This window comes from Astyanax mexicanus, chromosome 3, assembly GCF_023375975.1.
Source record: "Astyanax mexicanus isolate ESR-SI-001 chromosome 3, AstMex3_surface, whole genome shotgun sequence".
In the NCBI taxonomy this organism is placed as follows: domain Eukaryota; kingdom Metazoa; phylum Chordata; class Actinopteri; order Characiformes; family Acestrorhamphidae; genus Astyanax; species Astyanax mexicanus.
Genome location: NC_064410.1, coordinates 2,043,016 through 2,164,911, shown reverse-complemented (window position 1 = coordinate 2,164,911; position 121,896 = coordinate 2,043,016). Strand labels below are relative to the sequence as shown.

At 38.1% G+C, this 121,896-nt stretch overlaps 2 protein-coding genes across 3 annotated transcripts; one reads left to right on the top strand and one right to left on the bottom strand.

Moving 5' to 3' along the window:
- Positions 1-1,177: 1,177 nt before the first annotated feature.
- Positions 1,178-41,028, bottom strand: trpn1 (transient receptor potential cation channel, subfamily N, member 1). The gene is made up of 29 exons (XM_049475734.1): positions 40,524-41,028; positions 39,321-39,422; positions 31,121-31,216; positions 27,660-27,773; positions 24,070-24,174; positions 22,663-22,761; positions 22,067-22,168; positions 21,846-21,947; positions 21,627-21,725; positions 20,745-20,945; positions 19,913-20,014; positions 18,954-19,052; positions 18,699-18,827; positions 18,388-18,516; positions 17,037-17,153; positions 16,741-16,839; positions 15,348-15,548; positions 14,469-14,567; positions 13,532-13,738; positions 12,210-12,311; positions 11,991-12,089; positions 11,115-11,273; positions 10,381-10,488; positions 9,373-9,570; positions 8,297-8,506; positions 6,494-6,951; positions 4,398-5,326; positions 3,380-3,526; positions 1,178-3,257 (listed from the first exon to the last, which is right to left on the bottom strand). The coding sequence occupies exons 1-29, from the start codon at positions 40,659-40,661 to the stop codon at positions 3,121-3,123; spliced, it is 4,887 nt and encodes a 1,628-aa protein (XP_049331691.1). The 5' UTR covers positions 40,662-41,028; the 3' UTR covers positions 1,178-3,120.
- A 787-nt stretch (positions 41,029-41,815) lies between these two features.
- Positions 41,816-55,367, top strand: cndp2 (carnosine dipeptidase 2). Of its 2 annotated transcripts, none has more exons than XM_022668547.2 (12): positions 41,816-41,913; positions 43,057-43,180; positions 43,637-43,780; positions 44,471-44,633; positions 45,564-45,652; positions 47,200-47,400; positions 48,125-48,209; positions 48,748-48,911; positions 50,207-50,371; positions 51,721-51,862; positions 52,984-53,131; positions 53,468-55,367. In XM_022668547.2, exons 2-12 carry the CDS (start codon positions 43,121-43,123, stop codon positions 53,532-53,534), a joined length of 1,428 nt encoding a protein of 475 aa, XP_022524268.1. In that variant the 5' UTR covers positions 41,816-41,913; positions 43,057-43,120; the 3' UTR covers positions 53,535-55,367. The 2 variants fall into 2 exon arrangements, with proteins under 2 accessions (XP_022524268.1, XP_022524269.1); XM_022668548.2 differs by having other exon boundaries at positions 41,824-41,913; positions 43,054-43,180.
- Positions 55,368-121,896: the final 66,529 nt, after the last annotated feature.

Below are 121,896 nucleotides of genomic sequence, written 5' to 3'. Positions count from 1 at the left end.
GAGGGTAGAGTCAGCAAAAACCAAGAAGTTTAGTGCCCCTTTAATTTTTTTTTATAATTTGTTCTACAAAAGATCCTACAGATACTCGGCAGGAATTCGATACATGAACGTCTTAAGCCACCAATATCAGAATAATGAAAAGTTGTCCTCAAAAGTTGGAAAAACAGTTTTAAATATATGTAGAAAATTAAATTTGGTTCTCAGACACCTGCATAAATATGCAGCTTTTTATATATCTTTTTTTTTTTTGTAATTAAAGCGTGAAAGTGCTGTTATTGATTCAGACTGTGTAAAAGCGTGAAGTACGAACTCATAAAAGTGAAAAATACACTCTCATCACCAGTGTTTACCACACCGCTCACCTCCTGTCCAAAGTTATACTCCACAGAGGGTCCGGAGCGCTGACTTATGAAATGTTTTAAGCGTCCGCGCCATTAATCTCCAGAGTGAGCCGAGGACACTTTGTTTTTATTCAGCTTTTCTTTAGAGATAGACAGAAAGCTCTTCCTGCTGAGGGGTCCTGCTGAGGATGGAGGAGAGTTCAGGACGTCGTATATCTCACCACAGGACTTCAGACACAGACACACACTCACATATACTCACACACACCTATGTACACACACCTGTTTAATCTCACCTGTTTAAACTCTTTCTTAACCTCCATTGTCTGCAGCAGATAGTAAAAGGAAATATTCAGAAAAAAAAAAACGAGTCGATCAGGAAAAGCACCGTGTCTATGTCAACCCGTGAATCATTAGTATTCATGGCCCCGCCCACCTCAGCTTGGGACCACCCACAGGCAGAGCTGAAGCCGAGCAGCGATGCCGTCTCGTCAGATAGGAGATAACTAACAGTGCTAGGAACAGCATGCAGTTCATTCCTGTGTTATTTGTGCGAATAACACATCAGTGTTTATATAATTTACCCAGTAATTCTGAGCTAAGGAACAAATGGTTAGAATTTGTCTATGGAGGAAAAACACCAGCTAAGTACAATTGAGATCCTGTCGTCACTCCTCCACCGGACTAAAGCAGTGTTATACCGGATCACCAGAGCATATGGTGTGTATTTATACTAGAGACACAACTAGACATTTTATAATGAATTAAAAAAAAAAAAAAAAACGATGGAATGAGACCTTTTAATGTATGGAAATGCCACAGTGGACAGTTAGAGATGGAGTTGAAATATCAGGTTTATTAATTATAATATTATGTGGCTGGGATTGGACCAGGGTTGAGAAAACTGGTCCAGACAGGCAGACAGGTGAAACAGGTCATAAGAGATGAACAAATATGGAAATGCAGTTATTTCTCATCAAAGAAGGAGTGCTGACATCATTACAACAAGTTTCCAGAAAGAAGAAAAAATCATTTTAAGGATAAATGCTATTTTTACGGTCGGGAATGGCTATGGTTGTAAGCTGGTCACATAAAAAAAAGGTTACATAACTACAGATTCAGTGACTCTAAAGACTAAATTTACAAAATGTAGTCTTTTTAGTGACACAATGAAACGTAATAAAATCCAATAGAGTCAGGGGGCGGATTCACAAAAGCTTTCCCGAGGAAAACCTAAAGAAAAACAACAGTTGAGAATTTTTTTCTAAAAACTGAAACTTAAAACTTTTCATGAGGACTTTAACATTGACAAAGTTTTCTTAATAATTAATTAAGATTTAATTAATTTTAGGTTAACACTAAAAATTTTACACGGCACTCACACAGTCACAGACTGATTGCCGACCAGTTGTAGATGCCTGCCAAATATTTTATAGCATGCTAGATATCTGACTCAGTCAGCGACTGGGAGTCAGGAGCAGAGGCTACATACAGCCAATGGAGAAAGAGAAAGAGAACCACAGGTCCACAATGCATCTCCTTCATTACCAGAGCTGTTTATGGAGAGTCTGACCACTTCCTGTCCCCCTGTTATATCAGTAAATCACTGTTAAACTCTAGAGGGAGCCAGCAAGTGAGTCCTATATAAATGGGGCTGAATGAAGCTAAAAATCTTTAAAAATAATAATAAACTGCTTGTTTTTAATTTTAGAATAAAGTAGAATAATGTATTTTACCAAAAATACAGTTTATCTACAGTAAACAGGTTTTACATTGTAAAGCACTGTAGCAATTACTGCTACTGTGAGCTGATTAGTTGGCGAGCTGATCCTGAAGATACAGGTAGAGCATTAAGTTTAAAAGGCTGAAAACTGGAGTTTAAAATGATTAAAAATGATGTCTGCAGTGCTGAAACATTTGATATATAGCTCTGTGTTAAGGATACGAGCACATATTTCAATATTAAAATGATCAGATATTTTAAATCTCGGATTTTGCTCATTTGCTTCATATGAACCCATTCATGCTGGACTCACTTTAAGTGCGTATTCGCCTCTATAGAGATTCTATTGCATGGCATCACTAGTACTTGTGTGCGTTTAGTTCTGGTGTGTTCTTGTGATTGTGGACGCTGATCAGTCATGCAGTGTGAAAGTCCCAACAAAAAGGACTCAAAAAGTTGTGTAGTGTGAACCTGGCCTAAAAAAAAAGTTTGAGTACCACTGATTTAAAGAAATTTCTATCTAAAGACACTTTTGTGAATCCGGCCCCAGTAGAGAAGCTCTATGACATTCCAAAAAGACATGATAACGGTTCAGACTTCACACCAAACCTCAGTTCACTGGATTTCACACAGTAAGTGAGGACACATTCAGTTCACTTCATTTAAACGGTCTCTTTTAAATGTGATGAAAGCAATGGTTTTACACAAGTGACATCAATAGTGCATTGTTAATGTCAAGACATTCATGATCAGAACAAGGAGAGAAGTAATACTACTGTAATAATACTGTTATAATCATGTAATACTGTATTACTGTAAGTCACACAGTTTCATTAAAGGCAGTGCTACTGTTCTGAGTCCATATAAAACACTGATGTTATATGGTTGGATATAAGGTTAGAGTTCAGTGGTCCTCCATGCTTGGAGGAGATGGTCAGGATTAGATGTTTAGATGCTTACTCTACAAATAGAGGCTTGACATGAGCGGAAATTTTGACAGTCGAGTGGCAAGAAGAACAAGACTCTGTTATTTCTCTATGGCCATGATTGAATTTCTTAATTACTGTCTGTCTCTAACGGGGGTCTGTCCTTTTGACCACGCAGGGCGAGAAAACGCTGGACCACCACAGCCCAGTCAGTCACGTTCTCTACCCGTATCTGTCCTCCCAGTCTGGGTATCATGACGGGGCTTCCTGCAAAGGGTGTGGAAAATTACAAAATCATTTAAATTTTAATGGGTTTGACAGAAAACATTACATTTGCACAGAATGATAAAAAAAGTACTAACTGATGGTATAAGGGCTTTTATACTCACCTTCAGGAAGGATCTGGGTTCTTTTGTTTCCTCTGAGCCAGCCTATTGAATTCTGTGACATTGCATCCATAGACCAGTTATCTGGCAAAGCCTCAGCCTCCTCTTCCTCCCCCATCAGATCACGGCCCTCCACTGAGCAGAGTTTACCTGTGGAGTTCGTAGAATAGAGCATCACACACATATAATTTATACACAAAATGTAATGGTAATTGTACTCAGTCAGCATATATATATGTATATGTGCTACATTAAAGTCTATATATATATGACTTTAATGTAGTTAACCATTATATGAAAAACTACTAATAAATGTACACTCAATAGAATAGTGAGCAGACTGGGGGAATGACTACACACTGATGTTGAGTCACCGAGGGGAAAGACACAACCAGTTTGCAAACAATGACTATGTAGGCTCTATAAACATAGAAAATACATAGAATACTGAAACAACATTTTAATCATCAGACAGTAAAGTCACCAGTTTACCAGTAAGTATATACCGTGTTCCAAATATCATATATATTTATATATATATATATATTATATGCAAGTAATACCTTCTCAGATTTTCCTAAATATCCTCAATGCAAATGCCACGTTAAGTGTAAATAAAATTTTATTGAACAAACTCAAAATGTACTGTTCCACATTATTAAGCAGGCCACAGGTTTCAAGCAATATGGGAAAGAAAATGCTGCTAATCTCTGCTGCTGAAACTCACTATCACTGCACTATTTCACACTTTTCAGCAGCAGAGAGATCCTTGTTCTTGTTCCATACTGCTTGAAACCTGTGTCCTGCTTGATAATGTTTAACAGTGCATTTTGAGTTTTTTTGTTCAAAAAAATATACTGTTATCATTGGGAGGTTTGCTCAATAAAAAGAATTTATACATAACAGGATTTTTTTGCATTGACCATTTAGGAAAATCTCATTTGAGAAAAATATCACTTGCACAATAATTTGGAACACGATGTATATATAAATATATAAATATATAAAGGTTAATCCTCACCACCATGTTTGCAGAGGATTTTGATGAAGAAGACGAGGCTGGTGAGCAGGTTGAAAGGGGAGGGCGTTCCGGACTTTCGGCTCATGTCTCTGATGAGGACGGCTCGGCCGAACTTCCACTCCGTGTCCGACTGGGCCTGGATGCGCTGGTAGGTGTCGCTCATCATGGCGATGAGGAGGTTGACCAGCACAATCACTGACACCACCAGGTAGATACCGAAGGTCAAACGAGCCAAAATGTTCGCGGCTGCAGGAGAACGATCCATAGCTGGAATGTCCTCCTGCTCAGTCAGTCCGAACAGAGCGAAGAACAGGAGCACGGAGACGTACAGCGGGTTGAGCTCTGAATCAGACCTGGACCCTTCAGAGTTACTGACGTTCGAGTTGCTGCTGTTCAGCTCGTTTTCTGGGTACACAGGCTGGCAGATGGCAGTGAGGCTGAGAGAGAAGGCAGTGTGGAAGAGCAGCAGGATGACGGCGAAGCGGCACAGGTCCTTAATCAGGTCCCTGATGATGATGGCCCACGGCCCGAACAGGTGGTGGAACGTCAGAAACTCCAGAAGCTGAATAAAACCAAGAGTCATGGCCACGGTCAGCAGGACGTTGCGGGCGAACAGGCAGTTTAAAGGAGCCAGGGGCCAGCTCTGGAGAGCTGCCGCCAGCAGGTGGCACAGTAGAGCTGAAGCAGAGAAGCCCAGGAGGAGGAGCCTGACCCACGCCAGCCCCGCCCGCTCACCTGGGTGGCTCAGCTCTGAAACCAGCATCCCACACAGCCAGGTGAGCAGCAGCCACTCGCACCAGCCGGGGAGCAGGCGGCCCTCCGAGAGAGGATTGATGGGCGGGTAGACGATGGTGAGGATGAAGAGGGCCAGGAGGAAGAGGTGGGAAACCAGATGACTCATGAACTTGATGATGGGAACAGTGTTGAACCTGTATAGGGAGTGTATAGGTCAGTTATACTGTAAATCTTGTAAAGCAGGAAGAAAAATACCTGTACCTGGACTAGGATTGTGTCATATTGTATCGTTCGCAATAATATCACGATATTGAGTGAATGATATTATACAATATGTTTTTAGCCAAAAAGAAAAAATCAAACTGTTCTCATTTCCCATAATCTATCTACTAAAGACAGACTCTATATATGTCCAGTATCATTTATTGGAATTTAATCCTGGATATATGGAGATATTTAAAGTGCATTATCTGATAGAATTCTTGTATTTTTTTATTTCTCAGTTAGGGATGAGCCATATCATATTGTATGCATTAATAAAATGTAATTTTCATTTTATTGCAGTAGTGTATTCTTTAAATATTTGTTTTAATTCAGTGTTTTGTCATTTCGCCATGAGTATGGTTATCACAAAAATACCATGAAATATTGAAAAATTATTTTAGGGCCATATCGCCCGACCCTAACCTGGACAGGTGGAATCCTTTTTGTCCTGATTTTGTCCTGAAAATAATCCGCAAATGCTTGACACTGGACAGAGGAGATCAGGATGGATAGAGAAGTAGTGCAAAAAATAGTTTTAGGCCTGTGACTGCCAGAGTTGATAAAGATTTGAGTAAAAAGTGGAACAAGCAGCATTTACCTTATGCAAACCTTATGACAGAACTTTACCTTCTGGATATTATTATTATTATATAGTATTAAAAGTATATACTCACCTCAACATGCCTTTTTCAATCGTATGCTAAAATCACTATTAAAAACTGAACAGCGGGCAAGACTTTCGTTGTTTTTACTTTTACCAGACAAGGATATACTTTAGAGTAGTCAGAGGTAAAATGAGTTTTGATGGGAGCCATGATGCTCCTTCTCTTACTTATTGAACACATCCCATCCAGGAGGGAATAAAACACTGCCCGCCCACACTAAAAACTGATTGGATGACTCACAGACTCTTTGTAGAGAACAGGCCAATCAGAAACATCTCTGTTTTGCATGCCCTCATGAATATGCACATCAGGAAGCCATTATTGATATGTGGTAGACTCCTGCAACTTCCGGGAGACTTGGGACGTCTGTTATAACTGGAAACCTGTTTAATAAAAAAGGGATAAATTAATTATAAGATCAGTTTTTTGTACCTGTGTTTAAGTGGCAGTGAGAGGAAGAGCCAGAGAGGAGGGCACAGCAGCAGACTGAAGAACAGCAGCAAGATCCTCCACGAATCCCAGTGCAGACTCCCGTACCACACCTCCGTCAGGTACTTCTGCACTGCAGGATGAGCTACAACACTCTTCTGCCTCCCCTCTATTAAACAGTCCAGCACACTGGCCCCCCGGTGGTCCACCGCCCTCAGGATCACGCCGGCCCCGTGGCCCTCGGCCGAGGAGGCCAGAGTCAGGAGGTCCGAGGCCATGGCTTCACAGTGGTGGGCAGCGGCCTGCAGGTGGGCGGAGCGCTCCTTCTCCCTGAGAGCAGCCAGACTGAGAGCCCGGGACAGACGTACGGCCGTGCACAGGGGGGACGAGGAGTGCAGGACCAGCTCCTCCAGAGTCGCGTTATCATTCAGCCTCCCGCACACCATCAGATCAAACACAAACTACAGGAAAATAAACATAAACACGCATTATAATGAGATCAACACACACTCAGCTTAAATACACATACAGAAAAAGGCAACAAAGTATCTACTGGAGTATTATTTTTACTTCACTACTGTAGTTAAGTACTAAAGTAATGCTGTATCTGTATCTACTGGAGTATTATTATTACTTCACTACTGTAGTTAAGTACTAAAGTAATGCTGTATCTGTATCTACTGGAGTATTATTTTTACTTCACTACTGTAGTTAAGTACTAAAGTAATGCTGTATCTGTATCTACTGGAGTATTATTTTTACTTCACTACTGTAGTTAAGTACTAAAGTAATGCTGTATCTGTATCTACTGGAGTATTATTTTTACTTCACTACTGTAGTTAAGTACTAAAGTAATGCCGTATCTGTATCTACTGGAGTATTATTATTACTTCACTACTGTAGTTAAGTACTAAAGTAATGCTGTATCTGTATCTACTGGAGTATTATTATTACTTCACTACTGTAGTTAAGTACTAAAGTAATGCTGTATCTGTATCTACTGGAGTATTATTATTACTTCTATTCAGGTTGGGTATATGTTTGAGTATGTTGAATTAAAGGCCCTCCGGAATCAGGACTTCTGATCTGAATGTATTCTTCACTGAGATGTGAGAGCACTATCTGTCATACACTGTGAAGTGCTGCCCTCTAGTGTAGAGTGTGAACAATAACAGATACTGCTGTAAGTGAAGAAGGGATTATACAGACCCTGATTAATTTACAATAATTTCTATAATTTTGATGAAAACAATAACCAGCGTTGAGATCTGCTGAATAAGATGGGAAACATGGCGACACCACTGTTCCTTACTTATAATACCTTATAATACGATGTGGTTTATAGTGCGAAAAATATGATACCAGGTATGATGCTGATCTGGGGCTCTTACCTGCCTACCCCCATTCTAGTATGTAGTAAATCAGCTAAATCAGGAATTTTTAAATAGGAAAATAAAAAAAACTCCATGTGCTAATGTCAATTCATGCCAAAAGTAATGGGATAGCAGTGTGCAAAACGATCATGAAGTTTTACATCATGGGTTGACTTGGCGTTATCTTGCACACATTAGAACAGGGAATCGCATACGCTTACTAAGAGGTTTAAATGCGTACTGATTACGCAAAATGTAATTTTATTATTACAATATATAATAATGTATTGATATCACAATGTGAGTGTTAATACATAACCTCATTTATTCATATTGTTCTATTGTTCTGGTAATCAATCTATATTTCAATTGCAATCCATCAATGGCAAAGTGCAATAAGGGCATTACAGATACTGAAGTGTGCTGCACCCACCTTCCTGTCCTCCAGAAGACGCAGGGTGTTGTTGTCTCGTCGGCGGAGCAGGAAGCTGACAGAGGCCTGGTGGTTCTCCTCGGCCGTGTACTGCAGCGGCGTTCGGCCTGCGCTGCACTCAGAGCGCGTAGACGCTCCACTCTCCACCAGGAAGCGCACCACCTCCAGACAGCCAGCTTTCCCAGCATAGTGCAGAGCGGTGCAGCCACTCTGGAGCCCACAGCAAAAAGACAGGGAGTGTCAGAACCTTTCTTATGTAGTACAAAAAAGCAGTTTTTAAATGATAACTTCAATTATTAAGGGAAAAAAATATCCAAACCAATCAAGCCCTGTGTGAAAATGTCCCCTAAATCTAACAACTTGTGTCATGTTTGACGGCAACAACTGCATTCAAGCTTTACCGATAACTGGCAACAGAGTCTTTCACATCTCTGTGGAGAAAATTTGACCCACTTTTAATTCAGCCATATCGGAGGGCTTTTGGATTATGCACCAGCATTTAAATCCGACTTTGACTAGGCCACTCCAAAACATGTGGCCTTGTTTGTGTGCTTTGGGTCATTGTCCTGCTGCAGAACCCAAGTACACCTGAGCTTGAGGTCACAAACAGATGACTGAACATTCTCTTTCAGGATGGTTCCTGGTTTCATCTTACAGCAAGTTATCCAAACCCTGAAGCAGCAAAGCAGTCCCAGATCATCACACAACCACCACCATGTTTTACGTTCAGTAAAATATTCTTTTTCTGAAATGATGTGTTTATTCAGTCAGTCTAAGGAATATTTTTTGAGGAGATCATCAAGATGTTTGTTGGTAAAAGTGAGATGGGTTATTTTTGATCACTATTTTTAATCATTAACACTGACCTTAACTGAGGCAAGTGGGACCTGCAGTTCTTTTGTGACCTCCTGGATGAGCTGACCATGCCCTTTTGGAGGATCACCAGTGTACTATGTTATCTTCATTTGTAAATAATATCTCTGACTGTGGTTCTCTGGAACCAAAGCATTTCTCACAAAGCTTTAGAAATTACTTTTTATTAATTTGAGGTTATGTAATCCTAAATACTTTCCCACCTTGTCAGTTTGATTAATGTCGGCCCCCTGACCCAGCAAGACCCTCACTGTGGCCACGTGTCCGTTAGCAGAGGCCAGGTGTAGGCAGGTGCGACCACGCCGGTCTCTCAGGTGGAGAAGTGAGGCGGACTTGCTGAGAAGCAAACCGACCACAGCTGTGTGACCATTACAAGCAGCTAGATGCAGTGGGGTCGAACCCTGTAACACACACACACACACACACAAACCATTTAATACAGATGCACACAAAATAAGCTATGCTTTTGTTTCTAAACCAAAACAACGTGGTGGTAATTGCATGTCTAAAACTGCATGCGAGCCTTTTTTTACATAGTAAGTCACATACTTACTATTTATACATCAAATCTTTTTAAATACTACTTTAGAGTTAGTATATTGATGTGGGGCACCACATAAAAAAAAATATATACTGTTATTTCCTGGCTATTAGGCACACCTGAATGTAAGCCGCACCCACTAATTTTACAAAGAAAAAAGAATACAGGGCGTATATGCACCTTGACTATAAGCTGCAGTTGTCCATGTTATATAACATGATATATTTACTTAGAAAGATGTTGCACAGAATTTTTTTATTAAAAGTTTATTACCGGTAAATAGGCTATGTACACTATTGTGCAGAGTCCGACTCCCCTTCACATATATATTAGCGGCACCGCTAAATAAGTTGCAGTGTTATTTAATGTGAAAAAAGTAGCGGCTTATAGCCTGGAACTTACAGTATATTAAATAAATCTAAATTCAACTGGATTCATTAATTATATCCTTTTATAATCAATTTATATCTAACTGAAATGTATTCTACAAATGACATTTTGACAATATGTCATAAAAAATCCAGGTAGATGTAGCCCCAATTCTCACATTTTATAAATGTTAATATATCTGCATCAACACTAACAAACTAATCAAGCAGAAGTTTGTGATCCTTAGTTAAATTATACAGGAAATCAAAAGGATAATCATAGATGTAGCAGAGGAACTCGCCTCAGAGTCCGTCTCGGCATCCGCCTGCACTCCTGGTGAATTCAGCAGCAAACGCACTACGCTCTCGTGCCCAGACTGAGCTGCCAGGTGCAAGGGAGTGTAGCCTGACTGTACACACACACACACACACACACACACACACACAAAAAGAATTTACATAACATTTTAAGAGTCAGACACTATACTGTTACTAAAGTGTGATTATACTATGATTAAAGTTAATTAAATTATTATTATGTGGCACACTTTAATTACAGTATGAACTAATGCCTATACAATCTGCAAATATACGTACATATGAGTGCATGTATAGTGTATGTTAATGGGTATACAGCTCTAGTAAAAAAAAAAAAGAGACCACTTAAAAAAATGATGAGTTTCTTTGATTTTACCAAATTAAAAACCTCTGGAATATAATCAAGAGGAAGATGGATGATCACAAGCCATCAAACCACCAAACTGAACTGCTCGAATTTTTACACCAGGAGTAAAGCAGCATAAAGTTATCCAAAAGCAGTGTGTAAGACTGGTGGAGGAGAACATGATGCCAAGATGCATGAAAACTGTGATTAAAATCAGGGTTATTCCACCAAATATTGATTTTTGAACTCTTAAAACTTATAAATATGAACAAATAAAAAACAAATAAAAAAGCAATTCTTATGAATTCTATCATATAGTTGGTGTATCAGGGTGTGTGTGTGTTTTGTGTAGCTGTGTGCAGACTGGTGTACCTCAGTGTGTAGCTGGTGTTTCAGGGTGCCGTCTCTGCTGATGCCGGCGCTGCCGGCGGGCAGTTCACTGCGGATAGCCGCTGAAACTCTCGTCAAAATCTCCCTCACAAAATCTACTTGTCCAAAAGAAGCAGCTACATGCAGAGCTGTTAATCCTGTCTGTGAACACACACACACACACGCACGCAAACACACGCAAACACACAGTAAAATAATTTAATTTAATTTTCCTTTAAAACCTACTGTGTCCAATGGGTGTGTGATTTAGGAAAATAAGACATCCCTTCCAGACACCACAGCACTATCGGGGTCGTCGCTGGGTCTTCCAGCATGACAATGACCCAAAACATATAGCCAAGGCAACTGACCTTAATCCCATAGAAAACTTATAGAGAACTACAAAAAACGTTTGACTGCTGTTCTTACCAACAACTATTAAGTCTTCTTTGCCAGAGGGATCAAATACTTATTTCTCTCTTCAAAATGCAAATACATTTATACAATTTATACAATGTGATTTTCTGGATTTTATTTTGTTATTCTATCTCTCACTGTATCTCTGCACCTTATTCTCACCATGCACTTTCAGACTGTACTGGATTGATCGATACTGCACTGTCCTGTCTGTTAAATTGTTTCATGTCTGATGTATTTATTGCATTTATTGCATTTATTATAGTGCTTTAGTCATATGTTCCATTTTTTTTTGCTCATTTGCACTTTGTTGTCTTCATTGTACTCTTCGTTCCATATTTTACTGTGTTATTTCTGGAGTATATATATATATATATATATATATATAATTTCATTGCATGAAATGTAAAATTTAAAATTGCAATAAAAGCCTCCTGATTTGATTTGGACGGGGTTAAACACCTTGGAGCTGATGATCTTCAGAGGGACGCTTGCTTTCAGGACCTCCAGAATGTGAGTGTGTCCACTCCGAGCAGCCAAGTGGACAGCGGTCATTCCCTCCTGCAGTCACACACCAGCACAGGAACATATATTGAGGTCTAATATGAATAAATATTGAGTGTGTGTAGTGATACTGTTAATGCTGTGTTTATATTTTACTGAGAAATGTATTTTTCTCACTGAATCCTCCTCCGCGGCCGAAGCTCCCGCCTCCAGCAGAACCTTAACGACCTCTGTGTGACCCCCTGCAGCAGCCAAGTGCAGAGGACACGATCCGTTAGCCTGTGGGGGCGGACATTTATTAGTTATTCTTTATGATAGGCGTGTCTTTATATAACGACTGGCTGTATAAAAAAAAATACAGTTATCAGGATATAGACTCATGCATTTAGTTTCATTCCTAATATAAAAAAAAATAATAATAAAAAAATAAGTAAGAAAATAAATAAATAAATAAATCTATACAGAAATACAGCACGTACATGAATAAATAACCAAACATTGCTTAGATTATAAAGAATAACTGTATTAATTAATTCATTTTTCTGGCCAATATTGTAATTTAACCCTTTAAGCCCCAAAAAAGCTTTCATATAGGCTCATAGATCTACTGTATTCATCATCCTCAAACAACATAACATATTTAGTACATACTGTAGTTTTATACCAGCTGTTAAATCATTTATCTATTTAATATATTTAATATATTTATATGCAGAGCCATTATCACTGTCTATAAAACACATTATTACTATTATTAGTCATTTATAGCAGATACTGAAACACATACAGTCATGACTGTAAGTGTTGCCACCTTTAAATTTGTGTCAAAAATGAATAATTATTGCAAATACAATTATTAGCACCTTTTCAAAATTGTGAGATTTTGTGTCGCAATTTAGGGCCCAGCTGGGTTTGTAACACAGATCATGGGCCTTCCAGCATGACAATGACCCTCAAACATACTTCAAAAAGCAGCCAGAAACTAGGAATTATTGCAGTTATGCTTTTTTTGTTTGTATTTTATATATATGTTTATCAAAATTGTGAGATTTTGAAAATTGTGAGAGGCAATATAGAGCTCAGTGTCAGAAAGCTGGGTTTGCGTTATAGTTCCTGGGCCTTCCAGCAGGACAATGACCCTCAAACATACTTCAAAAAGCAGCCAGAAATTATTTGTATTTTATATATATATTTTTTTTTTCTGTGTATTGGAACAACACAAAAAAGCTGACAAAAAATGGGCCAGAAACAATTATTGCCAACTTTTTAAAAAAATGTGAGATTTTGAAAGGCAATGTAGAGCTCAGTGTCAGAAAGCTGGGTTTGCGTCATAGTTCCTGGGCCTTCCAGCAAGACAATGACCCTCAAACATACTTCAAAAAGCAGCCAGAGATTATTATTATTATTGCAATAACTTCATTTAAAGTAGTTATTTTGTATTCATAGTCATTACAATATCTTAAACAGCTACTGTTTTCTATAAGCCGTGATCTGCTGACCTTGCTATGCAGTGTGGTTAATCCTCCCTGGCTGAACTTCAGCAGTTCTCGAATCACGGCTACGCTTCCTTTAGCAGCGGCGATGTGGGTACATGTAGCTCCCTCCACGCTGGCCAGGGTGGCTAACTCAGGCCTGTGCTTCAGAAACAGCTTCACCACCTCAGAGTGATCATTCTCCGCCGCCAGGTGAAGAGGGGTCTGTCCATGCTGAAAGAGAAGAGGTTTATTAGAAGTTTAAATGTGCAAATTAAAGTGCAAGTTAAAGGTCTCCTTCCATCCTTTTTTAATGTCATTTTAAGATGTCTAGTTGTGGTCTTTAGCATGAATGAACAGCATGTGAGCTGTTTTTTGTAAAAAAAATAAATAAATAAATAAAAATTGCTCCGGTGATCCGGTATAACGCTGCTTTAGTCATGTGGAGGAGTGGGTGGGGTGGGGAGAGACGATAGGAATATCATGAATATTCATATGTGCAAAAACATATCATATATGTTTATATATAATATAATATAAATGAAATAAATTGCTCCGGTGATCCAGTATAACACTGCTTTAGTCCAGTGGAAGAGTGGAAGGGAGAAATTATAGAATTTTAGCTCTTTCCCATAAATATTTATACATTGTAAAGCAGGGAGACGAAAAACGGTTAGAAACATTTTAAAATAAAGACATTTTTACACTAATAACATTCTTTGCAATGTTATATGCTACTTTACAACATATGTAATAATGCCCTGCTAAGTGCAGTTCAGCCACTGACTTAGCCTTAGAGTCTCTGTAAAACCCCAAATCCACTGGAGATCCTATTTGAACCTATCGCTGTTTCCACACAGAGGTGAGTAGTCCAGGTCCAGAAAGTAAAAATCATAAATCATCATAAACAGAACTTAAATGTGCTGCATGAAAACACGCATTAAAGTATGTAATAAATACTCACAATATCCGTGGCAGTGATGTCGGCTCTCAGGTTTAACAAATTGCTGCACACGTCTAGCTGCCCACTAATCGCAGCTAAGTGCAGTGGAGTCTGCTTACTCTGAAACACAGAATTAATCAATAGAAAACATTTAAAATGACTTCTAAATAGCAGGAAATACATTCCTAATCGTTTTAATGTGAATACCTTAAGTGGGATATGACTACACGGTATTGACTAAAGTGTAATTACTGTATACTGTCCACTCTTGTAAATATGCGATGGATATGCTTTGGAATTGGTGGTGTATCATGATTTAAAATCCACTTAAACTAATATAAAGTTTATAGTGGGGCACAGAGTAGTCCAGCGTGGTAAGTGCTGCCACTATGGGAAATCGGGAAATTGCTTTTGCAGGTTTGAATCCCCGTCATGCAGCTGGTTATGCATCAGCTGCCGGAGCCCTGAGAGAGCACAGATGGTCTTGCTCTCTCTGGGTGGGTACATTATATCAGTAGATGGCGCTCTTTCATCCTCTCATCACTCCTATTGGGTGATGTGGATCAGCACAATGCTGCATCTGTGAGCTGATTTATCAGAACTGAATCACTGCACTTTTTCCTCCAAGCATTAGCGCTGTAATGCTACATCAGCAGCAGCAGTTCAAAAAGGAATATATAAGAATGGACTCTGATGATTGACTGTTGTCAAGGTTTTAATCAGTCAGTGGAGCTCCTGTGTTTTCCACCCCCGAATTACGTAGAAACATGCCAGAAACGTACCTAAACACACCTCACTTCCAGATCACCACCACACCCATCAGTGTAGATATATTCTACTAAACTCTAACGCTATTTTAACAGCGCAGGGGCAAGGTGTATAACAGTTAAATGGTCTGACCAGAGAGAGAGCATCAACGCAGGCCTGATGAGTCTCCACCAGCAGTCTGACCAGTCGAGCCGAGCCGCTCTGGGCACTGAGGTGCAGTGGGGTGAGGCCCAGCTTGGTCTTAGCGTTCACAAAGGCCTTATGGGAAAGCAGGATGTCAGCGATGTCATCGTGGCCCTGCTCTGCAGCCAGATGAAGGGCAGCTATGCCTTCCTGTGTGGCACATAACATAGTGTATAATATTATACAGCTCTGGAAAAAAAGATACCACTTAAAAATTTAAAGTTTCTTTAATTTTACCAAATAAAAAAAAAACTCTGGAATATAATCAAAAGGGAAGATGGGAGCATAAAGGGAAGTGTGAAGTGAAAGTTATCCAAAAGCAGTGTGCAAGACTGGTGGAGGAGAACATGATGCAAAGGTGCATTAAAAAAATAGTGATAAAAAAACAACCAGGGTTTTTCCACCAAATATTGATTATTTCTGAACTCTTAAAACTTTATGAATATGAACTTGTTTTCTTGTTTTCTTTGCATTATTTGAGGTCTGAAAGCTTTTTTTTTATTTCAGTCATTTCTCATTTTCTGTAAATAAATGCTCTAAACGAGAATATTTGTATTTGTAATTTGGGAGAAATGTTGTCTGTAGTTTATAGAATAAAACAACAATGTTCATTTTACTCAAACATAAACCTATAAATAGCAAAATCAGAAAAACTGATTCAGAAACTGAAGTGCTCTCTTAATTATTTTTTCAGAGCTGTACGTCACAATCTAACTCATTCAATCTTACAGTGCACAGAATTCAGATAATTAATAAAAAATTACACTTAGACTGACCTGTAGTAAAAATCTGGTAAAAATCTGAAGATCCTGACATTTAAGGCAAGGCATTTTAAAATAGAATTTTAAAAGAGCAGGTAGTTTATTAAAAACAATGTTTATGCACACAGTACCTTCAGCTAGTTAAGACAAGCAGTGCATTAAAAAAGCATAAATATTATGAAGATTTTTTTCAGAAACAGCTGGAATTCATGCACTTCCACAGAATTAATTTTGAAATCTGTTCCACTTATCTATCCTACCTATTTGTTTGCATTGGTCAGTCGTCAATCGTGAATTAACTAAGCCAAGCCATGTGTGCACTTTCAAAGCTCTCAGTGCCTCGTTTTAAATGTCAGAACCCTCAGAATTTCACTAATGGTGGTTATCTCTACCATTATAAGCCTGTTAGGATCATCTGATAAAAGTGCTCTATTTGGAAAAGCTGGAGGCAAACAAAAGTGGGCTATTCGACAAAAGTTTGTACTTGTTATCATGTTTCACTACAACTCAAGTCCATTTCACACCTGTGTGTAACTGTGCTGTGACTGCGGTGAAGCTGAGAGATATTTTATCTGTCTCACCTCATCAAACACGTCCACTCTCGCACTGTTCTCCAGCAGCACCCTCACCACCGCTGTGTGACCTCGCTCTGCTGCCAACAGCAGCGGAGACCTGCCGTTCTGTTTCACACACACACACGTATACACCATGATGAGAAAAATAGTTGGGTCAGACAGGCATTCATTTAAAGTGGTGAGACTGCGTGTGGGTCAGACGTAAAGGAGTAAGAAACGCAGCTCCTGCTGATTAAAGGCAGAACCCTGACTGACCGCAGTGAAACTACAGCAGGGGTGAGCCGGGGTTGGTGTTGCAGTACCTTGCTGTGTTTGTTGATGGCGCTCTGCAGGCGGCTGCTGGGAACATTATCCAGCATCTCCTGCAGGACTGCAGCGTTTCCCACTCTGGCGCAGTAATGCAGCGGAGTTTCACCCATCTACAAGTAATAACACAACAGCAGGAGCCCAAAACACACTCAAAAATGTGTTAACTTGTCAAAAAGTTATTAAAGTAATTTTGTTATACTTTCATATAGATTGGGTTCATGAATTACAAATACATTCAATTTTATAATAATATTTATTTCCACTGTGGATACTTCACATTGCATCTATGAACTCTTTGACGTTAAGGTGGACTAATGGTGGCTGAACTGTGTGCTTCATGAGTTTCATCGAGCTAAGGACGGTTGCTGAACTCACTCGCCTTATTGCATGCTGCCTCTCTCTCTCTCTCTCTCTCTCTCTCTCTCGTTATCTTCCTCTCTCTCTCTGTTTCTTTCTAGCTATCTCGCTCTCATGCTATCTTCCTACCTCTCTCTGTTTCTGACACTATTTACCTCCCTCTTTTTCTCTTTCTGTCTCACTATCTACCTCTCTTTGTCTCTCTCTCTATCTCTTTCTCTGTCTCTCTCTGTCTTTCTCTCTTTCTACCTGTCTCTTCATGAGTTTCCTCGAATGGTGTGCTAAACTCACTCTCCTTTAGCGTGCTCTCTCTCTCTCTCTCTCTCTCTCTCACTATCTCTCTCTCATGATATCTCCCTATCTTTCTCTCTTTTGCTATCTCTCTCCCTCTCATTTACCTCTCCTTTGTTATAACTCTCTTTCTGTCCCTGACTCTCTCTCCCTTCATGAGTTTTGCCACGCTAAGTAGGGTTTGCTGAACTCACTCATCTCCTGCTATCTCTCACTTTCTCTCACTTTCTCTCTCTCTCTTTCTTCATGAGTTTGTTTGCACTCAGTATTGCGTGCTCTTTCTCTCTCTCTGTCTCTCTCTCTCGCTCTCTCTTTCAGGCTATCTACCTTTCTCTCTTTTTTTCTATCTCTCTCTCGCTTTCTCTGGAATTCTCTTTTCTTGAGATTCGTTGCCACACAGTGTTACTGTGACACTATCTACCTCTCTCTCTTTCTCTCTCTCTCTCTCTCTCTCTCTCTCTCTCTCTCTCTCTTTTGAGCATATGGGTGTGGTATGAGCATCCAGTATGTCCAGTACTTGGACAGTTGGGCCACTCCTGACCTTCAGTATGTGCTTTTCAGATGAGATATGTTACAGGATTGTTAACATTATTTCATTGCGTGCTTGAATGAACTATGTGTGAAATATAATAATGATCATGTAGCTAAATAAATAAAGAACAGCCATTAGCAGCAGGATATGCCCAAGTGACTGACCTGTCTTGTAGCTGCTGTGATATCAGCGTTATACTCCATTAGCGTCCTGATAATTACGACGTCTTCTTCATCTCTGTGCACCGTCTCATTCTTCAGCTCAGCTGCTAAATGCAGGGCGGTCTCCCCACTCTGCAGAGATATCACACAGTAATATTATAATACGAGAGAAATACAGGACAGTGCAGAGTTATAATATCAGAAATTAGAAAACAGCAGATGATATGTGATGATAGAGGCATTAGAGGTATTAAGACCCATTAGCAAAAATCATTGCACATTAATTTGTTTCCAAAGTAATCGGCCAATCAGACCTGGTTCTCCTGACGGACGCAGAGCTCCGCCTCTTCTCGGCTCCTCTCGCTGCTCAGACTGTTTAAGATTGCTTCCACCATGTGAGCATGGCAGTGATGCACTGCAACATGGAGTGGAGTTTCTCCTACCTGAATACATACAGAGAAATGAATAAATAAATAATACATAGTATTAGTAGTATTTTATTAAACAGTCTCTTAGTTCAGTTAAATTTAATATCAAACATTTTATTTTTGAGCAATTTAACCTGTTACCTTAGATCTCCAGGTGAGATCGGCTCCCTCTTCTGTCAGAGCTCTCATCATCTGCAGGGCTCCATATCGCGCTGCCACATGCATCGCAGTCTCTCCATTCTGGAATCAGAGATAAAAAAAACAATTGGTACTTTTGGCAGTGTGTGGGCAGTGTGCCAAGTCCTGCTGGAAAATGAAATCCGCATCTCCATAAAAGCTGTTATCAGCAGAGGGAAGCATGAAGATGAAGTGCTGTAAGATTTTGACTTTAGACTTGATAATAAAACACAGTGGATCAACACCAGCAGATAGCAGACATGTCTCTCCAAACAAACCATCACTGATTGGTGGAAACTTCACTCTAGACCTCGAGCAGTTTGGACTGTGTGTCTCTCCACTCTTCCTCCAGACTCTGCTCCCTTGATTTACTTTAAATGAAATGTAAAATTTACTGATGATCAGTGATGGTTTGTTTGGAGAGACATGTCTGTCATCTGCTGGTGTTGATCCACTGTGTTTTATTATCAAGTCCAAAGTCAGTGCAGTTTTGTTTTTCCACAAAATCTAACAGCAATGTATGCTTTTATGGAGATGTGGATTTCATTTTCCAGCAGGACTTGGCACACTGCCCACACTGGCAAAAGAATCAACTGGTCTTATACATACTCTAATTTTTCGAGATACTGATTTTTGGGTTTTCATTGGCTGTAAGCCATAATCATAATCAAAATAAACGCTTAAAATAGATCACTCTGTGTTTAATACATCTATATTGAACAGAATTACTGAAATAAAAAATTACTTTTCAACGATATTAACATTTTTTGAGATGCACTAGTATACATTGTTTTGGCCAATCAAATCATATTTTAGAAACTGGTTAAATTCCCCTTTAGTTAGCTAATGAGTTAAATCCATTGAAAAAAGCTGGAAAGACAGTAAAATGTGTAAAAATATACAGTATGAAGTATTTAAGTGACCTCCTGCTCTGCGTTGACTTCTGCTCCACTTTTAAGCAGCATCTCAGCCACCTTCTCCCCCTCCTTCACTCTGGCTGCTACATGCAGAGGGGTCTCCAAATCCTACAGATAAAACAGATTATCACCTGAAATATGAGTGAACTGTACAGCAACCTTTTTTAATGTGAGAATGAGGCACAGCTTAACACAGTTTGTGCTGATTGTGACAAATATTTTAGTTAATTAATGATAATCAATAAGGGGTTGAACTCTATTTTAACCCTCCTATTATCTTTGGGGTCAATTTAACCCCATTTATTGTTCAAAGACTCTAAAAAAATGATTGACATTATTTTTTATTCGTTATTCGTATTTATTGTCTTTTCTTAATTTGATGAAGACAATAAGTAATGCCTGTTTTATTAAAACTGTTTTCTATGCATTAAACATAAGACATATCAATATTTTACACACATTTGTTGACATTCAGTTTTATAATCTTTTAATAAATGTCCCTTTACAATACTTATAATACTTATACAATACTAATATAACATCCTATTCATGCCAGAACGGCTGATTATTTATCAAATAAACATAAAGTAACTGGTAGAAAAAAAAACTTTGTTAATTTGTACATTTAAATGTAATTATAATCATTTTCTGGAGGTTTAAATTGCTGGGATCATATTGACCCAGAGAATAAGGGGTGTTAGTAATTTTGAGGATAGCAGGATTAATGCCTATGGGGTTGGAACAGGATGACATTAAAAAGACAGCCAAATTTCTACTGTTTAATGAAGGTTTATTATTAAAAGGCTTTTGGAAATCTTGGCACAGATTGTGTTTCTACCTTTCCCCCTCTGAGCTGCACCTGAGCTCCGAACCCCAGCAGCATCTGCACCACCTGAGGCTTGCAGTTCTGCACGGCGATGTGCAGCGCCGTCTGCCCGTCCTTGGTGGTGGCGTCGACATGCGCCCCCTTCAGGAGCAGAGCCTTCACTACGGCCGTGTGGCCTCTCTTCGCCGCTGCATGCAGACACACTGCACCTGACTGACAAAAATAAAATATTAATATTAATAAATTAAATCAAAAACCTCAATAGAATTGGAGGTTCTGTTAACAACAGACAAAATTAATCCATCAATCGATCAATCATGGCAAGCTGACGTCTATCCACATCTATATCTAATGCTATTAACCAGTGAGGAGCGTGGTTTATCTTATTTCCATTGCCACTTTTGAGGCTCCACAGTTGACTTACATGGAGATCCACCAACCACAAATATTTATTTTAGGTGCTTCTTCCTTTAGTGCCATGTTGACCCTCCTCAGCTCACAGCAGTATGTAAAGTATGTAAAAATTAGTTTTAGCTTAATTTCAACTGTTTATTTGTTATTATTACTATTATTAATAATAATTGTATTATTATTAAGTGTGTAAAAATTAGTTTTAGCTTAATTTGAACTGTTTCTTTGTTGTTTTAACCTTATCCTCTTCTGATCTTAATTTTTTATCAGTTAAACCAAGTTTTAATTATTTTTTTTGTTTTATTTAGATGTTTATCTTTTACTTACTGTTATTTTAAAGTGATTACATGTAGTTATTATTTTCTTTGTCATGTCAATCCCCTACTTGTAAATACCCTCAATGTACTTCCAAGTTAAAATAAAGGTTGATTGATTGATTGATTGATTGATTAAATGTGATCATAGCTAATGAAGCAACAGTACCTTGTTAGGCATGTGTAGAGGAACTCCTTTCTTTAAAAAAGTAAGAGCAGTCTCTGGATGACCACACTGGGAAGCAATGTGCAGTAATGTGCTCCCGTCCTAAACAGATCAGAAAGACAATAAACACTCACAATAAATATATTAGAATATATATATATATATAACATAATAACATACTGTGTAGGTATTCCTTTATACAGTGTGCTATAAAGTGCTGACCTTGGTTCTGGCCAACACATTGGACTTGAATTTCTCAGTAAGGATCTCAACCACATTAGTGTGGCCTCGTTCAGCTGTGATATGAAGTGGAGATCTATCCAACTGGAGGAAATGAATTGTGAAGCACATAATCGTTATCACTGAAAACATAAAGTACATTAATATGCCCCATCTGCAACAGTTGGGGAATTCTGGGAAAAAAAATTCATATCCAGTCTCACCTTGTCTGAGATGTTGGGATTAGCTTTGCTCTGGTAGAAAAACTTTAGCATTGCCTCATCTCCCTCCCAGGCCGCAATGTGAAGAGGGGTCTGTCCTTCAACCTAAACGAAAATAAAACAAATGCATTATGAGCCTGAATCTGATTTAAACCTATTTTAATCCCATACAGTGCAGCATGGAAGAAACACAGACCTATTATCTATAACTGGCAGAGTTTTTATAACCAAACAGATCCTATTTTCTCCTCTTTAACTCAAAATCTTTCAATAAACAGTGATAATGGAACTGTGATATAACTGTGCTATAACATGTAATATTGGAACTGCAGGGTGCCAATATTACATGTTTTAGCACTCCCTCTCACGTATTATTTCTTGAATAAAGCTTTTACACACTGCTGCAGCTCAAGTTTATAAGAACGGCAGATTCCCTGCAATGAAAAGGTGTTCATGGTCCCTTGTGGAAAGTATCTAAGGAATTTTGAAACTTAATAAGAATGAGGGATAAGGTGACAAAATGTGAAAAAGTTCAAGAGGTATGAATTCGGTACTTTTGCAAGCCACTGTATGTGTGAGTGTGAGTGCTGCTCCCCCACGTTTTGGAAATCCATGCTTGCGCCGAGTTCCACCAGCACTTTGGCCATTTCAACATCCTTCTTCCGGCAACAGATATGAAGAGCTGTGTCTCCATGTCCCTGTAAGCAGAGAATAATTAGACTCCAATAATCCGCATCTATTGTAGGCAGGGTGTCTTATATAGCAAAAGGGAAAGAATGGGTAGATCAGTTAGATGCTTATTTAGCACATAATGCTTATTTGTTTATTTATTAGGGCATCAAACATTAACTGATGTAATTGACAATGTCGAATGGTCCGAATTAGTTGATAAATTCATTAACTTGGAGCGTTTCTCTCTTTGTTTGGTTTGTTTTTTACACAGGCATAATAAAATTTCCACCAATCAGTGAGGGTTTGGAGAGACATGTCTGCTATCTGCTGGTGTTGATCCACTGTGTTTTATTATCAAGATATAAAGAAAATATTACAGCACTTCATCTTTATGCTTCCCTCTGCTGAAAACAACTTTTATGGCGATGTGGATTTCATTTTCCAGCAGGACTTGGCACACTGCCCACACACTGCTAAAAGTACCAACTGGTTTTATTATACAATATTACATTTTCTGAGACACTTATTTTTGGGTTTTTATTGGCTGTAAGTCATAATCATTATTAATAAAAAATAAAGGCTAAAAATAGATCACACTGTATTTAATACATATATATGATATATGAGTTTCACATTTTGAGACTATATTGAGATAATCATTGTCCTTCACTCCATCTGTCAGTGGTTTTAATGTTATGGCTGATCTGTGTACTCTGTGTAATAATATAAGTGTTACAAGTGTTTCCCACGCTGGGGTGGCAACTTCATCACTTAACCAATATGAAGCCATAAAATGAAAAGCATGGGCGATGTTACTCTTTAAAACACCACACACCAATCCCACAGTTCAGCGGTCTGGTGAACGGAGTAGCTTCCCGTCTGAGAGCAGTAACCAAGCTTCAGTCCATTACTCATATTATACCGAGCTTTAGTCCATTACTCCACTGACGTAAAACCATAATTAAAACCTGTTTACTAACGATGTCAGCCGGAGCGCTGCAGTGTGAACGAATGTGCTGCAGAACACAGTTTTAAACACAGGATTTCCACACCAGAGCTGATATCTACAAACTAGGACCCTTGATTGGATTCATAAGTTTGACATCAGCATAAGCCCCATAAACCGTATAGCTTGGAAAATCAATAAAAGACGATATTAAAAACATCTATTGTATCTCCACTGGAGCTTTCCACTGCTCAAAGTGTGTAACACCCTATGAACAATGACTCACACCCTTTAATTTTAATCCACAGACATATCTAAGTGGAAAAGACAGAATAATCGGTGCATATCGTTGGGTGTGAGGCAGTCTGTAACACCCAGCAGGTCTTACTGTTCTCTGAGTCTGGAGTTGGGGCTCTGTTTGGCCAGAAAGAAGCTCCTTAATGATTCCAACATTTCCCGCTTCAACCGCCAGCAACAGAGGAATGCAGCCATCCTGAGCACAGAAATAAAATAAGAAAAGAGAGGTGGACAGAACGACACGCTGTTTATTTGATATTATAGAAAAAAAAGAGTTAAAGCACTATACTTAACCAATGTTGGAATAAAAAATGCATGGTAAATTAGATAGAGAAAACTTATTTTCACTTTATTGTAAGGATTTCTGAATTAGAACTTAATTTGCTGAGTATAAAAATCTCAGGAAGTGTTTGGTATTGCACACAAGCTCACAATGGGGGGGATGAGCATTTAAATGGCCTGGGGAAATATGTGACAGGCAGTACTCAGTAATGAGAGCAAGAGAGAGAGAGAGGGAGAGGGAGAGAGGGAGAGATCGAAAGAGATAGACACAGAGATATACAAACAGAAATAGATAAAGAGAGAACAACAGAGAGAGAGATACAAACAAACAAAGAGATGGAGAGAGAGATGGAGAAAAAGAGAAAGAGAGACTGAAAGAGAGAAACAAACAGAGAGAGTAAGAAAACAGTGTAATGGTACTTTGGCTTCCCCTAGTGGTGAGTTTTAATGTTGTGGCTTGTGTCTGATCTGCAGTCTTCATCACACCACTTTTTATAATATTTTTAAAGATTCTATTCCAGAATAAATGGTGGAGATCAGATAGCAGCCGGTGTGTGCCAGTCCTTCCTTCCGTTATAAAACATCCATTAATCTGATTCTGTGGCCAATTTATACATCCGTCAAACAGAGCAAGCAGCCTGCAGACTAGGTTTGCAACGGTATGAGATTTTCACGGTATGATAACCGTCTCAGAAAATACCGCGGTATCACGGTTATCACGGTATCACCCTTAAAGAAATTACAACAAAGTTTTTTTGTTCAATTAACTATTTATTGTAGAAACCTGGAACAATTATAATTTTAATGTCTCCTTAAAAAAAAAATAAGGTGTACACCATCAGGTGAAGGAAACCAGGTTTTTGCACTACTCTTAAGGGCATTAAGAGTGTATATAATATATATAAATATGTAAATATATATAATATATATATATACACACATACACACACACGTTATACACATTACATGTACTCTAATAAGTAAAGATCCTGTATTTAAAATATTCAGTACAATTATTTAAGTTTAAATTATTTATTATCTGATAAACTGAGCCTGGGTCAGTGTCTGATCAACAACTGTTATAAACGTCCGTTTTACTGCCAAGTTGGTATATAACCAGATACTGCAGAAAGAGGGGATTTATTTCTGACATGATCCTCACAATAGAGATTTCTATTTTAAGGCTTTCACACCGAGTTTGGTTTTAACATATGAAAAACAGGCACGTCAGAATTAGAAAATGAACGCATGTAAATGAATGGCGTCTTTCACATCCAGTCCGGCCAGGACCTTTACACGGACACGTGAATCCATCGTAGCACGCACTTCACGCTTGTACCTGCGTGCCCAAATTTCGGATAACTCGGCGCTTTTGCGGGCGCTTACCGCATGGGTTGTGCACGACTACAAAGAGGTTTTATTTAGGTTCAGATTAAAATGATAAACTAAACACATACTTTGCGCTGCACAGCGGGGTGGTGTTCTCGGAGATGGGAGAATAGGTTTGACGTATGTTCACCTTTAGCTGTGACTTTATGGACACATTGATCACAAATCGGATAACCATCCTCGGGTGCGTTCGGCGGGTATCCGAAATAGTCCCACACTGCTGATTTTAGTTTAGCCTTTTTTTAGGCGGACGGAGATTTGTTTAGTCTGATGCACTTTCTGCTGTTCTCACCGCTGTGTGCTGAGAAGCTGAGGCGGAGCAGAGTTGCGCATGCGCGGGTGAGTTTGTCCGCTGGCATGCGTTTTACCGGTAATAAGCAAACACACACGGTATGATAACCGTGCATTTTAATACCATGGTATACCGTGAAACCGGTTACCGCTGCAACCCTACTGCAGACAGACATGATGATCCACTGACCACAATAACTTCCTTTAGAATTCCTTTATCGCACCCAATACTGTCATCCTGAAAGCATCACAGAAGAGCTTTTATCTCATCCTTTTTATCTTACATGGTCACTGGCTCCAGGACGGCGGGATGGTGGGACAGCATGACTACATCCTCACACACTTGTCCTTAAACTAACTTGCTTTCTAATGTGTTTCTAATACTGTTACATTAAAAGAGGACTTAATTTTTATGTAGCTTTATCTACTGTTAAGGAATCTATATAATTCAGAACTTACCACTTGCTAAAATGTCACTTTTTAAATAAAATATTTGATGTAACCTTTAATTTTCAAAACATACAGCTCTGGAAAATAGCATAAAGTTACCCAAAAGCAGTGTGTAAGACTGGTGGAGGAGAACATGATGCCAAGATGCATTAAAAACTGTGATTAAAAACCACCCAGGGTTAATCCAACGAATATTGATTGTTTCTGAACTCTTAAAACTTTATGAATATGAAGTTGCTTTATTTGCATTATTTGAGATCTGCATCTTTTTTTGTTATTTCAGCCATTTCACTTTTTCTGCAAATAAATGCTCTAAATGAGAATATTTTTATTTGGAATTTGGGAGAAATGTTGTCTGTAGTTAATAGAATAAAACAACAATGTTCATTTTACTCATTTAAACACATACCTATAAATAGCAAAATCAGAGACATTCTTATTTTTTTCTAGATCTGTATGTTGACCATAAATGAGAAATAAATTGGTTGATCACATCTATTTTTTCACACTTTTTGAAAACTCTTTCTATACATATTGATCCACATGCTTACAAAGAGAATAATTCCAATAACATTAGGGTCTTAAATCGATCCTCGAAAAATCAGGCCTGTTTTTTTTTCCTCCACTGAGAATAACCAAATATTCTCTGGATAAGCAAACCTCCTAGTGAAATACAGAAGTGTTTAAAGAGACACATTTCCCTCCCACAATTAAAACTTAATTTGTGAACATAAAAAACCACATGCTGTTGATTTTATCCAGCAGAGAGTCTTAGTGGGAATAAGGGAGGGTAGTGGTTCAGAACGTTCAGTGCTGTATAGTGTTGTAAATAGAGTGTAGTGTATGGTGCTGTATAGTGTTGTAAATAGAGTGTAGTGTATGGTGATGTATAGTGTTGTAAATAGAGTGTAGTGTATAGTGCTGTATAGTGTTGTAAATAGAGTGTAGTGTATAGTGCTGTATAGTGTTGTAAATAGAGTGTAGTGTATAGTGCTGTATAGTGTTGTAAATAGAGTGTAGTGTATAGTGCTGTATAGTGTTGTAAATAGAGTGTAGTGTATAGTGCTGTATAGTGTTGTAAATAGAGTGTAGTGTATGGTGATGTATAGTGTTGTAAATAGAGTGTAGTGTATAGTGCTGTATAGTGTTGTAAATAGAGTGTAGTGTATAGTGCTGTATAGTGTTGTAAATAGAGTGTAGTGTATAGTGCTGTATAGTGTTGTAAATAGAGTGTAGTGTATGGTGATGTATAGTGACTGAGGGCTTTACCTTGTCTGCTGTGAGTCGAGCCTCTTTGTTGGAGAGTTTGAGCAGAGTTTGCACAACAGCGGGTGAGCCGGCAGGACGGGAAGCGGCGTAATGCAGGGGCAGCTGAGCCTTGGGCTGGACAAAAAACATTAAAAACTGATATTAGTCATATTTTGAGCCTATTTTGTCTGCACATTAATTTATGTAAACTAAAACAAACAGATTTATCCTAAGACTAAGTGCATGTTATTTCATTAGTATGCAGGATTCTTGCACTATTTTAAAGGTCAATTTGAATGCTTTTTAAGAACTTTTTAAGACCTCAATAAATATAATTTAAGACCCAAAAATGTAGTCATAATTTCTTTAGCTAGCAATTAAAGTTAGTATGTTAGCTAGCTTGGCGATAATGTTAGCTAGCCACTAAAGTTAGTGTGTTAGCTAGCCAATAAAGTTAGTATGTTAGCTAGCTTGTCATTAATGTTAGCTAGCCACTAAAGTTAGTAAGTTAGCTAGCTTGCCATTAATGTTAGCTAGCCACTAAAGTTAGTAAGTTAGCTAGCTTGCCATTAATGTTAGCTAGCCACTAAAGTTAGTAAGTTAGCTAGCTTGCCATTAATGTTAGCTAGCCACTAAAGTTAGTAAGTTAGCTAGCTTGCCATTAATGTTAGCTAGCCACTAAAGTTAGTATGTTAGCTAGCTTGCTATTAATGTTAGCTAGCCACTAAAGTTAGTATGTTAGCTAGCTTGCTATTAATGTTAGCCAGCCACTAAAGTAGTATGTTAGCTAGCTTGCTATTAATGTTAGCTAGCCACTAAAGTTAGTAAGTTAGCTAACTTGCCATTAATGTTAGCTAGCCACTAAAGTTAGTATGTTAGCTAGCTTGCTATTAATGTTAGCAAGCCACTAAAGTAGTATGTTAGCTAGCTTGCTATTAATGTTAGCTAGCCACTAAAATTAGTATGTTAGCTAGCTTGCCCATAAAAACAAACTAGTTTGAGGACCGCAGTTGTAAATTGCAGTATAAAATTATTTGCTATTTATTATAGTCTTAGTCAAGACTTATTTTGACCTTCCAGTTTGTTAGCTAGCTTTCCACTAATGTAAGCTAGCTCTCCATTAACCTTAGTTCTGTCCCCGGTAACAATAGCTAGCTTGTAACTACTGTTAGCTAGCTCTCTGCGAACCTTAGTTCTTTCCCAGGTATTGTTAGCTAGTTCGCAGCTAATGTTAGTATGTTAGCTAGCTCGCTGCTTATGTTAGCCAGCTCTCCATTAACCTTAGTTCTCTCCCAGGAAACATTAGCTAGCTCACCTCTAATGTTAGCATGTTAGCTAGCTCGCCGCTAATGTCAATTCTCTCCTCAATAACATTAGCTAACTCACTGCTAAAGTTAGTGTGTGTTTTTCCACTGGCATTAAATGCACCGTTTGAATATTTAATACCTGCAGCAAATTTACATTTAATTTAAGACATTTTAAGACTTTTTAAGGATCCGTGGGAACCCTGGTATGTGTTATCTACAGCAGTGTTTCTCAACCAGGGTGCCGCGGCACCCTGGGGTGTCGTCTGGCTTCATCGGGGGTGCCGTCAAAATATTGCGCCTCACGTGCATATTTCCTTCCCAGAGTCAGCTCGTGTCGGGGTGTGTCCCAATTCACAGGCAGCATACTCTGAAGGATGCGACCCACAGAGGCGGTGTATTACTGCGCAGCTGTGACGCAATCTGTCTTCGAATACAGCCTCTGAAGGATGCAGCCCCTAAATTGGGACACACTGTAAAGTTTTTGTCCCCCCACGCGATGCACGCGCTATTTTATTTCATATTCCGCCAGCAACACCCCTCGTTCTCACCTGAAGTACTGCGCCAGCACCCCCCCCCCCCCCCCCCCGTCCGTAAACTGGGGTGCCTTGACATCTCGCATATATTTAAAGGGTGCCGTGATAGAAAAAAGGTTGAGAAACGCTGATCTACAGCACCCTTGTTTCTTGTAAAGAATAGGATTTGCTTCTCACACAGTCTAGTCTGATCTAGTGGACATTTGGCGCCACTTTTCCCGCCACTCGATTTGCATGCAGACCCTGTTTACTGACCCATAGTAACCGACTCATTACCCCCCACGCTCCTCCCTCTCTTTTCTCTCAATCTCTCTCTCTCTTTTATTATTTCTGTGTCTTTCTCTGAGCTTTAACTCTTCCTGGACTCCAAGGCTGTCTCATAACATAAGTTCTACATGATCGTTTTCAGAGGGATAAAATTTCCCTTTCCCGCTGTAACATGATGGATATGGACACTAGGAATGATTGTAAGCAGGAGCCCTTCATGTTCATGCAGAATGAAAACCAATCCCAGAGGTTGGTGCTTGGAGGTTGTATTTTTTTATCTGCCAAAACCTACTGTAGATATCTAATAACAGGTTCAGTTACAGTCACAGAGTGTTTTACTGTAAAAGAAAAGCCAAAAACAAAAAGCCACTGGAATTCACTGGAAGCCTAACTAAGAGTGAAGAGAGGCTTCTGGTAGTGAAATGACACAAAGAAAGGTGGACACAAAGGAAAAATGCAGAAAATTAATGTATTTTCCACACTGTAACATTTAATATATTTAAAGGTTTCTCATATGACTGCATTTTAAAAATAGTCCAATATGACAACCCCATGGAGGACAGAAGCAGTGGGTCAGACACACCCATGCAGAAAAAAGCTAGCCTATATGTTCTTGTTGTTTTAGTCTTTTTTCACACCCATTGTTTTGACAAACAAAGAAAAATGCTGGCACACTAAAATGTGTCACAACAAACCACATGAGAACGTTCTCTCTGCTTATTGGTCAGATCTTGCAGTCTGGGGCAGGAGCAAGAAAGGGAATACAGGAAGAAGACCCTGTGTGCAAATTGGACTAGTGCTTATGAATATTTGTGCAGATAAACATGGAGCAAAACAGAAGATATTGTTGTTTCTGTTTATTGTTATATTTTGATGTAAAAGTTGTTTTTTTTTTGGCATATCAGTGTGTGTGTGTGTGGGTGTGTGTGTGGGTAACATGTAGGGGTGTAGGTACATGCCTTGCCTAGATAGCAATGAACATCTGACTGTTGACTGTTGTCAGGGTTTTAATCAGTCAGTGGTCCACCTGTGTTTTCTAATGACAAAATAGCAATACACCAGAAATGCCCACACCAGAGTGCACAATGGCTTTTTGTGCTGTAGAACTGCCTTGTTGTTTTTTTATGGAATAAATAATCCAGTGTGCCAAAAGTGAGCACAAAAATGTTCACATTTGGATCATGCATATTCATGTTTAATGCATTATTAATGCATTATTTTAAATTTTACTTTACAATGTCTTAACAAATGTTGAGAATATTACAAAAACAAGCGAATGGAGAGGGGAGGACAGACAGAAAGAAGAGAAAGCGAGAGGAACAGTGTGTGCTTAGGAAAGAAAATAAAAATGACAAATGTTAGAGGCAGAGCTTACCCCTCCAGGGGCGTTGGGATCTACTTTTCTTGCCAGGAGTTTAACGAGGTCGTCTTTGGAGTGGGCAGCAGCGATGTGTAGAGCAGTCCTGCCATCCTGTGCAGCACAGAGAACACAGAACTCTTTTTAATAAAAATTAATTTTTTTATCATTTTTATCCTATTTTTCTCATAGATTTCCACGGCCAATTACCCAACCCACTCATTTAGGACAGTCCCTATCACTAGTGACGCTCCAACACACCAGGAGGGTTAAGAAGACGAGCACACATCTACTCCGACACATGTGAAGTCAGACTCCGCCTCTTTTTGAACTGCTGCTGATGTGTAGCATTGCCGAGTAGCATCACAGCACAGCGCTAAGGCTCGGAGGAAAGCGCAACAACTCAGTTCCGATACAACAGCTCACAGATGCAGCCTTGTGCTGACAACGATACTCTGGACGATATGACTGAATTAAACACTGAATAAAAAAAAACATACATAGTACACTACTGCGACAAAATGAAAACTACATTTTATTACTGCATACGATATGATATGATACGGCACACCCCTAATAACTGAGGTATTAAAAAATACAAGAATTTTATCAGATTTGTAACAGTCATGATACTAATAATACTAATAATGCATTTCAAATATCTCCTACTAAATCCTAAATTAAAGTAAAATAAATGATACTGGACAGACCTGAGATAATCTGTCTCTAGTAGATACTGTATATAATGGGAAATGAGAACAGTGTGAATTTTTCTTTTGCAAAAAAACAGCAAAAAAGTAGTACCCTGATGTGATAATTAGGGGTGGGTGATATAGCATGATATTTCAGGGTATATTATCGTTCATCATATTCAAAAATGTTGGCAATATTTGTGTATAATATGATATGGCAATAGACACTTATGCAGTGTCTTATTTACAGCTCAATGCGCTTGGAGGAGAACACTAACCTCTAATTCTGGTGCCCATAAAATGGAGAATAGAGGAAGACCCATGTGAACAATAGTGCACAGTGAACGATAGTGAACAGTCATATTAGACAGTATATGGAATTCGCAGGCATGGCCAGACGTGGCATCCCGATTCTCACATGCATATGTCTGGACTGGGAACAGGGCGGATGGCCATGCTTTCACAGTAAAAGAATCGACTCTGTTTTTCTCATTTCATCAACCTCTGCATGCCAGGGTTCCTTGGTAGTCACAGGCATGGCCAGACATGGCATTCTTAGTCTTGAGACCAGGAAAAAGTAAGATTTATCCTCCTTAGATAGAGATTAATTAATCTGGATTAATCTGTTGTAGTGTGTGTTTTCTGTGCTCTGAGAAGAATGAAACACTATAAAATATCCTCTCATTAACAATGTATTAAACAGTATATATATATATATATATAATCAAGAGGAAGATGGGTGATCTCAAACCAAGCTGAATTGCTTGATTTTTTTGCACCAAGAGTGGCATACAGTTATCCAAAAGCAGTGTGTAAGACTGGTGGAGGAGAACATGATGCAAAGATGCATGAAAACTGTGACTAAAACCAGAGATATACCACCAAATATTGATTTCTGAACTTTTAAAACTTTATAAATATGAACTTGTTTTTTTGCATTATTTGAGGTCTGAAAGCTCTGCATTTTTTTTTGTTATTTCAGCCATTTCTCATTTTCTGCAAATAAATGCTCTAAATGACAATATTTTATTTGGAATTTGGCAGAAATGTTGTCTGTAGTTTATAGAATAAAACAGCAATGTTCATTTTACTCAAACCTATAAATATAAAAATCAGAGAAACTGATTCAGACACTGTATTTTGAATAAAAAAAAATACTTTTTGTATTCTTTACCTAATTCAAAATACCTTTTCACAGGGGAAGGCAAGGAAAGGCAGAGCCTCGATGTAGATTTTGTAGATTTTCTTTATAATGTCTGGTTTTTATTAAAGTCTGCCTCCCTCTGATCATTTCCTCTGCAGAACTCCATTATTATACAGTATAAATGGTATATTCACTTCCTTATATAACTTCACAGTGAGGTGAACCACAGAAAATAAAACACCCAAATATCTTTTAGCAATGTGAGCTCGCAGAACTCCTGTCAGAAAGTCTAGATAAATAGGTGCTATGGATCAACTGCTGGACTGTATTGCAATTTGAGACATTTATGAAGGGTTAGCAGAGCCGGAGCCTCGGCATGAGAGCATTCCAGCAGGGCTACACTGCCAGAACCAGTGATGGTGAACGTGGTTTGGGCTGGAGGGTTGGAGCTGATGCCAACCGCAGGCCACCTACAACATCACACACAGCTAAATGTACCATTTGTTAAGTTTTGGGAGTTTCCCTCATCCATCCATCGTCTGTAGGACTGTCCCAGTAAAAACACAGCTTGGGCCTTTCATTTTAACCTGTCCTATTAAACTATTAAGCTTTTACACCCTTTATAGTCTTTTTGAGTCTTTTTGATTCTTTTTTTAATGCGTTGCATGAATCTAAATAGGATTTTCCATTAATTTTGAAGTGATAATGTCAAATCTTTCAACTTCAACTCTGTCAGATAACAAACGGCATGCATTATGTGTGTAGAAAAAGACTACACCAAATTTGCTATTGTTTAAAAATTCCATCTCTCTAGTGCGTGGTCCAGAGGTCGAAGCCCTGTGAGAGCACAATTAGCCTTGCTCTGTCTGGGTGGGTAGATGGTGTGAGCTGATGTATCGGAACTGAGTTGCTGCGCTTTCCCCCGAGGGCACTATTGTCATTTAGAGCATTTATTTGCAGAAAATGAGCAATAGCTGAAATAACAAAAATCTATATTTATTAATCAGAAATCAGTATTTGGTGGAATAACCCTGGTTGGTTTTTAATCACAGTTTTTTTTCATGCATCTTGCCATCATGTTCTCCTCCACCAGTCTTACACACTGCTTTTGGATAACTTTATGCTGCTTTACTCCTGGTGTAAAAATTCAAGCAGTTCAGTTGGGTGGTTTGATGGTTTGTGATCATCCATCTTCCTCTTGATTATATTCCAGAGGTTTTCAATTTGGTAAAATCAAAGAAACTCATCATTCTTAAGTGGTCTCTTTTTTCAGTGCTGAAAATACAGCTGACTAGCGGGTTGAATGGGTGGGACCATCAGCCTATAAAATTAGACAATAAAAAAAAACATGGCATTTTTTATTGTATATTTTGTTAAAAAATTACAAAATAAAAACATTAATTCATGACTCAAAATTATATTAAAGTGAGCCGAGTAAGGTTGGTATATTTTATTGTTCTTTATGTCTTTGTTTTGCTACTTTTTTATACTTTTTTACTTTTTTATTTTTGAAAAATCTGTTTTGGAGCCCATTCAAACTCCAAGACAAGTGAGCAGCATTTCCAACATTTTTTGCGGTAAAACAGGGATCACTGCTCTTCTCACATTGCATGCAAAAAGTAAGTGTGAAGTCTAGTCAAGGACTAAATATGGCTAAAATCACACAGCATATGCCTGGCTTTAGTGCTGTTTGAGATGATATAGCAGCTCAGTTGCTCCAAACAGAACTGTTTTAGACACCCAAGCAGAATGGGCTGAAACCTTAGTTTCCACCAACAATGATTTGAGCTATTACACGAGTAATGTACTGTAAAATCTCCTGCCAGTGTGGAACACTGGATCCAGTAATTGCAGAGAGGTGGGATCCAGTAAAAACACTCTGTGTTGTGCAGGGGTTCACTATCCAATTACACACAAGTCAGGTCTAGTCATGGTCAGAGGTTCTATACTGCATGATGTTCAGCATAACTGTTGCCAAGTATAGCACTGCTTTCAGTATGAACTGCAAGGATTTTCTCCCTATGATAACTGGTTTTAATGTGGTTTTAATGTGCGACATTTACTGACTTATGGTAGCAATGTGTTAGGTAGCAATGTGTCCCATGACTTTTGGCATGACCCACAGAAGGTAAAAAGAGATGACCAGGCCTTCTTCTTATTGTTCTCTATTCAAATGGTCAATTTTAGCCAGAAGCTGCTGTTCACAATCATTACCACACCCTGCTCTGTCCACTGTGGGTGGTAATTCCAGGTGACAATGTGATACCACCTTGCAACTTCCAATTTGTACCAGGTGTGGGTGTTTTCATGCTGTCCCCTACTGTAACAACTCATGCACAATTTCCATACTCCTGCCTACTGCAGACGTTTGACATTTCATTGTAATTTTATCTAAATGCAGACTGTTAGTGTTAATAACAATGTACCAGCAGGTGTTATTAGCTAAAATTTGGAAAAAGGCTAAAAAATGGGAGGAGGAGTTTGGGGGAGGAGGAGAGCACTGGGTGATGTATGGGTTTAGGGGTGGGGCAGCAAAGAGAACTTACTGAGCCGAGGAGTGTGCCTCTGATAGCGGCACAGGGGGCGGTACTACTGATTGACTGATTTGTACCAAAGCACACGGACACATCTTCCATGCTTATAGCACATTTGAACCTGCAGAGGTGGAATTTTAAGCAAGACTTCAATCGAACACATTTCAGCTATTGATTAAAGCATGGTTTAGGGTTTAGTGCCTCTTTAACCCTTCCTTTTCTCTCACTTTTTAAACCTGGCTGGTTTTACACACCCTTACACCAAAAATACCAGAGATTCAACTAGTCTAGTCTATGTTTGTCCAGCCCTCAACCGTTACCAAATGAAGAAAAGTGTTCTTCTACTGTTGAAGCCCGACTGCCTCATGATTCTACCTTTTTGTTCATTTGGAGATGTGGTTAATCTTAATTACTGTAGTCTGGATATTATTTATTGAACATACTTATGATGTTTGCATTTACATTTATGATATTTAGCTGATGCTCTTATCCAGACCCAAGGACTCTTATTGGAGTAGCACAGCACTCAATCACCCAGACCTGGAATTGAACCCTAGCCTCCCACATAGTAGCACCACACCAACCACTATGTGTTTCTGTGTTATACTTTGCACCGCTAATACTGCTAAAATCACGTAGATAAGTACATGCATGCGTGTTCCTAATAAAGTATTCAGTTGGCTGGAGTAAATTTCAATGCTTTATTGTTTATTGTAAATAAAGTAAAATGCCAAATCGCAACTAGGATGATGGAGCACCATGGAATACCTATGGGATGAGCTGGACTGGTGTTTGTCATTGTGCTTTTAATGGGAGTACATTTCCAAAAGTGCTTGCTGGAAACACTATGATTCATAGTTATCGTTGTCTGAGTAGCAAAAATTCCTTTAATTGTTCCCCGATGTCCCTTCTGGAGTCGCAGTTTCCACAAAGGACCTCTGATAACCACCATTAGCTGTCCATTAGTCAGTCTCCAATGTCTGAAAATGCTTCTTAATGGCTATTGAATAAAATGCATCCAACTGCCCCCTCTTCTACCAAATGTCCTCATATTAAACGTTCTAATTATGAAACAGAGGTTAATGATGGCCATGCATCAGTATGGTTGCTGGATTGTAGTCTAAATTTGTGAGGAACACAAACTTAAATCAATTCCAACATAGCGTCTGTTTCGTCTGTTTGAAACCACTCCGCCAGACCCTCCAGTTCGTTCTCATAAAGCTCTCAGAGCTCTTTGCATTCATCCAGAAAAGCCGTTCCACTTTGAAAACTTTCATAGACATCCCGCAGATTTCGTAACCCCTGTACTTTCCTAATCACAAGGAAAAGACTTTTATATCCTCTAAAAGAGTGATGCATGCTTGCAAACCCCATTTTATTACAGTCAATGCTCCACATATGCTTCCTCTTCATAGACAACCGAAGGCTCCAAAGACTGGAGTGAACATTAAAAATGTGGTCTAATATCAATTATACCACAGTTAAGTCCAATCCTGCAGTGTGATTGGCTGAGAAGCGTTTTATGAGTGACATTATCAGCTCTACATGTATTTAGCCACCACATACAGGAAACTTAGCAACGAAGCAGCGCTTACAAACCAAATACAAACCAAATGCAATGTCATTAAACACTGGGCGCTAGATCCCATCGGCATAGTGCAGAAACGCCTAGTGATTAAAAAATACATACTATTAGACACATTATTAGCCACCAATATCAGGTTAAGAGTTGTTATTATTAAAATAAAAGCTTAAAAAAATTATATATTTTCCAGTTAAAATAGGTTATTTTAAGCTGAATGTAAGGTGCACTGTCATAATTCCGCAGGTCTTGCCACTAGGGGTGGGGTGGGGGGGGGGTGTGTGGGGGGGTGTAGGCCTTGTGCCTAAGACCACATCAGAGCAGTGCCAATATTACACGTTATAGCATGAACCACGAGTGTGTTATTGCTTAAATAGAATACAAATAGCAAGGGTTAATGTGGCCGATTGCAAGTTTTCTCCTCTTTTCTCATCTTCTCTGAAGAGCCGCAACATGGGAGCCTCAAAACACAACTCTCAAATGACCTGAAAACAGATTTGCTATACTTTGGGTGTTTTTTTGATGGTTTTCAGGCTTTAAATTCAGGTTAAGCTTGTTGGTGTTTAACACAAAGGAGGATGATGCATCCCTGTGAGGTTGCCCTGTAAAGGTCAGCAGTAAAACCTGCCACTCTCGTAAAGTCTCCCACCACTCTTAGCAAATGACCTTTTCCCAGACTGCCACCAGCCCCCCCTTTCTGCTCAACCACCCATTAACACCCTGCCCACTGCCTGCTCCTCAAAAAAGCTGTTTACGCCACTCCTTTAACACCCAGAGAATGATAACGAGTGCTAACTTACTCTTAAACCTACGATTCTAGTCTATGTTTGCCTGGTTAAATGATTCTCTTTCGAGTACTTTATACAAAAAGTTGATGTATAGGTCAAAAATGCACTAGAATGTCTTTATTGTATCAGAAGGTGCCAGAGGTGGGCCATGCGACATAACAACATCCCAAAGCATTCCTTGATATTAGCCTGCCTATTAATCCTGTTGAGATGCTCTGTGGTGAAACAGGTTGCTCAGGTTGAGAACCCTCTTAAAACATCACACAGCTGAAAGAAATCTGCATGGAGGAGTTGTCTTAGTTTTGTCACATGATGATATGTATATAACCTGGTTATAACCTGGTGCAGGGTGTGTCATATTTATCTCATCTATTAGCAATGCGCAAACTGTACAATCCAATTCACACCACACTTTCCTACACAGAACACAGTATTTAAAATCTTAAATATATTTATTTTTCCGAATGTCATGCTATATAACCTATAAAAAAGTACATTACAAACAGAAACTCAACCTAGCACCAGCAACGCTTACTATCAGAGGCTATCAGAGGCAATCTGCTTTCACTTCTGTCCCGCCCCTAAACCCATACATCACCCAGTGCCCCCCCAAACTGCTCCTCCCATTTTTTTTTAGCATTTTTTTTTATTTAAGGGGTTTAAGTTACCCTTTAAGGAGGGACCTTTTGAGATAGGGGTTCTCAACTGGTCTCATCCCGAGATCCATATTTTCTTATAGTCATTAAGTCACGACCCACTTTTATAAAATACAAACCAAACAACTTTTTTTTCTTTTTTGAAAAATAGCTTTAAAAACCCATTTAAACATAAATATGCAGTTAAAGTGAATTTAAGAGCATTTTTAAAGAAAATCTGAAAGAACATGACAACTACATGTATAAAAGTTACTACAGTAAAATAAAAATAAAAAACACAAAAAAGGCCACAAAATAAGATATTTCACTTTTCTGCACTTTTTCAACTCTCTTTCTCTGTCTCTTTTTTCCTCACAATATAAAAGGCGAATATAAAATCAGAATTTTACATTTTTTTTTAATTTATGTATTTTTTACAAGCTGTCCGCGACCTGCACACCCACTTTTGGGTCCCGATCCACCAGTTAAGAATCTCTGCTTGAGAGAATATCTCCAGTATGCGTTACTAAAGAGAGATGGAATCTCTGCACCACAAAAAATATATATATATAATCAGTGATAAATGATCACCTAGAAAGTACATTGGAATAGAGTATAATGACAATATGTGCATTGGCAACACTGCTGTGTGTACAGGGGCACTGGATTAAATACTGGGCATTTACTCCTTCACAAATCTGCTCCAACATCAATTTCCCTCCACTAGCTGTTTACCTACTTTCACTTTATCACTTAATTATATATATATATATATATATATATATATATATATATATATATATATATATATTTAATTATTTATAGATATAAAGCCAGTTTTACCTTTGCTTTTTCAGCTGGACTGACCCCGAGCTCCAGCAGTCTCTCCACTATGGAAAGACGGTTCTCTCGGACCGCGATCATCATAAGACTCAAGCCTGACTCCTGTAAAAAAATACAAAAATACCAAAACTTCAGCACTTTGAGTAGAACTTTACTTCATGGAACTTCTGTAAGTAAGTTCAAAACTACACTTATTCAAAGATATACTTTGGATATATTTTTGGAGACATTATTCTGTTGCTGTCATGCAAAAATGATGCAAAAAAATGTGGGTTTGAAACTATTCCTAACATTTTTATCATTGTAAAGAGTAACAATGCAGCACATGAACTATGTATCAGAGTGAAAGTATTAAACATATCCAAAATATATAGCGAATACAGGAGAAAAATTAATACTCTAGTAGATACACATACAGCATTACTTTAGTACTTAGTAATTAGTTACAGTAGAAAAGTAAGAATAATACTCCAGTAGATACAGATACAGTATTTTAGTAGTTAAGTAATTATAGCAGTGAAGTAAAAATAATATTACTTAAGTAGTCACAGTAGTGAAGCAATTAATAATACTCCAGTAGATACAGATAGAGCATTACTTGAGTAGTACTAGTACTTACTAGTACTTGAGTAGTTACAGTAGTGTAGTAAAATATTAATACTCCAGTAGATACAGATAAAGTATTTTAGTAGTTAAGTAGTTATAGCAGTGAAGCAGAACTAATTGTACTTGAGCAGTTACAGTAGTGTAGTAAAAATATTAATACTCCAGTAGATACAGATAAAGTATTTTAGTGGTTAAGTAGTTACAGTAGTGAAGTAAAAATAATACTCTAGTAGATACAGATACAGCACTACTTTTGTACTTAAATAGTTACAGTAGTAAATAAAAAAATAATACTCCAGTAGATACAGATAAAGTATTTTAGTAGTTAAGTAGTTACAGTAGTGAAGTAAAAATAATAGTACTTTAGTAGTAACAGTAGTGCATTACTTTAGTACTTGATTAGTTACAGTAGTATATTAAAAAATATTAATACTCCAGTAGATACAGATACAGCATTATTTTAGTACTTGAGTAGTTACAGTAGTGTAGTAATAATAATACTCCAGTAGATACAGATACAGCATTACTTTAGTACTTAAGTAGTTACAGTAGTGTAGTAATAATAATACTCCAGTAGAGTATAGTAAATGAACTCACCTCATCAGTCTGGCAGATCTCTGGATCCCCCTTCTCTAAGGATTTGAGGTTTTGCTCTAAAGCGACCCATTCTCCTCTCAGGCAGAGCTGCAGGAGCCTCTGTGAGGACCCCGGACTGATACCAGAACTTTCTGACATGTTCTCTCAGATCATAATCCACAGAAGCAGCTCTGTCTGATTTAATCACTCTGATATTAAATCTTTTAAATCTGATCCTGATCTGTAATTTCTCATCCAGAGATCAGAGTCTCAGTCCGGCTGTACCTGAGCAGGTGTGTGCAGTGGAGCTTCTGCTCTCAGCAGGAGGTGAGACACATTCCACTGAGCTGCATCTGCTGACCGTCTGTCTGTCCGTCGCTCTGTCTGTCTGTCTGTCCGTCTGAAAGCGCAGCTGCCTCTCTGACTCCGCCCTAAAGCGGATCCGGGTACCGTGGAAACCGCTCATCTGACTCAGCCCCAAACACTGAGCCTCAAAACTGACCAAAAACCAACACACCGCTCACACTCACCCACATATATAATACATAAAAAAGTGTAAAAAACAAAAAACAAACAAACAAAAAAAAAAACCAAGAAGATGTTAAATTTTCTTCATAAAAAAGATCATTTTTTTATTTCACTCTTATACACTTAAACATATATACATATATTTTTTAGTAATAATAATAATAAAAAAATATTGTAACTATTTATATTTGGACTATTTAAAATTTTGACTATTTTTAATTTTGACGAATATAGATTTTGACTCCTTTTTTATTTAGACTAATTTAGATTTTGACCCATTTTGTTAATTTGGACTAATTTAAACTTCTATTTATTTTATTTTGACTAATTTAGATTTAAACAATTTTTTATTTGGCGTTAATTATTATTATTTTTTATTAATTTAGTTATTGACTATTGTATTTATTTAGACTAATTTAGATTTTGAATATATGTTTTTATTTTTAATAATTTAGAATTTATTTGGACTTATTTAGATGATGAGTATTTATTTTATTTTGACTAATACAATTTTTTACATTTGTTCTATATGTGCAATATCTGTCTATCTGTCTGTCTATCTGTCTTTCTGTCGGTCTGTCTGTGCCTGTCTCTGTCTCCATCTAGTGGCTGAAGTCTCTCAATGCTTCTGATATGCGGTTCAGTTCAGCCTGTCGTCACATGATAACCAGCTTGCAGCGCGGAGATCCGCCTTAGCGGGCAACGAGAGCGCTGATTGGTCCTTGGAGCTGTCAGTCTGAATGTAAGGGCGAGTGTAGAGATCTGATTGGCTGAAACTCGGTGCTGCTCTGCATGAAGCGGAAACACGACTCTGTTATAAAGTAGCGTAAAATTTCATCAGCGCGGAACAGAGAGAGTTACAGGAGACTCCAACTTCATTCAGGTGTGTAACAGGATTTATATTCAGGGGTAGAGTTACTGAATTACTGAATTACTGAATTACTGAATTACTGCGGTAACCTAATTATTTCATATAGCAGCTGAAGGAATATTGTATTTTAGGGATTTATTTAAGGTCAGATCAGGAATTAACTGGCTAGTCAGCAGTAAAGCAGGGCTGTTATATGAGAAAGTGGTCTGTATATTATATTATTCTAACATTAGCTTATATAATATAAGTAACAGTTCATATAACTAGCTTAGTTAACTATCTATTACTCTTTAGTTTAGCTCAGATCATAGGTTTAGTACTTTTTAAATTAGCTAGCTAGCTAGTTATTTAGCTACTGTTTATAGCCAGTGTTTCTTCACAAACACATAAAACCTACAGCTCTGGAAAAAAATAAGAGAATACTTTATTTTCTGAATCAGTTTCTCTAATTTTGCTATTTATAGGTTTATGTTTGAGTAAAATGAACGTTGTTGTTTTATTCTATAATAAACTACCGACAACATTTCTCCCAAATTCCTAATAAAAATATTCAGTCATTTAGAGCATTTATTTATAGCAGAAAATGAGCTTTTTTGACCTCAAATATTGCAAAAAAAAAAAAAAAAACATGTTCATATTCACAAAGTTTTAAGAGTTTTTTTTATGCATCTTGGCATCATGTTCTCCTCCACCAGTCTTACACACTGCTTTTGGATAACTTTATGCTCTTTACACTCCTGGTGCAAAATATCAAGCAGTTCAGTTTGGTGGTTTGATGGTTTGTGATCATCCATCTTCCTCTTGATTATATTCCAGAGGATTTTAATTTGGTAAAATCAAAGAAACTCATCATTTTTAGGCTTTATGTAGATTAGCTGAGGGACTAGAATGCTGATTGGTTAACTTCTTGTAATCTTGTCAAGTATTGTGATGAATGGCATGAATCAGTGAATTAGTTCTAATACAGTTAAGTGCAAAGTTTAACATCATTTACCTCAGCAGTGCTCTTATCAGTCCAGATAAAGGAGACTGTAGCTGTCAGCAGTTGCACTGTTAGCTAGATAACTATATATAGGTGGAGTCTCTCTCTCTCTTTCTCTGTGTCTCTCTCTCTCTCTCTCTCTCTGAGCTTTTGCATTTGTTCTTCTTCAGCAGGAAGAGCTCTGTCATCTGTCTGAGATCTTTCTTCACTGCTTCAGAGCTCAAACATCAGGCAACCATGTCTTACCTTCCATCTCTCTTCAAATATGTGGACGAACACCAGGACGAATATGTTAAGGTAGGTGCAGATACTCTTCTTTTTTTTTAATATATATATAAAATATATAAATATATTTTAAATATAAATATTATAAATATTTTAAATATTTTAAATATATATATTTATATATACCTTGATATTTATCAATCAATCAATCTGTTTAATAAGATATAAAACAAATAAGGTAAAAATAATAATTTAAGAGTAGGAATCATAAAATCATAGGTAAAAAAAAGGTAATAGAACTAATAAAAATTCAACTACAGATGAATAAATAAAAAAATAAACGCACAAAAGAGTAAAATATAAATAAGCAATACCTAAAAATAGTAAAAGAAAAGAAAGAAACTAAAAAAAATGTGAATTATTGTTATATATTTTTAACCTTATGTCACCTTAGGGGCTCTGTACATTTCTGCTTTAAGGTTTTATAAGATGTTTATACAATAACTGCAATTGTTTCCCCGTCTGCAGCGCCTGGCCGACTGGGTGGCCGTGCAGAGCGTGTCCGCCTTGCCTGAGAAACGAGGAGAGATCAAGAAAATGATGGAGATGGCAGCCAAAGACATAGAGCGGCTCGGAGGCACTGTGGAGCTGGTGGACATTGGCAAACAGAAGGTGGGTGATGAAGGAGGGTTGATGTTCTTGGAAAGAAGTAGAATGGTCTAGAGCAGGAGTTCACAAACTTTTGCAACACATTTTCAACCTAATTCACAAAAAAAAAGTACAGAACAGCCATCAACCTCATCATTTTTGCACCAACTGCTATAAGCACTGCTGTATTTTTGTCATTTCAATTTATGCATGCTTTTCTTGGTTGTCTTGGTCAGAGATCCAGTGGCTGATTCACTTGTAGATGTCCATTTTTAGGGTCTTTTTTTGTCAAAGATCCTGTTTTTAATCATTTATCCATGAAGTTTATGTTTTGCAAATAAATTAAAATGAACTAAATGTCTGTCACATCCTAAATTACATTGGCTGAGCTGTCTATATTTTGAAAAGAAAAAAAAAAAGATTATGCATTTTGTTCACATGCTATTTTGGCCGTCTTCAAACAAAAAAAAATCTTAAATATCCTTATTTTAGTTGTAATCTAGAATTGTTCATACTCCTAAAAATATCAAGATTTTAGTTTTTTTTTTTTTTAAATGTATTATTATTATTTTTTTTTTTTACTAAATCGTCCAAAATCGAGGTCATTCACTATTGCTTGCATAGAATGAACTGAATCTTAACTGAATCTTTAATTTCCCTGTTAAGATGTAAAATAAGTTTAACCCTTACTTTAATTTTCCTTTACTTTTTTAGCTGCCGGGCGGAGAGGAGATTCCTCTTCCTCCTATAATCCTGGGCAGGCTGGGCTCAGACCCAGGCAAGAAGACGGTCTGCATCTACGGTCATCTGGACGTCCAGCCGGCTAATATTGAGGACGGCTGGGACACTGAGCCATTTACACTGGTGGAGAAAGACGGTACGCTGTACACTGGAGTTTAACTATATTTTAACACGTTTCCTAAAGGTGTATATGCCACATTTACAGAATACCATGCATTTCAGGGCTTTAAAGTAGCCGTTATAAGGCTTGTACTTGGTACCTATTGCCGTTCAAAGATTGTGGCTCAGAGATTCATCAGTTTAATGACTAACTATATAACTTCTGGACGTGCTGTAATCTAAGTTGAGAGTGGCCCTGACTAAGCAGATTAATCCGTGGGCTGCAGAAAGTCCTGATTCAGTAGCCGTGTGACCGTGTGGTTTGCTGATTGCTGCAGATGGCTGCATATAAGAGTGTTGCAGCTGCTTCCCCTTTAAACAAAATGAAACGAAACCAGTCAGAACTTGTTATAGTGAGGAATATCCTGTCTCGTGATTCGCTGTCTCTGTTTTGCTGTGTGAGATTGCACAATAGAATTCAGTTCGGTTTATATCAGTTTAATTTGCTGAATTTAGATTAGATTTAGATTAAGTGGTGGGTGGATAGTTGGATGAATGGGTGGATGGGTAGGCAAATGGGTAGATGAATAGATAGATGTTAGATGGGTAGATGGATGGATGAATAGATAGATGGTTGATTTGATTGGTAGGTGGATGGATAGGATAGATAGATAATGGCTTAAAGAACAAAGGAGTTTTTAAATCTGTTGGTTCTGCTCTTCAGAAGGAGCAGTCGTTCAGTAAACAGACTAATTAGATACATACAGTAAATAATTACAGGTTTGGTGTGTCTGGGAGATGAATGAATGCTGGAATTGCAGCATTTTTTGTCAATGAGTGATTTAACCAGTATATATTTTTAGCACCAGCGGCACACTAATAATAGTGTCTGTTCTTTTCTGGTGGTTCTGTACCGCTGACTTGCTGTGAATCGCTGATAATGACCATAATGCTGCTTGTTTTGCAGGAAAACTTTATGGGCGTGGATCTACAGATGACAAGGGTCCTGTGCTCGCCTGGTTCAACGTTATCGAGGCCTTTCAGAAGATCGGACAGGTACCTGCACATTTACCATAACTCTAAATTCACCAGTTAAGCCATCCTGTCTGGAATATACGTACTGATGGTGCAGCAAGTTCATAAAAACACAAAGTGTCGGAGTAAGCGTTTCATTTATTTCAAGTTGACTAGACCCGTTTCAGTTGGCCAGATTTCAGCACTTTATGAAGTCCTTTGCCAGAGATCATGAAACATCTCAGTCCTTTAAAATGTCTTATAGCCTGTAATAAACCCTGGCTGAAGTGCAGTATGTCATTTATGTATTCAGCTCAGATGTTACAGATCACTCACTTATACAGGCTGCGGGATCCAAAGGTTGTTCAAGCTGGTTCACTTTTTTTTACATAGCTGGAAATGTAGGTTAGACTTTGTACAGTAATCAGTAGAAGACCTGCGGCAATGCAGCACCATGCTGTAATAATACGCAGACTGGCCATAACATTAAAACCACCTGATCATTAATGCTGTCAGTTATTTATGATGCTGCACATGATGAAAGACTTCCTCAACCTCGTCCTCATTGTCTGCAGCAGCTAGTAAAAGAAAATATTCAGAAAAACAAAACGAGTCGATCAGGAAAAGCACCATGTCTACCTGTGTCAACCCGTGAATCATTAGTATTCATGGCCCCGCCCACCTCGGCTCTGGACCGCCCACGTGGGCAGATCTGAAGCCGGGCAGCGACGCCGTCTCGTCTGATAGGAGATAACTAACAGCGCTAGGAGTTAACAGCAAGCAGTTAATTCCTGTGTTATTTGTGCGAATAACACATCAGTGTTTATATACTTTACCCAGTAATTCAGAAAAGAGCTAAGAAACAAATGGTTAGAATTAAGTCTATGGAGGAACACCACCAGCCAAGTACAATTGAGATACGTAGGTGTATGTTTGCGTGTATGTATATTCATGAGCAAGAGCCGAAATCCTCCTCCGCCCACTCCTCCACCGGACTAAAAGCACATTATACTGGATCACCGGAGCACTTTATTTTTCACAAAAACCAAACAGCTCACATGGCTTTATACATACTAGAGACAACTAGACATTTTGAAATAAATGAAAAAAAAACGATGGAATGAAATCTTTAACCAAAAGGTTGTAAATGTTAAAAAATGTGTTTACATGGAGAATTAACCTGAGCTTTACATACCTTTTAGTATTATCATAGTTAAAAAATATTTAATAACACAACATACACCACAGTGTATGTAAAATAACACGTCTTGTTTAACTACTCTAGCTGATTTTAGAAACACTAAGTGTGAGAAAAAATGTTTAAATAGAAATTGTAGAAATGTTAGCTTGCCTAAAACTACAGCTTGTTTTGTAACTGCTGATCAAGCTGACAAATTAAGGTGGAATTTAAGGTGGAAGTGAAAATGCTTATGCTAACTTGTTAGCTAAACATGAGCAAGATATACATTTACTAAGAATGAGGTGTCTTGTTTAACTACTCTAGCAGGCTCTAGGAACGCTAAGTGATAAAAAATATATAAAAATAGAATCTCCTTCATTATTTATTGATTATTTATTCTGTTCTGCAGGAACTGCCCATCAATATCAAGTTCTGCTTCGAGGGCATGGAGGAGTCTGGCTCGGAGGGTCTGGACGAGCTGGTGTTCTCCAGAAAAGACAGCTTCTTTAAAGACGTGGATTACGTCTGCATCTCTGACAACTACTGGCTGGGAAAAAACAAGCCCTGCATTACATACGGCCTGCGCGGAATCTGCTATTTCTTTATTGAAGTAAGATAAAAACAAACTAATCCATTAAATCTGTTCAAGGTCGGTTAAAGAACATGAGTAGATGCGTCTGTGCTCGTTGTTCTGTAAGAAATAAGAGCTGTCAGTTATGGGTGGGTCAAGTTTCTGTTGGCACGAACCTGTGCGTTTACATTAGTTCCTCCTGGTTAGTCAGTACATTGGAACAAACAACTTTATGCAACATATTTTTAACAAATGTTGGAAAATTATCATTATTTTTTTAAGACTGATTTGCCTCATTGTACATGGGGGGCTGATTGTGAAGAGGTATTTCTGTCTGATGTTTGATTTTATAGACATTTTTCAGATGGTTTATTAGTTTAGTATGTGTATGTTTAAATATGTGTGATACATATAGCAAGTTTTGATACTTTTGTTTTAATAATAATAAAAAATAATAATAATAAAAAAAAACTTAACAGACAACTTGGATTGGACTATAATTATTATTATTATTATTATTATTATTATTAATAATTTTTTATTTTTTTTTATAACTGCGTTGCCAAAGTATGAGATCGGGACAATCAAATGACTTGGACTCATGGCCAAAAAATTCCTAATAAATAAATATATATATATATATATAATGGATATATATATATATTTTTTTTTTCATACTATAGTGCCATTTCAACTGCACAGGAATATGCATTCATGCTTTATTTCAGTTATTTTACTGCATCTCTTTTACTCATGCCATTAGATCGAGTGCTGTGATAAGGATCTGCATTCTGGAGTGTTTGGAGGCTCAGTTCACGAAGCCATGACCGACCTGATTGCTCTTATGGGTGAGTCTGAGCGGCAAAATGCCTCCAGTTGTTCAGTAGGGCCACAGGACTGTGATTTGCAACCACTTCCAAGCATTATTTGAGTCAGAAATGTCTTGAAAAAAGGCTGTAACTCCTGTTGCATTTAAGGTGGAATGGAAAACTCACTAAAAATGTGAGTGAGATACATTTTACAAAAAATGAGACCTGTCTTGTTTAACTACTCTAGCAGGCTCTAGGAACACTGAGGGAGAGAAAAAATAGAAATTGTCGCTAATGTTAGCTTGACTAAAACTACTGTTTGCTGAATTGTTTGCTAAATATAAGTGATTTGAATGTCACACCTCTTTTATAGTAGCTTATTTCTGCTGGTTATTGAGCCTATTTGATTTATTTTTCTTTTTTGTTCAGTCCCAACCCAATAATGAAATGATGAAAGATAAATGATAAAAAGATGGATCGTGTGATGTTTCAAATATTAAATGTAAAAATGTATAATATTTTAACTCCCCACACTGCTTATTTCTGCTGTTTTAATGTGAACGTTTTGTGGTTTAAGGCTCCTTGGTGGATAAGAAGGGGAAGATCTTGGTGCCGGAGATATATGGAGATGTGGCTCCTCTGACAGACGAGGAGAAGAAGCTCTATGAGAAGATTGACTTTGATTTAGTGGAATATGCGAAAGACGTGGGCGTCTGTGGGCGTCTGCTTCACGCCAGCAAGGTAGGCCTTCCTCTCTCACGCTCTCTGATTACTGTTCATATAGAGATAACCTGCTGTAACCTGAGGATTTATCACAGTGCAGAACTCTGAACCGTCATAAAGAGAAATACACTCGGCCTCATTACTGCCTGTGTCATAACTACGCTATGCTAATTATTAGGGATAGACAATTTGGTGTTTTTCATATTGCAAATGAAGAATAGAACACGAAAAATAATTAATGCAAGTGCGTGTGTCCTTTGCCCCCAGTTTATGCCCATTATCTTCATGTGACTTGCATCTGGATTGTATCTGCATTTACACTTAGTCAAATGCATTTCTGGTTAGAATGCACTTTGTAGAGACTGATGCATTTACTGAGTCAGTTTGATTGATCTGTTTTGTGTCTGTTTTAACTGCGCCTTTTACATTTACACTTGCATTTTTTGTGTAGTTTGTCCGTATGCAGATATATTCCCGATACTCAAGTTGAATGAACTAATCGGGTGTAAATGAGGTCACTGTTATTTCTAATGTACTAGTAATGTCCGATCCGATCAATTATGTATAAAAAAATGTTATGTTATAAATAAACACTACACATTTGTGGAAAAAGGCGAGTAAATTAATAGAAATATAATAATATATATTATATATATTATTACTGTATATATATATATATATATATATATATATATATATATATACTGTATATTTCTATGAATGGCCCGTGGTGTCTGTGTGTGTCTGTGTCTGTTTGTGATTTATGTGTATGTTTGCACGTAGAATAAATATTATAATAGAAACCTATTATAATATTATTATTACAATTTAGTAATTATTTGAGCATTTTTCTATTGAAACTATCATTTTTAACTACATTTTGTAAAATGCATTTGTACAGGTTTATGTATTTATTTATTTGTTTTACTTGACGCATTGTGATGAGGTATTTTTGTCTGATGTTTAATTTTGTAGACCTTTTTTAGTTTATTTATTTTTTAAAAGATGCTTATTAAAATGGAAATCATTTATATGGTTATTTAGCACTTGTTTATTTTGTGATTAAAAATGTGTATTTTTTTCCCCAAACTTTGATGTATTTTTTATTTTTTTTTAACTGCATCACCAAAGTATCGGATTGGCAGATACTCGAACTCGGGAGAAAAAAACAACTATTTTCTTGTTATCAGCTGAAAATCTCAGTGCTGTTTAGTGTAAGATTAGGCTTAATTCCAGTGTTTTAAGGAAACTGCTCCTATATGTTTTAGGTTTAATTTTAAAACTTTATCTTTTTTTTTTTTGTATCTGTGTAGGAGCAAATCCTGATGCACCGCTGGAGATACCCGTCTCTGTCTCTGCACGGCATCGAGGGAGCTTTCTCTGGTGGTGGTGCCAAAACCGTCATCCCACGCAAAGTTAACGGCAAGTTCTCCATCCGCCTGGTGCCAGACATGGACCCCAAAGTGGTGGAGAAACAGGTGGGTGGTGTTTTTCTGTAACTAGCTGAATGCACTGTGTACAGGTACACATTTATACAGGTATCTTTATTTAGCTCCTAGTGGTGTCAGGACATTGTGAGTCAGGAACACCTTTGTTTATGGGATTTCTGGAAGGTGAAGAGTGTTTAATGAAAAGCTGTCAAGATTGCAATGTGCAATGTGTCATTCCAGCAATGTGAAGTTAATCAACAGATCAAACCATACCGAAGAACTGGCATTACCTGTTTCACTGTGTGACTTAGATTTAATTTTAGCTTTAGAATAAGAAGAGTAGTGCACATAACATCTGATTTCTCTACTGTAATGTTCATACAACAGTTTTAGGCACCTTAGTACCTGATTAAAATTGTTTTTCCTACCAATAAAAGAGAGTGAGTTAACTATAATTTCTCATTTTAATGAAATTAGATGAGATCTTGTGAGCTAGTCTGAAGAAAGCTTGGTTTCACATTTCTACAGGTGCAGGGATTTGTTCAGTTCCTTCACCAGCTCACGTTTATTGATTTAACATCATTGCACACTTATTTACCAAACCAGATATTAATTGATAATTACTATAAATAATACTAACTACATTGAGGAGAACTTTTGAAGATGTTTAAAAAAATATTTATTGTAATTTTTAGAGAATAAATAAAGACTTTCAGTTACATTAATATTTTTTCAAGAGACCAAACTTTTGCGTAGTACTGTATGTATTGTGTATACCAGGGCTCCACCTAATATATAGTAAAAAATATATAATATATATATATTTTTTTACATTAAAAACCAAATACAGCACAGCCATCAACTTTTCGGTCCCTAGTTGCTATGAGGGGAGAGAGCGCCATCTGCCCACCCAGAGAGAGCAAGGCAAGTTGTGCTCTCTCAGGGCTCCGGCAGCTGATGGCAAGCTGCATAACCTGGATCAGTGATCTCCCGATCGCAGTAGAGAACAATTTAGAGACTACGACCCCCTGCGTTAACATTTGTTCTTTATTTGTATCATCTACTACACTGTGGATAAAAAAAAATGTAAACTTTAAACAGTTTTTGTCCTTCACAAACACCTGATCTAAAAATCGTCCAGTTGGTTTGGGCCGTGTTGGAGCTTTAAGACTTTAAAACATATTTTAATTTGTTTAGTACATTTTTGTTTGGTTTACTTCATAATTGCATGTGATCCTTCATAGCTTTTATGTTTTCAGTATTATTCTACACAGTAGAAAACAATATAAATTGAGTGAACTTTTGACAAAAACTGTAGATTTCTGGCCAACACATGCTGGATAATTTTTAAGTACTTAAAAGCTCTTACACAGAGTGTATGACACGTTTGTTCTCAGGTTGTTTCCTACCTGGAGAAGAAGTTTGCTGAGCTGGAGAGTCCCAATAAGCTCAATGTGTTCATGGGCCACGGAGCCAAAGCCTGGGTCTCTGATTTCAACCACCCTCACTACATGGCTGGAAGGAAGGCCATGAAGACTGGTAAGAGATTTGTGTGTAATGCTTTTAGAAATGCAAAATGTTGGTGGTGCTACTGTATATTCCATCTGGGTTCTAGTAATGAAAGTATTAATATTTCTTCTACCGTATTTTACAGATTATAAGGTGCACCAGATTATAAAATGCACTTTCTATGCACGTCTATTTGTGGTCTGTTTTCATACACAAGGCACTTTTGGATTATAAGGTTTATTTTAAGCGACACTAGTAAGGAACAAGGGTGTTGCCATGTTGCCCTTCTAAGTAAGCATAGTAAACAAAACTGTAATTTTAATTGGTGTGTTAATTGGTGTGGAGTGCTGGATGTTAATCTACAGATTTCTCTCCTAACAAAAACTCTTTATTTGGGTTTCGTTTACAGAGTGTTGTTGGTAGACTACAGTCCAATATACTCGCCTCTGAATGGTGAAAAATAGCTAGCGCTTAGCATGGATAGCGGCTAATGCTAATGCTGCTGCACCCAGTCTTAATGCTGGAGAAACTTCACTGAAACTCCTGTATAACTTTGTACTTCAGTAGAGTGGCTTTACTGCTCCTTAATACCTGACTGAAAGAATTCATACATAAGTCAATTTTTGGGGAAAATTAAAGGATTTTAAGTGTGCTCTATAGTCCGAAAAATACATAAATACATATAGTCCGGCTGCTAACCCCGACTAGCACTGCTGGAGCAGCATTAGCATTACCCGCTAGCGGTTAGCTGCTAATACTAATGCTCAAGCTTCAGTGTTTCAGTGTTAGCTTAGTTTTTAGAAGAGAAATCTGTGTAGATTAACATCCAGCACTCTTTTGACTTTAAAATATATATATTTTTATACATATATATAAAAGTGCAGCTTTGTTTGCTTGACTTGGCTTAGAAGGAAAACATGGCGACACCCCTGTTCCTTACTAGTGTTGCATAATGCGCCTTATAATCAATCCGGTGCTCCTATGTATGAACATAGACCTTTATCAATAGTGTGCTTTATAATCTGGTTTGATTTTATAGTGTGATAAATACAGTACACGATATTATGTTTTGCTACATACACTCTAAATACATTTTACACCGTATTTGTCTGTATATTTGACTCGTGTCTTTGTTCTTTTCCTCTCTGTAGTGTTTGGAGTGGAGCCTGATCTGACCCGTGAGGGAGGAAGTATTCCAGTGACTCTGACCTTCCAGGAAGCGACCGGACGCAACGTTATGCTGCTTCCTGTCGGATCATCGGACGACGGAGCTCATTCCCAGAATGAGAAATTCAACAGGTAATATTTATAATATATTTAGCTTAAAAATCAATCAATATTTGGTGGAATAACCCCAGTTTTTAATCACAGTTTTTTGGCATCATGTTCTCCTCCTCCACCAGTCTTACACACTGCTTTTGGATAACTTTATGCTGCTTTACTCCTGGTGCACAAAACTCAAGCATGAGCCAGCTTTGTTCGATAGCTCATCATTTTTAAGTGGTCTCTTAATTATTCATTTTTCCAGAGCTGGTATATTTATATCTATATATTTATATGTTTTTTTTTTACACTGTTTTAACCCGAGAAAACTGTAGAATTAAATTAATTTCTTCTTTTTGTCTTATTTCACAGGTCTAACTACATCCAGGGCACCAAAATGTTGGGCGCTTACTTCCATGAAGTATCTCAGCTCAGTTAACTGAACCCGGGTTGGATCTGTGTTGCCAGGTTGTCTTAAAAACGGTGTGAAAATGCTCTTTTACAGTACGGTGCAAAAGTCTGTGCAAAAAGTCACAGTTTATTGTTAATAAATTATCCATAAATCTCAGCATTAACAGAGTGTGAGGTTAACTGACACAAATACACCAAATAATCTATTCAACATTTATATATACAATATATATATATTAACCATAAGAAATGTAATTGTGTAAAAAGGGAAATTGCTTATTGGCTACTGGCTTTTCTGCGTTTTAATTCAGCTTTATTATAAGTGACCTGTTTTACCTACATGATAATGACTGATTTATATGAAGTAGGTATTTGGATTTAATGAGGATTAAACACTTGGAACCTATTCTGTCTCATATATAATCTTACAGTGAATTACTTATATATTTAACCCTTCAGACCCTGCGTCCATTACCGAAGACATCATATAATTTCTAGTTTTGTTGCACATAACACTAAAAAATATGTGCTGTATAGAGATGGTTTGTAAAATAAAATGTTTAATATTAAATATAATACATGTTAAACACAGGCTTCCTGTGCAATTTACATTTAAAAATTAAACATTTAAATATTTTAGTTAATATATTGTCGCTGACCAATGAAAAACAAAATAAATCTCCAAAACAGTAACTTTTCAGGTCAATGTAAAAATAATAGTTTAATTCAGGTAATTTTATAGAATTTCTATTGGTGCATTCATTTTTATATAATTTTACTTCTAATTGTTCCTGATACATCAGCTCACAGACGCAGCCTTGTGCTGATCCACATCACCCTAGGAGTGATGAAAGAGGGGAAAGAGTGTCATCTACTGATATACTGTACCCACCCAAAGAGAGCAAGACCAACTGTGCTCTCTCAGGGCTCTGGCAGCTGATGGCAAGCTGCATGACCGGGATTTGAACCAGCGATCTCACAATCAACCACTTGCTTTACTAGAAATTGTAACACAATGTAAGAAGGGACAGTTACTGTGTTGTAATGTAATAAATATGTAATAAATTAAAAAAATGTTTTTTTATTGGACAGTGTGCATTAAAGACAAATAAACGCAGTTTTCATTAGAGGAATTTAATTCGGAGTATTCTGAAAGGGTTAAACTAATGTAAATTGGGTCAAATACATACTAATTATCCTAAAAAATTACTTTTATCTTAATAAATGTTTTTTTTTCTTCATATATGCAGACTTTTGCACTGTACTGTATAATTTTTTTTTCCAGGAAATATATGATTATGGTATGCTAAATATATCCGAAGGTTGCAGACAGTGATTGGCTGTTGAGGCAGTATGTCAGGAACCAATCACATCCCCTCTATTGGATTTTATGTGTTTTGCTGTGTGAATTTCAACAATCAGTCTTAGTTTACACCAAAAAAAATCACCCAAGGTTTACTTATGCAAAGTCATTCATGCATTTATACTGCAGATACCTCTTCTCATGTATGAGCGTTTGTGTATTGTTTGCTCTGTATGTCCAAATATGCTGTTTTTGAGCTTCGACTGCCGTTATTTTGCCTTGAAAACTGAATCCAGACTAAATTACTTGAACTGTAGCACACCTGACACACGATATACTGCCTCAGTGTACAGAAATGTAAAGGGCTGCCTCTGCTCTTCATTCTTCACTCTCTCTCTTTTTCTGTTTAATCCAGTAATACTCAGAATAATCAACCAATATACTCGACTGGGATACTGTCTGCTTTACACTGAACTGGAAATGTAACTGTTAAGAGCTTTTTTTATGCTTTACCTCATCCATCAAATCATCTGAACAATAAAAACGCCACTCATTTAACTGTATGCATCATTCAGTTACTGCACTGCTTCTAAAACTGTGGTTTCAGCATCATTGGTGGTAAAGCATCTAAGCTACAGGTGCATCTCAATATAATACAGTCAATGAAAACCCAAAAATCAGTGTATCAGAATTCAATTACTATTACTAAATATTATATAATAAGACCAATTGGTACTTTGGGCAGTGTGTGTGGGCAGTGTGCCAAGTCCTGCTGGAAAATGAAATCCACATCGCCATAAAAGTTGTCAGCAGAGGGAAAACGAAACTGCACTGACTTTAGACTTGATAAGAAAACACAGTGGATCAACACCAGCAGATGACATAAAAAAAACTCAAGCAAATATGTTATTATTATTATTATAAGAAAAGAAGTAAAAAAAAAAAGAGGACAAAACAGGGTCTTATTTAGAAAAATAAAGAAAAAATATGAAGCAAAAATGTACAAAATGTAATAATTTCACCACAATAAGACAAAATAAATAAGTTGTCATGTGGACAAAAAAAAAAAAAAATAAAAGTAAAAATAATAATAATGAATATCAATAACTGAAATTGAATTAAATCTCAAGAAAACGAGAAATTATTGTAACAAATTTGTTATGTCAACACTGCAATAAAATTCTCATTTCAACAATAATATTTTAAAATATTGTTGTAAAATATAGTTATTTCTACAAAATAAAATAGTATACTTTGGAAAAATTTGTGATTAACTATAATTATTTCCACATAATTAATACATATTGGATATTTGGTAAAACAAAAAATAGTAAACGTAATAAATAAATTATTAATCCAACAGAACACATTGCAATCATTTAAAAATAATATGACAAGTGGAGGAAAAAGAAAAAAGACAATTTATTTTAGATAAAGATGATAAAATTGCAAGAAAAATAGAATAGAGTGCAACTCTCAGTTTTTATTTCAGTCATTTCTCATTTTCTGCAAAAATAAATGCTCTAAATGTTGTTTGTAGTTTATAGAATAAAACAACAATGTTCATTTTACTAAAATTTAAACCTATAAAAAGCCTTTACAGCATTTTTTTTATCAACACAGTATGTAATTGAAAGCATATTTCTTAAAAATACATGAACACGTATGGAAATACAGAGAAAGGATATTTAATGTGTTATTTCAACAAAATAAAGGCCAGAGCACTGGTCTGGGATCAGCGCTCTCAGCGTGACACTCCTGATAAACAGGGCCTGCGGTTATTAGGCTCAAAATAATACAATTCAGCGTCAAAGGCCAGGAATAGATGTAGGTTAGCTGCAGGCTATATTAAATTCAACAATATTATTCAACATCGCTTCGGATCTCCGATTCCGCGTGACGTATCGCGGCGTCGCGGCTAGAGAAGGAAAACAAACGTGTGTGTGGCCGGAGAACACTTCCAGAGCTTTTGATTTAATGCACTTCACAGCCCGAACGGTTCAGCTCGGGCTTTTTGATGGCGTGACGTGAGAGAGAGGGGAGAAACGGGCCGGTAAATAAATAAATATATCTCCTGCCCCGGCGGATCTGCGTCTGCCGGTGAGCTCGGCCGTGCCCACAGGTGGACTGACAGCGCACCGGTGGGTCTGTCCTCCGCACGCGGGAGGTCACATCTATCCCACACTCCCCCTCTCGTAGCCCGAGGAAGGGCATGAGCGCGGGCCCCGGCGAGGTGGACGGATCCGAATGGACAAACTTGTCTGGTGGCGCTAACTTTGGCTGACGGCCGCTCTGCAAATGGGAGCGGACAGCCTGTCTCTGCCCTTAAGATTCGTTACGTCTCTCCGTTTCTCTCTCCGCTCAGATCCCAACTGTAAAGGTCCGTCGGACTGGTTGCCCTCCCTCCGTCCCTTCATCCCTCCGTCCCCTTCATCCCTCCATCCCCCCCCCACTCTCCTCTCTTCCTCTTCCCCTCCGTAAATGCGCCATGTTGAAGTGCACATCGTTTTTGCGAGACACCATGGCCCATGGCGGAGTCTGTCAGCGGGAAAAGGCGCTCGGCGGAGGCTTCTGAACGCAGGGCCGTGTTTTTACCAGGCTTTCGCTCCGAGCTCCGAAGCCACGGTAGATTAGGCCTGATTGGTGAAAGGGATGTCACAGCTCAGAGCCAGAGAATGCACGTTTTCAGACTTTATGAACTGGATGAAGAGGGAGGTGTTTTATTATTATTATCATAATACAGGAGCGTGATGATGTAAAAATGTAAAAAAACACCATGCTCCGTGGGTTTTCTAGAGAAATGGAGAAATAGAGAAAAGGAAAGGCAGGTATATATATGGTAGGCCCACAAAATTATAAAATAAAATTTGCGATTCAGATGTGAACCTCCCACGTCTTGGTAATAATACCAAGACACATTTGTGGGGTGTAGTTCTTCATTTCTTGACATTTTCTGGACATTTCTTCATTTTTTTAGACCTGTGACGCCTGGAATAGTGTTGAATTTTGAAAGGAAAGGAAAATCATGGAAGTTCTCAATGTGTCCCATGTGTATGTTCAGCTATTGGTTGATGTGCAGAATATAAATATATATAGTAAGAATTAGTCTCTGAGTTTGGCATACCTGTAAAGACCGTCAAACCATCGCTGATTGTAGAAACTTCACACTAGAAACTTCACACTCGAGCAGTTTGGACTGTGTGTCTCTCCACTCTTCCTCCAGACTCTTGATTCATTCCCTCGATTTACAAATGAAATGTAAAATGTACTGATGATCAGTGATGGTTTGTTTGGAGAGACATGTGCAACATCTGCTGGTGTTGATCCACTGTGTTTTCTTATCAAGTCTAAAGTCAGTGCAGTTTTGTTTTCCCACAAAATCTTACAGCACTTCAGATCTCACAGCTTCCCTCTGCTACTGACAACGTTTATGGAGATGAGGATTTCATTTTCCAGCAGGACTTCTGCGGGACAAATCTGCACAAATCTGATCAAATGAGTATTACAGTACGGTTTGAGCTCCTAGAGAGATAAAACATCTCATTCGAAAGTTCAAAAAGAAGCTAGAATTTTATGGAGATGCAGGTTTCATTTTCCAGCAGGATTTTCCAGCACACCGACCACACTGCCAAAAGTACCAATTGGCTTTTTGGGGTTTTTATTGGCTGTAAGCCATAATCATCAACAATAACAAAAATAAAAACGCTTAAAATAGATTACTCTGTGTGTAATACATCTATTTAATATATGAGATTCACATTTAGATATTTATTTATTTTTTTAGATGCATTAGTTTATCTGTATCTGCAGGTGATTGAAGGGTTATTTCAATTCTTAGAGGGATGATTTAACCCATTCCCCTTTATAATTCTGTTGCAAGGGCTTCGGGTGCAATTCCTTGAAATGGGATTGGGTCTTGGCTTTATTTAAAGTTTTTATTATTATCTTTTCCACTAGATGGCAGCAAATGCTTGATTATTACAGACTTTTTTGATTTCCTTTATAAATGTTGTGGCCTGCAGAGATAAGCTCAGACCATGTGTGAGTATGAGGCTAAGCAGATTCTCTAGAACACAGACACATTATACTGTATAGATGTATTATATAAAATGTTTTTGTTATATATTCAGATTTTTTAACTTTTTTTTAAACAATTTACACACATATTTTGCAGTAAATGTAAAGTAAGTACTGTAAAAAAAAGAGAAAGAATCAAAGTAAACAGCCTCAGACAGATTAAGGAGATTTTGTGGCATTAAAGGAGGAAAACGGAGGGATGTATGTATGGCGTGACACCTCGACTACTTACCGCAGTCAAATCTGATTCTTACATCCTGGATATCTGCAGGATATCTACAGCTCAACACACAAACACACACACACACACACACACACAATCTCATCTTCTCAATCCCCGATTCAGGTCGTATTTGATGCCTTTTCAGTGAGCGATCCTGTATAAATGCTCAAATCTGATCAAATGAGGATAAATCATCATTTTCAGATCAGATCTGAGTGTTGCAGCACGGCGCACACGTCTGCTCGTGTTTGGTTTGAGCTCCTGAAGAGATCAGAAAAACATCTGATTGGACAGTTCGGAAGAAGTCAAAATGGACTGCGTTTTATTAAAACACCACTGTGTTTTATTATCAAGTCTAAAGTCAGTGCAGTTTTGTTTTCCCGCAAAATCTTACAGCACTTCATGAGGATTTCATTTTCCAGCAGGATTTCTGTTGGACAAATCTGCACAAATTTGATCAAATGAGCATTACAGTACGGTTTGAGCTCCTGGAGAGATAAAACATCTCATTCGAAAGTTCAAAAGAAGCTAAAATGCACTGCGCTGGAGTTCATTTCACTGCTGGTTTTATGGTGTGGGTAGATCCTGTCAATAAAGCTTGTAAATTAGGCTGAAAGCGAACATGTTCCTAAAACAACAGCACTCTGAAACGCTCCGAGCATCACCTGCAGGAGAGCCGCTGACCTCCAGCGCTTTTATTGGGACTGGCTTTCTCCCAGATCACTTTAATTAGCTCCACACTCTCACAGATTAATCAGAGATATCACATTTAAGAGGGCGTCTAACAGTAATTAATCACATTTGCTGCTAAAAAGAGATGTCACCTAATTGGGAATGACCATTTCTGGAATTTAAACCAATGACTTTGCCGCTTAGTCTATCAGTCAGCTATGAGCCAGTCAATAGCCATTTGTACTGATTTATGTCTGCGCTCCGGTGTTTTATTGGAATCTTTATGTGCAGAATAAATATCTGTTTGTTTAATGCTGGTTATTGTGAGTCCAGAGCTTTAAAAGCATGGGAATTTTTTTGTTTTAGTCTTTAGTCTTTAGCCTGAACTCAGGCTCAACAATATATTGTTTTCGCATCGTCATCGCCATGTATTAATGTGCGGAATGTGTCAAATTCAATCCAATACTTTATTATGCTTTTTGTTGCTTGCCAAAATACATATATATATATATATTTATATATTTAATTTTATGTGAAAGTGCATTAAAACCACGCAATTACTGCTTATCTTTAGATAAAGTAAATAAATGTAAATAAAATCTCATTTCAGCTCCACCTCTCAATTTTAAGAGCAAGAGCAATTAAGCAATAGACCCCCTTTCTGACAACATAAAAGATAACTATATAAATGCTTTATTATGATTTTAATTAATGGTTTGTTGCTAGTTATTGTGAGTCCACAAGTTTAAAACCATGGGAATTTGCTGTAGTCTTAAATCTTATTTATCTTATTTAATCCAGGACCTCTAGGGATCCTTTAAAACAGCAGAATTGTTCAAAATAAAAAATAAAAAAAATATCAGCTCCACAAAACAGAGAAATATAGAACATTTACATGTACTGTTCTTATTTTCCATGACAAAACTAGCAAAACGTTTATTTTCCTCTATTTCTGGAATTTAATATTAATATTAATGTGTTATAATAATAAAATTAATAATAATAACATGTTGGATGTTGAGTTTTGGTAAAAATCTGATTTATAGTGCAATATATATCCATTATTGTGCAGCCCTAGTGAAAATGTATAATTTCTGCTGATGATCTGTCTCTAGCATTATCTGCAATTTAATTAGAAACAGCAACCAAACGCTGAAACACAGGGGATTAAATACATAAATGGGGAATGGAACACACCTGGGATTGCTGATGAGGGGGGGAGGAGCTACAAATGAACACAGGTGGGACACAGGAAGGTGTGTCCTCTGAAGGATGGGTAGGCTGCGATGGCAGTACTGAAATGGGACAGTCTACCCTACGGAGTATTTCCTGTTTCCTGTTTGAGATTCTACCCGCCACAATCAAAGTCAGAGCTGAGAAATGAGGCAGAGATTTTAATTCTAGTTTTGCTTCAGACCACAAAATACTAAATTAATTAAGTCCAGGTTAATTAACTATGCAAATACTTAAATATTTTAAATGTGAACGGGTGGAACTGAACATAAACAAATAAAAAGGCGTGAACAAAGGAGTTGAAAAAAAGAGAATAGATTAGAATAAAGTATTATTTAGTTATTCTAATTATTATATCTATAAACTATTAACATTTAAAAACATAATACTACATGATACTACACATATAAACTAAATAATAATTACATATTTATATATGTAAAAACTAAATAATATAAATGATATAATAGATAAATAATATTTCTAATATCTATAAGTATTTATATATCTATAAACTACTTAATACTACATATAATACTACATAATACAGCCGACTCCTCTGCTGACTCCGCCCTTTTCGTGCTGAAATAAGCCGGCACGCAATGAATCTTGGGATACTGTAAGCTGTGAAGGATAGACCCGGTGCATCCTTCGTTTTCGAGGATGCACCGGAGGATGCACTATTTGTGCAATATGTTTAACGTACAATATTTTTCTCATGTTTTTATCTACTATTTATTTGATATTTATTCACTGTTACCCTTTGTGCAGTAATACTGGTCCACCCTACCATAATCATATCTCTATGCACTAGATGTATATATTTTTTCTTTACTATATATAATTTTTTAAGTATCTTTTATACATTTCCTGTAATTGTTTCCTGATCTGTTTCTCTGTCCTTTCCTCTGTATTGCTGTAACATTGTAAATTTCTCCATTGTGGGATTAATAAAGGATTATCTTATCTTATCTTATCTTAAAAGTAGGCTGCATTCGTCGGTCGCATTCGAAGGAGTGACGTAATCGGCCTTCAGATGAGTCCTTCGAAGGATGCAGCCCCTGAATTAATTGGGACACAACTAATGACAGCCATGTGCTATATGAGCACGTGGCTAGGACAACAAACAAAAGGGAGGAAAGGAGAAAAAACATGGAGGCTGACAATGGACAGGAACAAGGAAGTATACTAGACATATGCTAAATTACTAAAATGAGGAACCAGTGAACAACATTTATTCATTTTGAAGAAGCTGTTATATGAGTATATTAATAAAGTTGGGTTATCTTTTACGTATCTGTTCCACCAGCGGCCGAGATATTCCACCCTCTCATCATCATATCATATCATATCACACCATAACACAGCACAGCGTGGACCTGATCTCCACTAAAACCCCTTGATTTCTTACTCATCTCCTGTCACTTCCAACCAGCGTCCGCACACGTGATGCTGGGAACGATACGGGGTATTCAGAAGCCGGTGATCAGCATATCGGATGATGGTTTTTGAGCGGAGTTCCTCTTTAATGCTCTAATACAATTAGGGGGAGACAGCTCGCTTGGTTATGTTTAATGGGGATGACATCAGAGGAGATAGTAGGGAATGAATAAGTCATTCTTGGTCTCATTTCAAATGTGAAAGATTCATACCAGCAATTTAGATGACAGTATTAATTTAACATGACACTGCATTAATGGTCAATTTCAGATTCATAGAACTCATTTAAGTGGAATGGACTCCCTTAATTTGATGAGATGTGATGGCAGTGAGATGCCATGTCTCTCTCCGTCTCTCTCGCTCTCTCCCTGCGGCACAGGGAAACACACTCACACACACTTATTATACACACATTTATACACACACCATGCACACACACACTTATACACACTCATACACACCATGCACAGACACATGCTCACTCACCAGCCTCAGCTTGTGATGCTGACTGAGCTAGAAGTGTGTATGCGTCTTAGCGTGTGTGTGCAGATAAACAGACTGCAGTCAGTGTGTTAGCACTCACTGATTTGTGAGTAACTGTAGTGTCTCAGTACTCATTAGCACATTAGCCTGTGATGTGTGTGAGTGTGTGTGAGTGTGTGTGTGTGTGTGTGTGTGTGTGTGTGTGTGTTTTCTGGCAGTGAGTGAACTGCACACGCCGCTGCATTAGCTCTGTGCAAAGCTCCTAATAAAAGCTAACACACTAACAGGATTTTACACAATTATATACAGTAAAATCAATTATCACAGCTAGCATCTCTCTGATGGAAATATAATGTAAAACAATGGAGTGTTTTTAAATTTGTAGAGGGTTAATTTTTTTAGTTAGAACTTATCTAAGATGGATAGTAGTTGAAAAGTTACTTTATTTCACTAATTCAGTTCAAAATGTGAAGCTCATATATTATATAGATGTAGTATTAAACACACAGTGTGATCTATTTTAAGCGTTTACTTCATTCATTGTTGATGATTATGAAGCTTACAGCCAATGAAAACCCCCCCAAAAAAAACAAAAGCCAAAAAAAAATCAGTGTCTCAGAAAATTAGAATTAGAAGAATATTACATAAGACGGTATAAGATGGTACTTTTGGCATTGTGTGGAGTCCTGCTGGAAAATGAAATCTGCATCTCCATAAAAAAAATAGCACAGTGGATCAACACCAGCAGATGACAGACATGTCTCTCCATTAAACCATCACTGATTGGTGGAAACTTCACACTAGACCTCGAGCAGTTTGGACTGTTTGTCTCTCCACTCTTCCTCCAGATTCTGCTCGCTTGATTTACGAATGAAATAGGAAAAATGGGAGGGGTAGTTCAGAAGGGGCACTGGGTGATGTATGGGTTTAGGGAGGGAGCAGAAGTTAGAGCTAATTGGGCGGAGCTGAGTGTGCCTCTGAAATACTCTTTAATGAACAGTGCAGTACAGAAGAAGCATAGCATTTTATTTAATAAAAAACACCATTTTATGTCTATGTGACAGTTTTCATTATAGTCTCTTTAATAATTGCTTTAAGTAGCAAACTGATTATTCTGAAGAAAAATCTCGATGCTATTTGTAATTGACTCCCACATTAACATGATTAATATGCATCATATTCTGTCTTACGTATGTAGATGCCAAGCATACATACATTACACATACATATACATACATTCATCTCTTTGTGTTGGGACCACTGAAAAGGTCTCAGTAGATTATTGGTCTTTCATCTTCCATCTACTGTGTGCTCTTAATCAGTGCTTCCTGAACCTGCTCTTCTCATTTCAGACTTCCCCCATTTAATTATCTATCTATTGCTTGTAGTATCTGAAAAAACAAAATTTATTTACTGTACTGCTTTCTGTAAATTGATGCATATTATTGTATATTTATTTGTGCCGAAATTTTACGTATGCGTCTAATGCCTGGTTCACACTATACGATTTTAGACCAGTTTTTCAGTCGCCAACAGTTTTTCGTTGATTGCCGACAAAAACTCTGCTTGGAGGCAAATCGGGGATCACTCACAGGCGAGTAGCAGACGCCAAGCAAATATCTTCAACATGTTTAATATCTGACTCAGTCGGCGACTAGGAGTCATAAAGCAGCGGCTACATACAGCCAATGGGATCACAAAAAGATAGAGAGAGAACCACGGGTCCAAAACACACCAGAGCCATGTTTATGGAGAGTCTGCCCACTCTCTGTCCTCCCTGTTATATTTTAGTAAATCACTGTTAAACACTAGAGGGAGTCAGCGAGTGAGTCCTCTATGAACAGGGTGAATGGAGCTAAAAGCTAAAAGGCTATGATTAAAAGGCTAAATAACTGGAGTTCAAAAAGATAAAAATGATGTCAGCAGTACTGAAGCATTTAATATAGCTCTGTGTTGAGGACACTAATGCACATTTTAGTATAAAACTGATCAGAAATATATAAACTAATTACTGATTTTACTCAGTTTTGGCTTCATATGAACTCGTTCATGTTGGACTCACTTTAAGTGCGTATTCTCCTCTGTAAAGATTCTCTGACATGGCATTGCTAGTTCTCTCATGTGTTTAGTTCTTGTGTGTTCTCGTGTTGAAATGTGTTTTTGGAGAGCTGTGAGGTAAGACTGAGATTTCCCACGAAATCAAGAAATGGCTCAATATGTGATTCAGTGTTGCCGATCAGTCGTGTAGTGTAAGAAAGTCTCAACAACTGAACAACTCACGATTACAGCACAACTATTCGTGTAGTGTGAACAGCACAACAACTGACGACTAGTACACATTTTAGTATAAAACTGATCAGAAATTTATAAACTCTGATTTTACTCAGTTTTGGCTTCATATGAACTCGTTCATGTTGGACTCACTTTAAGTGCGTATTCTCCACTAAAGAGATTTTCTGATAAGGCATCGCTAGTTCTCTCGTGTGTTTAATTCTGGGGTATCCTCGTGAAGAAACGTGTTTCTGGAAAGCTGTGAGGTGAGACTGAGATTTCCCACGAAATTCCCAAGAAATCGTGTTTAACCCATTAGTCGTGTAATGTGAAAGTCTTAACAACTGAAGGACTCACGATTACAGCACAACTATTCATTTAGTGTGAACAGCACAACGACTGACAACTAGTACACATTTTAGTGTAAAACTGATCAGAAATTTATAAACTCTGATTTTACTCAGTTTTGGCTTCATATGAACTCATTCATGTTGGACTCACTATAAGTGCGTATTCTCCACTAAAGAGATTTTCTGATATGGCATCGATACTGCTCTTGTGTGTTTATATCTGGTGTGTTCTTGTGATAAAACGTCTTTCTGAAGAGCTGTGAGGTGAGTCGGCGATTTCCCACGAAATCAAGAAATCGTGTTTAACCGATCAGTCGTGTAGTGTGAAAGTCTCAACAACTGAAGGACTTGCGATTACAGCACAACCAGTCATGTAGTGTGAGCAGCACAACGACTGAGGACTCAAAAATCATGTAATCATGAACCTGGCATAATGTGCTTCAGGCTCTTAAAGAAAAAAAAAAAATCAGATTTATTATTATTAGAAATGCTGTTGTGGATATTATACTCTAAACTTTAATTGCACGATGTTTCAAGCATTAAATGTTGACGACAGACGAGTGATCCGTCAGTGTGACTTTTCTCTCTTCTCTTTCTTCTCTCTACTCCAAGATGTCTTCTCCTTGTTGATAAAGTCACTGGCTGTGTGTGTGTGTGTGTGTGTGTGTGGGTGGGTGGGTGTGAGTGCTGTCCAGGCTGCTGGAGTCCTCCCGTAGCCCTGGCTGGCTGGGTGTGTCTCGGAGGCCTGCTAATGGCTGGACTCAATGCTCTTCTCCGCTCTGATGGATGGCGGGCAGGGACGCCCTCTCTTTCATCCCGACAGGCCTGACTCGTCTGATTTATTAATGACAATAATTAGGAGTAAACCTCTCCACGACCAAACCCCTCCGTGATTAGCGCGGTAATGATGGAGGGGAGGGCCGCGGATACGCCGATCTGATTAATGTCGGCCATTTTGACCTTTTAGAGCCGCGCTCCCTCTTGCAGGCCAGCGAGGGATGAGTGAGAGAGAAAGAGAGAGGGCCACTGTCCACTCGCAATTAGCCCACCACTGAATTACAGAGCTTCAGAGAGGCACCATTCCGGTCAGTAGACAGCAGGCAGTACGCCTGTCTGTTTTAACAAGCGTGTCTCTCTCTCTATATATATATTTATATATTTATATACTGGATGCTTTAATACTCACGGTATAGATGGAACAAACAGTATTGCAAACAAGAGTTTGAGCTAGTAACTAAATTAAGCAGTTTTTAAAAACCCAAAAAAATGTATGTGTAAAATTTGTGATGATCTGAGAATCGCTGGTTCCAATTCTGGATCATGCTGCTTTGCCATCAGCAGCCAGAGTCCGAGAGAGAGCATGTTTGACCTTGGTCTCTATGGGAGAAAATATCCCAGCTAACAGTATGGATGGCAGGAACATTATTGAGCTACTAATTAAAATCAGCAGGTTTTTTGAACCATTGAATGTTAAATGTTCTGGTGATCTGAGGATCGCTGGTTCCAATTCTGAATCAGCCTGCTTTGACATCAGCAGCCAGAGTCCGAGAGAGCACAAGTGGATGACAGGGGCAGTATTGCAAGCAAGATTTTCAGCTTCTAATTACAATAAGCAGGTTTTTGAAATATTAAAGTTGAAAGTTTGGATGATTTGAGGATCGCTGTTTCCAATTCTGGATCATGCTGCTTTCCATCAGCAGCCGGAGTCTGAGAGAGCCAAAAAATGTACCCGTGAAAGTTGTCCAGTGGACTAAGATGCTGCCAATCTGATCTGAGAATTGTTGGTTCCAATTGTGGACCATGCTGCTTGCCATCAGCATCCAGAGTCCAAGAGAGGAATTTGACCTTGCTCTCTCTCTGGGTGGGAATATACCAGCTAACAGTTTGGATGGCAGGAACATTATTGAGCTACTAATAAATACATTAAATGTTAAATGTTCTGATGATCTGAGAATCACTGCTTCCAATTCTGGATCATTCAGCTTGCCTTTAGCAGAATTCCTCTAGCTGGATTTGTTATGTATGAAATGTTCTAATAATGTTTCTGTGCAACATTATTATAACATTTCTCACATAACAATCCCAGCTAGATTTTGTTGCTGTGCAACATTATTAGCCTTCCTGTAACCTGTTCAAAAAGTTGCTAAATGTTCTTATTACGATTGTTTGTTAGCTGGACACCTAGTTACCACTTATCAACACCATTTTTAAAGCACCTAAAAACTATAGCAATTGCATACCCTCGCTCTAGTCCTGTCACAATGTGGCTTTATTGGGATATACTGATGGAAAGTAGAGGCAAAATGACAAGTCAAAGCCATTTTTTTACTAAATGAATCAATCCTGCGACCCCACATGCAGCACAGGGAGCGGATAGCTTACACAGCTGCAGCAGACCGTGCATGGTGAAATGCAGAGCATGTCAATAACGCTGTGGCCTCAGTTCTAGAGTGTTTGTATCCAAACAATATATACAATATAGTTATTCATACCATTTTTATTCATACGTATTCATGCAGAAAAGTGAGTGTTGTGGTTAAAACAAACAAAAAAAAAGAAGCAATTTATTTATTTTAGTATTTTATCTTCATCACACTCCATCACACCCACCGCTTCTTCACATTCAACTCCTCCATGTCAGAAATGACACGTTCATTAGCTGATTAGCTTAGTGAAAACAGTGCATTAAAGCAGGTTAAAAACAGAATTATCCATAGCAGGGATATGTCAGGAAGTAGTGGTTTAACCTGCTTGAAATGCTGGATACCGTATATTTGAATATGTCGCAGAATGAGTAAAGAATTTCAGTGAAATTTTCCTTCCCCGCCGCCGCCGCCGCCGCTGTCCATCATCCATTTAAAGCGCACATTTCCGTCCGCTTCCTGAGAGCTCTCCACTCCGTGTGACATTTGATTAACGAATGCAAATGACGGTCAGGAGCTGGTTAGGCTGTTGGATGGAGAATCCGACGTAGACGCCGACACCCATCTACATCCCCTTAATGGCCGAGCTAACTCCTGCTGTTTGAAAGCCTACACCCAGAAGGCTTGGGGTAATGGAAGGGAAGAGGCTAGAGGTCAGAGTCTTTACTGGGGTCAGATAGGAGGCAGTGAAGTTGGAGACAGGCGAGATCCAACTCCAGGATCAGTGTGTAGCTTGTAGATCTCAGCATCGCATGCTGTTCGCTGCTGATTTAACGTCTGTAGTCTTCCTCTAGTGAGTTAAAGAGACCACTTGTCTTGTTAATTTCTGTCTGTCAGCAAGAAGAGCCATTGATGTAGTCTATGGGCTGAAGGTTTGAAAGCAGTGGTAATTTAGTAAAAATAAACATTTAATTATAAAAAAAAACTATAAAGCCACAAGCAGCAATAGTAGATGGGTAAAGTTAAAAAAAAAAAGCAGCTGAGCAACTGAACATATAACTTGGGTTTACTTGGGTTTCCGGGAGATTAAAAAGATTAAAAGCATCTTAAAAATGGTTCAGTTTGTCATTGACCATTATATATATATATATATATATATATATATATATATATATATATATATATATATATATATATATATATATATATATATATATTTATTTATTTCATGACTCCAAGAAGAGTTGAACTGACTGTCACATTCTCGTCTTATTCCATGTTTTTCCTGGTCTATCTCTGTGTTTCTATCTTTTCCCGTCCTGTGCCTGTTTTCCTAGCCCTCTCTGTGTTCTCTGTGTGTCATTTGTAGCTCCGCCCCCTCGTTTCCTGTTTCCTGTTACTTCTGTGTATATAGTCCTTTTTTATTCAGTGTCCCTTGTTGGTTTTTGTCCGTTTCATCTCGTAGGTTTTTCTTTGTTTTCAGTCTAATCTGTGTTTATTCTAGTTACACTGTCTGTTTATTTATCCTGTTTTCTGTTTATTTTGATTTATTTATTATTAATTCTATTAATTGCATTGCCTTCCACATCTCCCTTGCTGCACACCTGATGAAGGAACCAACCAGGAAACACTGAAAACAAAGAAAAACCTACAACCGAACAGACGTAAAACGCACAAGAATCGACAAGGGAGCACTAAAAACAAAGGGACTTTGTACATATACTACAATACAAATAACAGGAAACAGGAAACACCTGGGGACAGGTAACGAGGGGGCAGCGCTACAAATGACATACATGATAACTTAAGGTAACTTGCTCCTATAGCCAACAACACATCAGCTTTGGAAAAAAATAAAAACCTTTGGATAAAATATAATGAAATACCCAATGGAAGGAAGCCCTGGTGGGAAAGACTACACACTGATGGTGAGCTGGGGTTAGGGATTGGAGGACACGCCCACACATAGAGTTGAGTTCAGTCAGGCTTCTCAACACCTTGGAATAAACTCTGAAATATACTCTAGTGATACATAACCAAAAAGAGTTCATCACACAGCTTTAACTCAACTTGAAGTTTAAGTTTCTCACATTTTTGTTTAACTCCAGGTTTTCGAACTCCAGAAATTGTACGGCTGTCGGAAGCTGAAGTTGTCGCCGTTTTCGCCGCACAACTTTTCCGATGTTTGCCATGCAAATGAAGGCGCAGGACTGGCTGCCGCCGCGTCAGTCCCTAAACCTAATTTTTCCTCATTAAAAGTCCCCCTGCCTTGTGTTGTTATAATTTCCCCTGCTCCGTCTCTTAAAACAGAGGGGACCTGATTGAACGCGGGTAAAGTCGGTCATCACAACATGACCTGCAGATACAGCAGAAAACGGCGTGGCGGGCTGACCCCGGCAAACTGCCTCGCTGCACATATTGTGCGATTCTTCATATTTAATGGGGAAACATGAGGCGGTGATTTCGCGGCCGCTCTCTCTGGTGTCTGCCGCTCGGGGTGGAGTGAAGCCACTTAATGAGAATCCCCTCTTCTCCTCCATCATTTTAAAGCAGGCAGTGCACTCAGCAGCCTCGGCTTCCCTCTAAGGACCCCCGCCAACCCCCCCCAACACCACCACCATCTCTTTCTCTCCCCCCTCCACGCTTGTGCTCGTTTTTGTACCCGCTAAATTATGCATGAGCTCCTTAAATGCTGTGAAACATTGGTTTAATACGGAACAAACTTGTTTTCCATCTTTCCCCACTCAAATTAGGGCAGGATACTTTAACTTTATTCAGTCCTCCTCCCCCTCTTCCTCTTCCTCTTCCTCCTCCTCCTCTTCTATTCCTCTGCTTCCCCTTCAGCCACCACCACTGCTGCTGGATGTAGTTGATGATGGCTTCCTTTTCTTTCCTTTTCTTTCCTTTTTCTTTCCATTTCTGTCCTTATTTCACAGATTTCATAAATACTGTATGGATTTGCAGGCTGTCTTCAGCGTCTGGAGCAAATGGAGTTTAGTTATTGTCTTCTTCCTCGTTGATGTGATAAAGTTACATCAAGTTTAAGGAGCGGATGATGGTTTTACAGTTTTATGTCCGAGGAGAGGATGAGTCTCAGAGTTATAAATATATACATATATATATTTTTTTATTTTAGATCACTCACTTTGCCTTTAGCCTTTTCTCATTAAGATTAAAGCCTGACATCTGTAATACAGTAACAGTACTTCACCCTCACTTCTTTTTTCTTTTTTTTTTTTTTATTATTATTGCGATTGTGTGTGTGTGTGTGTGTGTATATGTATGTGTGTGTGTGTTCCTGACAGCGAATCAAAATCATCTCGAAAACTCCCTCATCCCGCGGCGGCCAGCTCTTAACCCGAAACTATTGTTAAACATCATCATCATCCTCCTCCTCCTCCTCCTCCTCCTTCTTCTCTTTCTCTGTAATATTTTATAATCCTCGAATAAAATCCCGCTAAAACTACAAGCGGTAACTATTTTTACTTGCTCTACTAGTTACTCGCGGCAGATGAGAGGGGATATGTAGATGATTATATTGTCATTCGCAGAGCTTCACTGCTAGAGTAATTGTAAATCATTGCCTCATGACATGTCAAAGGATGTCGGTAGCGGGCAATTAAATGGCACAATATAATAGAGCAAATTATTGCCTGTCAGATTTTGAACAACACAGTTGGTATTTGAATTACACTTAATCATTATGTGCATTAGAAAGCTCTTTGGAGTCCCGCGTAAGACCGAGGCATGAGCCGCTGCATTATTTAAACCTCTAATTGTGAAAGCCATTTATTTGCGCTTACAGTACAACAAGTGGAGTCTTATAAAGAGCGCCCCGGACTTAAAAGCTCAATACATCCAAATCAAAGTCTTCAGGGGCACCAACCAAATTGGCTAAAATGGGCAATTTTCGCGAGAGGTAGAAAAAAAAAAAAAACAACAAAAAAAAAGAGAAATCATTTAGCCGCACAAAGTGTTTTGTAATTTCCGAGCGCGAGGATGAATATTAAATATTTACTTTTAACCAACGAGAAGCCGGGACCCCTCTTTTGCATAATTCATTTAACGAAATAGATGAGGTTATATTTTGTCTAGACGCCGCATTTCTGTTTCAAAACACTTCACACCGGGTTCGCCGCCGCTTGCTGTTCTGTTTTCCTTTCTTCTCTTTCTTTCATTTCTCATTCTCGGAGCGCGAGAAAAAATAAACTCCCTCGTTAAAATCGACAAATTACTGGACATTTGCGTCATTTGATCAGCGGTGACTTTTTTTGGCCACGTTTGATTAAAAAGGACTAAAGATGACCAGCAGCTCTGGAGAAAACTGCAGCAAAAAAAAGCTCAGATTTTATTCCTTACTTTTTATTTTCTTCTTTTTAGCATCTCATTATTCATGCCAAAATTTGAACTGGAAAATGATTAAAACAAAACATTATTTTGCATGGCGTGTAATAAACATTAAACATATACAGCTCTATAAAAAAATAAAAGCCACTTCAGTTTCTGAATCAGTTTATCTGATTTTGCTATTTATAGGTTTATGTTTGAGTAAAATTGTTGTTTTATTCTATAAACTACAGACAACATTTCTCCCAAATTCCAAATAAAAATATTGTCATTTAGAGCATTTATTTGCAAAAAAAAGAGAAATGGCTGAAGAAATAAAAAAAAGATGCAGAGCTTTCAGACCTCAGATAATGCAAAGAAAAAAAAACAAGTTCATATTCATACAGTTTTAAGAGTTCAGAAATTAATATTTGGTGGAATAACCCTGGTTGGTTTTTAATCACAGTTTTTTTTTATGCATCTTGGCATCATGTTCTCCTCCACCAGTCTTACACACTGCTTTTGGATAACTTTATGCTGCTTTACTGCTGGTGCAAAAATTTTTAATTGTCTCTTTATACGATATATGAAACATTAAGAAAAAATATACAGGTCCCAACAACATATGGTCACTGTTATATATATATATATGTTTTACTACAGGCTTACTATTTTATTAGTGAATAGAGTATTATTAAGTATTGTATTGTATTTTTAAAATATTTATATTTTTAAAGAACATAGTAAACTGAACAAAAACATATTACCATGTTATTACCATATTTAAATGAATATTTGGGTATTAACACATTTTTATACAGCTTTACATGTATAAATTATACATTTTTAATGCCTATTTCCCTAAAAAGCATGCTATTTGATGCCTGAGTCATGTATTCCGTCTTTTAAAGGGATGTTTCATGGGTCTTTAGTTTTAAATACCTCAGAAGAATCAGTTCAGTGATTAAATTGGTTTCAATATATTATTCTACTGTATAGAAATGCTGTTGTGCTTCTTAATATCATATAAATGTATATATAAATATTTTGTCTTTTTTTTGGTATTTTTCTGTCTTGTTTCAACTTTTGGAAATGTCACTTTTCTCAGAGCTCCAGCAGGTCGGGAGAGAGTGTGTTTTGTGTGTGTGTGTTTTTTTTTTTTTTTGTGTGTGTGTGTGTGTGTGTGTGTGTGTACTTTGTGTAGGTCATGATGATGAGAGGTTCATGTGTGGATAATGAAACACTGTGTGTGTTTCGTTAGCCGGCAGAGACTTTTCATATCAGCACGACTTAAGTACTGTTGTCATAGCAAGTCAGCGACTCATTGATTATAATTATATGTTTGAAGTATAGAGCGATAGTGTGTAAGAAAAATATCCCTCTATAGGCGTGAGAATAACTGCAGAAACAAGTACAACTGCTTTAATAATCCCTAATCTACAGCTTTTATCAGCTGATCATTTCTAAAACATCTAAAAATCTGCTGCCCCTGAGCCAATCACTTAACACCAGCACGCTCCATCAGTACAACAACAGCATGCAGCTGTACACCTCAGCAACACCTGCAGGTTACCGCCGGGAACTGTGTATATACAGTACTGTGCAAAAGTTTTAGGCACCTGTGGAAATTTTTAGTAAGTAAAAAGCTTCTTATCTGGGCAGTAAGTGTTTATTTTATTGTTTATTATCTCAGTAAAACACATTAAAGAATTACAATAAATACAAACTTTTACAAATTTTACAATATTACAAAAAGCTAAAAGTTTTCCTTAAAACATCATCTCCTAATCTCTCCTTTTAATAATCTGAGTTTAATAGAGTTATTTATTTCTAGTTCTCTTCATATTAATCAACACCTGGTTTGGTAAATTTTTGGTAAATGTGGTAAATCAGGTAAGCTGCTGACAGAACTAAACATATATATGAATATATATATATACATATATATGTATATATATATATATATATATATATTCATATATATGTTTAGCCTCAGCCAGCATGTGTATATATATATATATATATATATATATACATGCTGGCTGAGGCGCATCCAGAAGAAATCTGCAATCTCTACACTTTAGCTCAGTTCTTCATCTTAACTCATAGGATATAACATAATAATAGTTAAAAATGAGAATTCCTTGTTTCGTTTTACTGTATTAATGTTTTTTTTGCATCTGTTTAAATCATATGTGTTGCTTTTTTTCAGGTAAAAACACTCATATTGCTGAGATAAATGGATTAGTGTAATTTACTTTGGTGCCTCAAACTTTTGCACAGTACTGTATATAAGTTTATATAAGTTCTCCCAAGGTTTCTTACTCTTCCAGCTCTGGTAGAGTATTTTCATTGATGTGGAACTGGCACCGTTTTGGTGCGTAAACCTAATTTTGAACTGGTTTGCTGCATTTCCACCACCAAAAGTAGGTTTCGGAACCACTGTTTGCAGTGGTAACCGAAAAATACTAGGTTCTTGAGTGTGAACCGTGACTGCCGCTGTGCAGCGCCCTCTGTTGGTGACGTTTGATGTGATGTTTTGACGATTCGACAAAAACTGGTAGAAACGTGAGCTGGTTTTCTGAAAAGCACCATAGTTCTTACAAGCCTGAACAGAACTGGTTCAAGAACCAGATTTCTTTTAGTGGAAAAGCTCTATGCTGGAGATTTTGCTTGTCTCGTGCTCACTCGAGGCTCAATGTATTGCCTGATTCATATTTCTGTAAATCTTCTTTGTGACAACATCAGCTTTAAAACGTGCTGCCAGGAAGTCCCTTAAATAGAACCTGTCTGATAACATGAAGCAGATAAAAGATCTCAAACACCAACACATTATGCAGGTTACGAAGTCATTTCTATGGCTTTGGATCTCCAATGAATCACAGTTAGAGCTACTAGAGATACACTAGTGAACCTTCCCAGGAGTGGCTGGCCTAACAACGGCCTAATTACTCTGAAAGGGCATGGACAGCTCATCCAGGAGGTCAGAAAAGAACCCAGAACAACATTTAAAAGAACTGCAGGTCTCACTTTTCTCAGTTAAAGTCAGTGTTAATGATTAAATAATAAGAATAATATGTTTTTAATCCTGTCTCACATTTACCAACAAACATCTTGATGATCTCCAGGACTTTGAGTAATTTGAGTAACTGACGTTACTCAGGTTACCTTCAGCTGTCTGATAATAAAGTTTGTTTGATAATTGGAAAAAACATCAGTATGACAAAAAACAAAAAGCCGGAACATTCTAGGAAAATCCAGGATTTGGTTCAAATATTGTTCTTTAAAGAGCCATGCACTGAGATATTTCATATCTCTAGTCTGTAGATTAGTAGATTTAATGTTATTTATTATTATTATTATTATTTTATTTGCCTGTATCTGTATCAACCTGAGCGCGTCTCTGGAGAACGCAGTGAGAAGGCGAAGGAGAGAAACTCTTTAATTAGCTCTTTGGGATGGAGCGTGGGGTTATTCCGAGGCTTGTAAAGGAGCTGTGGAGCAGACAGCGCGGGGCTGAGACCTTTTCTTTCCGTTGTCAAAGGGCCCCATCCCTGTCTGTCATATCATATCAGCGCACCCCTCCCACTAAGCGTTTAGAGGCCGTTCGGAGGAGCGCTTTGGCTCATGTTGCTCCTAGTCAGCTTCTCCAGAACATCTGTTTCCTTTCGGGAGGAGGAGAGACAAATAGGCCCATTGTCACGGCTGTATCTGTACTTGTATGGAGATCCTTTTGGCTTCTAGGACAGGTTGGAATTATCCAGGGAGGGTGAAAAGCAAATAGCCCTATAGCTCAATCACCATTGTTTGGAATCAGTCAGCGGTAATATTAGTGTTGCGCGGAACACAATTACTCAATAGCGGCGTCTTAGTGTCGTCTCGAATTTATCCCCCCTGACAGATCCGGAGACGGATAATTTAATGCAAGTTATGATTAAAATCCCCTTACTGTCAACCCCTTTCGCCCTCCCTCCCCGCCATCTAACCCCCTTTATTCATCCCTCCTCCCCTTCAGAACAAATAACAAATACCACTGTTTGGAAAAATGACAGTTTTAAAAATAAATGAAATTACACGTTAGAGCAGCATCGGCGGCGAGGAGAGAAGGAGCGATGGAATTTATGGAGCCGAGATGCGCTGCGGGTTGATTTAGGATCCGCGCTCGGGAGGGGGGCGGCAGAAGTTAATGACTGATTAACAACAGCAATTAAAAGATGAGGAAAAGGTATATAATTAAAATGGAGGTTCTCGCTTGTCAAGAGCACGCATGTCATCCATTGTGGGCTTGTTAAAAAAGCCGGGGGAAAAAGAAACCGCCACTTAATTTGCAGCTTGGCGGAGAGTAAAGGGGGTTGATGGCTCGCCCGTGGACGCTTTTCTGAAGGCTGTAACTCAGCTGCGAGTGAGGCCCGTGTCATTAGAAGTTCAAAGCCATGCATTTTGTGTTGACAGTCGTCGGCAGAGGATATTTGGCAGTCGGGAGTAATTTAACTTAATTAATGGGATGCATATTTGATGGGAGGAATAAAATATTCAGGCTCAGCAAAGTGGAAAAAGGGAAAGATTTAGTGGGAGTGAAAGGTGGAGGGATGTAATTTGTGCATTCAATTCAAGGGGCTTGCTGAGGAGAAAGAGGAAAGAGAGAGAGGGAGAGAGAGAGAGGGGAAGGGGGGAGAGGGAGTGATGGAGAAAGATAGAAAGATAGAATGAGGAAAGAGAGAGAGAGAGAGAGAGAGAGGGCGACGGAGGAACAGGAGATGGAGTGAGAAAAATGGCAAGTGGAAGAGAGTGGCAGTGAATAAGAAGGGGAAGGAGAGAGATGGCAGGAAATGGGGAATAAAAAGTGAGAGACCAAAGAGGAAAGAAAGAGTGTTTAGGAGAGTTTTGGAAAGAGAAGAAGAGAAAAGGTGAAGGATGAAGGCCGATATATACTGTAAAGCTGGGACCAATCAAAAGCGCTTGTCCGTAGATGCAGATGTATCCTCATTTAACAATAAGATTAATCGTTAGCGAGCTCCTGTGTTAATGATAACTGCGCTGGGCTGCGGCTGCAGACGCTGATACGGCTGTAATTTGCGCTAAAGCCTCTGCATTGAGTGTGTGTGTGTGTGTGTGACTGGATCAACGCTGCACTGGTCATATATACATATATGCTGTTTATATACTCTTACGCTTTTGCTGTATTGGTAAATGTGTGTGTATATTGCATCAGTATGGAGTTTTGTAATAGGTGATGCATTGCTGGTTGCATGTTAACTGTTTCAATACTTCATACACAATTAAAATCAATTAAAAATGAAAAAAAGTAATTTTAATATGTAATACTTATTATACAGTATAAGAGTTAAGAGTTTAGCTATATGTGGTGGTCAGTGTGTGTTGTCTGCTCCAAAATCTACAAAAACTACATGCATTTTCAGACTGATATTATGCCATTTAATTAATTGCAATTGAATCTTTTTCTCACTAGATCCACTCTCATCCTGATTAGATCCTACCTTAATTCTGACTAGATTCTGACTAGATCTTCTCTTATTTTGACACGATTCACTCTCATTTCAACTAGATAAATTCTCATTTTGGCAAGATCCCATCTAATTCTGACTAGATACACTCTTGTTTCAACTTGATCCATTTTTCCTAAGTAGATACACTATCATTCTGATTAGATCCACTCTAATTTGATCTACACTTATTCTCATAAGATGATGAGTGTACATTCAAGGAGGCTGCTGAATTTATTGAGGATAACAAAATGCATACTGTTGCTGTGTACATTTTTAGTAAACACTAATGTGAAGTTTCCACCAATCAGTGATGGTTTGTTTGGAGAGACATGTCTGTCATCTGCTGCTGTTGATCCACTGTGTTTTATTATCAAGTCTAAAGTCAGTGCATTTTTGTTTTCCCACAAAATCTTACAGCACTTCATATCTTACAGCTTCCCTCTGCTGAAAACAACTTTTATGGAGATGCTGGAGAATTCATTTTCCAGCAGGACTTGGCACACTGCCCACACTGCACTGCCCAAAAGTATCAATTGGTCTTAAATAAAATGTTTCAATTTTCTGAGACACTGATTTTTTTTTTAATAGGCTGTAAGCCATAATAATCGTAAACAACAATAAAAGAAATAAACACTTAAAATAGATCACTCTGTGTGTTTAATAATCTATATAATATATGCATTTTACATTTTGAACAGAATTACTCACAATATAACAGCATGCAACTGTTTAATCTTCAATTGTTGCTTCTTTTACAGTTTATTTATCACAGTTATCTGGAAATTCTGCATTCGAGCTGCACTGGGAGCAGCAGAACTCTTGATTTCGATCAGTTTTAAAGAGGAATATCTCAGTGAGCGCTGAGTCTGGACGCTGGGTGGGGCCGGGTGAGTAACTGTGTATTAATTCCTCCCACAGTTCGAGCCTCGGCAGTTATCTCATTGCGAAAGGCCAGGATTAGTAACACACCTGCCGGAGAAACCCGGCTGTTTGAAACGGAGCTCCTGAGCAAACGAGCGTTTAAAGGAAGCTCTGCAATTTCCATTCAGCGCACTGACCACTCCGGAGCGCTCCCATTGAGCATTCTGCAGAGCTGCCTGATGAATCGCAGGCGTCTCGCGCTGCGCTCTGAGACTACTGAGATATATATTCTCTGTTAATCGTAATTAATAATCTCAGCATTATTTGGAAGTATAATATTGGTGAGAATCACGCAACACAGGGGTAATCTCAGAGCTGAGGGGGAGGTATGCATCGCCCTGACTGATTAAAATAAGAACCTATAAGGTTTGATACTATTGAAAATCTAAAAGTAAAAAAAAATGTATTTAATGTGTATAAAAAAACGTAAAGTGTTTAACTAGTTTGTCCAGAATTTCCCTCTGGGATTAATAAAGTATCTAAAGTATATAAAATATATATCTATTATTCTTTCACAGTTTTACTGTTTGAGTAATCTTAACTGCATTCTCTGAGAGTTCTTCTACTTCACATGTTGAACATAAAGAATAAATGATGTCTGCATCAATAGAAAATGTCCAGAAATATATATATATATATATTTTCCCCTTTTTCTATAAATTTACTACAGGTATGAAATTAGATATGTACTTTCACAAATGTAACACGTTTTAAAAAGTAGATATGCAATTACACATGTAGTTGTGTTGGCTTCCAATGTGTAATTTTACAAATGTGACACAGTGTGGAACTCTGTAATGTAATTACACAGATATAACACAGTGTGCAATTCTGTAACACAGTGTAGAATTCTAAAAATGTAATTACACAAATGTAAAAAGTTTTGAAAATTAGATATTTAATTACGCATGTATTTGTATTGACTTCTAATGTGTAATTTTACAAATGTAACAGTGTGGAATTCTGATATTTAATTACACATTTATAACAGTGTGGAATTATAATATGTAATTACACAAATGTAACAAGTTTTGAAATTCTGTAATCTAATTACACAACTGTAACAAGTTCAGAAAAACAGACATGTAATTACTCATGTAACAAGTTTTGAAAAGTTGATATATAATTACACAAGTAATTGTGTTGGCTTTTAATGTGTAATTTTACAAATGTAACACTGTGTGAAATTCTGTAATGTAATTACACAAATGTAACAAGTTGTAGAATGCTTTAATGTAAATACAAAAAAATCAAATTAGAATTACAGTACATACTGTAAGTAAATGTAACAAATTTTAGAAACGCTTTATGAAGTTACATAAATGTAAAAAGTTGTAGAAGTTCAAGACACAATTAGATACATGCAACATGTTTTTGTAGTATGACATGTAATTACAAAATGTATCAAGTTCTCGCATATTGCATTCGGATATATAATTCACAAATGTATTTAATCATATTCCTGTATTCAAAATCATGTTACTGCTTGTTTTTGCTGCAGATAATTAATGTAATAACATTGCTCATTTTCATCATATCAAAAGCACTTAAAAATGGCATAAAAAAATCCAATGTTTAAAATACAAGATACATGACTTATATCAACAGCAGCAATATACTTCCACTAATGTAATGAAATATATTAAAAATAATGAAAAGACCCTTCACATAATAAATGTAAATAATAAATATTCTTTACAATTCTGATTGTTTTAAATCATTTAAGGATTTCCAAATATATAAATCCAAACATACTTACAGATTATTAGACGTATAACTGTACAGTGGGCTGTATACAGTATAAGCGGGGTATATAAGGGAATATAACCCCCCACACTGATCTGTGAGAGGAGTCTGGAGAACACAGTGTTCAGTGCAGAGCTTCACACTGATACAGTTAGCTGCTTATTGATCCCCCCCACAAACCCTTAACCCTTAACCACCCACTGGGTCAGGTAAACACAGCTGGTCTCTGAGGACTCTCTGCACAGACCCCCCCCCCCCAGCCCTGAGCACCAGAGAATCACTAACTCACTATTACACTCAGCACTGTTCCATAATAAATAACATACACATATAACATTACACGGACATATCAGTGTGTGGAATTATGTAACGTAATTACACAAATGTAACAGTGTGTGGAATTACGTAATAATATAATTACAGAAATGTAACACATTTTTTAAATGTAAATATGTAATTACAGAGATGTAACACATTGTGGAATTATGATAAGTAATTACCCAAATGTAACAGTGTGTGCAATTCTGTAATGTAATTACACAAATGTAACACATTGTGGAATTCTGTAATAATGTAATTATACAAATGTAACAGTGTTGGCCATCCAATATATACGTTTACAAATGTAACACAGTGTGGAATTCTGTAATGTAATTACACAAATGTAGCAGGTTTTGAAAGTAAAATATTTAATTAAACAAAAATAACACTTTGTGGAATTCTGAATTGTAATCACACGTATGTTAAAGGTTTTAAAAATCTAATGTGTAATTTCAGATTCTGTAAGGAATTATTTTTTGTAATTACAACACTGTAACACTTTGTGTAATTTTGTAATGCAACTACACAAATGTGACAGTGTTGGCCGTCCAATATATACGTTTACAAATGTAACACAGTGTGGAATTCTGTAATGTAATTACACACATGTAACACATTGTGGAATTCTGACATGTGATTACACAAATGTTACAGGTTTTAGAATCCTGTAATGTAATTACACAAATGTAACAATGTTGGATGTCCAATATATAAGTGTATAAATGTAACACAGTGTTGGCAATCCAATATATAAGTTTATACATGTATACTGTGTGGAATTCTGATATGAAATTACACAAATGTAACAAGTTATAGAATGTCAAACTGGAATTCCGGTACGCAAGCAAACATAACCATAAGTTTTGGAAATGCTATGTGTGAAGTTACACAAATGTGTACATGTGTGTAACATGTGTGCCTGAGACCTGTTTGGTTTGGGTTTTATTGCAAGCTTAGCATTTTTTACATATATCATTATTTTCTTTTCATTATAATTAGATCGAGATATCTGACTGCCTTTTTTTGTTTGTTTTTTAAAGGTTTAACGTTTGACGTAGCGTCGTACAGTCAGGTCATGATTAGCATTGGGGTTTGGAAACACCCTGATTTCTGATTTCTGATTTTTTGCTCACTCACTTTTTGTTCACTCGGTCGCTCTCTCTCTCTTTCTCTCTCTGTTGCTCTCGCGCTCTCTCGCAGGCTGGAGGCCGGCCCGGCTCGCTCCCCATTCGCAGTCATGAAGCGCTCCCATACAATTTTAATTGTGGCACTTCTGTGAGCAGCCATTTCCGAACGCTAGCCGGCACACTTAGCGTGGCGGGCGCGGAGGGCTCGCGAGGAAAATGGAGAGCGTCCTGGTAATGACTTGAGGGCTTTCTGCTTATTGTGTGTTCAAAAGGCAGGGATACCAGCCTTCAGCGCCACGCCGCCGCCGCTGCCGCAGCCCAAGAGACTCTGCGGGCCGGGATAATTGGCCGAGGCCTGTCTCTCCCTCCTCTCTCTCTCTCTTTCTCCTTTTCCCTTTTTTTCCCCTCCTTCCCTTTTCTTAATTGAGACTCGTTATTTACACGAATTTAAGTTCTTTGCTGGAAACATTAAGAGGAGGAACATCTTTCAAGAAGGCGGCTAATTGAAGTCCTTCGGCCTCCATCTCTCTCTCTCTTAGTCTCTTTCTCTAATTTTCTCTCTCTCTCTCTCTCTCTCTCTCTCTTTCTCTCTTTTTTTTGCTTTGTGTCGTAGGCTCACGGGAGAAAAAAAAAAACACAAACTGAACTGTATAAAATAAATGAAAAAAAAAAGGCAACGGGATGAGATGAGATTGGCCTCTCGTTTTTTTTTCCGCTTTTTTTTTTTTTTTACAGCAATTATTTCCCAATTAAGCCAACCTTTCCTCTGACATAGAGATGTTTGGGGGCTTTTAGAGAAGGATGGAAGGATAGGAAGACAGAAAAAAGGGGAAAATGAGAGAAGGAAAGGGTGCGAGGACACTTTCGGTCAGTAGATGGCGTCAACTCTATGCGAACTCAACTGAACTGAACTCATCTCAGCTTATATCAGCTCTGCTCCGTTGGGTTGCTGGATGGATCCTCCTCTACCTTTCGTGCTACAGTATCGTACGTACACATGTTAGAACAGGAATGTTAAATATTGTACAAGGGTGAGAACCCACCTGACACAAAACTTTGCCTCCGAATGATATTGTAGTTCTCTTTTTTTCCCATTTCATTTCTTTTCTTTTCCTTTCCTTTTTCTTTTCACTTTTTCTTCCAAGAAGCTCCAGCCGTAGCTGCTCTCAGGGTTTGTCGCTCTCCCTCTCTATTGTTGATTGTTGTTGGAGATGAAGAGTTTGGTGATGGGGATGTACAGCAAATGGTGTGAGAAAGAAAGAGAGAGAGAAAAAGAGAGAAATCACACACACAGTCTGTCTCTCAGGCCTCTGGGACCATAGGGAAGTGGGCCACGGTTTGGGCCCCAGAGGGCCAGTGTGACCAGGTCTCTGGAGACTCCAGCCTGCTGGAGTGAGAATGAGAAAGAGAGAGAGAAAGAAATAGAGAGAGAGAGAGAAAGAGAGAGAGAGAGAGAGAAGGAGAAAGGGTGTGCCGAGAGGGCAATTACAGCAAGGACGAAGCCCATGTGTTGAAAACTACCCTACTGCTGCTGCTGCCTAATGAAGAGAGGACCTGCGTTTAGAGAGCAGGACTTCTGAAATTAACAAGCACTGATAATAATGAGGGACTACTCTGTGCTCTCGCTCTCTCTCTCTCTTTATTTCTCTTTCTCTCTCTCTCTCTTTTTCGCACACACACAGACACACACACTTTCTCTCCCATGCTTTCTCTCTCTCTCTCTCTCTCTCTCTCTCTCTCTCTCTCTCTCTCTTTATTTCTGTCTCCTTTTCTTTTTGAAGGGTAAGTGTATATTATACTGTTTTTTAATTTGATTTCAGCTTTTGCTCGCAAGCAAATCCAGATCCAGATCCTGAGAATCCGCTCGTTCACTACAGCGCTGAAGCTTGTGTGTTCGTGCACACGATGTTTGGTGGAGAGAATGAAGAGAAAGCAATGAAAAAAGCATTTTTTTTTTGCATAATGCATGGTGGCTGGTGGACCATCAAGTGTAATTCTGTAATTCTGTAATTTTGTAATAATTCTGTAATTCTGTATTTTTTTCTCAGAGTGTGTGATCACAAATAGTGAAAAAAATGTCAAATAAAACAACCCAAATAAATAAAATTATACTGCATGTAGGTACGTACCTTAAATTACATTACTACACTTCTGTATATAGACTATAATACACTAATGCATACATTATTACTGTACAATAAAAAAACATGAACGTTTGAAAACTTAAAAATGATGATTTTACACAAGAAAGCAAAAATGATTCTAACTTTAAATGGAAGTAATATATATATATATATGTTATAATATTGTATAATATAGGTGTTATATAAATATATGTATATATAAAATACGAAAAAAATGTGTCTACATTTATGTGCACTAATGTGTGGTTTGCAAACACACAAGCACACACTCTTGGTTATGTACTATTACTGAACAAATGGTAAAACTTTACACACACACACACATATAGAAATACACACACACACACACACCCCGCTTTCTCAACATCTCATTCCATATTTTACTTTTTTCACATTTTCTGTTTTTTTTTTCTTAAGATTTAAACACATGATCTTTTTTTATAAATTCCCAAAAATGTTTAAATCATATTTAAAGTGTAGTTACAGATCATGCACAAATATGTATAGTGAGAATAATTTGGTTTAATTTTGTTTTACTGCTCAGCCATTGGTTTGTTTTGTATCCCTAATGTATTTTACGCATGTGGACACATATAAAATATGCATACTGTATACATATGAATATATAAATAAACTGTTTTAATGAAAATAAAACAATATACATATATATTTATATATATTTTTAGAGGAAGTGTGAGTGTAAAAAAAAAAGATTTAATTGCAATTTAAACGTTTTGTAGCAAACGTTTTGTAATTGGTTCTAATAAAATTTTGACCCAATGTTAAAAGAAAATGTCAGATTTAAATGATGTAAAAAATCCAAAAATGTCAAATTACGATATTTAAAACGTCTTCAAATACGTCAAATACACTCACGCTATTAAGGGCTAATAAATATTGCAACCAAAGAAAATCCATTGTGTGATAATAATCTTAATCTCAATCTGCTCTCTGTAATACAACTCTCTATCTCTGCAGCACTTCAGCTTAGAAACACACGCCGTGAATACGCTTTATTATAGCACGAGAGAGAGCAGTAAGGTGGTGCCACGCACACACACACACACACACACACTCACACACACACACACACAGAAAGAGAGTTTCTCTCGCTCGCCAGATCTGATAAGAAGCACACAAGGGCCTATTGAAATCAGGGTGTATTGGAGATGAATAGGAGCAAGTAAACATTAGGACTGATAACCCTACTGATGCTGGAGGAGGAGGAGGAGGAGGATCTGCTTCGACACACAGCAAAAAAAAAAACAACACACTACTCTTATTTAAAAATGGACCAATCAGGTAGTTGCATTCTTATCTGAATCCTAATTCCTAATAAACTGATTGTAAACATATATATATATATATATATATATATATATATATATATATATATATATATATATATTATTTTAATTGTGTCATATATATATATATATATATATATATATATATATATATATATATATATATATATATATATATAACAGTATGTGTGTGTATTGTGTATATTTGTATTTATTAATCAACACTAGGAAATATCTTCATTTATCATTTATATTGCATATCTATCTATCTATCTATCTATCTATCTATCTATCTATCTATCTATCTATCTATCTATCTATCTATCTATCTATCTATCTATCTATCTATCTGTGATAAATAAGCAAAAACTAATATACATTCACTAACAAAATACTAATATTTATTTATTTTTTATTTGATTACACCAATAATGAATTAAGTAGTGTTTTTCTCATATGTATGTATATTACTGTTTTGTTAACATTTAATAAAAACACAGTCTCTCTCTCTAAATATATATACGAAAATATATATTTACTATATGCACACAGACACACACATACATATATGTGAACATGCATCTATCTATCTATCTATCTATCTATCTATCTATCTATCTATCTATCTATCTATCTATCTATCTATCTATCTATCTATCTATCTATCTATCTATCTATCTATCTATCTTCACACTTTCACATACACACACACACACACATGCATACATATATTTATATAAATACATATACACTGTTTAACCTGTTATGTTAGGTCCAGAACTACTACACAGTGTTCCACCCACTGCTGTTGCTTTTACTGCTTTATTAAAATTAATCAGCCTAATGAGTGAGCAGCCAGCCAATCGAACGACGTTTTACGCAGACAGTATGAATTATGCATATGTTTCAACAGATTTGCATTCGTTTAATTGCGCTTTTATTGCGTATAGTCTATCAGCCGCTGTCAGATGGCAAAAATTCAGAGAACGCGGCAGAATGAAAAATCGGCGTGTTTGAATTGCGGAGGGGTGAAGTGCTCAGTTTTGTGATTATTCATTATTAATTTTTTGCGAGTGAGAATTATTGATTAGATATTGCTGCTTGCCTGTTTGCTGCTATTGTAGGTGTGTTTGTTTTGTCTTGGTTTTTTTTTTTTGGGTATTCTCTGTGGGTGATGGTGAGTAATGAGTAAATAAGGGTATGTATCCGTGTTGGTGCATTAGTGCATTAGTGCATTAGTGCATTAGTGCGATGGTGCTTTAATGGTGAAGCAAACAATTCGAACTGCATATTGCATCCTCTACGTGTTTGTTTGTTTTTTGTGCTACAATTGTTTGTGAATCCCACCGTATGTGTGTGTGTGTGTGTAAGTGTGTATGAGTGTGTGTATAAGTGTGTGTGTGTTTTTGCACGCGTGCGAATGCTTTAACCTCTCCTCCCGTTGGGGAACCCAGGGATAGTGACACCCCGGATAAAGCGATGTGGCAGCGAAAGTTTCCCCGTTAGAGCGGCGAGGGCCAGGTTCTGCATCTTGAGCAGCATCCCCTCTCGAACTGTGATTGAATTTGTCGTGAAGGAGTGTCAGATTTAATCACATGTTTATGTGCAAAGGTTAGCAGGCTCTCTCTCTCTTTCTCTCTCTCTCTTTGGCTCGCTCTCCCTCTCTTCCTTTCCTTTCTTTCTCGGTCTTTTCTCCCGATCCTCCTCCTTTTTTCCTTCTCTTTTTATTCCTTCCTCAATCCTGAGCGCTATCGTTTCATAGATGCTATCATTTCTGCCTTCTAATTTTTTAGCATTGTATTATTATTTTTTTTGGTGCTGTCAGCGTGGTCTTCCCTTTTTTCCCCCCCTCTTTTTTCTTCTTCTCTCCTCTTCTTCTTCTTCTTCTTCCTCTTCTTTCTCCTGCTCACTCTCTCTCTGAGAAAAAAGAGGGCTGGAAGCTGGAGGAATTGTTGGTGCGAGGGCTCGGAACGTGCCGCCCGCTCCTCCTCCGCGATCCATCAGCGCCGGCTAAGCCGTGATGCTTTGAGGACATAATTAAACATATCGTTCAAAAAATACACGCGGCGCATCCTTGAATTATCACCGTCATTAAAACCGTACAAATATGGAAATATGATTGCCAGGGGCGGATAAATCAATGATCAGCCAGGCTTCCAAATTCAATAAATATGCGGAGCTAAATACTTAAATATGCAAATTGCATGCGCACAATTTGCATATGGTAGTATTTAAGGGCTATGTCTGGGGTTATAAAGAATAGCGAAATATGTACAGAAAGAAAAAAGAGAGAGAGAGAGAGAGAAAGAAAGAAAAAGAGAGAGAAATGTTTTTTGTTTATATTTTTTTTATTTGTTTGTCATAATCCAGGAATTTGCACTTTTTTATAAGGTACACTATGTTAAAACATTAAAAGGTACAGGAGTAAAAGGATGCTAATAATGCCAATAATGCTATAAATGCTAATAATGCTAATAAAGCTAATAAAGCCAATAATGCTGATAATGCTGGAAACCTTGGTTAAAGCAGTTAAGTTTGTTCACACATCAGTCCTCAAAGAAATGCCTTGCAGTTATACGAATAATTAAGCCGTAATTATCCTTTCTTGTCCATCCGAAAGCCTAAAAGAAGGAAAGAAGGGTGGATTTGAGGAGGGGGAAGGAATTTATAATTCGATTTCTCTCTCCCCCCCCGCCCCTTTCTTTCCCTGCCGTCCTGCCTCGTCTGAAACGCCATAAAATAAAGTGACTTTGAGTAAAAACGGGGTGACCTTGCTGTAATTAGGCCCCGTAAACCAACTCTCAAATTAGGGTGCTGGTTGGGTGAGGTTGTGCTTCTTCACAGACATCTGAAGACATCTCTGTTTTCATGGTGGGAATTCAAAGGAACCTTGGCTTTTTAATGTTTTATTAATAATCCGTTTTACATACAGCGTCCATCGTGCAGCATGCCCCGCGTGCAACAGCAGAGGGGGCAGTTCTTTATCCAGAGAGCCGAGAGCTCCGAGAACCTTCACCTCGTTTCTCACGCCCGACTCCAACGCGAGGAACGCGGGCAGCAGAGATGTCAGGCTGACAGCTGGGCTCAGGGAGGAGGATGCTGCTGCTTTTGCTGCTGATGATGATGCTGATGCTGCTGCTGCTCTCAAAACAAAAGCAAATGATACTCTTCAACCATTACAACAACAACTCAAAAAAAAAGTAAAAAAAAAAAAAGAAAATCCCATTAAAAACTGCATGAAATATCATTTTATAAATTTCATTTGCTTTCTGTAATCCCGGATCTCGACACTGAGGAAAGCTCTGGATGAAAAGTGAAACTGGTTAATCATCATCATGATTTTCGGGTTTTGGTTAATGCACGTTTCAATCAAGCTCAACGTCACGTTTGCCATTTTTACCACCAGGCATTAAAAAAATCTTTAAGTAAATTTTAAGTCACTTAAATCCATCTCTGGAAATCCATTTCACCCGTCAGGCGTTTCTTTTACTGATGAGCATGTCCACAATGGAAGGCCTTCAAGAGCGAGGTATTCCCCACTTCACGATCAGAGATGAGATGAGAGCTTCCACACTTGGTGGAGGTAGTGTCAGTACAGTGTTACAACTAAGCCTCCCATAGTAAACAATGCAAGAACTCTATTTCCCAATGATAAAGTTAAAAAATAAACTTTATCATTATATTTCACAGACATTAAGTAGAAATTTAAATGAATATATTTCAGTTGTTTTGCACAGTGTAGCTAAAAATATATATATTTTTTTATTTGTATTTGGACCCTAAAACAAGGAATTGTAATGAAATCAGGTAACTGAGAGTCACTGAGAGGCATGCCAGAGACTTGGTGGAAGTAGTTTCAGATAAGTGTTACAACTTAGCCACTCACAGTAAACAATGAGAAATCTCCAGTTGTAAAAGTGACGTTCTAGATGTTTAGATTTCAGCAGAAATGTACTATAAAATTGTAAATAAAATCAGATTTTAATTGTTTTGCACTGTGTGGCCAAATATACATTTTTCACATTTGCCTCAGCCTCTCTTCACAAGTAATATTTGAAATTTAAGTAAATCTAGATATTATTTTATATGTATTTGAGCTCTAAAACAAGGATCTGTAATGAAATCAGGTAACTGAAGGTCTTTGATAGGCATTACAGGCATTATCATTTATATATATATATATATATATATATATATATATATATATATTAAGCAGAAAAAAATACAAATATATATATATATGTTAGTTTCAGTAAAGTGTTACAGCTAAACCTCACACAGTAAACAATGAGAGAACTCCAGTTATAAAAGAAACTTTCTATATAGTTCTAATGCACATATTTCAGTATAAATCTTCTATAAAATTGTAAATAAAATAAAAACATAATCTCAGCATCTCTTCACAATAAATTGATGTCATTTATTTAGATCTAGATATTATTTTATGTGTATTTAGGCTCTAAAATCAAGGAATTTGTCATAAAATCAGGTAACGAATGGTCTTCGAGAGTCTGATGGAGCCTCACTTCTACATCAACCGCCACTGGCCTGCATTCAATGAATCGGTAACTCTCTCAAACTAAGAGCTTTAACACATGGTGGCGTTAGTTTTAGTACAGTGTTACAAGTAAGCCTTGCACAGATTTAATCAGAATTGCGAATTGAATCCATTTTCAATGTGTTTGCACTGTGCCACATTTGCCTCAGCCTCTCTTCACAAAAACATGATGTCATTTATTTAGTTCTAGACATTATTTTATGTGTATTTAGGCTCTACAACTGGGAATTTGTAATGAAATCAGGTAACTAATGGTCTTCAAGAGTCTGATGAAGCCTCACTTCTCCATCAACTGTTGTAGCCCTGCTTGGCGCGATCATCGGTACCCGGGGGGCACACCCAAACAAAACGCCAGTTAGCGCAAAAAAGGTCGGAAAAAGCAAAGCAAAGCAAAGCAAAGCAAAGCAAAGCAAAGGAAGTCTGGGTCTGGGGGGGAAACAGGAATCGATGGGCAGAGCGGCGCAGAGGCCTTGCTCTAAACCAAGGTGACATGGTCGGGTTAAACGCAAAGCAGATCCTCATCAGGAAAATCAATGGTCTCGCAGAATGGGACGCGTGGGTCCTCGCAGCCAGAGAGTCACTTTACACCGCTGGGCCGGCGCGTGGCGCCTGCGGCTATTGACCGCAGAGGGGATGAGAGACACCGTCTGTCAGCGCGATCGCTCAGGACGTTCGCTTTAACACTGATGTATTAATGGCGTAACCTTGTGCAGAAGTGGGCAGTATTACCACCAGCGCCGTATTCACAACGATTATCAATGCAGCAGCCCCGCACTGCGCCGTCCGCTCCGACGCAGCTGTCCATTTTCTCCCGTTCTATTTTCAGCACCTTTATTATTCAGAATCTAAATTGTTTCGCGGAGCAATTGTTTCTGTAATTTCAAATCTATTCACTAAGGATTCTGTTCATAAAGAGCTACTCCTCAGAGTGTTAACCTACATAGTGTTTTTTCTTTCTTGTTCTTTTCTTCGCAGTAATACACTCGACCAACCGCTTCTGACCAGACGTACTACATTACACTCCAAAGCATAAATTATAACGTGGACGTTAAACAGTTTCAAACAGAACGAGATTTTAATAACGATGTCCTTGGACTCAATACGCTCCAATGCTGTAAGTTACTGTAAGTATCTGTACATTTTTACCACAACTGTGCAGATACTGTACCTTCCAAGTTTTTCAGCACCATAAAAATAAGCCACAAACTTGCTTTATTGCTTAAAAAAATATATATTTTCTCATCTTAAAACAGCATGTTTTAAGATTTTAATTTTTAAGATTTAAATTATGCAATTTCTTCCCATTTTTCCCATTTGTTTTGCATTAGTAAGCTGATCACTATAAGGATCTGATGATGCAGGGACTCCTTTTAGGAGTGACTGCACTCTATTTGGAGCTGTTTGAGCTCCTTTTACTGGTACTTGGATACCTATTAGGAGTGCTTGGACTCCTTTTAGGGCTGCTTTGACTCATTTTAGGGCTGCATGGGCTCCTTTTAAAGATGCTAAGACTCCTTTTAGGACTGCTGGGTTTCCTTTAAGGGCTGCTTGGACTCCTTTTAAGGAAGCTAAGACTCATTTTAGAAGTGCTTGGACTCCTTGAAGGGCTGCTTGGACTCCTTTTAAGGAAGCTAAGTCTCCTTTTAGGGGTTCTTGGACTCATTTTAGAGGTGCTTAGACTCTTTTTAGCCCTGCTTGGACTCCGTTTAGGGGTGCTTGCACTCTTTTAGGGCAGCTTGACTCCTGCTTAGACTACTTGGACTTGGACTCCTTTTAGAAGTGCTTGGACACCTTGTAGGGCTGCTTGGACTTCTTTTAGGGCTACTTGGACTCATTTTAGGGCTGCTTGGACTCCTTTAAAGAAAGCCAAGACTCCTTTTAGACGTGCTTGGACTCCTTTTAGGTTTTTTATAAAAGAATTCTTAAAATTTTTATATTTTAACCTCTTAAACTGTGAGCTTGAACTGCATCTATCGACATCACCTAATGCACCTTATAATAATTGAATAACAAATTGTTAAAAGAATAAAAAAAAACTCAGTAATTGTTTGAGACTCTGTAAAAGTTATGAGATGCTACCTTGTATTAGAACCCTGTTAAATCCGTATTTTCACGAAACTGAAAAAAATGAGGATGTGTTTTGTTCTCAAGTTCTCAAGGTTCTCACGTGTTGCAGAGATGATCAGGATGCTGTTATGAACAAATGATTCATCTGATTTCGCTAAAAACAGCTCAATTCCATTCCTTCACTTTAATTTCCCAATTCCTTTAGTCATCTCCTGAGCTACTTGGCTGAAACCTGTGACAGAACAGAGGTGGGACGTCACCCGCGCTGGTCTATAATGGACATATGTGCGTGTGTGTGTCCCAGTATCTGCTCAGTTTCTCCGTTATTGTCAGACCGTTCGCTTCCTGCCCAAAAAAAAAAAAAATTCAAAGGGAGTTAACAATAATATAATTGCATGATTAGACGTCTGCGTAGTGTTATGCCATGTTCCTCAGCGGAGGCAGAGCTGGGTGGGGGGTGGAGGACAGAAAGAGACTCTGGAAGATATTCTGGCTGTGTTTTTCATGACCTGTGGTCTTCTTCCACGTCGCCCCCCAACAGCCCACATCCATTCGTCCCTCCGTTCGATCGTGAAACATCAAGGACGAGAAGAGTGTGTGACTTCACAGCTTTGATAATTGGGGTCTAACGTTTCTGGGGAAAGGGGCTGATGGTTATTGGTGCGGAGGCCCACGGTGCTCGTGGTGAGACCTGATAGAATGGCACGCAATACACACATGCCATAGCTAGCAGCTCTTCAGCCTCTGAGACAAAACGTCTGGAACCTGATTAAACAAGGTTCCGTGCCGAATTCGTTTATCTAACGCTCTTCACACAGAACTAATCATATTTTCAAAGCTGCTCATCTCATTGAGCACAATGTGACTTTGAGAGAGAACAAGCATCAAAATATAACTGTGGAAAAACACTGAACATAATAGATTTACAGTAATTATAACACTAAAGCTCTGAACTAAAAGTGTTTATAAACAGTTTATGAAAGAATAGGGACCACCTTTAGCTTTGATTGCATCATGCATTCGATAATTGCAATGAAATTGTCTCGATAAGCTTCTGCAATGCCAAAGGATTTATTTCAACCAATTGTTGCATTACTTTTTCACCAAGATCCTGCACTGATGATGGTAGATTCTCAATGAGATTAAGGTCTGGTGCTGCTGATGCTGTAGCATTGCCGAGTAGCATCACAGCCCAGCGCTAACGCTCAATTAAAGCGCAGCGACTCGGTTCTGATACATCAGCTCACAGACGCAGCTCACCTTGTGCTGTTCCACATCACCCTAGGAGGAGTGATGAGGGGAAAGAAAGAGCGCCATCTACTGTACCCACCCAGAGAGAGCAAGGCCAGTTGTGCTTTCTCGGGGCTTTGGCAGCTGATGGCAAGCTGCATGACCGGGACTTGCTTTAGACTAAAATTTCAGAATTTTTTAGAAATTTCATTTACCTAAAACAATATATGAAGTTTTTAAAACCTGTCATCTTGGGAAAAAGCCCATTTAAGAAAGTGATCTTTAACATCAGCTTTTCATTTCAAGAGACTGAAGACATTTGCTGCATGTTTAGCAATATAATAATAATGTTTATGTAGCGCCTATATTTCTTATATTGTCTCCATACTTAGCTGAGGTAAATAATGTAATCACAAAAAATTAATCACAATCTACAGCTCTGGAAAAAATGAAGAAATCGCTTCAGTTTCTCTGATTTTGCTATTTATAAGTTTTTGTTTGAGTAAAATGAACATTGTTTTATTCTATAAACTACAGACAACATTTCTTCCAGATTCCAAATAAAAATATTTTTGTGTAGAGCATTTATTGCAGAAAACAAGTTTATATTCATTAAGAGTTCAGAAATCAATTAAATATGTGGTGGAATAACCCTGGTTGGTCTTTAATCATATCTTGGCATCATCTTGGTTCTCCTCCACCAGTCTTACACACTGCTTTTGGATAACGTTATGCTGCTTTTACACTCCAGGTGCAACAATTCAAGCAGTTCAGTTTGGTGGTTTGATGGTTTGTGATCGTCCATCTTCCTCTTGATCATATTCCATATTTCAATTTGGTCAAATCAAAGAAACTCATCATTTTTAAGTGCTCTCTTATTTTTTTCGAATGTTTTAATCAACTGCAAAAATGCAAAAATGAAGTTTTTAGCTAAAATTGTCCATCCTGTCATGCAGCTTGCTGTGATGCATGATTTTGATGGACAAATTTGTGCGAATGCAAGTGAGATTTCTGGATTTGTGTGCAGTCTGAGGTGATTTTTTTTGGAAAGTTTTGAGGTGTTGTGATAATGGCCCGGCGGTGCTTCGGTATGCTACCTGTTTAAGGTAATGGAGTCGGTGCAGCGGCGTGCAGCACTGGGTGGGTGGATGGGTGGGTGGTGGGCGGATGGGTGGGGATATATGCCGGGGAGGTGAGGTGCAGGTGGGGGTGGAAGTGGATTCCAGTGCCCTGCGGAGGCATTAGCATGGACGGGTCATTACATCAGGGATGGCAAAAGAGAGAGGAGAGCATCCACCGCTGAGCAGCCCATATCATTTACAGAGGCCATCAGGACCCATGCCACACTATGATATTCCTCGCACCATTTCCTCCAGGCCATCACTCTTTCTTTTTCTTTTTTTCCCTCCATGTCTCTCTTACTCTCACTTATCTGTCTCTCTTTCTTTCCTTTCTTTTTCTTTTCTTTTCTTTTTTTATATTTTTTAATACGAATGTTGAAAATTGAGATGCCAGGAGAATTTGCAAGTCACTCTGGGAAACGTTTTCGGTCTGATTCGATTGTTCTTCTGCCTCTATTTAAACGAAATTGCAGTCAGTTAAAAAAAACAAAAAACAGCTTTTTTGAGTTACAGCACTAAATAAGTTGGAGAAAAATCCTTTCTTAACCCTTTCAGACCTGAATTATCTACAATGATGGGAAAAGAAAAATGTAAGAATGCTGTTTTTTGTCTATAATGCACCAAAAATAAGTAATATTAGTAATATTATATATTATACTATATATAATAAAATCTATATGGAAATAAATGATGAATGTTGGTCACAACGAGAAAAAAAAAGATTACGTCAGGATAACGTCTATTATTGTTGCATGCTTGTAGAGATATTAACTAATATATATATATATATTTTTTTTTTAAATAGTTTTTTCATTGATTGCATTGGAAGCCTGTATGTAATATTTTATAATTTTTCTTTTTGCTGTTTCATACTGATCTTTTTTTTATTTCATAATCCATTCATAGGCAGTTAAAAAAAGTTTAAAAAGTGAGTAAAAAGTAAAAAAAAATATAATAATAATAATGAAAAAAAATATTGCTGTTACTTTGCTTTAATGGCTCTCTCTCTGGTACTAATCTAAACTGATTTTCCAATGTTTTTGCAGTGGGCGGGGCCAAGTTACATTCAGCTTCATTGGTTATAAACTTAAAAAATAAATAAATGAATAAATAAAGTTGATTGGCTGGTTTATGGTCTTTTCTAATGGACAACAATCAGCTCTTAAATAGTGTTAACAGTGTTAAAATTAAAATAAAGAAAATACCTGTGAGATATCAACTGTAATGGACGCAGGGTCGGGTCTGAAAGGGTTAAAGCATTGCTTCATTCGGCTCATGCACAATAACAATGGAAAGCATTGAAAGCTTTCTTTTTTCTTTTTTCTTCGACTGTAATCAGAGCGGATTATATTTTATTTAAATCTTTTTTTTCTTTCTTTGCTTGACAAATATCTGATGAAAAACTGCTGTTTTATATGCAGTAGCGCAAAGATTAGAATATCAGAATGATGTATTACAAAAGGTGTCAAAAGATAGCCTTTTTAGTGAAAGGAGGGGAAAAAAAAAGGTCATTAATGAAATGAATATGCTCATTTCCAAATATAAAACCTTCAGCCGCATGCATCCTCTTAATCAAGTACTTATTTTAATTTATTCCTTCCCGGGGTTTTATTAGTATGCTAGCTGTTGGCTAAATGATTATGACAAGGATGAGGTTTCGCCAAATTCCCCTTTTTCCCCGTGATAAAAATACACGGAAAAAGCCCAGCAACCACGCTTAGAACCCGCCGCGTGATTTCTACAGGGAAATGACCTTGGCTATTAAGGAGACTCACAGTTTTGTTTAGAAATGAAATGACAGAAAGCAGAAAAAAAGCATGAGCTGCTTCTTCTGCGGGATCGTTTGTTGCCGGCTAAATCGTAGCGCGTGTCACCGCGCCGCGGCTTTACGGCTGTGAGTTGTTTACGTCTCTGACCTTAATTTTTGTACGTCGGTGTTTACATGCAAGCGGCGTTAGCTCATCTTTAGACGTGCACGCACACACACACACACACACACAAGTACACATGGGCACGGGCTTGGGCATGCAAACACACTTAGTAGTGTCGCCTCTTGTGCGCGAGGACCCTGCAGGCTAATCGTTTAGAGGAATATGGAGATCTGAATGGTGGCGTTAATGCTGTCTAATGTCTGTGGCAGTCTAAAGGGCTGGTGATTATGTTGATACAGATTGCAGAAGAAATGAGTAATAAGAAGACGCCCCCAAAAATGATGGGGACGCCTTGAATAGGACACACTTACACACTCACACATACACACACTGGAACTGAAACACTGCAACTGGTTTACTGCATGTTTTGTCCAAAACACATCAATGATTATTTACAGTAAGAGAATTCGCACATGCCTTTTGTTGCATTTTAAGCAGTCCAAGGTGTACTTTTCCCGTTGTTACGACAGCAAAGACAAACTGACATGCCCTAAATCATGATGCACGGTGCACACAGTTGACCACTCGCCTAAAGACAAAAGATAAAATAGGACTCCAAGTTAGTCTTTCAGAGTCTGGTAAAACTAATCCCATCTATACACCAGTTTTAGCAAACACAGTTTCATTACATTCTAATCATGGCTAAATTAATAAAGAATGTTATGTGCTGGATGTATGTGCAGTGTCGTCATTTATAATAAAACCTTGTACTGTAAGGACCAACCACATCCAACAGGATTAACTGTGGACGCTGTAAGAGGAAGCTTTCTGAAAGGGATGTTCGGGTGCTAACCCGGATTGTATAAAAAAAAACATAAAACCACGGCTGATCAAATCATGGCAGAATGTGATCAATGTGCACCTCAACTCTCCTGTTTCCACCAGAACTGTCCGTCACCACAATAAATGATTGTGCTCTAAAACCAGGTGTTTCAGTTTCATTCTCCAACACCTGTATATATATATATGGTGGGATGGCTCAAAGCTAAAAAAAGATATGGGGTTAACACGTAGAAATGTGAAATATCACCATATTTCACAAGTACGATGCACCGTAATACAGGAAGTAGTGAAGCTAAGGCCTTTTCTACCTGCGTAGGCAGACTCTAGGCGGCCGCCAGCCAGCAGAGATGCACCTAAGCGCTCGGCCGGCTGAATTTGTTTGACTCGGGTAATTGAAAGTGTTTTAAACTATTATAGAAACTCGCTGGCTTGTTTAAGTGCCAAGCTGTCCATCAAGCGTACGAGGGTGGAAAGCACCGGCCTGTCACCCTGTCAGTCAGTGGAAACAAGAAGTGTCGGCCTAATGGATTTCTTCACGCGGACGTCGGCTCGGCGGCAGAAGTAAAATCAATGTGTTGTCATGTGTGAGAGCAGGGCATCAAACAGGCAGGTGAATTGGAACTGTAGTTTAGTTGTAACGTCTACATTTGCCGGACCGGAGACAGACAGATGCTTTGGCTGCCGGGCTCGGCAAGCCGTGCGAGGCCTTTTGTTATGATTGCCGGTTTGAGAGGGGTGCCTGACCTTTTTTACCCCTCCTGTTGTGTAGCATTGCCTTTGTCCCGTGGCGCCACGGCAAAAGATTGTGAAGAATGTGTGTCTCTGTGTGTGTGTTTGAGCGTTTACAAGCATGCATAGTCTTAATGGTCTTAAAATTCAACATATACACAGCTCTGGAAAAAAAAGAAAAGAAAAGAAAAGCGCACTAAAAAAGAATGAGTTTCTTTTTTTGATTTTACCAAATAGAAAACCTCTGGAATACTGTATAACCAAGCAATCGAACCAAGCTGAACTGCTTGAGTTGTTGCACCAGGAGTAAAGCAGCATAAAGTTATCCAAAAGCAGTGTGTAAGACTGGTGGAGGAGGAGAACATGATGCCAAGATGTATGAAAAAAACTGTGATTAAAAACCTGAACTCTTAAAACTTTATGAATATGAACTTAATTTCTTTGCAACATCTGAGGTCTGTGCATGAAAGCTGTGCATCTTTTTTGTTGTTGTTTCAGCCATTTCTCAGATAAATTCATTTTCTGCAGATGAATGCTCTAAATGAGAATATTTTTATTTGTAATTTGGGAGAAATGTTGTCTGTAGTTTATAGAATAAAACAGCAATGTTTATTTTCCTCAAACATAAACCTATAAATAGTAAAATCAGAGAAACTTATTCAGAAACTGTAGTGCTCTCTTAATTTTTTCAAGAGCTGTAGATCATTATTATATTACTTAAGTAAAGCGTTGGACATGTCTAGGTATAGCTGCGCTGTTAAAATAGCAATCTGCCAAAGTCAGAGCTCACTTAATAAAGGCTCGTAAAGTGAACGATGACTTGCTGCAAGTGACTTGCTGATTGGTTTACTGCATATTATGACCAAAACACAACCAACACCAATGTTTATTAAATTGAATTAGTACATGCCTTTTCTGCGTTTTAAGATGTCCAAGTTGTACTTTTCCTGTCGTTACGATAGCAAAGACACTCTGACATGCCCTAAATTAAGCTGCATGGTGCGTAGTTGACCGCTTGCCTAAAGATCGATAAAATTGGATTTTAAGTATGTTAGAGTCTTAAAACTTAAAAATATAATAAATAAACTCAAAATAGGAAACAAATAAAACAAATGGAGAATACAGAGAATTTGCGATGTGCTGATTAATGGTGTGATTAAGGCGCAGAGCTCGTAGTTGAAGCGAGAGCATCCTGGCATTCGTGGCCACTGGTAAAATGCAGCTGTGTAGCTGCATGGCAGCATAAATGGGGTCAGACTGAAGTGAAATCCTGCTGCAGGACAGAGCATGTCAGTTTTAGATCTGTGATAAAGGTCTGCTGCTATCTGGCGTTGGTTCCTCTGTTGTGGTTTGTGTTTTTTTTGGGCTGCATAAATTGATCGGTAGATGGTAGATCAGATGGTTACGCTTCATTATTATCATTTTTTTAGTGGATCAGCCTTTTAAAACAGCGTTAATGTGAGACAGATGTACTGTTTTAATGCAGAGCTCAACCAGAAATACTGCTGTATTTCCTCCCAGATGGTTTTTGGATCCATGGATAGTCAACTATTAGGTGTCTATTAGTAGTATTAGTAGTTAAACCTTCTAAAAATTAAAGCAAATAGAAAGGTTTTTGGTAGACGATAAGACGGTACAAAAAAACGGAAATGTGACGTGAATTATTGGAGTTCATTTCCATTTCCAAAGCATTGGACATTGGTCAATACTATTCCTCAAGCCACAGTGTCACATATGCACTGGGAATATGTTCTAGAAGGTTTGAGACTTGCCAGAGTCGCTTGTCGGTTTGATATGCAATTCTAGCTCAACACAGGACCCTATTTTAGCGATTTATAGTGCACCGGTCAATTGTGGATCGCACAGCTGTCTTTGGTATCATGAGGGCTAAAAAAAAATAATGCCTTGCACACCTCAAAACATGCAAAAGCCATGTACTAATTATCTTAATTAATAATGATAATAGTAATAATAATAATAGTAATAATAATAATAAACTTTATTTATAAAGCACCTTTCATACATTGAAATGCAGCTCAAAGTGCTGTACATACAGAGAGGTACTCAGAATAAAAGGGAAAAATAGAAAAGGAAAAAACACAGTAAAAGTACAGCAAAATTAACAATTAATATAAGACAATAGAAAATAATAAAAATATTAAAACTGTAAAAAGGGCAAATCAAATAATAATATCAAGCAAAATTACAAAACGATGTGACTGTGATATATAAAAATAAATTGATAACATACAAAAACAATTTAAAAGCCAGGTGAGCTCTGACGTTGGTGCGTTCGTATCTTAACAGCGCAGCACTTTTGTGCGTCTCAGCAGAGGACATTGTGAAGATATGCCAGCAGCTAATTTAAAGAAATAACAATGTTATTTTATTCTTTATTCTATTCTATAATGAGCGGTTGTGTACGGAGCATGCTATGGGAGCACCTATAGGAATGGACTCTGACTGTTGACTGTTGTCAGGGTTTTAATCGGTCAGTGGATCTCCTGTGTTTTACGCCACCAAAATACATAGAAACACACCAGAAATACCTGAACACATCTCAGTGTCAAGTTATATCAGTGTCAAGTTATTCCTAACCTTTGATGCTATTTTAAGGTAACAAAGAGCATTACGACGTGATGGGTGTATGATAGGGTTCATAGTATTGGCTCGAAGTTTCGTCATCTGTTATTTTTATGGATCTTTATGGATGTTTCTGAGTTAACAGATATAATATACTGTAAATTAATGATCGTCAAAAGATAATTAAAAATGAAAAGAATAAGCAGAATTAGTTTTATCGCCGACAGTCCCCTCCAGCGTGAAGCTGCGCTGTTGTCGCTTTTGCGTCGCCGTCCTCTCGGCCGCGCTCGTCTCCTGGGAGCGTAGGCATGAAGCAGTAATCCAGTTCAGCAGTCCGGCTGAAATGATTCATTGTTTAAAGCAAGCAGGTCAGAACCCACATTTACAAAGAAGCTCAGAGCAGTAGTGCTGATCCCGGCCCTGCTTAAGGTTACCTTCCCTACGAAAACAGAGCCGAGGTCAGCACTTCTGCTCTCAGAGACGCTGCTTTCTTCTGCAGGAGGCCGGCTCACCTCAGATCGCTCCGAGCTGGAAGTGAGATTGATACTGAAAAGAGGCGCCCACAGTCTCGCACACGGCCTGTCGGACCACAGGCTGTGGAAGTTCTCTTGTCACAACTTGTTTCTTGGCGTCGGGAGAGCGGACACCTCATAAGTGCTGTTTCTTTTTTATATAGATGTTGCGGCAGAATCAACAGCCACAGTCCTCGAGATCCTGCGCAACATTTTGATGTGAAAAATCCCTCGCGGAAAGGTTAACTTCGTTACGTAAAAAAAGAAAAGCACAGCAGATATCAGCACTTCACTTACTTCTCAGATTTTAGGTTGCATCAGATTATAAGGCACATTAAGCGACACTAGTAAGGATGCCTGCTTGGAAGTAAGCAAGGGTGTCGCCCTGTAAAACTGTAAATCTTTAAAAAAAAAAAAATTTCTTTCAAAGTCCAGAGTACTGGATGTTAATCTACACAAACTTAACTTCTCCTAAAAAAAAACTTTATTTGGGTGAGTTAAGTGCTTTCATTTATTTACAGTAACCTTAGATCTCCAAATATTTGGTTAATAAGTTTCTCCAGCACTAAGGCTAGGTGCAGCAGCATTAGCATTAGAGCGAGCGAGGACATGATAGATGCCTGATAGCACTAGACTGAGGAACCCTGAGTTTTTTCCTGAGTGTTCCTGAGTTTTGGTAATCCAGGGCGCTATCAGCTTGCGACCCGTCTCACGTAGCTTGTTTTAACACGGCAAAACATACAGTCTACAGTCTGATATACTCAACTCTGAACGGCGAAAGAGCTAGCGCTGCAGTTAGGGGCTAATGCTAATGGTGCTGCACCCAGCCTTAGTGCTGGAGAAACTTCAATGAAAGCTCACCCTTATTATAAACCGGATTATAAGGCGTTTTTAGTCAATTTTAGAGAAAATTAAAGGATTTCTAGTCTGAAAAATGTGGTAGAATTAATTTCTACTTTCAGGTTTTTCCAGGTTTCTCTTCTCGAAGGTTTTTTTGTGTCTCAGAAACAGTGAAAAAAACAAGACACTGCCTCTCCTCAAGAGCTCCAGAGCCTTATTTACTACAGCGGGTCACGCTATCCTAAACACTACAGCCGTCTTTCCGCTATGAGCTTGTGGAAAAGCTAGCCACCTCTCTCGCCCCTGCAGTTTCCCTCTGCGTTTCCACTGTTTTCTTTACTTTATCTCCCTAATGTGGGTCACGTTTGCCTCCCTGCCTCGTCAGCTCTGCGCGGCGCGACCCGAAAGTGATTTATGGCCGTCGTCTCTCTCGGCCACTGAGGGAGAATCCGCCATGTTTTAGCCGGCTGCGCTAACTGCCTACAGACGGGACCTGTCTCTTTTGAGCTAAGCCAGACCCGTGTGAAAACCAATCAAATTATTTCATCGTGTTGGAAATGAAAAGCCGTAATTATTCATAATTGAGCTTCAGATAGTTTTCTCCTCTTCTGATTTCTCTTCCCCCCGCAGTTTTTTTCAGAAGTTTCGTTTGGTACTCAGGCGAAGAGGGAACAATTTGGTGTTCTGTTTGAAACTGATTACACCCGACGACGTTTGACAGCAGATTTTTTTCCCCTTCACTCTCCTCGCTTTGATATTTCTGAGCGAGCGCAGTGTGATTATACTGTATCGTTTGGTCTTAAACAAACTCCCGTCCGCTTCTCTTCTCCGCTCTCGCGCGGTAGCGACGTTCTCCAGGTGAATGTAAAGTTAAGCAGAGCAGGGCGGGAGCTGGAAAAGCTGAAGCTTTATTTTGACTGCTAGCGCGAGTCTGTTTGTACAAATAACAGATTGTTAAGACGGTGAGTCATTCGCCCAAAACCGGCCTCGCTTTCCCGAGTGGTTTCATTCCTTCATTACACACTTTCTCAAGGTGCTGGCATGTGATTAAAATGTTTATAAACCTTTTATTCTGCCTCTAAATAATAGTAGACATGGGGGATTGGGATTCTTAGGTTTCGTATGAAGCCAAGAGCAAGTCAGATCATCCAAACCTAAATTAATGAAGCTGTACAAAACCTTTAGAAAACCTGTAGAAAAATACAGTTTTTGTTTGTTAACATACCTTTTATAATAGTTAGATAGATAGATAGATAGATAGATAGATAGATAGATAGATAGATAGATAGATAGATAGATAGATAGATAGATAGATAGATAGATAGATAGAAATTATTAATCTGTCCATTCTAACGGAACATGATAAAAGAAAAATAAATACATAAGGAGGGTAAATTACATATAATAAAAAGTGTGAGGAAATGGAAAGTATCTAAATTAATAAACAAACAAAAAAATGGTTAAATTATGATCTATATGTGTCTTTTACTTTCAGAAATTTAATTAAAAAAAAAATAATAACCTATATTTTAACATGCAATTGAATTATTTATAATAAAAAAGTAAATTTATTATTTATAATATATTATTTAATAGATTTTCGTCATAGGAGAATATCAATCAATTAATCAATCAATCAATCAATCAACCTTTATTTTGACTCAAAAGTACATTGAGGGCAACCCTCATTTTTAATGTGGTAACTTTGTTTAATTTAAAAAAAAAGAAATGAAGATCAAAAGAAGATAAGATTAATACAACAAAGAAAACAGTTAAAATTAAGTTAAAACTAAATTTTACAATTGTACATTTTACAAAAAATAATAAAAAATAAAATAAGGAAGTAAATAAAAAGGAAATACAGAGCTAAGAAAAGAACTAAAACAAAAGGAGGTGGTTAGATCTAAATAGTAAATAATAGTACAATTATTTAACATGGAAACTCAACCCAGATATGGACTTGAACCCAAGACCTCAGTGCTGGGAGGGGAACGTCCTAACCACTAAACCAATGTGCTGCCCAGTGTTCAACCTCACAGCACTTTTAAATGGTTTAAAATGTGCTTTATAAATACATTTTACTGACTCACTATTTCACTACTTACTATTTCCACCAGAAACAGCGTAACATCATAAAACCCGCACGCAGGGGCGGCTGACCCCGTACGTCTGGGAGAAGAGCAGGCAGGGAGTGGGGAGCTGAGCGCGGAGGTATGGAGGCAGGCGAGACGTGAGGCGGGGGAGATGTGACAGGCTGCCGCGGGTGTTTCTGGTGCTCCTCTCCTGCCTGTCTGGCCACATCAAGGCCCTGCCGCTGCTGCTGGTGGCTGGTGCGCTCTAGCAGGGGCTAGCTGGTGCTGTCGCTCCTCTCTCTGCGGAGACGTGACGGATCAAGGCCTGTGTTCACACTCAGGGTGAGAGGGCTGCTCTGGTGCAGGAGCAGGAGCTTCACAGATTATGCTGTTCTTTTAGTCTCTTAGTCACCAGAAGCTGATGCAGAATGATCCCTGCTACACTAGAAGACTGTTAAAATGAAGATATGTCATCTTCTGGGGGATTGCTAATAAAATAATCACACTATTTTAAGATATGCCTGTTATCTGAAATGTACACTGGAGCTGCGATGCTAATATAGCTAATAAACGTTTTGCTATGTTAGCTGCCCCTGTGGTAGTTCCATAGGTCCCGTAATAGGCGCTCTTCTAGTAGAAGGGAAATTAACAGATTGAATATTACCAGATTACTGCTATTTTGGTTCATGTGAATAACACTTACAGCCTTATCATACACCCTGATTAAAGGTGTGTTGTGATGCTCGTTGCTATCTTACACCCCATCCATAGTAATTTTAATGCCTTGAACTGAGTGTCTGAGTTTAGGAATATATTTATGCTGATAAGCGTGATGGTCTGGAATTTCTGGCATATTTCTATATCTTAGTGGCAGGAAAACAGTTGCGCCATTGACTTGATTTAAACCCTGACAACAGTCAACAATAAACAGAATAAAGGATCAAATAACATTGCTGTTCCCTTAAATGAGCTGCTGGTGGCGCAGCTCAGTTTCCTCTGCAGAGAAGCGCAAAAGCTCTGAGCTGTTAAGATACGAATGCGCCAAAGGGGGATAACAGCTGGCACACTGACCATTCTATGAAGCTCTCTAAAATTTGCCCCATTTACACAAATTTTATGAAGAATCACCATCAACCATCACCACTATTTTCTTTATTGTAAAAACTAAAAGAGCTGTGAATGATTATAGCTTTAAGAAACACCATTAAAGAATTTTTTTCGTGGGAAAATTCTTAGAAAGACATTGGTCAGAGACTGCCGCACATTCAAAGACAAAGTCAAAGTCCAGTTGACAGAATTTAATCAACAGCTGATCAGAATCAGTAGATATAAGGGACATTAACAGGTCAGTAATATGTGCAGGACATTCTGCCAACGCATTTTGCCTTTTTTTGGCAGGATAATGCTCACTCACATATAAAGGAAAGGGATTTATAGGATTTGGATCATTGCTGTCCCTAAAGAGAGTTCCTGAGAGGGGTTCTGAGAGCTTGACTCTTGGTGTGACAGGTTTGTTTATACCTGCTTATTTGAATAACTCAGTGTAGTTACAGTGTTAACTGGGTCCAGGAAGCGATCGTTAGTTTTGGGAATGTATATAATAAATGATAAGTGTACCTTTTTAAAAAGTATGTTTTTAATCGTATTTTTTTTTTTTTACATTTTATTGGTTAAAATTTGTTTTCATCAAGCATCTGCTTGTCTGTTCAGGTCTTTTTTTATTTGATTGTCTTTTTTTTTTTTCTTAGCGAACATCCCTCAGCATACACAAACACACACAAACCCACTTACACACACAGACACACACACACACACAAACCCACTTACACACACACATCCACATATGTGCATATGTGAGTGGAGTTTTAATCCTCCAGAGAGTTGACATGTGCCACATAAGTTCTGGGTGTGGAGCGAAGGTGCGGAGAGATGCGTTGGGACAACGTTTCTTCATCTTACCGTGACCGGGCCAGCTGTGTGCGTCGGGCCGGCAGCGGGGCGGCGGCGAATCGGCCTGATGGGTGTGTTCTGCTCACCTCTCCTTTTATTTATTCATCTGTTTATGGCTCCCGTCCCAGTGGCTGCTGGGAGGACGCGCCCTGTCACTTCAGCTGTGTCACGCTCCCCGCCCGCCGCCCATCTCACAGGGCCTCGGCCAATCACACGCCACCCCGCTGACCTTCTCCAGAGCCGCCCGGGTGATGGGAGCTGATGGCTGGAGAGCTGGTGGCCCGGTGGAGGGGACGGAAGGTGGGGGGCGGGGGGCGGCGAATGGGATGAGGCCGGCGAGGGTCTCACCTCGGATGGTAGGTTCTGCTCGGACACCACTTAGGCCCCCGACATTTGACCTCTCACTCTCTCTCCATGTCTCTCTCTATGCAACACCCCCACCCCACCCTACAATACATGCTGTCAGTGAGGGTCCGTGCTAACCCGGCCCCGCACGGATTTACATGGCTGCTAATTAGAGTGGAAGAAATGATTGGCTGTTGGACGCATCGCAGTAAAGAGCGCGCAGATGCAGGCGCGGCGGCGAGAGTAATGCATGCCGGCACGGTGCATCAGCCCGCGTCACGCCGCTGCAGCTCAGCCTGGCCCAGCCCTGTCCAACACGATTTACTGAGTGTCACCAACACACAAACACACACTCGCTACACACCCCTCCTGCTGCATCCCTCAAACCCTCTGCTCCTCACCTCCCTGCTGCTTTCCAATAACTCGTCCCCTCACCCTCCTTCTACCCTCCTTCTCGCCTCATTCTGTTTCCTGCTCTTACACCTACTGCTCTTATATCTACTACTCTTACACCTACTGCTTTACTGCTCTTAGCGCAGTAGGTATAGGAACAGCTATAAGAGCTGACAGGTGTAAGAGCAGCTATTTCTGCTACAACACCTACTGCTCTTATACATAATACTCTTACACCTGCTACAATCACATCTACTGTGCTTACACATCCACTGCTCTTACACCTACTGCTCTATTGCTCTAAGAGTGTAAGAGCACCTACTTCTGCTACAACACCTAAAACACCTACTGCTCTTATACATACTACTCTTACATCTACTGCTCTTATATTTACTGCTCTTACATCTACTGCTCTTACACCTACTGCTCTATTGCTCTAAGAGTGTAAGAGCAGCTACTTCTGCTACAACACCTAAAACACCTATTGCTCTTATACATAATACTCTTACATCTACTGCTCTTATATTTACTGCTCTTACATCTACTGCTTTTACTTCTACTGCTTTTACTTCTACTGCTTTTACTTCTACTGCTTTTACTTCTACTGTGCTTACACACCTACTGCTCTTAAATTTAGTGCTCTTACACCTAATGCTGCTCTTACATCTACTGCTCTTACATCTAGTGCTCTTCCACCTACTGCTCCTACATCCTATTTGTCTTTCAGATCTTATACCTACTGTTCCTATACCTACTGCTCTAACATATTTTGATTTTACACCTACTACTCTTACATCTACTGCTCTTACACCTACAACGGCTCTTTCATCTACTGCTTCTACACCTACTGCTCTTATTCCCAGTGCTCTTACATCTACTGCTCTCACACCTACTGCTCTTACTGATATTGACCCTGTACTGCTATTTTTGTCAATAAATCATTTTATTTGTACTTCACATAACACTCAAAACACACCCATGATTATTTAGCAGAATTATTACATTACTTTTGCATATTTTATTTATATCTTATTTTTGCATCTTCGCGATGCCAACGACACACCGATATGCCCCTATGGCTAGGCTATAGGTTGCAAAAATAGGACCCAAAGATTTTGAAGTCTTTATTAGTTGGATCAGTGTGGGACATGGTTCTTGTTCTTGTCTGATGGCATACATTTACCTTTACACATGCTGTATATTTGGAAATATTATATCAATGGACGACTGGATGAATTGGCCTTAAAATTATAACAAAAAAAACCCCACAAACTGTGAGTGCAATTAGCATAAGGAATAAAACTGACCAAACAAAGCTTTTCCAGACTGTTCTGTTAAACGTCTGCTAAACGATGCTCGAACCCCAGACTTTCAGTAGTGACATCAGTCTGACCCTGATGTCACAACATGCGGCAGGTTGGCATGGCGATGGCGAAGGGCGGCCGGTCGGGTGACAGCGGTGGCAAATTGACGGTCTGCTCTCATTTAGCGACGGGGCGTTAGGGGGCGGGGGGCGAGGTTACCCGCCGCTGGCGGACTAAACGCCTGGTGACTGGGTATTATATCAAAGCACCAGGGGGGTCAGCCACCCACCCTCCACCCAGACTGGCCCATAATGGCTGGCGTCTTAAATCAACAGCCGGGCTTGTAACAACATTTCAGCCAGTGTTATTCCTCTGGCAATTATGGCCTTCAGAAGAGGCCGTGTCTCGGTGTCTCATGCCTCTTTTGATTTTCCGTTCAGGCTGGCAGAGAGTTCATTTTCGCTCTTTCTCTTTCTCTTTTTTTTCATTTGTTCGCTCTCTGAAAATGGGCTTCTAACCTTGCACTGGCAAATCTCCGTGAAATGTAGACGTGTCATGCCCAGAGCATCTACATTTCATCAGATATGTCTCTACAGGGTTATTAAGGCATCATATGGATGCATGCGTGCTGTGCACAATCACAAAAAAGTTGTTTAAGATACCAATACTCCAATAATCAGATTTAATCTATAAAATTATTGTCGTAGTTATCAGGATATTGTCAGAGTTACTCGGTAGAAGGAAAAAAAAAACTTTCTATTGGTCCATTCATCATTTAATGGATCATTAATCCTTAATTAAGTATTTCTCCAATTCAGATTTCTGAATTACAGACATTGCTAACTAGCTTGGATACCCAGCATTAAATTAGTGCCCATTCTATCAGCATAAATCTGAAAACATGTTTGTATCAACCCTTCAATGTTTTTTTTTTTCATTATTGTGGGTAGGACATGTGTTTTAAAGTGTGCTCTTCTTCTTCAGCTAGAATCCTTTTTATATAGATATTTTTGTTGGTTAGCTAAGTTAACAAATCAACACCCATTCCATCAGTGAAAAAATATATATATATCCATGTCATTAGCAGTTTTTAGCTCTGATTTTGCTATTTATAGGTTTATGTTTGAGTAAAATGAACATTGTTGTTTTACTCTATAAACTACAGACAACATTTCACCCAAATTCTGAATATTTATTTGCAGAAAATGAGAAATGGCTGAAATAACAAAAAAGATTCAGAGCTTTCAGTCCTCAAATAATACAAATAAAACAAGTTCATATTCAAGTTTTAAAAGTTCAGAAATCAATATTTGGTGGAATAACCCTGTTTTTTAATCACAGTTTGTTTCATGCACCTTGGCATCATGTTCTCCTCCACCAGTCTTACACACTGCTTTTAAATAACTTATATAAATACCCATATGATATTCATTGTGAAACTCAGTCCCCTTTACTCACCCTCAACCCTCAGACTGCTAACAGCTAATCAAATTAGCACCCATTCCATCAGTAGAAAACTTAAATATCCTTGTAATTAACATGCAATACATGTATATAAGCTATGTTAAGCTAAAGAAATACCCATATGATATTCAATGTGAAACTCAGCCCCCTCTTATTCGTGGAGTAAGGTTGCCCACCGCTAGTGCCACTCAAGCTCTAGCCAGACTGCTAATAGCTAAACAAATTAGCACCCATTCCACCAGTAGAAAACTTACATATCTTACATGTTGTTAACAGTACATAAAAGCTATACTAAACTTAAGAAATATGGCATTTCCATTGGATATTCATTGTGAAACTCTGACATAATTCCAGATGCACATTCTACTAAAAAGTTTTAGATACCAAATTTTATATGGTAAATACTTGTAACAAATCATTATTATATATAATTTATGAATGGGTGGCTTTCTTTCGTCTCCTCTTTGAGCTCCTCCAGGACACAGGGACATCAGGGACACTCTGATTGGATGATGAAGCTGGTGAGTTGAAGCAGAGCAGACCTACAGCATTGAAAACCTGCTTTGATGTTCTGATTGGATGGAGCTTTCCAGTCGACGTCAGAGCAAATACCTTCTACAGGAGCTGTTTCAGACGGCATTTCTGAAGGCTAGTTTGTCTGTGTGTGTGTGTGTGTTTTAAAAGAAAAGGAGAGATGAAACATTTTGAGAGAGAGAGATAGAAAATAGAGAGAGAGAGAGAGAGAGAGAGAGAGCGTTTAGTTTCTTCTCATCTGAACTCGTTTGAGAAATTCAGTCACAGTGAAAGCAGAGACAGTGTTAACGGCAGTAATTACCTGCCTCATAAGGAGGCGAGACGGGGAGTGTGTAAGAGTGTGTAAGTGTGTGTGAGAGAGTGTGAGAGAGTGTGTGTGTCTAAGGGAGTGTCTGTTCATATATATATATATATATATATATATATATATATTGGTAAATTTGCACCAGCATGTGTGTGTTGCCATGTATTGTGGTCCCTGGTGAACATCATGAATTTGCGACTGCTCCCCAAGGGAATTAGCTTGTCTATTTGTATGTTTGATTGTTTGTTTTTGTAGTTTTATTTTCTCAAATGAAGCTTTTACTAAAAAAAAAAGATGCCTAAAATTAAAGAGACGCTCTGACTAAAACAAAAAAATAAAACCACTGCTATAAACTGCTGTAAACATCAAAACTTCACCACAGCTGTCTCTAGTAATCAAATAATAAGCACAATACTTTTAATTCTAAAAAATTTCTAAAGAAAATCTCATTCTAATGAGTTAAACAGTAGGTGGGAGGAGCTTCTTGCAAACATTACGTGTTATGCATTTCTTTTTTTATTCTTTAGATTTACACAATAAACATCACAGTGTGTCCCAATGACTGTATACCATTAGTTTTGGAAATTACAGTGAGAAAACGAGAGAATGAAAACAGCATTTTACATTACTTCTGTGTTTTGGTCATTTTGTTGATCTCACATGACAACACCTCACAACATATACTTGTGGTGACTAATGCGGGCATTCATATTCATTCTTTCTTTAAATACAATACGACCAAAAAAACATTGCATATAAACTGACTACGAAGAGGCTTGGTCAGCTAGAATCCCTTTTAGACGATTAGCTTAGTGTAGCTTAGCCACCCTGCTAACAAATTAGCAACCATGCCACCAGGAGAAAATGTACACATCCATGATATTAGCATGCTAACATGCTAAGTCCTCTCAGTCGATGAGGGTTGAGTTTTTATCCAAGCTAATTAATGTTAGCTTGGATACCAATCTAACATTAATTGACTGATTTTGCTATTTATAGGTTTATATTTGAGTAAAATGAACATTGTTGTTTTTTCTATAAACTACAGACAACATTTCTCCCAAATTCCAAATGAAAATATTGTCATTTAGAGCATTTATTTGCAAAAAAAAAAAGATGCAGAGCTTTCAGACCTCAAATAATGCAAAGAAAATGTTCAAAAGCTCATATTCGTAAAGTAGTTTTAAGAGTTCAAAAATCAATATTTGGTGGAATAACCCTTATTTTTAATCACAATTTTTTTTAATGCATCATGGCATCATGTTCTCCTCCACCAGTCTTACACACTGCTTTTTGAAACTCATTAGCACCAATTTCTAATTTTGAATCAGGTCTAGTTTAGTAACAAGCTAAATCAAAGTTAACCAGTGGTGCAATTCGTCTAAAACACTAAAAGATTGTATGGAATCATGAATACAGTAAAACCAAATTCAGATTATGTCGTTCTACATAACATCTCATGAACTAAAACATGGTCAATGCTAGTTTTGGGATGGAATAGCCAGTTCATAGCTAGTCAAGTTAGCAAGTTTAGCTTTGTTAGCTGCATAAATGCTACAGAAATGGGAAACCACACAAATACAATAGTATTCTACTGCCTCTGAACATGTATTACTGTGCATATACACCTCAAACAATGCACCCCAGCCCAAACTGATCATAAATTATTATTACTATTGTTATTACTATTATTTGTTCTTTTGAGGCTCTGCTCTGCGCCTTCTTTACCATTTTACGATGACCCCAGGATGCACCGGCGCACTCACACCAGGTAAGTAATGAGACAATTATCTCCCTCATATGGCCGATCCTTTCATGTTTACTGCCTCCTTCTCTCTCTCTAACTCTCTCTCTCTCTCTCTCTCTTTCACTCGCTCTGTCTGTCTCTCACAGACCTTTGAAGTTAAGCGATGAGGGTAAGTTAATTATCTCCATTATAGTGGCCTGACTGCAGCCAGCAGCCCGGCTTCAACTGCGGCCCTCTCTCTCTCTCTCTTTCTCTCTCTCACTCTCCTTCTCTCTCTCTCTCTCTCTCTCTCTCTTTCTCTCTCTCACTCTCCTTCTCTCTCTCTCTCTCTCTCTCTCTCTCTCTCTCTTTCTCTCTCTCACTCTCCTTCTCTCGCTCTCTCTCTCTCTCTCTCTTTCTCTCTCTCACTCTCCTCTCTCTCTCTCTCTCTCTCTCTCTCTCTCTTTCTCTCTCTCACTCTCCTTCTCTCGCTCTCTCTCTCTCTCTCTTTCTCTCTCTCACTCTCCTTCTCTCACTCTCCTTCTCTTGCTCTCTCTCTCTCTCTCTTTCTCTCTCTCTCCCCTTAATTAAACAGAGGAGGAAGCCGGACCTGTCAGCACCATTTAAAACAGACCCACTGATGAAAACATGCACAGAAAGAGAGAGAGAGAGCGAAAGAACGAGAGAGAGAGAGAAGGAGAGAGAGAGAGAGAGAGAGAGAGAGAGAAGTTAATGCAGGTGCTGAACAGAGCATGACTGAAGTGTCCTTTCTAAGCGAGGCCTCATTGTTCTCATGCTCTTTCTGGTCTGAATAAAGAAGCTTTCTTTTATGCAGATGAAAAGATGAAAACGCTGAATGAATATAAACAACATTGCAAAATGAAATATATATATATATATATATATATATATATACATATATACATATATATATATATATATATATATATATATATATATACATATATATATATATATATATATATATATATATATATATATATAGGGCTGTTTAAAAAAAATCATATCTTCTCTTGTTTTAATTATAGTAGTGCATCTAAAAAAAAATGAGTTACTCTATTTCACTAATTCTGTTGAAAATGTGAAACTCATATATTATATATTATATAGATTTTAAGCGTTTAATATTTCTTTCATTGTTGATGATTGTAGGGCTTACAGCCAATGAACCCACCCCCCCAAAAAAAAATCAGTGTCTCAAAAAACTTTAAAGAAGAATAGGTACCAATTTAAAATAAGACTGCTTTTATAAAGGGTTTATAAATGGTTTACAATACGTTTATTAACAGTTAATAATTAGGTTGTAAATGCCTTAAAAATCATTAATCATCAGTTATAACACATACGTAGAAAAAGCAACAATGACCTGTTGTTTGTCAAATAGTGAACTATATTACACAACCATCTATATTGTTGCCCTTTCTACGTATGTGTTATAACTGATTATTAAAGATTTAAAGGCATTTACAACCTAATTAGTAACCATTAATAAACTAATTGTAAACCATTTATAAACCCTTTATAAAAGTACTTTTACCCAAAGTAAAGGTAATTTTACTCAATTACAATTTTTCAGTACTTTTTCCACCTCTGCTTGTTTGGTTATTTACACTTAGTTTCGAGCATTTAATATTTTTACCGAACTACAGCTTTAAAACACATTCCAGCAAGAAAGCAGAACCTTTCCCTTTTCACATCTTAAATTCAGCACATAAACTTGCACTTTAAAGGCTCTGAGCACAAGCAAGAGATTAATTTTAGAATCCTCGTGGTAAATGTTTCTCTATGAGAAATCTATCATGGTCAGCAATGAGATTATAGAAATCAGGCGATATTGCAGAAGAAATATGAGTTGTTTTGCAGCGAGGTGGACAAAGATTACGGCGGGAGATTAGCGCAAACTCCAAACTCCACAGGAGTCTGTTTTGGTTTTGCTCCATCTTGTAAAATCTACACCATCTTTGCTCCGGGAAGTGCTGTTTCCCGCGTTAGACTGACCTACAATATGATTTTATCCTTTTATGATTGGACCTCATCCTACGCTTTCCTACGGTTTGTCCATTTCTCACTCTAATGGAGTGTCCCCAACAACGCCAGGGTTCCTTAAGTAGAAAACCTCTTACTGTGCTGTACTGTTTAAAGCAAGAGTTCGGCTCGAAGTCATATTAAAGCGCGTCGAGTTGTTTGAGTTATCTGTGTGGTAAGCAGTGAGGGATGCAGTTCGTGTGCTGCTGGTTTGGGAGGCTAAGAACGTCCACTGGTTGTTAGCCACAGTATACTGTGCAAAAGTTGAGGCAGCTTTGGAAATTACAATTAAAACTTTCTGTAACACTTTCTATGAATGTCATCTTTATTAGACTCTATAACTACATTCATAATATATTATAATGCATTCATAAGGCATTATAAACATGGCTATAAATATTTATAAAATGCATAACCCACTATAGCCATGTTTATTAAGCATTATGACTTGTGATCATAATACATTATAAGCTATGCTTATATTATACATGTTAAAATAGTTTATATCTATCGTTAATAATCTAGTCCTACAATGAAAGTCTGTCACTTTACTTAGAGCGCACAAAGACCTGTTATAATACATTATACTTGACTTTAACTAATATTATATTTAAGACAAGTATAATTCATGAGTGGTTAAAAATATATTTATAGGATTATTGAGGGTGTGTTTATAAGTTGGAAGCTGTTTTAGTCATGATTCTACTAGCTGGGACTGAGTTTCTTGGTATTGACGTATAACATGTTATAAACACAGCTATTAATGCATTATAATCACAGTTCATGATGCATAATAAACATGGCTATGATGAATTATAGAGTTTTATAAATATGTATAGCCATGTTTATAATGCCTTATGAATGCATTATATGTTTATAGAGTCTTATAGAGATGACATTCATAGAAAGTGTTACCAAACTTTCTTTTATGGGCTGTTCCTTTTAAGTGTTAAGCATTTAGTAGCTCAGTAAAACGCTAATACACTGCCTGGCCAAAAAAAAAAAAAAAAAAGGACTCACACTCTAACTAATATTTGGTTGGAGCGCCTTTAGCTTTGATTGCTGCTTTGTGCATTCACTCTGGCATTGTCTCAATAAGCTTCTGCAACGTCACAAGATTTATTTATTTCAATCCAGTGTTGCATTAATACATTTTTCACCAAGATCTTACAGCATCAGATCTGACTGCTGCACAAAACAGCTCTTCTCAAGCACATCCCAAAGATTCCCCCTCAATGAGGTTAAGGCCAGTACAGGAGAGATGGACTCCCTCTTCTTTGTCCCAGTTAAGAGTTGAGCCGCAGCGTTTTGGACAAGCTGCAAACGTGAGCAGTGAATTCTTTAGTGACCAGCGAATTCCACGAGTTCTCACAAGAGTACAAGTGTTTTATTAACTCCTAAAATACGTCACTAATACAAAGTGCTACCAACTAAAGCTCTTTAGCTCTTTAACTTTAACTAAAAAAAAAGTAACCAAGCTGATCTTGCGTGTTAGGGGTCGAATTGGGGAAAATGGGGAAAAGTGTAAATTATTGCTAAAGTATAGAACTATCGCTTTAAGTTTGTGGAGCTGCTGGAGTGCTGTAAGCTTGTTGGACAAACTCCACCGCTCACGGTCTGTGTATTTATCTTTGGTGTAATTTAACGTTCGTCTCGGTGCACACAGCGAAGCGACGTCGGCGAAGACCTCCCTGTTTCCGATTGTTCTCAGAATAGTCTAATTGCGAAAAATTAACTTGTCAAGAGCTCACATGCCAGTGACCTAAAATGGAACAGTCAAATCGGCTCGGTTTGTTTCTCCCTCTGTCTCTCTGTCTCTCTTGCTCTCTCTCTCTCTCTCTTTTACTTCTGCCTTCTTTTCTCTTGTCTGTGTTTATGTCTTCCTCTCTTCCTCTCTCTCTCTCTTTTCCTCTCTCTCTCTCACTGCACTGGGCTCAGTGGGGTTCCGATGGCTTTCCTGAGCCGAAGCACCGGGGCGAGCAATTAAAATGGAAAATGACAGCATGAAGTATGATGATTACTGTTATACAAAAAGGCACATTTATGAATTTAGCAGATAACTGTCACTTTTCCCCCAGCTGTTACTTGCCCCGTACTTTGTTAACTTAATGTCTTCAGTGATGCTCACCCGAGGAGAGGGCCAGAGTTGTCTTTTTAATTACCGTGACACTTGACACTTTTTTTCGACTATTTTTTTTTCCCTCTCCCTCGCATTTCCAGACAAATCGCACGTCCCCACGCTTTTCTACGAAGGAGACGGAGGAAGGACGTGGAACGAGAAGGAGAAAAACGAGACGAATGAAGCCCATTTGCGGCTACGTGGTGGAGATTTTTTCGACGCAAGCTGTGTTGATGCTGGTCCTGTTTGTTTATTAATGCACGTCTCTTTCGTACTCTCGTCGCAAATGAATCTTCCAGAACCTGCGAATGAGGAGGTGTGGTTTCTAATTGTTGAGACAAACATGTGAAACATGTGAAAGAAACAGGCACTAGTGTTAAGTCTGTCTCTCTTTTCTTTCTTTCTGTCTTTCTTTCTTTCTTTTACCATCAAGCAGACCAAACTTTGGCTTTGTAGGCCAGAGTCAGGGTTTTGAATCTGATACTGCAACTGATAGAAGGAACACAGGAAATGAATCTTCCAATGGTCCATGTCGACATGATTGTGTCACACAATTACTGGAGATTTATTTTTCAGAAGCATTTCCTCTGATTCTACCTTTTCCCAAAGGTGTTTGGGTGAAGAAGAAGAAGAAGAAGAAGAAGAAGAAGAAGAAGAAGAAGAAGAATGGACTCAATGTTTATACTAATCTTCATGAAGCAATTAAACCAATGAATAGACTGTTGGCACCATATTCTGACAAAGAGCCAGAGAGGTGTTATGTCAATATAGTTTATCCCATTACTTTGGTAATGTCAGTATTTAAGTGGCTCAAATCGATGGAGATCATTCGAATCCTGGTCATGCATCTTGCCTTCAGCTGCCAGAGCCATGAGACAGCACAATTGGCCTTGTGCTCTCTCTGGGTGGATACATTATATCAGTAGATGGTGCTCTTTCCCCTCTTTCATCACTCCTAGGGTGATGTGGATCAGCACAAGGCTGCGTCTGTGAGCTTATGTACTAGAACCAAGTCGCTGCGCTTTCCTCCGAGCGTTGGCAGCTAAATGGGTGGGATACTTGGCCTAGCTAAATTGTAGAGAAAAAATGGGAGAAAATTGGAAGATTATACAGAGACTAGACATATGCATACTAGAAACGTGAGCCTCCTTAAAGCCCTATTAGTTTAATGGGTCAATGGCATGTACAGTACATTAACACACAATTGTTAATGTACTTTGTATTGAATTTGCACCTTCCAGTGTTCATTTAAGCCCAGTTGCACACAAGTAAACATGGAAAGAGGTAATTCGGCACATGGGATTTTACCGTGTGTGACGAGGATCCTTGAGGGCTTAGCCGTCAGGGCCTGAGCGAGCGGCAGACACCCAGGCCGTGGCTCCAGCAGTCTGGCTCCACACTGTAAAGAGATCCAGTCCCTACTGAGACCAAGCAGATCGATAGACAGAAAGAGAGAGAGAGAGAGAGAGAGAGAGAGAGAGAGAGAGAGAGAAAGAGGGAAAGAGAGAGAGAGAGAGAAATATTTCCAGAAGATTCTTGGAGATGGATAGCTCACCCTGGTCGCACTGACACCTGGGTGGGGCCTGGTGGGGCACTGCTTAGCCTGGGATGGACAGAGCAGAAAGAAGGTGGACAGGAAGGTGAAGCATTACTGCTCTAGTGTTCCTCTGTGTCAATGTCACATTCATCCATTTTTAGAGGAAGAGATTGGTCATCTTGGACTCAATCGTTCGTCTGAGTCAGTCTGAGTGGTCATCCTTTACCTCCAGTAGACATGCTTTCAAAGCTGGAGGTTTTCTTGGCTACCGGCATTGTAGGTCTCACTGTAAGGGAGAATGGAGCTCATGTCAAAGCTGTACGTCTTATTTTAAAGGTATAATTTGAGAAAACTAAAAATACAAAAGTTGCTAGTTAAATTTGTACTGGAGCTACGAGTCTGTCAGCCTTGGTTCCAATAAATCAAGGAAATACTTATATATTTGTATAGCACCTTTTAACACAAAGGCAATTCAAAGTGCTTTAGCCTACAGAAAGATATAATACTCAGTGTAGAACATGTTTAAAATAAAATTTTATGAAATTATAAATAAAATGGAAAAACATTTATAACAAAGGGTTTCTTCAATTTTACAAAATTGAAAACCTCTGGAACATAATCAAGAGAAAGATGTATGATCACAAACCATGATTTTTGCACCAGGAGTAGCATAAAGTTATCCAAAAGCAGTGTGTAAGACTGGTGGAGTTGGGTTTGAGCTCTGCATTTAATTGAACAATAAACAAAAAAGAAAGAATAAAATAACAATTTATTATTTGGGGTATCTTCACAGCGCTAAAATCAAAATGTTAGATTTGAAATAAATCATAAATATAAGTTGAAAAAACTAATACATTTGGATGTAACAAATTAGAGTAATTTTTTAGGTTTAGGTTGGTCAAAAGTATCTATTTTTTTCAGTGTGGTTACCGTCCAATGTTTATTCTGGTTTTCAGATGTATTTATCTGCTGAAGTTATGGATAAATATATACAGCTTTTGAAATCTCCTCCCACAATTCCCTGCTCTGCACACAACTCACTCAGAGTTTCCCACAGAGCTGCAGATTGTCCTTAAGGAATATTGCGTTGGTGATGTATTGATGCCAGGAATATCTCTCTCTCTCTCTCTCTCTCTCTCTCTCTCTCTCTCTCTCTCTTTCTCTCTCTCTTTCTCTCTCTCTCTCTCTCTCTCTCTCTCTCTCTCTCTCTCTCTTTCGAGCATCAGCTCAGGGATGAGCTGTGGTGAAGAGCTGTAGAGCTTCATAAGTCCAGAGAGGCCCGAGAGCGAAGCCAAAGCCACAGTCTTAAACATCACCTCCCGTTCATACCCAGCCTCCAGCAAAGCCCTGAAGACTCCACTAAACCACTGCACATTTGAACCAAATCGGGGAACAACAATGGCCCACACTGCCTCATTTAATTAAAATGATCTTTATATAATATGAATATTTTTATCGTGTTGCTCAGGGTTGCTTGTGAACATTCGTGGCCGTGCAGCAATTCTTCACTTCAGTTCAATTTATTCATAATAAAGTGCGTTCAAAAACAAAGTGAAGTCATTGTCTGACTGCAGCTTTAATAAAAAAATATATATAAAAAAAAAAAAAAGCCATGGCCAAACTTAATAAGCAAGTCAATGCAAATTAGAACTATATAGAGAAAAGAAAGAAACTATGCTGGTGCATAGTGTGTCTTCAGATTTTTCTTTTTCATTGTTTCTTCTTAAATCAGGTATAGTAAAAATAATTCATGTTAATTTAGCTTCATCTAATGTCCAGATATGATGTTTTACAAGATTTGTTTTTTTTTTTCTGTAAAGATGTGACTTTATAGTCGCATTTTGTAATGTCTCAAATATCTCTGTAAGTACACATTAACAAACCATGTAATAAAGGTGAAACTAATAGTGAAGTACAAAGCGTTACAGATTGATGTTGTACAGGTTGTTATGTTATGTTATTATACATGAATATCAGTGTCGGTTAGACATAGCATGTCCATATTCCCAAGAAAAAAATATAAATATTCATTTTTAGTATTTAAAAACAGTCACAGCCCATATTATGTACCAGACAAGACACACATTATTACATTGTTATTAACGTGTGTTAATGTGTAACTACACAGTTATTACACACATGTATTGTAAGGTGTGACCTTTGATTGCATCAAATAGCAGCAATAATTATAGTGTATAGGGTATAGGTGTGCTCAGTGCGCTTCATTGCCCTAGCATTAAGCATGGTGCTGATTGGTTCATGTTTATCAGATCCAGAGAGCTTTAAAAGGTAATTAAAAAGGCCAAGTTAGAACGCTGAATGGTCCAGCAGTCTAAAGTGCTGCAACTATGATCTGGAGACTGCTGGTTTGAATCCTGTTTATGCAGCTTGCCCTCAACTGCTGGAGCTCTGAGAGAGCACAGTTGGCCTTGCTCTCTCTGGGTGGGTACAGTAAAGTAGATACTGCTCTTTCCCCTCTTTCATCACTCCTATGGTGATGTTGATGTGGATCAGCACAAGGCTGCATCTGTGAGCTGATGTATCAGCTGCATCATTTCACATGTGTCGGAGAAGGTGTGTTCACCTCTCATCACTAGTGATGGGGCGATATACATACATAGAGTAGCTGCTGAATGGTTCGTACAATTGACCTAGCTTATTTGGAGGAATCAATTGAAGAAAATAAGAAACAAATCTTTACAAAAATCTTTAAAAAAATGCAAGATAAAGTATAACTAATGCATTTATTAGTAGAGATGTCCACCAATATACGTCTACAGAAGATTAGTCAAGTCAAGTAAATGTGACACTAAGCTTTCCTGAGCTTTACGTGCCTCTGATATTTCTTTTTTAAAGGCCACGTAGCAACAAATATAAAATGTCTCTATCATCGTAAATGACTGGGTCCAGTTCAAGCCTTCATCTCTTGTTCGTCATTGTCTTTCGGAGGGGACGGAGCGTTTCAGAAACAGTAGGGTTTGATGGTAGGACCGGTCAAATGGCTCGTAGTTCAAAGGGCCTCTCCCTCTCTCTCTCTCTCTCTCTCTCTCTCTCGTTCTTTCTTTCTCTCTTTGTTCCAGACAGTTTCCAACATCAGCTCAACCACCGGTAGGTACTTGTCAGGGCGATTCATCTCTTGTCTTCCGTATCCTTTCTTGTCTGCCTTGCCTCCCTCCTTCCCTGTGCGCCAGGGGAGTATCAGTGCATGGTTGTGGGCCGGGTGTCAGGGTGGGAGTGTTGGGGTTTGATGTGAGGATGTATGCTGTCGGGAGGGATCATGTTGGTGGTGCGGAGAGGGGCCTGGCGGAGCCGAGCCGCTTCTGCCTCGCCCCAGGTCACCTTTCATGGGCAATTAGTGTCCTAACAGCGTGCTGGTCACAAGTTGTCGGGAGCGCTTATCGTGACGATCAGCGCCTATCAGTCTCTCCGTCTTCTTCTTCTTCTTCTTCCTCTCTCTTTCCTCAGACTCGCTCACGCTCTGAACCACCCCCCCCCCCCCTCACTTCCACTCCCTTTGCTCCCTTTTACCACCCTGGGTTTGCTCTTTCCTCTTTCAATCGTCTTGCTTTTTATGTGTAATAACCTTCTGAGATACAGAAGAAAACGTATAGATATTTAGGTAAAACTTTAGGGGTCATACATTAGAGGTCATACATAAACAATGCTTAGATAATATTAATTTAACACGGAACTACGGCATTATTTAATGTTATTTTCACATTACAAGTGAATCATTTGTTAAGATGAACAATAAATCATATACTTTATTATTATCATATATTTACTAATGTTACTAACTGATTTAATTCATCTTCTAGTCATTTGCGAACTTGTGTACTGCAGTTATGGATACGATAAGCGTTAAATATATTTATATTTAAGTTAATATTAGTTTGGATGGTGCCTATGCTTCATTTCATCATATATATGTCTGTGAGTGTATGTTGAAATCAAACTTACATCTAGAACTTGTAAGTATAAACCAAATGATTAATGTCAACCATTAGTAAGCACTTATACAGACAGCTATGTTCAGTGAAATAAATATATTAATGATTTAATGAATGAAATTAAAATATGTAGAGATGTATTGCAAATAGAAGTAAAAATGTAAAATATATAATATTATATTAGTCGACTGACATCAGTAAATAAAACTAAAAGTAACTGGCTACCCCTGCATAAGTGTTATCACAGCCAAATCTATTCAAAACTAATATATAATTAATACATATTTAACAACATTGTAAATCTTAACACATGCTTTACGTCTAGCATTAGTTCATGAGAAAATAACTCCGTGTTTAACTAACATTACTTTACTCTAAGCTTTTACATGGTAACTAATGCATTAATTCATGTTAGTTAGTCAAGACTTAATGTAAGGTGTTACCAAACATCCTTTAATATTTATTCTTTCGAACTGAA

Coding starts and splice junctions, on each gene's coding strand:
- trpn1 (XM_049475734.1), bottom strand. CDS start 40,661: ATGTCAGAAAGTTCTGGTATCAGTCCGGGGTCCTCACAGAGGCTCCTG. Junction 22,169..22,662: donor CAAGCATGGATTTCCAAAAC/GTGGGGGAGCAG, acceptor ATTTTCGTTTAG/GTTGAAGGACAGACCCCTCT. Junction 14,568..15,347: donor GCGTTGATGCTCTCTCTCTG/GTCAGACCATTT, acceptor TCTGTGTTTCAG/AGTAAGCAGACTCCACTGCA.
- cndp2 (XM_022668547.2), top strand. CDS start 43,121: ATGTCTTACCTTCCATCTCTCTTCAAATATGTGGACGAACACCAGGAC. Junction 48,210..48,747: donor CGACCTGATTGCTCTTATGG/GTGAGTCTGAGC, acceptor TTGTGGTTTAAG/GCTCCTTGGTGGATAAGAAG. Junction 53,132..53,467: donor CAGAATGAGAAATTCAACAG/GTAATATTTATA, acceptor CTTATTTCACAG/GTCTAACTACATCCAGGGCA.